General features: G+C 41.0%; 4 protein-coding genes across 18 annotated transcripts; 2 read left to right on the top strand and 2 right to left on the bottom strand.

Moving 5' to 3' along the window:
* Nucleotides 1-23,085: 23,085 nt before the first annotated feature.
* Nucleotides 23,086-64,567, top strand: SYBU (syntabulin). 2 transcript variants are annotated; one of them, XM_035546227.2, is made up of 7 exons: nucleotides 23,086-23,213; nucleotides 23,463-23,676; nucleotides 36,421-36,618; nucleotides 57,821-57,923; nucleotides 59,975-60,175; nucleotides 61,156-61,305; nucleotides 62,459-64,567. In XM_035546227.2, exons 1-7 carry the CDS (start codon nucleotides 23,187-23,189, stop codon nucleotides 63,570-63,572), a joined length of 2,007 nt encoding a protein of 668 aa, XP_035402120.1. In that variant the 5' UTR covers nucleotides 23,086-23,186; the 3' UTR covers nucleotides 63,573-64,567. The 2 variants fall into 2 exon arrangements, with proteins under 2 accessions (XP_035402120.1, XP_035402121.1); XM_035546228.2 differs by lacking the exon at nucleotides 36,421-36,618 and having other exon boundaries at nucleotides 62,459-64,565.
* Nucleotides 64,568-68,097: 3,530 nt separating this feature from the next.
* EBAG9 (estrogen receptor binding site associated antigen 9) lies at nucleotides 68,098-87,059 on the bottom strand. 12 transcript variants are annotated; one of them, XM_035546201.2, is made up of 10 exons: nucleotides 86,910-87,046; nucleotides 84,654-84,705; nucleotides 84,186-84,364; nucleotides 81,518-81,693; nucleotides 80,513-80,610; nucleotides 76,791-76,869; nucleotides 76,504-76,662; nucleotides 74,526-74,633; nucleotides 73,454-73,545; nucleotides 68,098-68,656 (listed from the first exon to the last, which is right to left on the bottom strand). In XM_035546201.2, exons 5-10 carry the CDS (start codon nucleotides 80,593-80,595, stop codon nucleotides 68,536-68,538), a joined length of 642 nt encoding a protein of 213 aa, XP_035402094.1. In that variant the 5' UTR covers nucleotides 80,596-80,610; nucleotides 81,518-81,693; nucleotides 84,186-84,364; nucleotides 84,654-84,705; nucleotides 86,910-87,046; the 3' UTR covers nucleotides 68,098-68,535. The 12 variants fall into 12 exon arrangements, with proteins under 12 accessions (XP_035402094.1, XP_035402097.1, XP_035402104.1 ...); XM_035546204.2 differs by lacking the exon at nucleotides 84,654-84,705 and having other exon boundaries at nucleotides 86,910-86,998; XM_035546211.2 differs by lacking the exon at nucleotides 84,654-84,705 and having other exon boundaries at nucleotides 84,307-84,364; nucleotides 86,910-86,963.
* A 13,142-nt stretch (nucleotides 87,060-100,201) lies between these two features.
* ENY2 (ENY2 transcription and export complex 2 subunit) lies at nucleotides 100,202-106,369 on the bottom strand. The gene is made up of 5 exons (XM_035546306.2): nucleotides 106,232-106,369; nucleotides 105,865-105,946; nucleotides 103,876-103,946; nucleotides 101,892-101,966; nucleotides 100,202-100,459 (listed from the first exon to the last, which is right to left on the bottom strand). The coding sequence occupies exons 2-5, from the start codon at nucleotides 105,930-105,932 to the stop codon at nucleotides 100,383-100,385; spliced, it is 291 nt and encodes a 96-aa protein (XP_035402199.1). The 5' UTR covers nucleotides 105,933-105,946; nucleotides 106,232-106,369; the 3' UTR covers nucleotides 100,202-100,382.
* Nucleotides 106,370-106,397: 28 nt separating this feature from the next.
* Nucleotides 106,398-143,343, top strand: NUDCD1 (NudC domain containing 1). 3 transcript variants are annotated; one of them, XM_035546316.2, is made up of 10 exons: nucleotides 106,398-106,581; nucleotides 114,697-114,851; nucleotides 121,662-121,847; nucleotides 124,809-124,992; nucleotides 126,604-126,789; nucleotides 130,888-131,095; nucleotides 134,395-134,539; nucleotides 135,812-135,937; nucleotides 137,903-138,062; nucleotides 140,444-143,343. In XM_035546316.2, exons 1-10 carry the CDS (start codon nucleotides 106,464-106,466, stop codon nucleotides 140,734-140,736), a joined length of 1,761 nt encoding a protein of 586 aa, XP_035402209.1. In that variant the 5' UTR covers nucleotides 106,398-106,463; the 3' UTR covers nucleotides 140,737-143,343. The 3 variants fall into 3 exon arrangements, with proteins under 3 accessions (XP_035402209.1, XP_050564846.1, XP_035402210.1); XM_050708889.1 differs by lacking the exon at nucleotides 106,398-106,581 and adding an exon at nucleotides 106,646-106,745; XM_035546317.2 differs by lacking the exon at nucleotides 106,398-106,581 and adding an exon at nucleotides 109,191-109,256.
* Nucleotides 143,344-143,610: the final 267 nt, after the last annotated feature.

Genomic DNA, 143,610 nt, shown 5'->3' with positions numbered 1-143,610 from the left:
TTGTTTGTTTCTTTCTTTTTCCAGTTCTAAATAATATTTAGATATTGATTGCATGGCTATGGCACATGTGCTTGGGTGGTCTCCAGCTGAGAATTATCAGAGCCCTGAATTGTTATCCTTTCCTTGGCCATAGGACAACACCTCAACTGAGATAAAGGAGGTCCTAGCTAAGGTGCTCAATCTTCTAAGCCATTGGCTACATATAAGGAGACAGAGGGAGGACAATCTACCCCCAGAGCCAATGATCTAGACCGTAGGTTACAAAGCAGTCCCAGACATTGATTAGCTGCACGCCATGGAACCTCAGATCTATGGATGCTTTCTTACTGAAAATTTCAGAAAATCTGGGAAAGCAGGTAGCTGAGGGTCTGAGGAACTCAATTTTTGACCATTTCTCACAAACAAGCAATCAATTACCTAAGGCCATCTCCATAAACATTAAAGGAATGCAGGTGTGCAAGAAGGTTTAAACCTGCAATTCCCAGATGGATTTGTGAAACAAAGGCAAAGAGCAACAGACATCATATTTTTATATCAATGTGTCATTTTTCAAATTGCTGCTGCCCTTTCATAAGCACAACACTCAAAGCCCAGCCAGTACCTCATGCTAGATACTGAAGATTTTCTACAGTTCTGTAGAATACTAAGATTTGGAAGGTCACTGATCATTAAATCTCAGTAAGAATAAAGACTGACAATATTGTTCATGAGATTGACTTTGAGCCTAAGTAGTAATAGTTAATTCAGGTCATGAGAGCTACAGTGGTACTATGGTGACTGGGTCACTGAAAGAGTGCTACTTCAGTGAATTTGTTTCAAAATTGATAGCCTGAAATCAGCTATAATACCATTAGATTCTGTAAAATTGAGAGTAGCACTGCATTTTTTTCTGACCTACATTTCTGCAGTATTTCTGAATGGCATTAATGCAACTGCTTTGAATGCATATGTGGGATTTGGAAGCAAAGTGTAATACATCTCATTATTAAAAATGAAAGAAAGAAAAAGAAAGGAAGGAAGGAAGGAAGAGAAAGAGAGAGAGAGAGAAAGAGAGAAAGAAAGAGAGAAAGAAAAAGAAAGAAAGAAAGAAAGAATGAAAGAAAGAAAGAATGAAAGAAAGAAAGAAAGAAAGAAAGAAAGAAAGAAAAAGAAAGAGAGAGAGAGAAAGAAAGAGAGAAAGAACACGATATTTAATTCTTTATATTAACCCAATAAGATTAATACAATTTCCATTTACGGACACAATGAAAATAATTACCTTGTACCTCAATACTGAAGCTTTTGCAAAGGAATAATAACTATTGAAGGAATTTTGCAGAGCTCTAGATTATCATGTTAATTGCCATTAGCCATAGTTTGTTCTCCATGTAGATTTAATTATTACATTAATTTTATCAGAAAAAAATCTCTAGCAGTATTCATAGGAAATTTCAAAATGCCTTTTACCCACTAAGAATCATTGTCTCAGGTAGGTCAGGATCCCTGATGAAGTGTGCAGAGGCAGGTATGTTGGGCAGCTCTGGGCAGAGCAAGATTCTTCTTGTTGTTGAGCTCTTCAGTTCAAGAGCCTCTGCCCCGCTTCTTATGTTGGGGTTGTTGTTGCCAGATTGGTCCTTCAAAACTGCCCTGTTTGTAATACATTGCACAATTTCATTTGTCTCCCTAATGTCTGAATAAGTGAATCTTTTAGGAGCTTTCTCTTTTCCTGCACAATTACAAAAATGTTATTTCTCTAAAAGAACTTAAAAATAGCTGGCAAACAGAAGGCAAATTGAAAAAGTGATTGACAATGAGACTTTTATTTCTTTTCATATAGGAACAGCTTCTCTAGCAGTAGAAATATAAGTACATTATGAAAAATCTCTTACTTCCCATTGCTCATACAGCACAAGGGATGTAATTTGATGTCAAACTAATGTGTCTGGAGACAGTGGTGTGTGACTATAATTACTCTGAGTGGAGGATGGATTTAATGATTCTGAAAAATGTTCATTTTCTTACATCAGCTTGAATTATCTTTGTATTTGTATATTCACATTTAGCTATAAATGTATGAGTAATAATTTGTGTGCCTTTATGTAATAATATGTGTGCTGCTATGACTTTCTATTTCTATTAAGATCTGATAAGTTACACAAATCATTGAAGAATACAGGGAACCGGATATTTTTACTTCAGTTTCAGCATTTACTTTCAGCAATTTTGACCAAATTTACTATATCTGTATCAAGACAAAATGACTCCAGTGCTACCAAACAGTAGCATTACAAAACTGTAATTACAATTTACACATGGCTCATTTCAAAAACTCTTTCTCAGAAACATCATCTATAGGTCATCTGATCTGCCCTTCTTCTCCCATAGCAGATAAAGGCCTTTTTCCAAAGTAAGTTCTGTACATTAGGAGCATTGTAAAGGACTGAAAGTCTTCTATTTACAAAAGTCAACAACTGATTTAATTTTCTGTGTTAGACAATTTGGAGACTTCAGTAGCTAGGAGCTACACAGAAAGTAGAGATACAACCACAGGATCCCCCTACCCACTGCAAAGATCACTGAGGGACCTCTCCACGTGGATGCTGACATGCAGCATCTCATCACTCGGATTGCCATTACCCTCTTTCTGAAGTTGAGCAGGGCCAGAGTGTCTCTGGACATGTTTCCTTTTCCAAGCTTCAAGGACACATTCCCACAAGTATCTCCAAGGCACTGGAGCATGGTTCTTCCCGGTGCAGCCATTCCCATGCTCATGGCCTAGTTAAAGTCACTGGGCCATGGGGCAAATATAAGCATCATCATATGGAGTCAGCAGGATAGAGGTGACTGTGATCCCTGCTTACATGACATTTAGGCAGTCCTGGAGGAAGGACTGAAATATTTCCTCCCACCTGAATGGGCAAATGGCCTAATGTCAGACCAAGACACTTGCACCCACTTTGTTTTACTCTCCAGAAAGTTCATATCCCTTCAAAGGAAAAGGACGATCCATCTCAAACCGAATTAGAGAGTATGGGAGAGGATAGTGTTGACATGCCCAGTGGGTAAAACTATGGGAGACGGTTCATTTTAAGAAAGCATCCAGGTTTGGGCACCAAGAGGCACATCCACATAGGCCACAGGAAGACACCTACACCCTGATCAGAAGAGGGCTTGGAGGTCACTCATAGGGCACTACATAAGACCTTCAGTGTTTGCTATTGGTAAGTCAAGCAGCTCTCCAGCACCTCTGTCAAATAGGTCCCTATGCATCATGTAGCGGGTCTGTGCATTTAGTCTGTGGAAAAGGAATAATACATTTAAAACTCAAGTGCTGTAATCAAGGGTGTTACTAAACTGAGTACCTACACGTGAAACAGCTGAAATCCATGGAACAGAAAGCGATAAGACTATTTGCTTCAAGTAGCGTTGCTGTAATAATTTAACAAGATTTAATTTACTGCTGTTACAGTACATTGTCAATACAAGCTCAAGAGAAATAAGCTATTGTGATACATCCACTCTTTTATGGTTCATTTAAGACTTTTGTAGCTATGCATCTGCATACATCTGGTTATACCACACCTTGCAATAACAGCTGATTTGCTCAGTTGATGGCTGAAATCACTAAGTGTCACTGAAGTCTCATTGCAGTAAACAAAATACTTCCTTTTTTCAAGTGTTATTCTTCAGACCAAGATTTGAGGAAGTAATATACCCTATAATCAAAGATAATTCTTTTGATATCAAAACTAATGCCTTACATCTGACTTATTCTTACAATTATGAGAAAATGATTGTTAAAGGGCTTGAAAATTTCTTTGTTACAATTTGGCATTATTCCTAACGTCTAAGAGTGAAATTACACACTTCTTCATATTCATTTAATCTTATATTTTGTATACATCCTTCAGTATAAACATCCTCACAAAATACCTTGAAGTCATGAAAAACATTTAAATTATATTTCTCTGATACATTATTACAATGTATAATTTGTCAGCATTTTCTTAAAACAGCCTGACCTTGAGCCTTGCCTTTCATTTCATGACATCCTAACACCCATAGACACCAAATGAAATGAAAGAGGAATAAAATTACTGTGTTTTAGGAGTATAGGTGCAACCGAAGTCGGTGTTTGCTTTATTAGGAGGTGTTTTTAGAAATCGTTATAGAAATGTTTCGTGTTAGGCATGAGACTGATTTTGGCACCACATGTGGTCTGCACCCAGCACCAGACCTGTGGCCCCACAGCATACCGCAGGTGGCTTGTTGTGTCTGCTTCTGAGCACATGAAAATGCAATTGTATGATTTCCTTTCCTGGGCACGGCCTTATCAACAGGCCCGTGAATAACAATTTATGGCAAATTTAACCCCTCTCCGATCCTATAAATAGTCTCAGGGTCGCTGGGAAAAAGAAGAATTATTTCAGTCCACTCCTCCTCATTCCCACTTCGACTTTCCATTCAAAGTGCAGGTGTAGTCGGTCTCGTCTCCACCTCCAACACACCTGGCACTTTCTAAGGCTGCGCTGCCGCCCTGGAGCCAGCCAGGAGAGGGTGCTGGAGAACGAAGTCCACAGAAAGACTCCCTGGGTAGGTCCCTTCCTGGAAATGCAAACCAAAGCCAAAGAGTAATTCTGCAGCAAGGGAGGGAAGGAAGGGGCTAAGGATGGTTTCTTGAGTTCTTCCATCCTTGATGGATCCGTGCAATTGAAGAACACAAAGTGAAAAAGCAGTGACAAGAGATGGGAATGCTGCTGCTGACAGAGTTCAGGGCAAGAAGCGGGTTCCTGAGTGCTGCTACTGAGGTGATTTGGCCATACCAGCATGGAAAAAAATCAAGGGAAAGTAGCAACGTGTCCCCACATCTAACTAGATTATGGGACTCCCTTCTGCAGGTGGTGTATGTTGAGAGACGGCTGCAGAACACAACTGGGCAAAGTCATGGAGCAAAAGTCCTGTTGGAATTTTTTATAATATAATAATAAATAAAATATAATAATAAAAATATAATAATAATAAAAAAATATAATATAAATATATGTTATAAAGTAAAATTTAAAATACATCAAACTTGCTACAGAAAGCTTTTGACCAACAAATTTCCAAAGGCTGAGAAAATATTTTGCAAACATCTCACTGCATAATTAACCCTGCCCTTATATTCTTTCTCGTGCACCCACTGTTGGCCAGTGGCAGATGGATGCTGCATCACACAGGCCTTCAGCCTCATCTTGTATGGCTGTTTGTAGGCTTTCATTAGCTCAAGTGTTTGCATGATAATAAATACAAATTTGAAAAATAAAAGGGAAAGAAATTTTAGTCACAAAATTTCCAAAGTAAGTTTGACAGCATGGCATCATTTTTACACATATAATTTTGGGGGCCTTCTGTCAATGTGGTGTTTTAGCTTGTACCTTTTTCCCTTATATTCAAATAAAATGTATTCAATTTTAGCACTATTTACTGCACTTCTCATGTAGAATGAGTACCTGCCAGAAGATACTCCTTCTAAAGACAGGATATTCTCTGATACAGAAAAAGGATTTCCATACAAAGAAATTAATTCCATAGAATGGTCCATTTAGATGGAGTAATATGAGTGGATATAATTTATAATACTGTACAGGGAGACCACAGTTATGATTTTTTTTTTTTGTCTGTTCACATATTGTTATATTTACTGCTGAATACCAGAACTAATTTTCTCTTTTAAGGGGTAAAATCAAGTATATAACTAAATAGCTTAATCAGAGTGATTTTGATGAGTTTATTATTGAAAAATAAATAAATAAATAAAATCATTTATTCCTAGAGAAATACAATGATTAGACATATATGTAAATGTATGCATACACATATAGATTAGTTTATGGTATTTGTTATCTTCAAGTTGCCCATTTTCTGAAATAAGTGTATAAGAGGTTGTTTTAAAATGGAGTGACATCAACATACATTTTAAGCTGTCACATGTTTTAGTGAAAATGAACACCTCTGCCAAATTCAATGGCAATGTTTTTTGAAAGGACTATCAGATAACAGGTTGTAATTGCAAGACAAACTTACTAGCTTCATAAAAGTGAAAAAATATATATGTGTAATGCAATTAACAATGGACATTAGGAGTATTTTAATAACAGGAGAAAAATACAAACTGTCATTGTACCACTCCATGCAACAAATGATGCTGCTATGTACCATTTCACTAAAAAGATCACTTGCCAATCAAGTGATTGCCACTGGTGACAACTGTGCAAGATCTCAGCTTTGAGAAGGGATGCAGGAGGTGAAGAACATTGAAGGTGCACCTGAAAGAGCACAGGAGGACCACATCCCTGTCGTTAAACTCCTGGGCAGTAACAATCCCTGCTGCAGTCTGAAGAGCAACTGGGCTGACGAGCCTGAAGAGGTAGATTTTGTCCCGATAGTATCTACTGATGTTCACCTGGGAGCCAGCCATTGTGCTGGCCTGATCTCAGTTCCCCCTCAAGTCCTCGCCTAGATCGTCTTCTTTTTTCATTTTTTTTTTTTTTTTACTATCTGTAAGCATCCAAAGAAACAACAGATGACTAACAGCCAAAATGAATTAGCTAAGAATAAATTATGTCAAGATGATATAAAGTCTTTTGTGACAGGCTGACAGGTCTGATGGGTAAGAGAGAAACAGCTGAAGTCATATATTTTGATTTTAGTCCTTCTTCTGACACTGTACTGACAGTTCATCCTCAAAGCAAACTAGGGACACAATAGAGGTGAAAATATCATTTTCAGCTGCAAAACTGGTTACAAAATCATATCAGGAGAAATACTACCAGTAGTTCACTATAAAAAAAAAATGACAGCATATATTTTGGTAGGGTCCTCAGGGATCTGCCCTGGGTCTGGCAAGAAGATTCATGAATAGCCTGGATAACGAAATAAGGAGTATATTATTAATGGGAAGACAATTCCAAGCTGAATGGGGCTGTCAATACATTGTAGAATGCTTAGAATTCAAAAGAATCCTAACAAATTACATCATCTTAGTATAATAGGATGCTTTTCTAAAAAGGATAGGTGAAAATTACTGAAGAAACAATGTGCTGCACAGGACGAAGAAGAAATTGTTAGGAAGCAGTTCTGCAATGAAGGATTGGTATCACTGTAAAATACAAGCTGACTCCACTGTCATATGAACAGAAAAAAATGCCAAATGGTTTCTGGAGACACTAAAATGCGGAGTAATTCTTCCACTTGTAGAGGCTCAAGTGGAGGAGTGTGTCCAGGTTTCAATGCCATGAAGGGCTGGTTCAGTCAAAGGCAACCTAGAAGGTTGTTATAGGTATGATGCAAAATGGCCTTCAAGTAAAAGTTTGCATAAAATACAAGTATTAAGCCTAAAAATGATGATAAACAAATGAGATAAGTAGAGGGCAATATTCAGGTGCATTAAAAGTTGCCACAAAGAGGAAACAGATATTTGTTCTTCATGTCTGTGCTGGACACAACAAGAAGAAATGAGTTTAACACTAGCACAGAAAGTTCACACCTGGACAATATAATTAAGAGTGGAGGAATTATTTAGCTGGGGAGGCTATGGAAACCATCGCTGGAGACTGCTAAGAGCATGCTAGACTTGTATCCACCAGAAACAACACAGGCATAGCTGAATCAGTGGAATGAGCTCCCTGATCTCCCTTCTGGCTCCAGTTCAGTACTGCTGAGAGACACCACTGGAAAAAAATCCGTCTAATTATTTTCGATTAGAAAAGCATTGCTATCATTTAGAAATCTAGAAGCAAAGGAGATAAATTGATGTCAATTCCCTCTAATCCAGTTCTTCAACAGAAAGGGCTTTGATAATCATAATGTATATATTCAGAGTAAAACTTTGCCAGTCCCTAAAGAAGTCCCCCTTTTAAGAAAAGAAGTGGAAATGTTGCCATTCCATCAAGCCAGTGGTACAGCTAGCTGTGTGTCATCAGAGTAGCTAGCCAAATGCTTCCAAAAGAAGGTGTGAAGGAGCCCATACAAGGAAGGCATGAATAATTTGCCCCCTAAGAGGTATCTCTTCTTACCTTAACAATCAGGGTATCTACACTCCAAAAATGGGAATTCCTCATCCTCTCCCCATAGCTTGAATTATTTACTCTTACTGCTAGAATAATTGCCATTTGCAGAGAACACTTTATGTGTAGAAGCCAAACGTGATCTGTGTTCATGATCCAGCATTATTATTTGATATATTCAACAAAGGAGAGAATCAAAACACACACACAACAATGTTAGGAAGGAACCTGACTTGTTAACTACAGCAACAGAAAGTCTGAGCACCTGCAGATGACCTTCTGCCTGCACCTTTGCAAAACCCTTTGGAAATCATGTGCACGCGGCTACCCACAGGTTCAGGGGTTATCGGTTATCTTGCTTTCCTCCAATGTCCTACTGTAAGCAACAGGATAAGATGCCATCTGTACCACAATTTCATGTCTTTGTAATTATTACAAAGACAATGATTTTCACCATGAACCAGAGCTTTCAGGAGGATAATAAAAAGTCCCTTTATTAGAAACATTTAATCAACTCCCGTGCAAACTTCCTTCACTTATTTTCTGTGTTGCATAGAACAAAATGAATTCAGGTTTCTTTAATAACACTATAATTTTAGATATCAAATGAGGTCAGACTCTTTAGTCTAAAAGCATTTTGTGAATGGGAAAAAATCCAACTATGACTTCATATTGTCCATATTTTTTCTAGCCCTGTTAGGAACTGAGCAGCTTCTGACAAGGAGCTGGGCAAAGCTTATGAGGGCTTTAATGAAAGCAGAAATAAGTGATCATAAAGAAAAGTTAGAAAAGGCATCACATCATCTGAGAACCGTGAAAAATTCAGGGAGTGTGAACAGCATCTGTGAAGCACTGCAGTAAGAATAGAGTGAGAGATGTAATAACTTTTTCTATGTCTACAGAACATGAGATTCTAATTGTAGAAATAAGAAATACCAACACCTCTGCTGATGCTATTCATTGCCTGTCACTGAAAGTGGACCTTACGAGTGGATGTTTCCTCCCTACAAGGTACCACTAGTTTCTCAAATTCCTAAATGTTCTTATCTTAGGTTAAAATGAATGCTGGATATCTGAATTAATGTTTCTTAGAGTTTGAAGTAGACAGAAGATGGAATTCTACTAACTGCAGGATACTGTTCACACGAGAAAAAATGCAAATACCTCCCAAAACCAAATGAGAAGCCTGTCATGGCATGAATTTGGACAATCACATATATAACCAGCATTAGAAATGAGAAGTTAACTAATACTATCAGTCAAGCTAAACAATTAAAAATGGCCTTTTTCATGCAACAGTTCCTGTAGTTTTGGTTCTTACTGATGGCTGATATTTTAACATTCCAAAATCTAAAAAATGTTGCAGTATGAAATACACTTCTCTATGACTTCTTATAATTTGTTGTGCCCCTAGAATAGAATGGAATGGAATGGAATGGAATGGAATGGAATGGAATGGAATGGAATGGAATAGAATAGAATAGAATAGAATAGAATAGAATAGAATAGAATAGAATAGAATAGTTCAGTTGAAAGGGACCTTTCTTCTGGACAAAATGTCCATCATACAGCTAGATAAAAACATAATACAAACGGTGGACAACTGGCTGATGCGTTGTACTCGAAGGGTTATAGTAAATGGGGTTACATAAGGCTGGTGGCCAGTCACTAGTTCCCCAGGGCTCCGTTTTAGGGTTAGTTTTCTTCAATGTTTCCACGAATGAGTTGGATGTAGGACTACATCCTGCGCAATGTGCTCTAGGTGATCCTGCTCAGCAGGGGCGGTGGACTAGATGATCTTCAGAGGTCCTTTCCAACCTCGGTCATTCTGTGATTCTGTGATTCTGTGACTAGAAGGTGTTTTGAGTAAATTTGCAAATGATACTAAATTGAGAGTAGCTGTTGACTCTGTTGAGGGCAGAGAGCTCTTGCAGAGAGATCTTGACAAATTAGATAGCTGAGCAATCACCAACCACTTGAAGTTTAACAGGAGCAAGTGCCACATTCTGTACCTGGGAAGGGGCAGCCCTGGCTGTACAGGCTGGGGAATGAGAGGCTGGAGAGCAGCGCCATGGAAAGGAATCTGGGGGTTTGGTCAACAGTGTGCCCTGGCAGCCAGGAGGGCCAGCCATACCCTGGGGTGCATCAAGCATGGCATTGCTAGCTGATTGAGGGAAGGGATTGTCCTGCTCTGCTCTGCACTGATGAGGCCTCACCTCGAGTGCTGTGTGCAGGTCAGGGCACCACAGTACGAAAAGGACATAAAACTATTGGAGAGTGTCCAAAGGAGGCCTACGAAGATGGTGAAGGGTCTAGAGGGCAATGTATGAGGAGGGTCTGAGGCCCCTTGTTTTGTTCAGCCCAGAGCAGAGCAGGCTGAGGGGAGGCCTCATGGCGGCCTGCAGCTCCCTCACGAGGGGAGCGAAGGGGCAGGCGCTGAGCTCTGCTCTCTGGGGACAGCGATAGGACCGGCATGGAGCTGGGACAGGGGAGGTCACACCTTCTGATCAGCTGGCTGTGCTGTGTTTAAGGCACCCAAAAATGCAGTTTGCCCTCTTGGCTGCAGGGCACGCTGCTGGTTCATGTTGAGCCAGCTGTCAGCCACCAGATCCCGTTCTGCAGTGCTGCTCTCCAGCTGCTCATCTCCGAGTCTGTACCTGTGTCCAGCATTACTCCATCCCAAGTGCAGGACCTGTCATTTTTCTTTGTTGAACTTCATGCTGTTGCCAATTGACCAACGCTCTAATGTATCTAGATCCCTCTGCAAGGTCTCTCATCCATGCAGAGAGTTAACAGCACCTCTCAGTTTACTATCTAGTATTCTGATTAGCTTGAAAAAATTATGGAAGATTGCAACAGCTATAACCTGGAAAAAAAAAAAAAAAAAAAGAAAAAAAAAAAGAAAAAGAAAGAAATCTCTGCCCTCTTCAAGAACTGTACGTCATTAACAGTTTCAGTACACTGCCTCCAAAGTCACAGGGAGCTGGAAGATAAAAACACTGTTAAAAACGTATAGTTCAGTGAAGTCATTAAAATGATTAGATCATTTTACGGTTTATGCCAAAGTACCCATAAAAACTAGTGTGGTTTACAAGGTTAACTGAGGTCATGGAACTGTGGTTAAGGCTACCTTTAGAAAGCAAATGAACCAATATATATAAATATATGTAACTGAAATCAGTTTTCTCTTACAGCTTGAAAATAGGATCAGTGATAAAATAACAACATATTGTTGATAAGGCATGACTACAAGCTTGAATTCTGCATAGCAGTTATTACTAATAATGATAATACTTGACCCACTTTTAAAGCTGGAACTTCACCTTGTATTCTTCATATACATGTTCCTGATTTACTATATGCCACAACACTAAAAAATTCTACAGAAACTGGGAAAAGATAAAGAAGGGAGCCCTGAAAATGAACTGAATGATTTGCTTGGTGATGCAAAAAGTTACCCAAATCCAGTTAACTTTTGGTGGGATTAGACTGGGTTGGCTTAGTGCCTTGTGTGTAATGTTGACTGATGATAGACTGTGAAGAACAAGTTTAGTGAGGTACAATGGAAAGATACATTCCAGTACACAATAGTGGGGGCTACATATAAACCAATACACACACTTCAGAAAAATATAGATATAAAACCCCTGAGATATTTGTACTGCTGTTGAAGCATTGCTAACATTGAATGTTTGTGAAGATTGCCAGTTGGCAGAAACAAAGGGTTCTTTAAAGAAAAAGTCTAACTCAGCTCAGAAAGCAAAACTGTTGGTAGAGTGCTCTGACAAACTGTAAATAAAATCCCCCCACATTATCAGACTCCATATCCTCCAGTCATGGCCAGTTTCATCTGCTGCAGTGGAGAAGGGAGTTTCTCGCAGGAGGTTGAGGTCAGGTTACAGAAAATGAATGTTTGAAAAAGCACTGGAATATCTGATGAGAAATTGCACCAAGGGCCCTGAGCCAGGAGTCTGTGATCCTAGATCAGTTGTCAGCCTCATTTTTCTTAGACAAGCATACAAAGCTTAGTACCTTTTGGCAAAAGAATATCAGAAGCTACTGTTTTTGACACGTACACCACAGCTGATGTTTCAAGTACATATAACCTCACCACTTCAGAAGCGTCCATAGAAATCCATTTACATTTATAAATGTTATAATGTACTTGGCATGAAGTAAACATTAATCCCATTTTTGCTGCTTTGCTGCAAATAGAAGATGCATTACACCACAGCTTTTCTCAATGAAAAGTAGAAAATGAGTCTGTATCTTACACTGGATCAGAGGAGCCAAAGAGAATTTAAACCATAATGAAAATGAAATTCTGAAATAAAAGCAGGGTCTCTAAATATTACTAAGTAGGATTAGGAAGCATATTTGATACTCATTTCCATTTTTTTCCTCATAAAAAACAAGTCCCTGAAACTGTATTGATTAGATATTTAGATAGATATACTATAGATATACTGTGTGTATTAGATATTTGCAGAGCATTGTTTAATGATTTATTTTTTTCAGCCAGATGATCACCAACCCTCTTCATGGATGTACCATTTAAAAACAATGGGGATACGAATATGCAAGTCCTTTCTTCTTATTTGGGCCTACTTTTACAGAGAAACTAATATAATGGGTTGGCATAGCTTGTGGTATTTGCTTACAGTAGGTTTCAACAGGCTGTATTTCATTTTGTCACAAGTTCTCTCTAGAGTCTAGTTTAGAAATATGTTTCTTTTAACTCTACTGATACCATAAAAAAAAAAAAAAAGGTATTATTTGGGTATTGTTTATGCAGATTTTTTTAAGTCATCTTCCAGTAGTGATGTAATTTTAATTCTGGACTGAGGCCAGATCCTGCAGAATTGCCAGTGCATGACTGCTGATGAACTTGACGGCAGTCCTTCGTGCATCAGCCTCACGGATTTATGGGATCATGTGTTGACATGGGTTAAATGTGCATTCCTTGAAGAGACAAGACTAATGCATCCAGTGGGTTGAGCGGGTGGTTTTTACTGCTATAAGCTCTTAATTCAAGGCCACAGTAAGCAACAATGATAGTCTTTCATGCTGATTTATAAAATAGTGATATTAAATATAGCCAAGAAAATGACAAAGATTGACAGGCATAAGGAATAAGAAAAAAGAAACTACCAGTTACTACACTTTAATACATTTAATATGCTTTTACAAAGGAAAAATTAACAGTTTTGAAACTAAAAGGTTGACTCTGCATTGATTCTCCCCCAAACCAGTTAGAAGGCTCAATGATTGTCTGAGGTCTAGATGAACATAGCGAACTACAAGAAAATCAGGAAAACAAATGTAGAAAATAGGTAACTTTTAATAACGGATGTTATTACTAATGAGGATTTGAAGCTTCTGATATTTATATCACCAATAGGTGCAAAAAGATTGCATTTATATGAGTTACTTTTAGGATCTAGAATTCCCCTGTAGAAGATTTTCAAGGTTTAGCCTGGCAAGCACTGAAAAGCAGAACCTAACCTTTCAGCTGTTCTGGTCATTATGGATATATGGCGACCACAGGACTGAATCATATTTCGGACTTACTTGGCCTTACCCATTAGTCTTCCCTGATGTGAGGCTAGCCTTGCACCTGCTCTGCGCTGCAGCTGGAGATGCTGGAAGCCAGCAGTGCCACCTGTGCCCAGGGGCACTGCACCCCGGGAGGGAGCTGATCCTGTCCCCCTGGGAGCTTCCACAGGGAACAGGACATTAAATCAGCTCAGACAGGCTTCCTGTTTGTCCCCATCCCCTACACAGACCCCTTGCCTGCCAGTTTGTTTAACAAACCTTACAAGGCAGCTTATTCTGTTTTTGCAAGTCAAAGCAAAACGGGACCAGGATCTGTTCCCCACTGCCTGTTTTAATACAGGGCATTTAGGGGGAAATCCAAGGGGACTCTGAGGCAATCCCCAGTCCACTGGAGCTTGCTGGCCGTGTGCCTCCAGCAAGCTTGGAACAACACAGCATGAGCCAAGGCAGATCTCAGCAGGAGTTTTGCCATCGCACTGGGCTGTAGCCTGGGGCCTCGTCCAGAGCAGGGCAACATCTGTGAAACAGCTGAGTGTGAGCAAAGAGGTGAGCGAGCCTGGTGCAGTCTTTCACTATCATGCACAATGTAAATTCATGGCTCAAACTGGATCAATTTCTTTCAACTAAATAACCAGATCATAAATCAACAATGTATTTGACATAGTTGACCATTCAGGAACGGTAGGAAATATTTTCTTGCTTATCTTGTCTGCTTTTAGAGAAAATGTAAGTATGATCGCAAAATAATAACATAAAATGATCGAATTAAATGCTGAATGAAGATTAAAAATCTCATTTTCTCTTCTTGGTATTTCCAAACCACAGTAAGAGTCTCTGGCAGCCCTACAAACACACAGCTTTTCCTGGAAGTGGAGAGCTGTACTTCTTTCCTTTGCATATTTATTCAGGGTTCTCAGAAAGTTTCTAAGCCCTTGTATCAAAGCAGTGTCACTGCTGTTTACTGACAGTTATGCAAAATGTAGTACCATTAGTACTATAGTACCATAGAAAGAGGATAAGTAAATAAAAACGTGGCATTTGCCTTAGAAGTGTCCCAGATAGCACAATTATTCTATTGACAGGAAGTGTGAGGATCGTAACAACCAAACTCATTCATATTGGGGATGTTATCAACCAGAAATGCATCTGGCAGGAACCACACACCCAAACAAACCACAAACACTCTTCTCCAAAATCTTTACTCCAATGACTTAAAAACTGCCAATGACTACAACAATCTGTTTAATAGCTTGAAGATTTTACAGTCTCACAGATGGCCTCACAGCAATCTTTATTACGTTGAAGGCATTGAGCTTTATCATTTACTCGTATTAATACTATCATCTGTTGTTAATACTGAAGTAGCATGTCAAGGCCCTGCTCAAGACCACATTGCAGTAGATACTGGAAAAAATTAGACCAAAAGGCCTTGTCTTTGCTCACAGGCTCTAATCCTGCTCTGAGAGCACCTCTGAGCAGGCCAGTGTTGGGTAAGTGTCTAGCCAAGAACACCAATAAAAAGGGAGGAAGAAGGGCAGAATAACTATGGTACTGTGAACTTGTTGGAAGAAAGGTCAGGCTTAGAAGGATAAGACCAAGATATATCATCAGCTGAATAAAGAGCTCATCATGTTTCTGGTTCCTCTTTGGTGCTATTGATGTTTTCATGAACATAAATACGTATACATAAATTTCTACTTGTTTAACACAGGACCTCGGTACTGAACAGACTCATTTATATCCTTAATTTTATTATTAAAGCAATACCAGAAGGACTAATCCAGCACTTAACATGATAGTTAGGATAAAAGACTTTGTAAGACTCTTACTTCTTAAAATTTGAAGGGGGGAAAGTATTGTTCATGTTTTTGCCATTTAAAAGGACATTATCAAGATAAAAGGCCTTAGTTTTAACAATCTTTCATTACTGTTACATGTGAAATGTTTTAAAAATCCAATTCCGTTATCCTGAGCTCAAATTATATGCTCTGCTAACACAGTTTCAGCTCTTAAGTTGAACAGATATTGACATTGATATCTGTATACCATTTATGTTGTTTTTCCTTATGTCAGTGGCAGTTCAGATGGATTTGTGCTCCATACAGTGAGCATGGGAAATCATATTATTTTGGCCAGCAGTGTCTTGGATCACATCTGCACCCTAGATAGGCTTTTCCCCATTTCCTTCCTGGCTGCCCTGCAGGGACTTCGCGCTGATCGTTACCTCCTGTATATGCTGATACCTTGGCTACAGCACGTGCAGCACTCAAAAGAGCCTGTGGGGAAATCGTAGACCTCATCTCTTTCTCTGCCATGATGGTCTCTCATTTTGCCTTTTGATCCTGTGCAAGCATTCTGATAAATTGATGAAATTTGTCCTAGCTCAAACATTACATTTTGCCAGAAGCATGTGGCAATTGGCAAGGCATTAGTTTGATTCAAAGCAGAGAGCTCATACAAACCATATTAGATTCCAGGTCACTGAGAGCTTATCCTCTTAACCGTATTGAATGTCATCAACCAATTTCATGCTCACCTAAAGACCTTTCTCTGCAAGAGTGTGCTTCAGTTCCTGGGAAACTTTTTGATATACAGGTATCACTGCATGCTTTGTCTTTCCCACAGCGAAGAGCATTTGAAACCAGACTCCTCTCTACCCACAGGATAAGAACAGAATAAAAGTAGCTCTGAAATAAATCTTCTACTCATCAAAATGGAGAGACACAAATAGATGTGCAAGGTGAATGAGCAGACACTTCTCAGACACCTATTTTGGGGTCAAAATCATCCTTTCACAAATGCTATACTCATCAAGAGACACTCGTCTCCAAATAGAACTAAAAACATCAACTGTTCCTCTCCAAGTTGTGCTTCAGTCCAAATTCCCAACCAAATGCTTTTTCCATCCGCTGTACACTGGAAATGCAATATACTGTGTAAACATACATAAGGTATTGAGGACAACGGAGCAAGATACTTCATTAATTTTCTTGATAAGCCCAGGAGATGCAGCATGCAGAAATAATTAACCACTGAATACCACTTCTACTTACTTTCTCACTGATTCCGATTTAGTATTAAAAATGTCTGTGTCTGATCTACCATGCTTGTATCCTCCAGTTTAAAAGCTGGTTGGCTGATATCCACTGAGCCAAGACAGCGCAGTGAAGAACACTTGCCCCAAAGCAAAAAAAAAGCTTTTGAAAGTAGGTAGGAGTCACTGTGTATGTGGCCATCTCAGAACAATCCATCTCCTGTGAGAGTTCGTATTGCAGCACTATCACACCAAACCCTAAAACAGTCAGGGCTATTGATTAAACCAGGGCTCATCTACCCAAAATAGCCTCATGCCATCAACGTTTTCAGGACCTCACCACAGCCTCATCACAAGTCCCACTGCAAATCAGTATAGAGTGTAAATTACATGAAAAATCCATAAAGTGTCGTAAGCTACAGATATTCAGCTCAACTGGTTGAATTTCAGGAATCACAACAAGGCTGCTCCTAAACTTTGACACCGGATCAAGCCATATCTTCAGAGGTTATCAAAATACATGTCCTGCTGTACACAACCATTCTATAAACTAGATAAATTCCTGAAACCTAGTGGTTTCTAGTAAGATTTTTTATGATGTTTGTACTGTATTTCAAGAGCAGATCCAAACTGAATTTTAGCCCATACTTCCTAAACTGTTTGGATGCAGAGCTAAGTCCCAAGTTTTGGCAGAGCTCTGGGAGCCCCTGGGGAAGGAAGCTAAAGCCCCAGGCAGCCACTGGGCACAGGTTCTTTCTCACACCTCCGTCTCCAAGCTCAGACACAAGTGTGCCTGCTTGCCATGACTTTGCCCCTGTCTATCTCAATTTCACACAGTAACTCCAGATGCCTGAACTCCAAGTAATTCCTAGGCACATGGGCTGCTACGCAAACATCCGAGGGTGTGCAGTGCTTCAGGTTGCTTTCTGGCTTGCGTTACACTGAGCAGTACTGACACTGATCTACTCGGTGCAAACAGATCATCCAGTTCTTATCAAAAGTTGGATTAAATAAATGTCTTGCAGAAAATAACATCTCCCTTGAACTCTTCCCCACTGGAACTGAACACACTGTTCCAGCAGACATCTCACTGACGCCGTGTACACAGACAAGATTGCTCCCCCATCTCAGTTAAACATTCCCCTCCTTGGGCATTCGTTCTTTTACCCACAGACGTGGTTGAAGAATTCACATGAGGCATTTAAGTATTATGACTCCAAACATTTTTCTTGTAATTGTTTTCCAAAACAGTTTCCTATCCTGTTGGAGGAGCTTTTTTCTTTGTCATAGGTGTTTTTCTTTGAATTTGTCTCTCTCTCTTTTTTTTTTTATTCATTACTATTCATTCTATATAACAATGTTTTCTGACAAGATATACTTCCTGCAAAGACATCCTTATAGTTATTAGTCATATTTTTAACCTCTGATCTGTGTTGCCAGAGTCCCAAATTAATTATTCTCTTACTTTGCCCAACACTGACATGGAACTGTGGTTCCCTTTTTGTCTTTTCTGTATAGCATAATGCTATTCATAGCCTTCTCATCTGTGTCTTATTTCCAGTATTTCTTAAAGATGATGAAAAATTTTTTCAGGTAATTCCCAGAAGACCTCTAAGTGTAGACTACTGATATGAAAATGGTTAGCTCCAGCTGATGTTCTTCTTAGCATTTGGGAAACGTTTGCGCGAGATCCGTGTGAATGGAAAATCAGGAACAACACATTTGATAAGCAAATTTGAGCGTGTTATTCAGCCTGGGGAATTTGAACTCGTTGGAACTAAGACCAGACAGAACAGAGATTTCACATTTGCTTCTAAAGCAGAAAAAGCATCTGTTTACCACCACCGAACAAAATTAAAAAATGTAAAAATAGTATTTGTAAATATTAAAAACAAACATACTCAATGAATATTTATTTGCTTAATCTTTTGTTTTCCTCTATTTTTATACTTATCTGATTGCACTTTATACTGATTTACCATCTATAATCCATGCAAAAGCATTGTGATTCTGATGTTTTAAATGTAGATTCATTTGTGATCTTCTAACACTTCAGTCCTAATTCCTTCATCATTTCTTTCTGTCCTATCCCTTACTAATATACTGAAACACATGATAGGAAATGAACAATCTTGTACAGTTAGCAATGTTTTTAATTGTGCTTTCTCGCCCACATATTAATCACTTGGTTAGAAAGTAAATGTTTAAATAAGATCACCAAGTCAATTAATTATTTTTACTATTTACAATCTGCTGTGTTTCCTTCATTTTCTCTAGCCTTCTGTGCTTTCGCAATCTTTCAAAATCAGGAAACCTAATTTCAGCATCATCCTCTTCTTTAGGGTGAGAAAAAAAAATCAAAATATCACAGGCCTCAGCTGGCAAAATTAAGATGCTCTATAGGTCACAGACTATCAGCTATCTGCCTGCATTAATGAAATTGTTCAGTATTGGGATTGTAGAGCCAAGCTCTGCCCTCTGCCCTGTTTCCTTTGACCTCAAAGGGAGATGTAATTCAAGAAGAAAATCTGCCTTATGGACCTGAAGCAGTATAAGTATTGTCTGCATTTTGCTGACGTCTGAAAGCCCTAAACCTAAAGGAGAAATTCAACCACCTGAAACTGAACTTAAACAAATTTAGGCATGAAAACTCTCCAATTCAGTGATACAAAATAATTTTGCAAGAAAGCCACCTAACCCCAGTGAACCCAAGATCGCAAAGTGTCTGGTGTTTTCATCCTGAATGTCTACAAGTGCTGTCAGTTGTATAAAAACTTGAAACTGTCCTGGTCAGAGCAATGAGCCAGTATGGTATGTCCGAGCTTCCTCCAGGTGATAAACCGAGCGCAGAAGCATGCCACTTCCCCACAAGGTCAAATTTTGCAAGTAGACGCAATGCAGCCAAATAATCAGAGCATAAAACACAGCAGTGATGCATGGGGATGAGCGCTTAGTGAGCAAACACGTAAGGCAGGAACCATTGTTTAGCCTGATAATTATTACACCAAAAAAAGAAAACGGAAAGTACAGGTTCCACTCCTTTTGCGACTTGGGGAGACTACAACCTCTGTTTCCCTAGGAGTCCTGCTTTCTTCTACTACACAAGGGACTGGCCAAAGGTAAAATAAATTAGGAGTGGAAACCTTCTTGCTGAAGCTGAACTCCTGTATGGAAAAGGAGGAAAATGCATGGCATCAGAGCAGCAGTGTACACAGCTCTGCCACAGGGATGGTCTCAGTTGAGACCTGATCTCTGCTGGCAGCATGAATAAACTTCTTGTGCTGAAGGGTGTAAAGGGACCTTGTATGCACTGCTGAGCTCTACGTGGTCCTCTCCCAGCTACAGTATTTTTTTGTCTTGATCTTCTGAAGTGCCCAATTCTGAGCAGAGGAGCCCTTTACTGGACTGACTTCTCTGCTGCTGCTATTCTGAAACCTCGAGAGCAAAAAAAATACATTACAAGAAGTCAAACTGGAAAACAGAATTTGCAGATGTCTAGAGTCAACGTACCAGCAGATAGAATAATCTCACAAAAACAAATTTCACACAAAGCTTTGTAAAAACACCAGGTGAAGCCTTTTTCTTCATAGCTGAGATGTGGAAGCAGCAACGCACCAAGTTCTTTGTCTGTGTGCTAAGGGACACACGGAATTGCTGGCTAATAAAATTCTGCTGAATTAGGAGCACATTCCCCCTTCCACTGAGATGGCTCAGGGAGCAAAGCAGCTTCAGAGGGACAGCAAACCGCCCTTGGTCTTCTTCCTGCAGAGCACCCCATCTGAGTGGAGATATTAGTAGCAAAGCCTGGAACAAAAACTGCTTCATGTACCTTGCTCCCCAGCAGGAAAGCATAAGGTCTAACCAAAAGGCCTGGCCCAGTGCCCAGCTTTCCCTGGCAACTCCTCGTGCCCAGGCACTTCCGCTGAATTTGCAGCCCACTGCAGCTTCCTGTGGGGCTGGTACTTGTTAGGACGGAGTAAAGCAAGAAAAAGCCTATGAAGATACTGTGTTCGGTAGGGTTTGTGAGGCCCTCATGTTTTTTGTAATGTTTTTCCATTCCACAGCAAATACAGTTTGTTTCAAAGTTACATATAAATTACAGAAATCGGTTTAACAGGTAATACAGCAGTACTGGAAGTTTGTAAAAGACGAGAAGAGACTAAGAGTGTTACTGTGCGATCTTTTCAGGTACGTGTTCCTCCCAGTACTGCTGGTTACCTAGTGCACAGCAATAATACTTTAATAAGCTGAAAATTGACTTAATTCCTCAATGTTTATTAGATATACACGGACCATTAGGGGGAAGGGAAAAAAGTTTACTTGAAAGTTAATGATTGTTTTATGATTTATGATAAAGGTAGAAATCTCTATGCAAAAAGGACAGGAGATCAAAGGGAATCACATCCCATGAATCCTGAGGCAGGTTGAAGACTTTACTTTTTGTGTCTTTCTCAGCAAGGCAAAAATTTGAGCTCCAAATGGAAGAAAGTAGAGCAGGCTCCGACAATCGAATCATCATCAACTCTCTAGCGGAGTTACTATGGCAATGGCAGTGCTGCTGCAAGGCATCTTCTGCACTTCCCACCAATACAACAGCTTTCCAAACGTACAGGAGAAATTTCCACCGCACACGCGCCACGTGTGGCTCACAGGAGGCTGTGTGCTCAGGTGCCCTGTTTTCTACTGAATGAAACAGCAAATTTTGGGGATTAAAATACGTGATTTCCAATTTTCCATGGAAACAGTCTTGGAGTATTAGGGGAAGGTCCAGAATACATACTCTCTTTTGACCCTCAGGAAGGTGTATTCCTGTGTTTAGAAGGTATTTTATATGCATGCAGCATTTTTAACACAGGAATTTTAAGCATTTTTTGCAAATATAACTAACTACAGGTGTCTTGACAGTGCCAGGGGAGGGTGGTTTCATTTTTTTGGCAGATCATAGCTTGGAGCTTTACATAAGTAATGGATCTAATCCTAGCACCTGGTTAATAAATTAGTAATTATAATTCGTTGTCTATGTAACAATCAGTGTGACAGTGCTCACCAGTGTCCTCTTTCCCTTTTGAGGACTAGATGAATATGCATCACCTTTCCTATTACTGATGGTATGTGCTCTGCACTGCACAAAAAGGACACATTTGCTCTTCATTATTTTTGAGACAGCATTTAATATTTACGCTCTAATAGCAACCAGAAGTTCCCTACAGGAATTGGGGCCCTTCGTAAAAGGCAGACATGCGAAGGAAGTCTTTGCCCCAAAACACTCCTGATGAAAGTATTTTTGGCAGGTTTGCTAAGTGCTTTAGGGAGATGTGTATGCGGAACCTCAAGCGAACTCCACATTGAGAACTTCACCCTCCTTTTTTGTGTCCATGAGGTCCTGGACATGAGCTGGCAGTGTCTGAACATGAGCCAGCAGTGTGCCCAGGTGGCCACGAAGGCCAACAGCATCCTGGCTTTTATCAGGGATAGCATAGCCAGCAGGACCAGGGAGGTGATCATTCCCCTGTACTCAGCTCTGGTGAGGCCGCATGTCGAGTACGGTGTTTGGTTTTGGGCCCCTCACTACAAGAAGGACATCGAGGCCCTGGAATGTGTCCAGAGAAGGGCTACAAAGCCAGTGAAGGGCCTGGAACACAAGTCCTGTGAGGAGCGGCTGAGGGAACTGGGGTTGTTTAGTCTGGAGGAGGCTCAGGGGAGACCTTATTGCTCTCGACAGCTACCTGAAAGGAAGGTGTGGGGGGCTGGGGGTCGGCCTTTTCTCACAGATAACTAGTGATAGGACTAGGGGGAACGGCCTCAAGTTGCGCAAGGGGAGGTTCAGACTGGAAATTAGGAGACATTTCTTCTCAGAAAGAGCAGTCAGGCACTGGGACAGGTTGTCCAGGGAGGTGGTGGAGTCACCGTTCCTGGGGGTGTTCAAGGAAAGTTTGGACGTGGTGCTTAGGGACATGGTTTGGTGGGTGACACTGGTGGTAGGGGGATGGTTGGACCAGATGATCTTGAAGGTCTTTTCCAACCGTAATGAGTATGTGATTCCTTTTGGGCTGTGTGGACCCAGCACAAATGGCAGTCCTGCTGACACACACCTCTTGCATCCACTCCCAGCAGTTTTTGGGGAGCAGATGTGTGGGGTTCACACATGCACATCGAGGGGCAGCAGGCTCAACCGCTGCCCCGCTGCCAGGAACGGAGGCAACACGCTCATTCATCATACAGCACCGACCTGCCTCGGCGCCTGACCAAGGCCCGCGGCCACCCAGCGCAGCCGCCGAGGGGGGCAGTCCCCGGCCCCTGCCCCACACCTGCCGCGGGGCTCGGGGGGCTCGGCGGCGGCCTCGGGGACTCCCCCGGGCCCGGACCCGCCGTCCTCAGCCCCCCTGTGCGGCGGTGGCGGCGGCGGCACCACGTGTCGGGGCGGGGAGCGGCGGGGCCGGGCCGGGCTCCGCCACCCGCAGCGCAGAGGCGGCCGCGGGAGGAGCGGCGGCGGCGGCGGCGGCGGCTGAGCGCGTCCCTCTCGCCCATGCCAGGTGCCCGTCCCCGGCTGCGCAGTGACTGAAGGCGCCATGGGGCCCCTGCGGGAGAGCGGCAAGGTGAGAGCCAGGCTGGACGGGGCTGGGGGACGGGGCGGGGAAGGGGGTAAAGGAGAAGGCGGGGGGGGGAGGAACGGGGCTGAGGGGCAGGGGGCGCCGCGGTCCTTGCGGGGGGGAGCCGGGCTGCCCCCGCCGGGCTGCTCCCGCCGGGCTCCCCCCACCCCCGGGGGCGGAGGCCGCTGGCTGCCCGCCTCCGCGGGCGGCGGAGGGCCCTGACAGGCCGGGGGGGGCTTTTCCTTGCCGAGAAAGGAGCAGAAGGCGCAGCCCGAGAAGGAGGCGTCCCGCAGCCGCATCCCCCGCCTCGTCCTCCGGCCGCAGTACCAGCAGCAGCACCACCACCACCAGCAGAAGGTGTCCCCCGCCTCCGAGTCGCCCTTCTCGGAGGAGGAGAGCCGGGAGTTCAACCCGCCCAGCTCCTCCGGAGGCTCCGCCAGGACCGTCAGCAGCAACAGCTTCTGCTCAGGTACCGGGGCTCCCGCTGCTCTGAGGGGGAGAGCCGCAGCCCCCCCATTCCCCGCAGAAAGCCGGTGGCTGTGCCTCGAGTACGCGGCCCGAAGTGGCACCAGATGTTGCCCGCCCGGGGTCTGAGGGCTCTGCTGCCCGCTGCTCAAAGCTGGCGGGTCTACTGCCGCAGAGCGGTTGCCTAAAGAGGAAGATTTACCTTAAAACCTGCAGCGGCTGCTTGAGGAAGCCTGAAAATCCCATAAACCAGAGAGCCTGTGAGACGGGCCCGCTGCTGGTAAAGGTATCAGGCGTGGGTCAGATGCCGTAACTCGGCGTGTTTCGGGACACTGAGCTCCCTGCGGGGCCACGGTGTGTCGGCGAGGTTTCCATCTGGAAGTTAACTTTGAGGGTTGGGATAATTCGGACTGCTCCTGGCCAGCGTGCAGCCAGCCGTGAGCTGGGCACGGTGCCACCTCTGAGCAGGGGGCTGTGGCCGGGTGATGTATCAGAAGGAAGCTGGGGCTCCCCAGCTGTACACCACAAAAGTGTCATTTGCTCTCCCAAATGAGTGTCATTTGCTCTTCAAAATCCCTGTATGTCAGGGACTGTTTGATGTTAAACATTTGTAATGTGTGGAGTTGAGCACAATTGAAGTCCCTCATCTAGCAGTGAGTGACTCAGATGCTTACTAGCTGTGAGTAATCTTTCAGCTCAGTGAAATGCTTCGCCCTGGGTGAGGTTACGCACGTGGATGATGGCTTTGAGGGTCAGACCATGAAGTCCTTGGGTAGTGGATGCATGTGGTAGGTCCAAAGATTTTTTGGTGACTGAAAATTAGGTTTTAATCGTTGGTAGTTTGGAAAGTGTAACATTCTCCATCTAGCTAAAACTCCCAAATTATAACAGACATTTTGTAATGCTTAATTTCAGAGCAAGTTTCTGAACTTTCCCTTTCTTTATGAATAAAGTGTTTTAAGTTACCAGAGGTTTTCCTGAGGATGATCAGAAATGCTCCCATTTATCATTGTCTTCACATTTGCTTTTTCTAACAAAAAGCAGTACCTCTAACACTGTGTACAGTGATTTTTCCTAGATGCGAAACACAGTATCTGTGTCTGATTCCAATATTTCCTTCTCAGCTTGGGTAGATTTTGCAATTCAGGCTCAGTGGAGTGGTCTGTTTGGTTATTGTTTACTGAACAATGCAGATTGTTAAACAAACAGCTACTGGGGTCAGGAGAATGCTGAAGAATTTTTCCCACGCCTTGTGAATCCCTCTACCTCACCTGTTTGAGTTTGTCTGTTCCCTCGTAGGAAAAGAATATGTAAAATTATTTGAAGCTTTCTAGAAATACATTATTTTTACGATCTCTTCCAAGTGGCTGATTTTTTTCCTATGCATTAACAAGTCTTTCATCTTGGTTGCTGACATTCTGACGTTCTTTTTTTTTCTGACACCCTTTAGTTTTGCATCATGTTCAAATTTACTCAAGGTGGTGCTGCCAAAGCAATATCCTTACTTTCCCACGAGGCTATGTAGGCTATTTCTTGAGTCCCCACAGCAGCTCTGCGTTTACTTTGGGTGTACCAGATCTCATGGATTGGCAGTTCTAAGGCACTGTTCATGGAGGTATTCAAGTGTGATGCTGTTCTCTTAGCCTTCTTCTTAAGCAAAACTGGTGATATTTTTCTCTTTGTAATTCATCTTTCCTTCTTCCTTGGATGCTTTATTGGTTTAGGTTGTTTTTTTTTTTTTCCTATGCTAAGAGCTTTATGCTCTCAAGCTACCTGCAGCACCCAAACAGTTACATACCACTCAGTTTGACTGCTGCGAGTCTTTAAAACTTACTGAGCTGAGGATCAGTCATGATCAGATCGCTGTCCTCCATCACAGGATATGTTTTTGTTGTTAATGGGTTTGGTGGCTTTTTTTTTTTTTTTTTTACCATGATGCAGGTATAATAAGTCACTTACTTGATTTCCTCATTCTCTGATGTCTCTGCTGCCTTTCACTTATGATCCTTCCTTATAATCATACGGCTAATTTAGATTGAAATTCCCCAGCAGCAGCAGCAGATGGCTGCTGGTCCCTGTTCCTGGGGAGGGGATGGAGAAGAGCTGCGTGGAGAGGTGAGTGGAGAGGCTGCAGCCTCCAGCTGGCGTCTTCATCTTATTGGAAAGTGACATGCAGCAAGTGCTGCAATGAAATTGTCAAGTAATGTTTCTGGAGCAGAAAAGGTGAGCAGATGAATAATATGTTGAATGTTAGCATGTGTATATGAAGCTCATGAGCATTTGGATAAATGCCTTTTTTATAATTCTGTAGCGGGCATTAAATGCCAGAAGGTTCATGATAAGCAGCAGGTAGTGTATAATTCCTTTCCTCTTTACCCTTCTCTTGAAAAGTTGCTATCTACCTTTCTTCCCTTATTATTGACACTAAGTGGTTATGATCAGTAGACTTCTTTTTTCCCCTGGTAGAACTGATTTTTCATCCTCAGTCTGTGTGAATATGTATTTCCTGCTTGATTCCCTGGAGCTTCTGGCACTGTCCGTTTCCCTGGTGTGCTTACATTGGTCCCAGTCCATAAAAGAAGGCTTGGAGTTCTTTCTCTCTAAATGAGAGCAGCAGTGTCTTGTAGTTATTGATAATGATGTTTTAGGTAGGCAAAGGACAGGAAAATAAAGGGGTTGAGAACTTTGGGGAATTGTCATGATTTTGTGAGTGTGGTGGAAACAGCAAGAAGTACCACTCAGCAGTAGGCAAAAGATAACTTCATTTTTTTCTGCTTAATGTCTTATGAAGAATTTATTAGTTCTGGCTGAGATAAGTTTTAAATTTGCATGATCAGCTCCCTCTTTGTCTTACAAGACCAGATCAGAGACTCGGTTGTTTGTGTTGGTCAAGTTTTTATAATTGGCTTTGTGTCAGTTTTGCTTTGTAAGACTGCATGAACCAGGGTGAGACTGTTAATCCACTTCACCTGTGATATTCGTGATGAAATATATTTTCAGTATTCCTTGTTTATACCAAACGGAGCTGGATGCTCTCTGAACGTTGTGTCTTTGCTGACTCTTTGAAAACTGAGAAAGCTTTGAATGCTGAAAGCTGAGTCTTTGCATCACTATTCACTGAGCGCAATCCATCTTTAAAATCTTAGCGCATCTGGGGTCCTGTTTGTCATCTGATACTGGAGCATTTCTCTTCCTTCAACCTCTGCCCTCCTCTGGCTTGGATGTCAGCCACAGAACGCACATGTTAAGTGAGGAGAAAACGTTCTCCCAGCAGCTTCATCTGGCTCGACTGCTACTGAGTATTTCCCCATGTCATGCATGTTTTCCTCATAACTTCTGGCTTTGAAGCTGCTGTGCACCCTTACCTTGTCAGTCGGAGGAGAGTGTTTTTAAACATCACAAACACGCAGTTCGCTCACAGGTCCCTGGCCCGGCAGCTGCTCTGAGAAGGAATGAGGCTCTCTTTGGTACTTGCAGTTGCGCTATTTGCCTTACAAGAAATAGGATACTGAGGGTGGGGTGTTATCCTTGATTTTTATGTACACATCCTTTTGATACCAAGCAAATCGCCTGTTGGTTGGATTGAAGGCAGCGTGGAAGTGCTAAGCTCGGTAATAGTCTGCATAGCTTTCAGTTCTAAAAGAAAGTTAGTTTGGGCTTTTCTTTTTTTCTAGTTTCTGCCTCCAAATAGCTTAGATTTTGAATTTCTTATTCAGAAGAGTTCTTAGAAGCGACCTTTTTAACGATGCTCAGCCTTAACCTTCAGCCTGTTCCCAGAAGCCAGCTGGCTGAGTTTCTGCAGATAATGCAGCAGTACTTCGTTAACTCAGATGCAGCTTTGCAAGAAGCACTTGCATCTTTAATAATCAGTTCAGAAAAGACTTTATGAGCCAGAGGAGCTGTTGTCTTCCAGTAGCAAACTCTTCCTCGTTTCTTAGGCTTACCTGCAGATCATCTCAGTAACTAGACTATGTAGTGCTGCAGGCCATTGAAAAAATAGGGTTACTGTGTATGAGTGATTATGATTCACTCCACCAGAGCTTTCCAAAATAGGAACTTGGAGTTTAAGATTCTTTTATTTTTTTTTTCCCTTCAAATTTCAGGATCTGGGTTCAATGTTTATTTCATATACATAGATATATATTAATCTGGTATAAAGATCTTTTTTTAAAAAAAACTTCTTGCTCAGTTTTGTAGCGTAATAGGCGTGTTCAGGTGACATGCTGGCATTGTAAGCTCTGCGGTATAAGCGCTGCAGCAGCAGGAGGTTCTGTCTTGGTGTACCCTGCTCCGAGGCTCCTGTGCATGGCCCACTTGAACTTGGAGATTATTTGCCAGTGGGCCCAACTGTTGAGGGATGCTAAGACTGAGTTCACAGTGCATATGTCAAAAAAAAGCGTGTGGGCTCCTGACAGGCTCATTAAAATCAGTGTGGATGCACTACCCATGTTGCTAGCCACATGGCAGGGGAGCAGGGCGTTTGTACAGGTGCATTGAACCTGTGTTGCTGGACAAAGACCTGTGTACCCCCTGTGACTCTACTAAATCATTCCTGTGCTAGAGCGTTGGAGTAGGGTGTACCATAAGCCATCTAGCCCTTGAGGCTGCAATACTAAAGTGTACCTAAATATAGATTTCTGAATAGAAAGATAGAGGAAAGTAAATTTGCAGTATTTTAACAAGTCAATAGATTAAGGCATATATAGCATTAGGATAAATTACTAAAATAATTACCCTACTATTGATATATATATATATACATGTATGTGTGTATATATAAATAATTACCCCTGTTATTTATGTATATCTGGATGAATATATATATATTTATGTATTACTATGGAAACAGAAAGCTGTCCCATTCTTTTTGTTTCTTGTTACATGAAGAAATATTCTGTTTAAATAATTCCTTATCGGCTTGTTTATTTTTATTCTTTTTTTTTTTTTCTTGGTGTTCCTGAATTGAAGAGAACACTTAGAAGTGCTCAAATGTCTGATACTGAAAGCTGGCTCCTCTTTTCTGCAGTCCTTTGTGCTACACTTTTGCACAGTGCTTTTGCCATTTTTTTAGACTTCTGAAGTAGAGCTGTTCTCCAGGGATTTTGATTGCAGCACTCTGTAAGGCGGTGTAGCAATCACTGTGATAATAATTTTCCAAAAACATCAAAACAAAATCCCCTTTTAAAAACGCACACATGGCCTCTGCATAAGGGCAGTGCTGGTGACATGCCTCCTTTTCTCACTGCTGTTTCCCTGGAGATTTTCCTGCTGGGCCAACGTACGTGCAATAATTTATTATTGCTTCGTATTGTGAGCCACCATTTCTGTTTCTGTGCAGCAGAAATGGGTTCCAAACATGGAAGTGAGAAAAATGTCTAGGTACTAAAAGCAAAGCCTGCCTGTTCCTCCATTTTTGGCCTTTCCTTTCATCCCTTTCAACTTCCCTGTTTATTCCCTCTTACTGAGGAACTATCCCTTTGTGTCTGTGCCACACAACAACATCTGGAAGCCAAAATATTTGACCTTTTGAATGTTTGTTGCCACCTTTCTATGTATCTGTCAGCACTGTGAACCATTAAATCCGGACCGAGAGCCTCCTGAAGTCAGCAGAAGCGTCCCCATTGTCCCCGGGACGTTTTGGATTGTGTCCTGAGAACACTTTGTGCTGCACCCTTTGTGGTACCATTTGTCACAGTGTGCTGTGTACTGTGATGACTATATTGACTTACTTCTAAGCTATGTAGTATGTTTTCTTCACCACCAGTACATAAACTAATATTTTTCCTTTAACATAGTTTTCACACAATTTTGTACTGAGTTGAGTGGTGCCGTGCATACTGAAGAACATCACAACTTGAAGCAGAAATGAAACTTTTATCAAATCACAAGTCTTTGATTTCTTCTGTATTAAAGGAAAGTTTTAGTACTTTAAAACAAATTCTACTTGTTGCATTCTAACTGTGCATTTATAGGGTTAATATACGTCCCCTAAATCTTGCAGCAGTGTTCTGAGGTGTGTGTATCACCAACTACAGTCAGAGGGTCCTGGAGTGATGCTAAATGCCAGTCTGAGTTTGGTATCAGTTAAAAAAAATAAAAAAAAATATGTAAAATATACATACAACAACAATAGATAGAATATATGTGGCTTCCAGGCGCCACCAGAAGGTAAACAGTGCAATTGTGTGAGGTGATGTTGTGCGAGGGTCACATTCATACGCTGCCAGCCATGGAGGAGACAGAGCGATATGAGAAAGAAGGAGTTTAACGTTTTATACCATTTGAGGAACAGTTACAAATTTTTTTGTGGTCTGTTTAATACCTTTCTTTCCAAAATCGATCCCTTCAAAACTGGATAGAACGTTTGTTGTTTCTTCCTTTGCTGCATAGTGGAAATAAACACACACACAAACCCGTCTGTACATGTTGCACATGATGTTCATGTGAAATGGGCAACGTTACTTACATTTGGTGCAGTCAAGGTTCCCAGCAGTGGTTCCCTTTCCAACTATTGGCCTCACAAAAGGTTATTTAGGTCTAGGAAAGTGCTTTAAAAAACTACCTAACTGCCAAGACTCTTCTTTCTCTCTTTTTCAGATTCTTTGCTTTCCTCCTCTTCAGTTAAAATTTTTCTTCAAAATTTCCAGTCCTTTATCGTGTTAAACACCTTGTCCAAATGTTTTCTGTGATGTGATACCAAAACTCCCGGCGCTGTGCTATTGCTGACCACAGTGTTCTCCTAGTAACAGTGCTCTTTTTATTGATATTTTTACTAGTAGGCATTGATGCTTGTGTTCTCTAATACCAATGCCATCATTTGTGCTATAAATGTAATGACAAAGTCCTCTTTTCAGGTGGTTTCCCAGAACTCACATCAGTCCTGCTTATTAGTGAAATGTTCAAATACAATGAAGATTAGCAAAGGCATCGTTTGCTGCCAAAGTCAATTAAAATTTGCTGCTTGAGTATAACAGTTATTGTCAGTCAGATGTCAAGAGCTGATGTCTGTAGGGACACATTTATGGAAAATGCTACATGGTAAAAGATGCCCAAGCTTTAGGAGTTCTAGATCTATCCCTTTTCACCTTGGTCTCCCATCTTCTGCAGAATGTGAGCCTGTCAGCATTTGTGCCACGCGGTGAGCGAGCAGAGGAACTTCTTGCTGAATGCAGCGGGCAGTTTGTGTGCCTCTGGGTGTGGTGGATGCAAGCACAAAATGACTGGTAAAGAGCAGACGTCATGGTTGTCTGCATGATGATGATAGGAACATAAACAACAACGAAGAGGAGTTGGAGGTGTTTGGTCTTGATTTTACCTACCTCACTGCTGGGTTAGGTTTCGGAACTAGAACATTGAAAACAGCTTGAAAGATGGACTGGGAAAAAAAATGGTTCCCAGCTGTGGAATATATACAAAATGTCAAGGAGAAGTATGATCCTGAGCATGTAGTTTGTCCAGGATCATTTAGTCCAACCTCTTCTCTGAGGCAGGGCTGTTGCCAGCATTACATCACACCAGCCATGGCTTTGTGTATCAGAGCCTTGAAAACTTTCAAGGACAGGAGTTGGCACAACCTCGCCAGCTTGCCTGAGGGGGTGGTGGACCTGCTAGCCTGCCTTCACACACAGGCAAAGTGCAGCACAGTTCATTCAAGTTCTGTCTGCAGAGACAGAGAGATTAAATGTGGAATTAATTTGCTTAGCAGGATTTCGTATAAGTAGGCCTTGTCAGATAAACCTCTTCTCTTTTTTGGACAGGGCTATAGCTTTGGTTGCTCTTCTACTCTGCTTTAGCATGCTTGATTTCTGGTAAGACGTGTGCCTTAGAAGCACATGATATTCAAATTAATTTTATTAAATACAATCCCAATAGATCTTAAAAATAAAAATGTAAAATGAATTTAGGATTAATCACAAAGACCATAACTAGTATTTTTAGGGTTCTACTTCTGGGGAAGTCATTCAACACTTTTGTCAACAGTCTGTGGTTTTGTAAAAATCTGTCCTAGTCTGCAGGTGACAAATTGTTGGTAGCAGATGACTAAACCTCAGTGATATATTCTTCGGTGTCTACCAGCAACTTTCATCAGTGCATAAAATACTCCTGTGTTACAAGACCAGCCATGAAAAGAAGACCAAAACAACCCTTAAGGGTTTAAAAAATGTGGGGCAAACCATCAGAATGGGAGATTATCCTGAATAATTCTGAAATAGCTTTGGTGGCTCATTGTCACTGACCGGCTCACGGTGCACCGTGTTTGCAGAGCCACGGCTCCACGGACCTGCAGAGCCCTGGGCGGGCAGAAGGGGAACTGTCAGGTGAAAGTCAGGGTACAGGTTGTGCCTCAGTGCACTGCTAAAAGTGCTTTAGAGTCCTGTGTTTAATTCTGAAACGCACACTCCTTGGTGGAAATGCAGGATGGGTAGAGTTTGGACATCGATCGAGGGAACCTTAAAAGAAGATGAACACACGACAGGAGCAAAGAGGTCAGGTAGGGGGCAGACAGCGTGGACTCGTAAAAGCACACAACTAGATCTGACAGCTAGGAATGAAGGTGGAAATAAGTGAGTGGTTCCACAGAAAGAGTGGAATAATTAGCGGGATGGATTAAATAAGGAGGTTGTGTATTGTCACCACATAAACGCGGTATTGCTTGAAGACTTTAGGAAAAGGTAGTATTTTTCTAAATGCTCTGAAGCACATTGCAGTGGAAATTGTATATCCTCTGTGCCCAGAAGATCAGAGAAAAATATCATGCGTGGTGTTAAAGTCTGTGAGAACAATTTTTTTGTCAGTTGTTAGAGTATTATTGCCTTTAACACTCTTGTTTATACTCTGCCTTTAATATTTGAAAGTTAGTCAGTGCATGCAAATGTCAGAGTATGCTGAGTAACTTCCCCCGTTGTTGTTTGAGGAGACGCTATCCCATGTTTGGCTTCGAAACTTGGCGAGTGCATCTGATCTGGGAGAGGGGTTAGACACAGCGCTTCAGTGATGAAATCCAGCTGATGTTCAAAGGGAAAAGCTACTTCCAGAACGCTCTTGGGAGGCCGCTGTGAAAAAAAGACACCATGAGTATAGCTAGGAAAGCAGTGCAAGTCATGCGTTATGTATGTGTTTTCCCTCTGTTTGTCAAGTAAATAACACAAGCAGGATTATTGGTATTGACTTTCATAACATATTTCACCAGATTTCTCTCTGCTGTCCCCCCGGTACTCGTGCCCAAGAAGGTAAATCAAGTGTACGTATGGTCCTGAGAGCTGGACCTGAAATCCTCTATGGGGCAATACAAATTATCAGACTGGATCCTTTGCTGATGTTGCTGAAAACTGCGTTCCCGCCATGCCTTCAGTAGAGGGTAAACTCCACCGTGGGCTCGTCCGCTCCTGTTTCCCCATACCCAGCTTTGGAAACAGGTTCCTTATCTCGGCCTGTTGCTGGCCAGGTTGGGGTTTTCACCTCCTCCCCTCTGAGCTGTCAGCAGGGTTTTGGAGGAGCCTAGAGGTATGGGGGAAGTCTTGGTCCCCTGGGACCACCACTGCAGCCTTTTGTGGAAGAAGAGGTGCGTGCTGTGGCAGTGGGCAGGGCGGGCTGTGTGGGACGGAGGGTGGCTGAATATAAAGAAATAGCTCCTTAAGGCTTTACGAGCAGGAAGAAACAAAGGTAAGTGCAGGCAGTTTGCCCTGCACTGAGCAGGTGGGTGGCACCCCAAGGACTTTTCCTTGTAGCAGAACGGCGAGGTGCAGGCTGGTAGGGAGGTGTATCCCTCCCTGTGCAGCACAGCCTCTGCAACCTGGCCTTTGGTGGTGAGCTCCCATGTTTCACAGGCAACTGTTCCTTCCTGTGACGGTAAATGTTTTGATTCTTTAAAAGGCACTGCAAAAAGCAGACACGGAAAAATGTTTGTCAGCAGCATGGAAGAAAAATTGGAAATATTATAATTTTGTTCATATTTCTGGCTAATTCTGTATTTGTATTTCTGTAGGAGTAGAGGGCACACATTACATTAAAAATGCCAAATTATCAGAGAAAACAGAGTACAATAAAATCATTCATTTCCTTCAGTTGGAGTGGGAACACTCACCTGGTTATCAGTGTGGCTAAAGGTCGCCAGCGGTACGAGTAGAGAAGACCTATTGTTCTTCATGCCATTTGTTCCTTTAATAAATGCCCTGATGCAACAAAAACTGTAGTCCTTAAGCATAAAACAAGGAGATGCATATATGGCATTATCTGATCAATGCAACCAGTGTGATATCAGCGGCGGTGGTAGGGAGGCTTGTAATTAAAATATTTATTTTTGTATGCTTTCTTTAGCTACCCTATTGTCTTAACTCAGAGATGGTTTTAAATATTTGTCTTCTAATGCAGCAATTCTTAATGCTGCAGCTTAGGTTTTTCATCGTTTTGAGGTTTTGTCAGTTCTGAGGTTCTTCAGGTGGGATCTTTATGTCTCTGGGTGTTAGATGTACACGAAGTCTCCCATATAAAACACATCCATCAGGTCTGCAGATTCTGTTGAGTAATTGCAGTGATTTTATTGGTGGCTGTAACTAGTTTCTTTCTCAGTCTTCTTCTTCAGTCTTTTGCTTTTTGAACACAGTGTTATGAAAATAATACTACAAAGAGAAGCATCTAAGTGCAAAGGCTCTAAGAAAAAATAAACTCCGCGAACATGCACTTCGTCGTAAATATGTTTGATTATAAATATTTGTGTGCTGCTAAAGAGAAGACACTTTGGGTGTAGCTAAAGGAACTGCTTAAATACAATTCAGAAGCTCACTGCCACGCTGATTCACTCCCCTGCAGATAACAGTCATACAGGCTGTAGAAGAGACTCTGAACCCTTGAGAAAAGGAAATGGGCACAGACCTGGGAGGAAACTGCTTTCTGTCTTCTCTGTGTTGAGTTACATCGTGATGTTGATATGAATGGAAAGGATGAAAAGTAAACAAAAGCCGTGCGTTGGACAGCGCTGCTTCAGTCAGTGTGAACGTGAGCTGAAATGGATGGGCAGGAAACCTTACGAGCAGTCTTCTCTTTGCCATTATTTCTCTAGGACCTAATTCTGAACCGCAGAAGTCAGTAGCAAGATGCCAAAAGGAGCTGCTTGCAGGCTTAACTGAGCTGAAGGAATGAAATACAATTAAGCAGGATGAGGTGTTCGCACCGTTACTCACCTTTGCGCCTGGGGAGCTCATTCTCAGAATAGGCTTGGCTCCTCCTGTGGCTGGCATCTTTTGTGGCAGCTTGTATGGGTGTGGGCAGCAATACCTCTGAGTGCCGGCTGCTCCTCTGTGCTGCTGCGTGTTACAGGTGCGGGACAGTCAGCACTTCTGGGTAACCCGCGTAGTGCTGGGGGCACAACGTGGAGAGAAGCGGGGCAGAACATTTCAGTGGGTGAAGGCAGAGAGGTCAGACACCATGGAAACTCCTTCACACGGAAGGATGCAGACGTTTTACTGTACTGAGGGAGCAATAGTTAATCGTAGGAAAAGCTTCTCTTTGCTGGGGAGGGGTCTGGGGGGGCATTAGAATTTTTTTTTTAACCTCATAAACGTACAGACACAGGCTGACTAAGATAGTCTGCCCATGCAAAGCTCGTTGCAAGATCAGGCTTGACCTAAATTAGGAACAGGATGGAAGTGGTAGGTGCAATATGGTCATGCAAATTACAGGTACTTCTTTGAGTTTCATGTTAGACAAAGGTAATGCACTGGGAACTGAGTGCAATTGCATTAGTAAGATGGCAGCTTTCATTTTGTCCTGGGAAAGAACAAACAATTACATTGCTCAAGGAGGGTGAATATTCATGGCTTCCCAGTGTCAGGGTAGTGTGTTTGTTTTTGTTGTCTTTCTCTAAAACCACCGTGACTTTTACAAGAGATGTGATTATTCAAGAGGGATTTAGGTGAAGGACGGGGGTGGGGGTTGATGTGTGGATTTCATCTCGACTCTGACATTTTACTTTGCATTTCATTGTTAAGAGCTGCAGTGTTTGTATTTCTGGAGATCAGAAAAGCTGCTCTGTTCCAAACAGCGATTGCTGGTGTTCCCAGCATGGGTGTTCCCTCAGAAGAATTCTGCTTTAAACAAAAGCAGTCTGTGTGTAATGCACCCTTTTCAGAAAGAGGTAGCAACACACATCCACTCGTTAAGAATGAAGGAGCGCTGTGATCACGCTCACTTTAAAAGAAATAATAATAAAAAAAACTTCATTAATTCCAGTTAAATGAAAATCTTGACTTTGTACATATAGACAGATAGTTCTAGATAGTTCATGTAGACCTATAGTTCTATCAGTAGATCTTCCTCTTGTTCAGATAGGAACATACCTTGAAGGAACATGTATGGCCCATGCTTGCTTGTCATGCAGTGTGCACACAGTGATACAAGCCATTCTCATGTCTTACGGACATTTCTTAATGTTCATGTCACAGTATTCCCTATCCTCGATGAGTCAAAAGAATTTATCTTAGGTATTGGTTTTTATTGTGTAGCCCCTGATTTTTATCAGGCTTGGTGAAACAAACACTCACCATTTCAGACCACCATAAGGTATCCAAAATTTTTAAACAAATGGGAGAAACCAATAGCTTCTCAGCAGGTTTCAGAGGCAAGGTTAGATGTAGCAAGTAAGACTGTAAATAGTTGTAGCCTATTTTTTTTATAGATATATTTTTTTTCATTTTGCCAGCTTCCTGTACTTACTAGTTAGAAATTTTGATGTTTCTCCTTTTCTCTTTAGATGACACTGGCTGTCCTAGTAGCCAGTCAGTATCTCCCGTTAAGACTCCTTCTGATGCTGGACACAGTCCAATCAGTTTTTGCACTGGTAGTGATGGAGACTTCTCCAGGAAGAAATTCAATTCAGGGACAATGAGTGAAGGAAACACACAGCTGACTCGATGTAAGAAGGAGACAAAGACAAGCCTTGTAAAGCCTGGTAAGTATAGCATAGTTCCTTTCACTTCTTTAATTACACTCTCTAATTGAATAGTACATCTACAGGTGTCCAGATGCTTTGTATTGTGCTGCCTGTGATACAACTATTGCTGATAGTAAATAAAAAAGATAATTGGGTTCTTTCTTATGGAACCACCTGCAAGATTTGAAAACACTATGGGTATTAGCTTCTTCATGGAAATAAAATTAATTGATGTCTTCACTTTCTTTTATGAGGGTGGATGATGATGTCAAATAACAACTGAAATGGATTTTATCCTATTCCATGGTAATTGCACTCATATTCCACTGGCCAAAGATAAATTACTCTCTCTGTTGAAACAAAGAATTTTAGTCTTCTAATGTTGGTAGATTGATGGCTAAACCCTGCCTGAAGTTCATGCCATCAGGCTGTGATAACTCTCGGGATACAACATGTCAAATCGAGGCAGGATAATGGGCAGTACATATGTGGGAGTTATGCAGATGTAGCTCCGTAGTGCATTGTCGGAGTCAAGAGTATGTCTCCCATTGCCTCAAGCTAATGGGCTACCTTAGACCACCAATTAAATCGGCACCTGCTTGTCACACATCCAAGACTAAATATCCTGGTGTGTCACAGACGGCTGTAACTTTAATGAGTAGATATAAAATATTTTTGTGATTCATGTACAAGCAGCTCTTGATTACAAATGGCCAGGATATTTGCACTGTTATTTAATTAATCATGGAGACAGAGAGGGTGTTTTGACCCTGTGAAGAACCAGCTGCAGAACTGACATGGTTTATGAGCTCAGGTACCTCATGGCTGTATTGTTTCCAGAGTCATTTTACCTCTGAAAGCAGTTTAGACACTTTCAAGAGGAGTCATTCAAATTTTCTAGCACCATATTTCTGCAATTAGAAACAGTAGAGAATCGGTTGCAAAAACTCTTCGCTGGCTTGATCATTGAAAGGGGTGATTAAATCTGATTTATCAATATTCTTGCGAAGTTCTTCAAATCATTTCATAGCACCCATATTACTTGTGTGTTCTTAGTCTTTCATGACGGTAGATTATATTTTTTCAATGTTTCTTTTCCACTAAAATAAAGGAATTTGCAGGTAGAATGTGGTGAATATTATATATGTCAGTCAAACCTGCAGCCATGGCTGTCACATCCATTTTATATGTGAATACAGATGTAGCTTGAGAAAATGTGGATAAAGAATTTTGTAAGTTTATTGTACTGAGGAGTTCTATACACATGGAAAAGAGTTATGCGCTTGTTTCAATAAATTACTTCATTGTTTTCAATTCTTACACTTAAACTGTAGTAGTGAGTTAATAGCCTTTGTATTAATAGTCAGAAGTTGTCTTTGTTTTCCTTGATGGTACTATTTCAAATCTCTGATCTGACTTAGTTTAGATATTTTTAAAAATACTTCTTTTAGACTATTTTTGTTTCAAGTATTAGGCTTATCATATATTTATCTAGGTTGGAAGAGACCTTCAAGATCATGAAGTCCAACCATCAAACTGACCTAGCGAGTCCCATCACTAAAGCATGTCTCTTAAACACCTCCAGCAATGGAGACTCCACCACTTCTCTGGGTAGCCCGTTCCAGTGCTTGACCACTTTCAACAGGAAGAAATTCTTCCTAATGTCCAATCTAAACCTTCTCTGGCACAATGTGGGACCATTTCCTTGCATCCTATCACTTGTTAGGTAAGAAAAGAGACTGACACCATCCTAGCTGCAGCCTCCTTTGAGGTAGTTACAGAGAGCAAGTAGGTCTGCCCTCAACCTCCTCTTCAGACTGAACATCCCCAGTTCCCTCATGCACTCCTAAGAAGTCTTGTTTTCTAGTCTCTTCACCACCTTTGGTTGTTCTTTTCTGCACATGTAGTCATGCTTGCCTATGTCTCCTCTCTTACCTCCATCATCACTAAGCTGTTGTTGTATTTTTTTTTTTAACTTCCTGAACACGCTTAGCTAATTTTTTGAAAAAGAGTAGAAGAATCAGTAAGGTTGTACAAATGCCTAAAAGGCTGAAAGGGTGAAACAAAAGCAATCCATGTAGAATTTTAGTATGCCTATTGTTAAAAAAAAAAATAGTAAAGAGGAGTCAAAAGCAACTTGCTTTGTTTACTGCTTGTGGATCTGCCTTTAATGCTCCTTTGGGCACAGACAGATATACTGACACCCTCATCCATTCATTTGAAGCTCTTAACTTGTCATCTTTGTAGCTTCCTCTTAATTTGGCTGTTCTTGTAGGTGGACTATTCAGTAGGCATCAGTACCTTTGCATTGATTGATCTCTAACTTTGGAAACTGATCTCTGGAGTTCAGGCCTGTCATTCCTGAGATCCATCAAACCCCTCTGAGCAGGAAGCTGGTCCCACCACTATCTCTTGGTTTCAAGTGGATCCAGTCCATTCCTGGTGACCTTTCCGTGCATGAATTTCTGGCAACTCAAGAAGACAGAGCCCATGTACAAAGAGAAGGCATTGTCTTGTAGCAAAACACACAGGGAGTAACAGAAGCAGTACAAGGAAAGTAAGCTGTGGAAGGAGAATAACAGCAATATACCCATGTCACACACAACCTGGTTCTATATACAGCTAGATCGCTCAAAGTACAGTGCAAAAAGTCATGCATAATATCTTTCTCTCTATCCTGAGTCCTTACTGATTTATGAAGATAATCTCTATGTAGTATTTATCTGAAATGCCTTGTGATAATGGGTACATAGCAGGAGCCAGATGTAAGATAGAAAAATCCGGTCTACTAATATCTTATGGACCATGTCCTCTGCTACATTTCCATAAGCAAGTACATCAATCAGTGTGCACCTTCAAAATGCCTTGCCATTTTGCCTAAAATTTATCTGTTTCTAGGACTGTCTTCTTGGAACATGCTGAATCTCAGAAGTAACACTCACACAAATATTTAGATAATTCAGGAAATGTCAGAGTGGGATAGCACTGAGAATGAACTCTTGGGACTTTTTTTTTTGCTGTTCCCAAGCTCCAGTGCTTTTCTTTTACACTAGCAGTATCACTTCATCTCTCTCTTCTACACTTCAGAATATGAAATACAACATAGCATTCTTTTCTCTAACAGCCTCAGACATTGTTATATGGATCTAAGTCATACTTAGCTCTTGAAGTATTAACAAACTAGGTTTGGATATCATTCATAATTTATGTTGTTCACATAGTGAACCGTATTTAATCCTGGAATGCATTATCGCTGCGTCTTGCTAAACTTCTGAGATTTATAATCATAAAAATGTTGTTCATTGGGGATAGTTGGTAATGTTTTTAATGTGCATTAAAACTGAATCATAGCAGTGTTATAGGTGAATTTGGCTTAAAATCTGTGACTGCTTTCCGAGGAAAGGATAGAGAGGACAGGTAAATTAAGGAACACATAAGTGGACACACAACATCCACTCCAGGAGGAAGTTACGAGCCTTTTAATTTCAAGATTTTAGAAGTTTTTCCCTGTTTCGGATGTGATTCATTTTTGCTATAGTAAATACTAAGAAAATGCATTGCAGAAAACGAGCCAGCAAAACAACACGATAAGATGAATTAACACTACTCCTAGTTTTGTATCATGATGCTGCGCTGAAACCTACAGCTTCTGTAATAGAATAAACAGCAGCATAAACATTTCTACATGTTCACATTCTTGTTCTACTTACCCTGTGAAGATCCATCCTCAATTCCTGTACCTCATGTCCAGATCTTGTTAAGAATAGTGGGAACTATTTTGTTTTCTTTGACAGTCTTTCTCATCTCATCTCTTGACTTCCATATGAATACTTAGTACAAGGATTCAAAATCTGGACCTGCAAGCTGGAAAGTCATGATAAACTTCCAAGGACATGTGGATAAAGAAAGGAATCATGAGCAAGAGTTGTGTCGATAGCTTTTTCAAGCCTTCTATGTTTAAAGTAACACAAAGCTGTACTAACCTGCATTTCAGTGTCCATGACCATCATAGTTCGAGAATGGCATCAGATCAGCTGACTGTGTTCAGTGTTTCTGGTGAAAGTTCTGATCTTCACTTGCTTCTGGTGCCATGGGCAGCCCTGATCCAGTCTACTGAATGAGCTAAGGTGGTTGTTGGAGCTGCCTCTGAGATCCCATAGAAGTGCTGAAGGTTCACATGAAATTATTAGGATTTAAGATAAAACATTAAGACTTCCCCACACCTGTGCCTTTTGTACCGTTAGGAGCCTGCACAGATTTATGCACAGCTGCACGAAAGGGGTCCTGGGTGAGCAGCAGTCAGGGTCAGCTTCCGAATCTCGTAAAGGCTGGCTGTTCATCATTCACAGCTCGGTTCAGTAATAACCACTCCAAGTAGCAGCAGACTATACAAAAAGCTTTTCTCTTTCACTGCTGATAAAATATTTGGCCGTTTATTACTGGCTTTGGCTAAAACAGCAGTATTTTGGATTGTGCTGCAGTTGAACTGCAATGGATTGTATTTGAAGAAAGGTCATCATTTAGAATTCAGGCATTAAAACTTCATTCTGCCCAAATTAATGGGAAAATCTCAGAGGCTTCTACCACTTGGAGCACCTACCTTTGTTGGACAATAGGCAAAGAGCACACATTAAAAAAAGTAGAACTTCATCTGAGCACCAGGAAACACTGTTTTTACTGTGACACCGGTCAGACAGTTTGCCCAGAGATGTTGTGGAGTGTCCATCCATGGAGATATTCAAAACTCAGCTGGACACAGGCCTGGGCAGCCTGTTCCAGCTAAACTCGTGTGAGCAGGGGGTTGGACCTCAAGAGTTGGATCTCAAGAGGTCTCTTCCAACCCCAGTGATTCTGTGTTGTGCAGACTTTTTTTTTTTCCTTTAAATAGTGCATCACCCAGATCTTTAGCTAAGTCATTGCAAGGCACAGTTTGTGCTTTTCCTACCCTTTCACATCTGTGTACTACCATTCTGCTTATAATGAGTTTGCAGAAATGAAAGAATACATAAAAGCAGTTTTAACAATCAAAATTCAATTACAATGTCATTTAACTTTGAGCAATAGTAAGTAATGTACTCAGCATATGTTGTCATTATGATCTTTCCTGCTTCTTCACAGTAAATTTGTCAAGTCACAAGTAAATGAGACTTGAGACAGGATGTCCTGGTCTCAACAGATTAATCTCAGCAGGTTTTAGGACTATTAGGATTTTCAGAAGGGACAGATGGAGCAGGCTATATTGGCCTTAAATTCGTTGTGAGTACTGAGTAGGTTTGCAGATGCTTTTTTAATCAGCATTAGAGCTGATCATAGTTGACAAAAAGGAGACAAGGGATATGACCAATGGCATTCGGGAACATTACAGTTAGAGTTAAATAACCCAAACAGATGAGACAGGAAATGCAAGTCTTGCTGTTAAAGCGTCATGCTCTTCCTGCTGATCTTTTTGTGTTGTATGGTGTGTGAACATTAGATTCCCAGGATACTAAATGTCCAGGAACTTATTCTTGGGGTCATTCTGTGCAAGAAGGGCAATAATGTAAAATTAACAGGTAAGTTTATCCATATTGCTGCTTTACTTCTGTGCGTATTTTTATGCTAAAAGCAGAGTCACTTTGGTAGTTTTAAAAGCAAAACATAAATGGTCTGGTTAAGCTTAATGTTACTGAAATCTGGCTGTGTGGTTTTACAAATCTTTTGTCAGCTCTCTCCCTCACTTCAGTAATAAGGTGGGAATAATAATGTCTGACTCCAACATGTTATATGTGCTTTACCTTGAAAACAGATTAGTTGGTGTATGAGTTCGGCCAGAATTTTTTCTTAGAGGCAGTTCTGGAAATCTGCTTCATTCTGAAGCACTTTGCATTTCTGATTGCGGAAAGATATAATGATAGGACTTCTCTGTGTTTTATCTTAGGAAGACTGATGAAATACTAGAAATAAATGTTTTAATGATGCATTTATCCAACAACATTTTATTTTGTATATGTGTGGGTTTTGCTCATTCTCTGTATCAAATTTGTGCAAGCAGTGGGAAAAAGAATGGTTGTGCCCATTGTTCAGGAGCAAAGGTACAGAATACAAAAACAAAGTTAGAGAATGGGCTAACTGGAATAGATCCTATGTCATGCAGAGAGATTCATTGTTCGTTGTAACTGAGTTGTACTTTCACCTCTCATATAGAAATACTTTTTAAAATGCTGCTGATCAACTGTGCATTCTAACGCAAAGCCACCCTGTTTGGTTGTTTCAAAAATAAAATAACAAAAAACCTGTATGTGGAGGTAGGAATTTGCCTTAACTGATTCCTCAAAATAAGTTGCTGTACCTCATTGTAAAAGCAGGATCACGCAAAGGTGGGAGCAATGAGGAGACTGGTGGCCTCACTATAATGTATATCTATTTATGTTGTGATTCATTTACCAGTATTTCATAACCACATTTCAGTACTTCACTTTTTCTAAAGGGGGGAATAAGTAAGAACAAGAGGATGAAAGAAGAACGTTTAATTCAAAGAACATTTAGTTCAGTCACAAATGCTGGATTTAATCAGAGTACACCGTGCTACCATCCTGCAGTCAGTCATAACTTTATTTGTGCAGTGAAGATGAGCAGAACCATTCTTCCATGCCTGGGAATATTCAAATAGTTCAATATATGGCTGGTGTCAAGCGCATAAAAATACTGAATCAGGAAATGATCTACACCTGATTCAGTGTAATTTAAATAACTGGTTGTAGAACAAAAAAAATGTTCTGAAGCCAGGCTGAGTGAAGTAAGTTGATACCAAATGATGGAGCATCTTTCATACACTTGTTTTTTTTCTTTCTCCATGAAGTATTTGATTTAATAATAAACAGTCTTTTGATGTGGCCATGCTTATTTACACGTGTAAAACATAAATTCTCTGAAGTGTGCAGAGGAGCTTCCAAGTGAGAAGAGGAAGAGCAAAAGCTCAGGTTCCTTGAGTCACGTAAACCTGATGAGGATGGCTTTCACATGAGCATTAGATTTTTAAGCAGCTCAATATTTGGCAAAGAACAGATACACAGTGGTCGATTACTTGCTTTTCTGGGAGGCTTTTCATCTGCTTTTAAAAACATGGCTTTGGCAATAAAATGGAGCAGGCACCTGAGCACATGTTGCCTTTCTCAGATGTAAGTACATGCTTTGATTACTTCACTTCTGTGCCGTACCTGAGAGCAGACAGCGTAACCTCACATTCAGACCTACCAGTGTGAAACATTTATTTGCTGTAGAATTTTAATCTCGGCCTTCTCCCTTTTTTTATATGTCAACTTCATAATTTGATTTGGGACAATAAAGTTTCTGAGACATTTGCTGACCCAGAATCTGACAGAAACAGTTGTGGCAGCTTCTGGCCCAATTCCTTTCCCTCATTTACTTTTGCTTTTCTTTGGTTTCTTAGCATCTTGCTTGGGCCTACACGAAGTAGCTACTGCTGATTTCTTTAAACAAAGTGTTTCCAGCTAATAATTCTGTATGCACAGAGCCCTTCTGCATATTTTACTGATGGGATCCACTTTAATTTCACGTCTGTTGCTATGGAGCTGTGTAGATTTGCTTACTTGACCTGCTAGCACAGGGAGTTATTAAAGACTCCGTCTCCATGGATACAGCAGTACCCGAGTATACTTCGCAGGGAGATTAAAATACACATCTCTGCCTTCAAAAGCCTGCGCTAGCCTCACGTCCAGCGTCCCGGAGCTCAGCCTGGGGAGGCTCTGTGCCTCACAGCCATGGGCTGTGGGCAGCAGCTGCTCCTGGGGTCGCACCGCCATGTCACCGTCACATCACACACCCCCTGGCCCATGTCACCATCGCATCACCCCCCCCGCCCGTGTGTTTCAGAATCGTCGCCATGGCGATTTCTGAACGGTCCCTCAGTTGGAGTGGTTGATCCAGTGGAGCCGGCAGATCCTGTTGGAGCTACTCTTTCTTGCTTAAATCCCTGAATATTTGTTTGTGAGTCAGGAGAGGTGAGGAGTCAATGTGCGTGCCTCCTTTGGTTACTCTTAGACACCCTGGGCTGTAGATGGGGACGGAGACTTCCACTGGTCCGGTTGTGTGTAGGAAGTGGAGCAGCTTTCACAGCTCAAACTGTCATTTGCTCTCCTTCCTGTGGTTATAAAAGTGGTTTTGGAGGTGAGGGAGATGTTAATTCATGGTCTTGAGCCAAACTGGATGGAGTGGTGATGGGCTGCCATTTATCTGTAGTTGTGGCTGTAATCATCCCTGCCTACCTGAGTTGACAAAAGTCCTATTTGGTGTTAAAGGAGATACCATTAATAAAATGAATGAATTTAGTGTGCGGGCTTTCTGACCAGAAAGAAGTACTTACTTTAGGATAAGATAAACAGTGCTTTAAACTCACCAATTATACTGACTAACTCTGCACTGACTGAAAATGGGACCTAAGCTGTCTCAGACGTAGGTGTCTAGAGACATTTAGGTTTCCCCTATTCCAGATGAGGTCTCTTACAACTCTGCTGTTAGCCTTTATTGAAGCCAAGTGAAGTCTCTTTCCTCTTTCTTTTTTTGTTTAACAGAAAGCAAAGTCAGTCTTAGTCATATAGTTGCAGAAGAAGGTTCATGACTGAAGATGGTGCTTGGAAGCTAATGGCTACTCAACATAGGTCAGTAGGTCTAATTAGATGCCTTTTGCTCTTCTGTTCATCCCTGATAAGCTTAGGCTGTTTGTCCTGTTTCTGAGGACCACTGCCTCAGGAGCCTAGCATTATACAGGGAGATCCTATATGTTATTTTGCACTGCAAATTTCACTAGCAAGCAGGAATGAAGCATTTTTAGAGCACAGGCTAAATAAATTGCACTGAAGTGAAAAAATGCTCTATAACTTCTGATAGCTAATATTAGAATATAATTAGAGTACACATTTTTGAGCAGAAGACTCTTAACAAGTTAGATAATTATTAGCATATCAGTTATTTTTAGTTTGCAACTATAATTTAAACAAACTTACTTGAATTAATGTGGAAAACATGTTCAAATAGCCAAGTAGTTCTTTCAAATGAGAATAAGGAAAGTAGTAGCTACAGAGAGTGTTTTGACTTTAAAGTGTTTCGTATTTTTGAACCCAAATCTACAAGTTCCAATTAAAGTGTCCTAGAAAAACAGTCTTTTAATTCTGTATTGTAAGTTTTATGATCCCCATCTTCTGAAAACATAATTTAGAAATTGCTTAGTAGAGATGAAGGCAATTAGTGGTTGTGTTGTGGACTCTCAAGATGTGTATCTCTCACTGTTCAGAAGACTCTCAGGTTGTGCCAAGGGCCCAGATGCTGCGGTGAAAGTGGAGGATCCAAAAGAGAAGTTGACAAGACGCAGAGGACGATATGGCAAGTAAAGGGCAAAGGCCCAAATCCAACATACCAAAGATAATTACCTGCCCAGCTCTGGGCTGGCAGCACAGACCAACAATTAAGGGTCCTGGGCACAATTTTTCTGCAGTTAGGTAGTTAAGTCCTTTCTCAGGAGAAAAGGGAGGAGATCCCTGTTAAGTAGTCAAGTGAAGGGAAAAGCTTAGATCTGTGCGTGCATCTTTGGAAGGATGGACTTCAGCACATACGAGAAGAGAGCCTTTGCAGCAGACTGCAAGGTAGGGTGAGGGGATTCAGAGTCTTCTCCCAGGGAAGCTGTTCTACTTCAGATAATTTAGTAACTGTTTTATTGGGTATTTGCAGCAGAGTTCCCCGCAGGCACACCGTAACTCCTTTCTCTCTGGCCCATTTATCCCAGTATCGCTCATGATTTAGGAAAAGTGGGACATCCACCTTCAAAGGGAGATTCTCTCTCTAGGATGCTCTGGAGGCTGGTGCCTAAAGTTGCTCTCTGCCCGTAAAAACTCTGGGCTGGTGGTCATGCAGAGACCTGTGCCAGCCAGGTCATCTTTTAGCTCCAAATGCCTTTTGATAGAGATACAGGTCTCAGGGGAAAGGAGGGACACATGCTTCTTATGTTCCTCACATAAGAAAGGCACTGGGGTTTAGAGGTCAGAGTTGAGGCAGGTGTGGAAGATGACAGTAGCTGTAACCTTTATTCAGGCAGGTTTTCCATCCCCTCTGGTAATCCAGAATGGAGTATGAGCCAAAAAAAGAGAAACTGATGCTATACACACTATACGTTCCTAAGTATTTATTTTAAACTATGCGTGAGGTCAAGCTAGAACATGATTTGCAATTTGTGAATGTACTGTAGCAAATTTTCTGCTCCTTCTGGCTGTTTTCTGTGGCTTCCAGCCTGCTTCACCTCCACAGAATAAAATACTGTGCATATGAAAGAGGCCATTATGAATCTTCCCTTTGGAGATTTTTTTTGTGCTCTGCTTTTAAATTACAATCTGTATTATTTATGTCAACGTTTTAAAATAGCTTTCTGATTCCCCAGTTATAGTAAAAGTATTCTGAGTCTACTCCAGCTAAATTTTACTATGCACAACTCCCACTAACCATCAGTTTTTGTTTCAAGTCATTATTCGTAAAATATCACGCATCACAGCCAGAATCCTGTGTTGCTGTGACATTGTCTTCTTTACGGTTTTCCAGCTGTATTCCTCCTCCCCATGATAAACAGTGTTGCCAGTATTTCTCTTTTATCTTTGAATACACAAATTGCATTTCCTTAATCTCCCTTCATAAACAGTGCCCTGTAATCCTATTATCATTATTGTTGACCTTTTTTGGAATTCCTCCAGGTTATTAATGCCTTTTTAATGAGGATCCTGGGATTTAAACAGTTTTATGAGCAATGTTTACTTAAAAATGATAGATTATTTCCTTTTTTATTCTCCTTTATTTCCACTATTTCTTTTTTGTATGTCATCTTACTGTGTTCAAAGTGGAACGATGCAAATAGCTGATCTGGAGTGTTGCTGCCAAATCAAAACATTAAACAAAATCTTTGTTTCATACTGAACAAAGATGATATTCAATCTAAAATATGTAGAATATTTGGGGAGATACTTTAATGTTTTTACCCCTTTTAAAAGAAGAAAGAAATCTGATCATTTTCAAAATTTAAACATCATTTCAAACAGAAAATTGAAATTTCTGATTTGCCTTTTTTTGGCCGTGTTTGACCTCGAATCATAAATAGTTTCAGTGTTCTCTGAATTTTGTGTTTTGGTAAGTAAATTAGTCCCATAAAAGTTTTGTTTATGTCTATATATTCCTTGTGTTTGTATATCTGTATTTATCCATAGGCATGGAAAGCTAAGGGAATGTCTTTAATTTAGTCCTGCAAATCTCACTTATTTGATTTCACTGTGGTGTAAAGACATCAGCTAAGTTGGTGATTACTGGGCTCAGAAGTGGAAGCTCAGCCATAAACAACTAAGCAAGTCTTTGCAGATAGCTGTGGCATTTTGAACACTTGGCCTGTTTAAGCACTGGTATTTTACTTCCTTTTATGTTCATAGATATCTAAATCCTGGTGAAGTTATGTTTTAGATGCCTACACTGTGTTGTGGTTCTCATTTGAAGTTACTATGGTGAGCTGAGGAAGAGCCTAGGAGAAATGCATTTCCAGTCCCCTATTCCAACAAATAAACCATAAGTACATAAATAAATAATAGAAAAGCAGCTGGAAGAGCAACTAGATAGCAGTTGCCCAACTTTGCCCAAAACTTCAGATTGTAGAACTTAATTTTCTCAGGTCTGTTCCTCCGTGCAATGTGTCTGTGATATCCCACAGAAAGTTCAACAACTGTGATGGAAATCATAGAATCATTAAGGTTGGAAAAGACCTTCAAGATCATCTGGTCCAACCATCACCCTACTGCCAATGTCACCCACTAAACCATGTCCCTAAGCACCCCAGTGTCCCTAAGCCAGGCACAGGGAACCATGTGAGACATGAGCCAGGTTTTGAGCTGTTGAGCACTTTTAAAGCTGACCCACTTCTCGGTGTCCCCAGAAAGGGCTTCACACATCTGAGAAGTTTTGGTGACTGCAACAGAGAGATTGACTGGCAGGAGGTATTCCCAGGGTGAGTGGCAGGGAGCACTGTTTCTGAAATTCCCCCTTTGGAGCTGGAGACCTGATGTTTCATCAGTCTCGTCTCCAGTTGCTGCAAGGTGGATATCACTTTCCCAAGAAGCTTGGGGTGTTACCACCTTCAATGTGACATAACTGGATGTGGTGCTTAGGGACATGGTTTAGTGGGAAATACTGGTGGTTGGTGGACGGTTGGACCAGATGATCCTGGAGGACTTTTCCAGCCTTAATGATTCCATGATTCTATCACCAAAAAGTGAACCTACTTTATAATAGGGTATCTATATCACTTCTGAAATTCTTCAGGTAATACCATGTTGTTATCTTTCTGAACCCAGGAGCTCATCAGGCTGTGTCTGTTTGCTAGAACTGGCAGAACACTGTGGCCATAAACCCTCGAGGATTAATAAGCTGAAAAGCACAGGCTTCATGTCTGTAATTAGTGCTTCTCAATAATAAGTGCTATTGGGGGGGGGGGGGGCTTGAACAGCAAGTGACAGCAGTCTAACTTGTAATGTATTGCCCTCAGAACTAGTGTAGCTTTATTACTATAAAAGCAATAGTTTAGGCAACTAGTTGATATACAGGGTAGGGTTTTAGTGTTCTTGTCAGTCAATGACACTTGAACTCAATTAGTTTTTGTAATGATTTCAATGTGTGTGTTATGGTAATGTTTTATTAGATTATGATGAATTTTGCTTTTCATCCTTGGGACCTCAGGGTTGTTTAGTTGGTTACCTCCCAGATACGTTTCTTGTTCCCGTGTTTTTCTCTTCCCAGTTGAAAACATGTCAAACTGATTTAAATTGTTTTGTTTACATTGTAATGAAAACCATATGTTTTATATTAAGGGAGGCTGTGCAAAAACTTTCAGCTGAATCAAGTTTAGCATGTCAGCCCATACATTTGCATATATACTGTGGACACGTGCCTGTACAATTAATTGCTGTACACGAGGCAGCCTCTCTCTCCCTGGTGTATTGGAACCAGATTTGGCAGACGTGAAGAAGGGGCCTCTGAAAGCCCTTTGTTAAACTTCTGCCACCAACGTGACAGGAGGGCTGGGATGTTTTCCCAGTCTGTGATGGAGTTCGCTCCCTTTCTGTGTACTGCTAAGTCATCCTGCCAAAGATGACATTTTCCAGCTCCTAAAAATACATCTGACCAGCCTATTTCCCTTGAAACAGAACAAATAGCACTGCTAGGTACAGAGCAAAAAAATCTCCTGAGGTGACAGCACACACTTACTTGTAAAAGATACTTGTATATTGGTGCATTTGCACATACATTGTATAAAACTATCAAATGCAAGTTGAATACCAGGTTATATCACTATCAGTATATTTTTCAGACATCCAGTCTCAATGTTTCTAGTGAAGTTGGTGTAGCAAAGTGGCATTCTTCCACCTCTGATCCCAAGAGCCTGTTTGTCTGTCTGAACAGGAAGGTAGGCTCCCCATACTCTTCCCTTCTGCCCCGTGAACATGTTCCCCTGCCAAGGGGCTTTTCAGGCTGAGAAGAGAAAGTTTGTGGGAGCCACTTCTAAGTTATTGTCAGACCAGCTCAAACTGCTTATAACAGTACAAAAAATAATTAGGTCAGGCAGATTTCTGTGTGAAGGATCTCCTTAAGTTATATATAGCAGAAAAAAATAATTTACATGAAATGCCTTTTATCTGTTCCAACATCCACTTGTAGCTGCTCTACAAGAGCATGAATTAAAAACAGTTAAGAAAAACAAGCTTAGATCATAGTGATATGCAGAATATACATGATGGCTCTCTGCCAGCATCAGTAATTAGTTTGTAGTGACTGTGATTTTAGAGAGGAGCTTGATTGATTGTGGTTTCACAGCATACACAAGTCACATTCTGTATTCATTTTGAGATGTGCAGTCTTTAGAATTTGCATTAATACAGTTCAGATTACTACCCAAACTATAGTACTTGGATGAGATCAGAAAACTGCTTAATGAGATAAATTTTGATTATATTGTTTGATAACAAATCTTTTTCCAAAGTAAGAGGAGTAAGCAAGCAAGATGAGCAAAAATCAAGAGGAATAAATAGTTCAGATCACACAGCCAGCAGTCTGAATGGAAGGGATCATTTATAAAAGCAAGTTTAGATTCAAACACTGGGAGGTAGGATCTGCATTGCAGATCTTCCCAGAAGTCTGCTAGTTAATACTGAGCTGGAAGTCTCCTCACCCAGCAGTTCTGAACAGTTTGTGGAGGCTCACACTGACAGTTTGGCTCCACATCCCTTCTGGCTGCCCCTTTGCCAGCTGCCCAGGTTATACTGGCTGTGGCTGGAGCATGCCATCAGCTGAGCTGGGGTTAACAGTGCTGTGTGGGCAGCACTGCAGGCTGGCGGGGGAGTGCTGAGAAAGGTTTGGGTGGCTGTCCGCCCAAGAGTGGCGAGTGATAACTTCATTGGGCAATGCAGAGGGATAGGGGAGGGTATGCCTGTTCTCCATTTAGGGTTGATGATGCCAGGCATTGCTGTGCCCAGCTTCTTCTTGTCTGGTTCTGGGAGCGCAACTCATAAGTCTGAGCTTGATGACTGAACTGCATATAAAATGAGGAGTTTGTTAGGTAGTAAAATCCAAGATTCACAGCAGAGAGCATGCCAGGCAGGAAAACACCTCCACCTGTCCATAGGCAATGCCAGAGAGAAGTGCCTAGCTCCCTGACTGAGCCATCTTCTTGTAGTCCTCAGTGTGCCTCAGATTCACTCCAAACCTCCTTGCTCCAGCTAGACTGTCCCGTGTCAGTTCAGACAACCAGCACGCTTCATTTCTTTGAAATACGGCCACCACTAGTGTTAGCACCACATTTAGTGCAGCAGTTACACAAAAACAGCTTCCTTGAGCTGGAGCTCAGGCAAAAGATTTGAGTGCAGCACTCTCCTTAGACTAATGGAGTTCAAATCCACACCTCTCATAAGAGATCCTGATCCACTGATCTCACCTTCCTCCATTTACTGTGGAGTTCATGCTGAAAAAGAGTATGAGCCATGGGCAGAGGGAGAGCATGCAGGAGCAGCTTGTGTCACCCAAACGTTAGAGCAGTCCACATGGAGGAGAGCTCCACGTTGTGCTCCTTGCGCACAGGAATATATCTGCTTTTACCTCGTTATGTGTGGTGTAAAATAGAATAGCAAGTCCCAGATAGAACTCTCACATGTAGTAAGTCAAATAAGAAATAAGTTAAAGATCAGGGACTGCAAACAAAAGCCACTGTCAGTTATGGACCTGGCACTGAAAATTGAGCACGTAGTCCACTGGGAGACGTTGCCCTTGAAACAGGTCATTTTAAGGGTGCCACCTGAAGGAAAGCCTGAAACACTGAAGCGAGACCTCATCACTTCTTTCCAGCTTCTTTTTCTTACTTCTGTCAGCGCATGGGGATAGTGGGCTCTTCTCCCCTAGGATGCTCGTGGTGCATGAGGACAACCTTGCGGGAACAACCCCATGTTAAGCAGAAAGGATGCAGCGTTGGTATTGCCTGGGCACACACTGCTTGTGCTGTTAGAGATCAGAGCTAGAGAGATGAATTGAAGGTTTCAAGATAAAGGAAAGCAAATCTCTTAAAACCACAGATCCTTTCAAAAGCATGCATTACAAGGCTGTCTGCTTTTCCAGCTGCTCCTAATGGCTCTGCTGGAGTTTCTGCACAGTCAGGCCCTATCTCTTCCCCTGGGGTCTCTAAATAAAGCTGTCTACAGAGACAGCATTCCATTTATTTCTCTGTTTGCTGCTAGTGAACACGTATGCGTACTTTGGTCCCATTGCCATATAACAGGATGCTTTTAAAGGCAAGGAGGCTCAGTGAATTTAAGTGCTTTACATCTTAAGGACAAGCTGTCTCTGTCAGCCCTGTTTTATTTACAGCTCTGTTTTACTGGGTGACTATATGCAAAATGTAGCATCAAGACTGATACATATAGAGAGACTGTGTTTATGGAGTCACAAGGTAGGTAAATTCTGTGGTTTATGTATGTTGGCAGCTATGAAATAATAATCAAATTGTAAATCTGACACACAAAAAGACTAAATTTTGATAAGCTCATATGCTTCCTGAGTTTTGGGAAGCCAGTTCTGCCAATCAGCTATCAGTGTTCCTGATGCAAATGTTACTTGAACTTTTTCCATTTTTCCATATTTTAATATTACTTTTCATATAAAAAATGAACAATAGAATGCACACGAGAAAGTTTCATCTTTAATCTTTTGAAAGGAAAAAGATTAAATGCTAAAGTGCAAGTAAAATTTTAATACTGAGGACAGAAGATCGGACAGCGTGGTATTTGACCACCTGTAATGGCTAGAAGTAGCAGACTGGAATGTGGAATACTGTCCTTCAGGCATGCATGTGGGGTTATTGTGTGTCTGTCTGTGTAAGAAATGTACATGCTGAGTTTATATACATGTATACATACAGGATGTGGTATTTCGGTGTTTGCATACCGTCCTGGTGGATCCGATGTACCTAATCTGTTCTGCCTGTAAAAGTTCTGAATGTAATGCACTGCACGGTCACTGTACTGTAGCATTATCGTAGTGCTGTGGCCGAGGCAATGAATAGAGCAGGGTTGAAGATGTGGCTTTTCTACACCCACAAATGTAGGTGGAATGGCTGTAGTGCGTGAACAGGACAAACATACAGCAGTGCCCACTGGAGGATTACCTGGCCATGCACAGGCATCATTTCCTCCTCCTTCATTTTAATTAAGTTTGCAATTGCATCACGCATAGGATGGAGAATTTGGCCGTGAGTAATGAGTTGAGGCTGCCCAGCCACTTGCAGTGCTGCATCAGGATGCCTGGTCAGGGTGCAGATAAGTGCCATCACCCACCCAGCAGGCTTCAGCCACCCTCTCTGCAGCTGTGTGGTCCTGCACCCATGCGCCACATGCCCCTACCACATCAGGCTGCACAGCCTGCAGTCACAGGGCTGGAGGTTCCTTTCTCTTCCCCTCTATGCTGGCCAGAGCTACGTGACGGTCACAGTGCTGTCAGGGCAGCAAGAAGGCTAAAAGGCAGCAGTGAGCACGATGCTGGTGGCATCATGCTGTTAGCTCGGTGCCATTGCCCACCGAGCAGTACAGGGGCAGTGGCAGATGCTGCACAATTTTGCTCCTGCATCTCAGATACCCATTCAAGGCAAGAAGCAATTCTGGAAAATGTTACAGCAGAAGCTGGTGCTCTTCCCAGCTCACGGCTGTGCTCCGCCCTGCCTGCAGCATGCGTGTGCTGCTGCTCGGGAGCCCGCTGCATGGCCGGCCGGAGCGACGGGCTGCGCCAGCATTTCTGTCAGAGCATATTCCTGTGTCAGCTCACCTGCCAGCAGCCTATTGATGCTGTGGTGCCAGGCGGCTGCAGCGTGGAAGATTATGTGAATGAATTTCAAAAGATACCTCAAAAGCTGGCAGCTCAACCTGTGGGGTCTGTTGTGGGAAAGAGTGGGTGATACAGCCCTCTTCAACAGGGGAGCCTCGGATTAGGGCAAAACAAGTGTTATGGCCATTTAGGATTAAAAAAAAGATGTTTTTTGAGAGATGACAGTTGCTGTCATGGTTAATGCTGCTTCTGAGGGCTGTTCTGCTGCTTGCATTTGTGAGCTTTTGCAGCCACATTGTCACAGCAACAAAAATAGTCAACAGGCTTCCTTGGGTTGCTGTCTGTGACAAAATGGCTGTAGGAAGGGTGAGGGCCTGCGTTCTGCTTCTGCCTGTGCTCTTTGTTAGAGCATTTGTAAGACAGAAGTAATACCCAGAATAGTATCTTGCAATTTATATCGTATGGGTTATTTTGCGTAGAGGTACCTACCAAGTAGGAGAAAATATTTTTAGTTCTCCTAGTAACATTACTGTTGAGCTCTGTTACGTGCAGAGCTAGCTTGAACATAACTAACACACTTGGAAACATTACAGACAGCGACCCCTTTAATTTATAAAACGTTCTGGAAGATTCTATAAATATACATATGCTTCATTTTGAGCATGAGTATTCTCCTGTGCTCAGTGTTAAGCTTGTATATAGTGGTTATCAGAATTGGGGCCAGAAAGGTTAATTCTTGCTCTGCAGAAGCAGTTCCTGGTTTCAAATGCACTTCAGTCTTTCAGAAATCTCAGCATTTGAGGTGGTTGCATTTCCAGGCTCTGTTAAATCACATCTGCAGTACCTAGCTTGGCAGCCCTTCCCAGCACTACGCTGCAAGCCAAACAGGTCAGGGAGAGGCTATTATTAAGCCTTGCTTCCTTGAAATGCTTTCAATAACAAGATCTGATTATGATGTGGTCTGCTTAATCATAGATGAGCCCCGGCCAGGGCTCGTTTCTCTGTGTAGCAGCCAGTGCTGGGCTTTGGAAAGCTGTTGGCGGCTTGCAAGGGCACGAATGCTTTGGGGGCCTGAACATCGGAGGTATGAAATCCGTGCGACGTGTTTACCTGTTCGGGTCTTGTTTGTAAAAGTAGATTTGCGTGGTTCCGAGGCAGTGTTGTTTGTACTGTAATCTCTTAGATGAGAGTGCTTTGTTTACCAGGAAAACTGCTGCAGCTTCAGATATTATGTCCCACGGTCATTTCACTTCCCCAAGGAGAGGGTCACTGACATCTGCATTTGTAGACACGATATAAATATTCTATGGAACAAAGCAGAGTTGTCGCTCTGCCTCCCCGCCCTTCCCTGCCTCTGCATGTGGTTTCGATTTGCTTAGAGCCGTAGCAACTTGGGTCACTCCGGGTCTGGTTATCAGGGATGTCGAACTGGATATGGGATTGGCTAGGCGCGGTAAAACTGGGTCCCTGGGACAGCTTTTTTGAGAACTAAGCTATGAATTTCCATGCTTTGAAATCAGACCCTGGAGTGGGCTGGGCTGGGCCAAACGGAGAAACAGGGAGTGATGCCTACAGCTGTCTGCGTGCCCGTGAAGGCCCTGGCTGCCCTCTCGCGCCTGCTCCTGCAGCCCCACGCCTCGCGTCACCCTCCTGTGAGGGACGCTTGGCCCTGAGGGCTGCCGGCAGCCCTGGCACACACCAGCCATCAGTGAGATGGTGGAGGCTGTTTCAGAACAAACTCCTCTTGTAAAACCCCTGTCCTCTATGATTTAGTGGTCTGCAGGTTTTGCTAGTTTGGAGGCATGGTTACATTTCTGTCACAGACTTCTCGCTCAGCCCCTAGCGGAGTCAGGGCCAGCTGCGTTGCTGCCCCCACTCCTGGCTGCCTGCTCCCTCTCCCCATAACTGTGGCTTGGAGCTGTCTTTTCTGTGGGGAGCAGAAGACATGTTCCTTGAATACTCCTTTTATTGGAGCTCTACAGTGTGAAAACAGCCAAGACACTGAAATGTTTTTCCCCTCTGTGGTGGACTTCTGCCCTGTCATCACAAGGGACCCCATTAAATGCTTGTGACTGGGCCGAGGTTGGTTTTGTGCCTGAGTTTGTGGCACTCCCTTGCTTCCACGTGTGTGACAGGTACCTAAGCTTGATCTATAGCTTGCGGCCTTGCAGCCTAAAAAAGAACAATGAAACCAGCTGGATCCTGCTGAGTCCTGCAGCGTCCAAGCAGGCGGCAAAAGGACGTCACAGGAAGGGCAGCGCTTTCCTTGCTGAAAAGCCAGAGCGCTTCTGGCCAGCTGCTATTCAAGATCGGGTGGACAGGTTGGAGTCACGAATCATGTGAATCCTGGCACTCAGACTGTGCAAAATTGGGAAAATACCGAGTTAAATCAGAAAACCTGTGAACCGAAGGCCACTCGGAGTGGTTGCTAAATGCTTCATCCCGTTTCAGCCTGTGTCTGTGAAGAGGTGCTCTGACGGTGTCTTCTTCCATGCACATTTCCAGGAGCATAAGATCTGCCTGTCAGCTTTGTTAAAGGTTGAAGGATCTGTGAACTTAAAGGTTTATTTGCCATGGTGGGGATCACAGCAGCTGTAGCTGCATCTCCCCCTCGTGGAAACGTGGCTTATAGCAAAAATGAGTTCTCTGCTAAGTCCTCAGCTGCTGAGTGGGGCAGGTGGCTGTGGTGGGGGCACCGAGGGCCAGTACCCGCAGGGCCCTGTCATCAGCCCTCAGGAGGGCTCCAGCAGGAGGCTTCTCCCGAGCCTTGCCACCACCCACAGCCATCCCCGTGCTCATTTGGGAGGGCACCAGGGCACCCACCGCCCTCTGCTCCATCCTGGGTGGTGTGAAGAAGCAGCGGCTGCGAGATGCCTACCAGTTCTCAGGGAGCAGGTGCTGGGTGATCACGGTGTGCCTTCCTGCTGAGCAGCTGTTCTTAAAGACCTCAAAAAGTTATTTCCATTCCCTCAAATAAAGCTATTATCTGTCATTGCAACCCTGCAGCGTTAGACTTGGAAGTGGCTTGGTACAATGGCAATTTGAGTGACAAACAAATCCTAACATCAGGGTTTTCTTCCACATGGTAAGACTGTGTTAATACATTTATCTACTACTGACCTTAGCAATATGGGATCAGTTGTTTCATATTTAACAGCACCTGGGATACACAAGCTGTAATCTATAGGAAGTCAGTAATCAGATAGGTGGCTTAACACCCAAGAAGCACTTGAGAGCCAGGCATTATTATTAAGGGATTATTTTAAAGCTGTTAGAACTGCCTTACTATGCTTCTGTGCCACATGGAAACCTGCATATATAGAGACAGATAAATATATATATTGCCTGTTAGCCTATATACATTTATACATACATATACACGTACATCAGCTCAGAAACCAACCTAGAAGCAGCTTTCCTCTCAGCAGATACTATTTTCATATGGTTTGAAACAAGAGAAATGTAGTTGCAGTTGGATGCTTTTAATCACCATGCTCTTGAAGGAGCCATGTCAGCAGCTTCATTCATATACTGATAGCTGTGAGAAAGCAAACAGGTTGTCATAACAAATGTTTCTAGCCTGGTTCTAAAATGGCTTCTGTAGAGTGCGGTGTATGGTGTCCAGATTTTTTTTGAGCTCTTGTTGAAGTGCCAGTTCTGAAGAAGTGCTGAAAATCTGGAACATATCCAGTGCTTGTCCTTGGGGATGTTTGAAAATTCATGTAACTTCTAAGATTCACACAACGCAGACAAAGGAAGGATGCTTGTGATTCATTGTTATTTTGCAAATAGTCTTTGAGTTATAATTTCCATCATATCTTTACTCTTCCCTTTTCCTTTCCAGGGAGTGAAGCTGATTTTAGCTCCTCAAGCAGCACAGGCAGTATTTCAGTTCCTGAAGTCCGTATGTCTGCTGCTGGAAACAAAAGATTTTCTTTTTCTCGCAAGTAAGCAAACTAAATTTTCCTGTGTATTTCAAGTGTCGCTAGTGCAAAGACTGCAGTGTAAGATCTTGCGATTAATGCGTACAATATCACTACTTCCAGGTTATGACCTTATTTTCTGTAGGACGAAGTTGACAATATTGCCTTTAATGTTCTTTTCTGAAACACCCTCATCCAGCCTTTATATAACTAAAATTATATGCAAATAAAAAAGATGATCATAGTCATCTACCTCAATGAACCTTTCATTGAAAGATTTCATTATGTTTTCTCCATATCATCTGTGAACTGCAGATCTAGACAGCTTGTGAATACTGGGGTGTTTGGATGAAGCAGTGCACGTTGTGCTCTGCCCACGCAATCCCTGCTGGTACATTTTTTTGAGTAGGTGGAAAGAGTTCAAGTTGACAAGACTTGTTTCCTGCCCTTTGTGGAGTCACGAGAGAGGAGCTGGCAGGCAGACTGGGACCAGCAGCAGGATACCCATATGCTGAAGTCACACAGACTTCTTCAATGTGGCCCAGTGTACAGAGATCAGCAGAATGATGCTTAATGAACAATTTCCTATCTGTATCATGAGACTGTTAAAAAAATAAGGGTCAGTTAAGCTCTCTCTGGATTAAATCTAACAATATAAAGTTACTACTTGTGGAAAAAAACTAGGTGTAATATGAAGCCCTAAAATGACAAGAACGTGTAATTTCATTTATTATTGTGTATTTAAATATAAACATAAATATTAGACTATACTGACCTACTTAATTGGATAGAAGTCCTCTGTAATAATGCTCCTTCAAATGCATTGCTGTGTTATTACACAAAAGTCAATGCTGTACTGTACAAAGTGGAAAGAGATGTCTCCTTTGTAACACGTTCTTTTTTAACTGTTTGTTTTAACTCACTATGAAACATTTCAGTGTTGTCACAAACCACAGTCCTTCACTTTATTGTAAAATAATTGTAAATTCACCCAAACCACAGCACCGTGATGAAGGCTTGCAGCATAGCCAGTCAGCCATCTGTTCCTGATAAACTGTTCCATTTTCAGAGAAGGGAGGAAACCAATTCAGACAATTTTAAGAAGAGATTTCTCTTCATAATTCTGTGGTATTTTAATTTTTATGTTTGAGCCTTCTCTTTTGCTGGCTAAATTTGCCTTTTTCCATATTTTTTGAAATCTGCCCTTTCATTAGAGTTTAGAAAACCAACTTCCAGTAGAGACTGAAGGTAGCAGCACAGTAGTGTAGGAAAGCGTATCAACTGAACAAATGAAGAGTGCACCTCTAAAAGCTGTCCCCAGTGCCCCAGTTCTTTGGTGCTCTTGGACAGTGCAGATATGAATTGCATTCAAGCACACACAATGAACAAGTTAGTTAATAAAGTTTGGGAAAAGAAAGGTAGGTATGTACAAGAGAAACTGTAAGGAAGAAAAAACTGTGCTTTTCTTTGTCTATTTTAATACCATTTCAGCCTGCTCTCAAGGTTCAAACTATATCTAAGCAAATAAATAGCTGACAGTGACAGCTGAAGCACCCAGTTTGCCAAAGGCACAAAAGAACAGTGGCTCAAACAAAATCTGTTTTCACTTCACACGGCGATCCCTCAGGCTGCTTGCTGAGGAATCTGACAGAGGTCTTACAACAAGCCTCTGTCAGCCTCCAAGGCTGGGCATCTCTCTGCAGGCCTGGCAGGGGAAAGCTGAAATGTGGTTCTTTTGGAACTAGTCAGGTTTGTAGCCCTCTAATTACTTAATGGAGTCAGAGGTTCAGGGAACGTGGATGATCTGATGGAGTCACTGGGAACTGTAATGTAAACAGAGAAATGTGAAAATGAATGCCAGAGGTTTCCTAGATCATATAGTTCAAACTAAGACCCTCACAGTCGATGAAAGAACATGCAGTGGCTGATGACATCTAGGCTCTTTTTCCAGCTGCTCACAGTTATTTATCTGTTCCAGTGGTATCTCATGGACAATTTTGGATGTAAAGTAAGACATAACGGGTTGTGTGACAAGGATAACCCAATATGCTTTAACCATTCTGGTTCCTCTCCAGTCGTGGCCCTTATGGTCGGAATAGTGGATCGTCATCCTACAAGTCTGCAGCCAGCCCACCTGCTCTCCGTGAAAAGGACCTTTTGTCTACGCTGTGCAGAAATCAGCAGAATCCTGTTAGCATCCAACATCTTTATGGGGCTTCTCCCCCTAGCAGTAACTCAGGAAGTAACAAAGGAAGTGACAGCAGCCCAATAATGAGGCAAGTGTTTATTTCATTATCCCAGAGTTCAGTGCTCTGCACTCGAATGTGGGAACAGCCAAGCAAGTCATCTTGCTCCTCAGCGTAGGTGTGACTCCTCGTACTGGTGGCTTGACAGTCAGCAGGGTGCTCCAACCCATATTTTCCTACCACTGCAAAAGCTTTTTTGTTTCAGCACTGTAAAATTAAAGGTTACTCTCAGTCAAAGGCCTCTTGTAGTTGGTTTTCACTTCAAGGCAGGCTCTTTCATGTGGTTTCATGCCATCAGTTCCCATGTGGATTTACTGGTTCTTTCACATAAGGGTCCTTTTGCTTTGGGGAGACTTGGGTGTGGTACTATAGAAAATACTATACACTCAGGCAAAAATTCACCCTGCCTAGCCTTAGGCATCTACCCAAGGAGTGCAGTTTCCTGTAGAGGGAAGAAAACAGATGCCTGCCAGAGGCAGAGATGCAACACAGTGCAGAGACTAAATTGCCACCATGCTGCTGCTGTTTCCGTATCTCCTTTTCTCTCTCAGACAGCTCAGCAGTCCAGCATGTCAGATACACACCTGAAGCTAGACAGGGTGAATCTAGGTTTCAGTGTGCACAACTTTATAATTCATACGTGGATCTAAACTCGGTTCTTACATTAACTTACTTAGCTGTGTCGATAGCCTGTCTGCTCTTGAACACTCCACCCATTTTAGGTAAGGGGATGTCTTGTTATTTTAAAGATAAATGTCTCTTTTGGTGTAATTGCACTGAGACCAAGTGCTATAAATAGGAAATGTTTCACTATAGCCACATATCAGCAGTTCCCTCAGGTATTTTGACTTACCAGAGTGAGTCACTTGTGCTGACACTGAGAAGCCCCAGATGAGTCAAGTGTAAACTCAGTTTTGTATCAGTCAATATGGTATTTTTATTTTTGCCAAAGCTGAAGAACTGTAGGAGTGATGTTATGTGACGGTTTGTTTGTCTTTTTTTCTTTTCAGGCGATCAGGGAGATACCTGTCTTGTGGTGAGAACCGTAGCATTAAGCCACTAAATCCGGAACAGTATTTGACTCCTCTACAGCAGAAGGAAGTCACAGTACGACATTTAAAAACAAAGCTGAAGGAATCTGAGAGCAAGCTTAAAGAAAGGTATATTTCATTTCAGAAATCAGAGTTGTAAAGGTTTTTTCAAGAACATATAGGGATGGGACTGCTGAATGTTTGACTAATTTCTTCACCTCATAAAGTTGTAACTAAGAAATTTAAAATACAATCAGACTGGTTAAGTTGTTTTCAAGGTATTTCAGGTTTCATCTGCTCAGTAAATACATACCATGCAGTTTATTTGTGCATAAAGCTGGCTCTTTTCCCTTTGAACTTGCCTAATATTAGGCAATTTTATTAAAAATAAAGGGTATTTTTGTCAGTCTGGTTTAGCACCAAGAATTTTTATACATAAAACAGTTTTATCCCTGCAAACTTGTATTACTTTAGTCTTCTTTCTACCTCTGTTGGTGAAATACGACTTCAAAATGTGCTCCTTATTCCCTAATGAAAGAAAAGCTGTTACACAAACCAGTGAGTCCGCTTGTGTTTTTGTTGCTTACATTGAATTTTTCACAATAGCCCTCTGTATTGGTGCTGAGCAAAGAAGTGACGATGTGCATTACACAGCGACAGATGTCATTTCTTTGACTGAAAATGGGCTTTGAGAGCTGGGTCTCCAGCACACACAACCCAATCAGGCATGAAGGGGCGTTTGAGTGTCCTCCCCAGGCAGAGTCCCAGGGACCCCAGGGTGCAGCTGAGGCCAGCCCAGCCTCTGCATCTCTCAGGTCTGGAGCTCGCCTGCCGCGTGAGATCAGCGTTACCCTGGCTGCAGGCACAGAGCTGCTTGCAGGCATGGACAACGTGTAGCGTGTGCTCTCCAGGCAGACATTTCTCCGTTCCTCCAGGGCAAGGCAGTAGGTGAGGTGCAAGTGCTGTACTGATTGGATCCAACCTACAGGCCACCACTTGCACCTCCAAATGTCAGGGATCATGGCACAACCCTCAAAAGTGCCACAAGACTGCTGACTGCGTGGTGAGGTTGGTGACTCCAGTTAGCGGTCAGCCAGCGTGTCTTGGCAGCTGCCTTACAGCTCTGCTGACTCTCTCAGCAGTGTCAGCAAGTGGCGCGTGGAGGAATTTGCCTCCTCCGTGGAGCATCTCCTCTGCCTAGCCATCCCGGTGCAGTGGAGCCTTTTGTTGACTCTAGCTGGCCAGTCAGCAGAAGTGTTACAACGTTTTTCTTGTGCTACAGGGAGACAGAAATAGAAGAGCTGAAAACTCAGCTGGAACGCATGAGAGAAGACTGGATTGAAGAGGAGTGTTGCCGTGTGGAGGCACAGCTGGCCTTAAAGGAAGCGAAAAAGGAAATTAAACAACTCAAGCAGGTTATTGAAACCATGAAGAACAACTTGGCAGATAAAGACAAAGGCATTCAGAAATATTTTGTAGACATAAACGTTCAAAACAAGAAACTGGAATCTTTGCTGCACAGCATGGAGATGGCTCACAGCGGCTCTCTGAGCGACGAGTATGTGTCTGACTCCCCAGGGAAGCCGTTAGCTCTGTACGTCAAGATGCCAGAAAGCCTCATCACAGAGGACCAAGCTTTGGAGGAGATGGGCAATAATGAAGCAGTGAGGAGCGAGGACACTGAGGACACAAGTAACACAAGTAACGAGAGCGATTCGTCTAAGGAAAGTTTAACCACTGCAAGTTCTGAAGTGAGTGATCCATCTTCCTCCAGTTCTGTTGTGGATCGAGAGACACATGAAAATGTTTCTGATGAAAAACTGTCTTCTTCTGAGAAAGAGGAGGAAAGCAGCAACATGACAGCGGAACAGTCCATTCAGACCGACGTGCCACGTGGCCTAAATGTGGAGTTGTTCATTCAAAATATCTTCATATCTCAAGATTCCCCTCCTAGCCCACCTTCCTCAGTGAAGGAACTGAGTGAGTTTTCTTGTGGAACCTACACTGTGGATTCTGGTATGGTGGTGGACTTAACTCCAAACAGTCCAAACTCTGCCATCTTGTTGCCTTCTGTGGAGTCTCCACACAGAAATGTGGATTGTGAAGTTAATGAGAACCGGGTCATGAAAGAACTGGATTTTACAGAGCCGTGTGATGAAGAGTTATGGTATGTGAATACTTGCTCTCAGACAGGAATAACGAAGAAGCACTGGAACAGCAGCCTCCTTGTAGATCTCCTGGCGGTAGCAGCCCCCGTCGTACCCACTGTCATGTGGGCCTTCAGCACTCAGAGAGGAGGAGTAGACCCCATGTACAATATCGGAACACTGCTTCGTGGGTGCTGCCTGGTGGCCCTGCACTCACTGCGTCGTACACCCTTCAACATCAAAACCTAATTTCTGCTCAGTCACGGGGCACCAGGGGGCTGAGGAGGCAGTGGGGGGGGGCCGGGGGGTCAGGGATAAGAGAAATACTGTATGTTCTGGCAGACTGCATTGTTTTGCTCTTGACTATTTGATTTGCACTATAACTTGGTTCGAAAACATGTTCCTTGTTTCAAAATGACAAAGCTGAACCCTGCAGTTTCTCAAAATGTTTGTAACTGGCATAGGACTGTATTGCTGCCTACAGAAATAGTCCTCCTGTGCCCAGTCACCGGGTCCCTCCCCTCTGCTGGCGTCTTTCTTGTGTCAGCGCGTCTGCCCAGTGAACAGGATGAGGGGCAGCAAGCAGAATTACAGCTAGCACTGCTTCGGGTTTGCTTGCTGAGTTAGTTTAAGCTCAGTTTCCCTGCCCGCTTCACTGAGCAAATGCACTGGCTGAAGGGCAGCATGTGATGCATACGTGAACAAACGGCGAGAGGAAGGTGGGGTATTTCCTTAGGCATCACTAACTTAAAACACTTGTGAAACTGCAGCGTTAAGTAAGATGGAGGCTCGTTTCCCCAAAGTGTATCACACGTGTACTCTAGAAAGCATGCTAGCACTTTCCATGTGTTGTCTGAAACGTCAATTCAATTTAAAAAAATAATAATAATCCATATTTCCCAGGCAGCTTCCAGCACATCGTTCATGCCTGTCTCGTGTAGTGCTCTTCCAAACCTGCAATTGCTCGAGCATTCCACTGGTCTTGTGCGTATGAGGGGACTGTAACCAAAAATGTTAAGTGGGTGGGAGTCTTGAAACGTGTTACAATGGTAAATATAGGGGTGGATACACTTTGAATATTAATGTTGTTTTAAAGTCTTAATGTATTGGAACGTGATAGTCATTCGAGCCATGTGAAATACCATCTATAAATGTATTGGGTTTTAACTTATTGTTTATTTAATAGCTTTATTGTAAATTACCTTTATAATCACAAGTTCATTAAAGCATGTTAGAAAACTTACAACCGTACGAGTGTCTTATTTTAGCAAAGCTATTAAAAAATGCTCTGTTTCAAATGAGGTATCACATACATAGCCAGAGGAGGCTCCATGTGAGGGCATAAGGAATCGTCAGGACCCTCAGAAGAGAGTTAGGTTGAGGAACAACTGATTACAGCGCCCAGTGGAAGCGCTCCGCAGGAGGAGGCTCCGCTTGGTCTGCAGATGCACCCGCCACGCGCTCAGCCGCACCCACACTGTACTAACAGAAGCAGGTAGCCTCCTTCTTACCCCATCATTCCTAAATATCTCCTGTTGTGAATGAAAAAAAGCATCATGGAGAATGCCTTATTCCTATTTTAAAATGTCTGTTCAAGGCAAATGGACCGATTCCTTAGCCCCAGTGTTAGCATCTTTATTACAATCGTGGGTCGCTCTGTTACATCTGCTGTTGTTTAAGTGCTCTTCACTTTGAGTGGTGGGGAAATGGAGCATAACTTAGAGCAGAAAGTGATCTCCAGTTCCAGGAGAGACACTCACCTGTGACTACCCTGGTTTCTTTTGTAGCAAGCAGGAAAAAAAGCAGCACAAACCTCGCCACATGTAAAATTTCAACAGGCTCAACTCACTTCACACCCTGTTTTGGGCAGGCTCCATATAGCAGCAGTGTTTTAAAACAGGTTGTTTAAAAGGTAGGAGGCACGAACATTAGAATAATGTCAACGTTGCTTCCTGCCCTTAAAAAATCTTTGCTCAGCTCTCAGAAAGCATTCAGCTATGCTCAGCGAGAGGCTGCAGAGTTCCCATCACCTACCTGAAGAAAATCCTTGCTGCGATCTCCACCCAAAATTCAGCTCGCTTCCAAGTCTCCATCTTTCCTCTGCCGTACCACCAGGAGATGGACAGCTCATGGTGCCTTTTGTAAGAGGCCGGCAGTACCAAGATAAATGCTGTAACCCCAGACTGGGGAAATGGCCATTGTTACCCTATCCACAGAGGACAGAGCAGCTGAGCTGCAGACACGCCATCTTCATTTGCTTTCCCCTCTAATACTCAGCTTTGATCTTTGACATGTCTGAGCTGCGTTCCCCTGGTGCTGCACAGAGCAGCTAGAAGGACCATCAGCCTGCAGACAGGTCACCGCAAACTCCTTTTGTCCTAAGTTAGAAAGAATTTACGCCTATACCAGTACAGCAAAGGGTTGTTAGGCATTGGAATGGGCTGCCCAGGGAAGTGGTTGAGTCACCATCCCTGGAGGTCTTTAAAAGACGTTTAGATGTAGCCCTTAGTGATATGGTTTAGTGGAGGTCTTGTTAGTGTTAGGACAGAGGTTGGACTCTGTGATCTTGGAGGTCTCTTCCGACCTAGATGATTCTGTGATCTTTGCCTCAAATCACACACCTGCGGAGGACGAGCAGCTCACCAGCAAGAGGTAAAGCAGCAGGGGGCTGCCCAACTTCAGGCTCTCAGGATAGCACAGGAACAGCAGCTCCTTCTCAGGCTGAAGGGACACCTGCTGATAACCCCATCACACACTTTCCTTCCTAACCCAAGAAGAGGTAAGCCTTTCTTCAATGTCCAGCTGAGAGGCACCTGCCCTGCCCCTAAACTGCACTCTTACCGTGCCCGCACTCATGAGGCTGTTCTTAGCTCCTGACCATCCACTTGTTTCTCTCTCTCCCCCCCGAGCAGCTACCTCCTCCAAATTCCAGACTGCAGCAATACACTCAAATCAAAGTCCTGCTTTAGTTGTGTCGTGTCCTACATGAGCAAACAAGTATTTTGTTTCAAAACCTTTCAAACGAACACGTGGCATTTCAGATATGAACACTACAGCAGAGCCAAGGAAAGGAGGATTTTCCAGCCCTCCCAGCAGGTCAGTCCTCCAGAGTCAACAGTAACAGGGAAAGCTGGGCTCCCAGCAAAGGGAAAATAAAGGGCACAGCCAAGAGGATGCATGGAGGGGAAGGAGGAGCCTGCGGCAGCAGGAGAGAAAGAAACCGAGCACATCCAGAGGGCGTCTCAGCTCCGTTCTGGGAGGCGTGCAAAAGTTACGACACTTAACGGCCTCGCTTCACCAGTGTGGTTAAAAGTACAGGCAGGGGTTTTTATTAAATCTTATTCCCAGCCATTCCCCTTATCCCCCATTCGCCAGCCAGGTGCTTTACCAGTGCTTGCTCTAAGATCTACTTGCCACGCAGCTGTTTAGTCTGCAGAGCACGTAGCCATCTGTTCTGCTCCAGTCAGAGCACTTGTACAGAAAAAGCGAGCATGAAAGTGAATATAGTTGCCTTCTAAAATGCATTTTGAAATTGGACAGTTCCCAAGGACTTACTTCACATTTGAAATTTCTGTCAAATCAGTCAACTTGTGCAAGACTTTAAGGAACACAACAAGCAGAATAAACTTTTTTGTAAAGAACTTTCCAGTCACTAAGGCCTTACCACCTTGCTATCTTAATTATCTTTCAAGCAAAACCCGTGTCAGAACCTGCAACTTAGTTAGAAATTGTTTTTCTGGGCACACCATAGGCAAGCCCCCAACCAGTCCCATTCTTTCACAACTTCCTTGTTCCCTGTATGTGTGGGGAACAAGCCTCAGGCACGGAAGTGAGAATTCACTTACCTGTCACAAGATAAAAACCCATACACCTGAACCATGAGTTCAGAGATAACAGCACAGGATCACAGAACTGTTTCGGTTGGAAGGGACCATAAAGATCAATCCAGCTCCAACCCCCTGCCATGGGCAGGGACACCTCCCACCAGACCAGGTTGCCCAAAGCCCCATCCAGCCTGGCCTTGAGCACCTCCAGGGATGGGGCATCCACAGCTTCTCTGGGCAGCCTGTGCCAGTGCCACCTACCACTGAAGTCTATCTGTACATAAATGGAATCCAAGGAGTGCTGGTAACTGAACTGAGGATTTCCAAACTAAATTTATTAATATGAAGATTTTTTTTCAACTATACTATACTACCTATGCAATGGATAGGAAATGTCAGGATTTTTTTCCTAACTGCAGGAAGTAACAGTTTATGCAAGAAATACAAATTTACCAATACAAAGAAACAATTAAATCACTCCCCTGCACTCAGGGAGCAGAACACACCCCAGTTGTGCAGCGATACCATTGCCTGTAGCCACCGCAGTGTTGTAAATGGGTGCGGTAACACAGGAAGCTGCAAGTGACGAAGTCATGAGAAACCCAGCGAAGCATTCAGCTGTAAGCTGTCCTCTACCGCAGCACACCAGGAGTACACGTAGAGCCACAGGTCACCCATAACAAGTCATCTTCTTCTGCATGATGTTGTCCTGGGTCTGGCTGGGATGGAGTCACCTTTCCCTGCAGCAGCCCATACGGTGCTGTGCTCTGCACATGTAGCTAGAACAGCAGTGGTATCACACCGGGGTTGTGTCTGCTGCTGCACAATACTGGCACCGCATCATCAGGACTCCCTCCAAAACCTCTCCAACGGAAAACTCTGAGGTATTTATAGATAGTTTTATAAAAAGGCAAAAGCAGACATTTTGATATCAGGTAGGAAGCAAAGGGTTATTTAAAACTGTTTAATTACATGTTTCAGGTAAGCACAGACAATACAGTAGGTTCCCCACCACTGAATATTTACATTCTTTTCGCTAGGCTTGAGCTGTTCATTAGGAGTCTCTCTCAATCAACATCCTTGCTCAATCACTTTTGCTGCAAAGAAGGGTACTGGAATAGAACTATTGTAGGAAACTTCATTTCACCAAGGCATGATTTTGTGTGTGTGTTTTGTTTTTTTGTGATTTTTTTTCCTCCTTAAAGAATCATCTACTAGCAGTTCAAGATACTTTGGGAGAATTCTGGCTTCCAAGAATGACCTGAAGAATGCATTGAAATTGAGCAGTGTGTTGAAGTCCTGGAAATACTTAAATCAATACCAATACGCATGTTGTAGAGCTGGAATTCTCTTTTCCCACTGGCACTGCCATCGATGCGTCGTTTCTGTTAGGACAGTTTTACACCAATTTTGTTTTGTTCTTTTTTCATTAGCCTTTGGGCCTCTTTCTCCATCTTCTTTCGCTGTTGTTCTGCTGCTCTTTTTTCCCTTTCTGCTATCTTCTGTTGCCTGTAATTAGAGAAAAAATGAACTGCTAAAAAAAAACAGGAGTCCAATTTTCAGCATAGTCAATAACTAGCTTATTATAACTAATAGAAAACAGACCCTCAGTCGACTATAGTTAGGTTCAGAACAGTTACTCTTTGGTCATGCTAAAGGTCTTTTCTCAGGTTAATCTAGTCTTAGGCAGTAATATTCCTTCAAATATCACAGATTCATAAAGGTTGGAAAAGACCTCCAAGATCATCTGGTCCAACCACCCCCCTAAGATTTACAATCTGAAAGTCACTCAGTTCTCAAAGATTCAGGATAATTAGTGCAAGTATTGGGCAATTATAAGGCCCAACACTAATTAGAAAAAAAATAATCTAGTGCTACAATAACAAGATAACCTGTCTTTTCAAATTCAGAGCAACACAATTTGACTCGTCTAGAACACGGAGTTCTGCCCCTCCTTTTCCTCAGCAGAGGCATCAGTAGCTGTCCTCTTTATAATGCAAGTGCTATGAACATTTTCCATGTAACCAAGTGAGATGGTAACTTTTAACATTCCTTTTCACTTGCTCAGGCTCCGTGCTGTACTCTATTGCTCAGGGACACATTATAGTGCTCATATTCCAAGTGACACATGGCAGCTCGCTCCTGTACTTCATAATCAGCAATAGAACAGTGTTCAGAGGTCACTCCTGCTTTGCATTCAGCTTACTAGATATTTAAAAAAAATGCCATGCTGTTTGCAAGCTGACTTAAAAATAAAAAACGGAGCCTCATTAATTTGAAAAGGAGAAATTTAACGGGTTCAGTAAGAATAAAGAATAGCTCATTATAAGAGAATAAAGAAGTATAATTGGCAAGAGAATAAGGAGTTAACTTTCAACACATGTTATCTGTGCATGTCCACTCAAGTCTGTAAAACATTCAGAATTAAAAACTATCATAGAATCACAGAATCATTAGGGTTGGAAAAGAATTCCAAGATCATGTGGTCCAACCATCCCCCTACCACCAATGTCACCCACTAACCCGCGTCCCTAAGCACCACGTCCAACCTTTCCTTGAACACCCCCAGGGACGGTGACTCCACCACCTCCCTGGACAACCCGTCCCAATGCCTGACTGCTCTTTCTGAGAAGAAATGTCTCCTCGTTTCCAACCTGAACCTCCCCTGAAAAAGAATCCTCAACTGAGGCAACTTTCTTTGGTAAATTGTCAGCTATGGACAAACTGTGCACATAAAGCAAAATATTCGAGGTACAAGACTACATATTACCTTTGTGTTGGACGGTGGTAGGAGAGGAACTGTACTTAATACCTCCACAGTTTCATTTGACTGATTATTAATGGCTAGAAGTTTTGCTATCCTCTAATACACCTCCCTGCTGTCATGGAAGAATGGAATCAATCATTTACATCAGAATCTACCTCCCATTTCTACTGAAGTTAATGGAAGCCCAAATTTATTTTATTTTTTTCTTTTAATATTTCTGATACCTCTGAACTGATGCAGAAGAGGGCAAAAAGCACAGAGACAGTGCAGTTCCAAAAAGATACAGTGGAGTTAAAAAAAAAAAAAAAAAAAGGCCACAAGAGGTGTTAAGCAATTTTGCTATTCACTTGCTATTGTGAAATAAGGAAATTTATAGCAGATCATGTTTCTTCCTCCTGTATAAGCTGTACAACACAGAACACTGCACAGTGAAGATTCCTGTAAGTGGTTTCTGTGCCCTCTACTGGCTGAGTGATTTTATTGGACTTAAGTCAAAATGAGAAGAGATCTTTGTATCATCTCAGACAGAGGTACTGAAGTCACCAGAAAATACATACAAGTAGCCTACCACAGAAGTGATTACCTTTTACTGCTCTTTTACTCGGTCATTCTTCAAAACACTGGTATCTACTCCAAACTTTTTACTTATTTTCAATATAAAGTTACTACAACCTTTCGAGCTCAGAAAGGTTCAATTTCTCAATAAAGAGCCTATGACAAACTACAGCCACATCTGACTCACTTATTCTGGGCTCCAACGCAAGGAGTTCAGCAGAGTTTGGATGGAACGATACCAGTCATTTAAACCAGAAAAGTATTCATTATTGATGCCAGTCTTGCTTTGCACTGCTAACACTAGTTATGTCCAAAAAAACCTAAACCTCTCTCATTGGTTAGCAGAACTTATAACCAGAACAGTTAGCAGACATTCCACTGGTTGTGTTTGTTTTTTTCTTACTGTATGCATTCTGAAAAACTAAGAAGAATGATTTCATTTCACTTTTTTTTTTTTTTTTTTAATTTCCTTCAACGCAATTAAAGAGTACAAAAAATACTCTCACACACTGGATATTTTACACTTAGCTACTTATTAAAGCAAGGACCATTTATGTTAACTGTTCCCATTGGGGAAAAAAAAAAAAAACGAACACTTCATTGGTATTAGAAAGTCTAAAGGTACATACAGGTATCTACAATTTGCAGCAGCAAAGTTCTATCTAACTTCAATTAATTGTAAAGAAAAATGAAAATCCAGCTTTCATCCACCACACTGATTTGTCACTGACTGGAAGATTTCAGCGCTACCAGCCCAGAACTTGCTGGGGAGCGGGCAAGAAACAGACTCCAGGAACTGCTCAGACAACAACGGTGGCTTACTCCTCAGCGCTGTCTTCCAGCACGCTTGGATTTCCAGGAAGCATTTGGCTTACTACACATGCTTACTTCAACTGTTGTGGTGCACATTAAGTCACCAGGGAGAACACAGGATACAGTCTGCCCTGCTATTAAGAGGCCACAGCCCATTTTTGCATGATTGGGCAGCACTCCATTGCTACAGAAAAATTATTCTAGTCTGAGACACTGCTGAATACTGACTGAGCACCAACACGTACCCAGACATAGCTGGCTGAGGGAGATTCTTACTTTTTCTACGCACACCATCCTCAGTAAGCGCTGCTGGAGCAGAATCAGCATCAGCATTCTGGAGAATCAGGGAGGCTGCTCACCAACTAGCATCTGAAATCTTCAGATTATTTTGTAGATCATGCTGCAGTCTCTACAGCACTAAGAACAGACACCAGATCACTCCCTTACTACACAATCTGCTGAAAAAACAGAGCCAGGCCTATCAAGTACTATACTTAAGCTTTATGTCAAAAGTTAGATGTTAATCCCACCACAGATACCTACTGCAAGAGAGACTGTAAGCCCGGAAGGCATTTCCTACCGATCTTGCTAAATATCAGCCAGCATTTTCCACAATTAAAGAAAACCACTGTAATTTGATGCGTCCTGAATAAAACAAAGGTTTTACTTCACACAGCTGGGGTACAACTCAGACAATGATCAGTTGTACTGAGGTGGCCATTCATAGTAGGCCAAGAGATATGTAATACAGACAGTTACAGTTCTAATCGTGCTCTGTTCACTTGAAATATTTGGACACATACATCCCTACTAAAGCAAGTAAAGTTCAACACTTTTTAGTGGGGCAGAGGAGGAAGCCTCTGAAAACTAACCACTTGAGCTGAAGTCTTTCCATAGTAAAAATATGTCAGGCCAAAAGCTTCAGAACAGCTTCTACCAAATAAGATAATTTGAAAAACAGAGCTGAAGGAAAACCCCACTGCTATTTCCATGTGAGTGACTCCTCTCACTAAGTACTCTAAAGCACAAAACTGACAATTGGCAGAAAATACACCTTGGACCATCCCAAGAAAATCCACTGCACAGACAATTTCACACTCCAGAAATAAACACACATGCACTCACTAGATTATTACTACCTAATTTCTGTAAGACAAGCCCACGCTCGGGAAAGCTTCGGTACTTGTTTTTATAGTCTTAAAACCAAGATCTTTAATGGAATGTGGTAAGGGTTCAGTAAAACACAATGCAGCCTCTGCAGTTAGCAAAAGCAGTGGCATTTCCCAATTCAAAATAAGCAGGATTTTTCATTGCCTTTCGTTTTCTTTGTCTGGTGCATCACAGGTTGAATTTCAATAGACTGCACTTTTGAGACTAAAGATCTTACCGAGCCTATTGATGTTCTTTAAAGGCACTATCCTTGGAACAAAAACAACCCAAAGAAACAACATTCAGATATATCACGTAGCTTCTGTGATACAGACTTGAAACAGTTTCAGTAATAACGCTAAAAACAAAAACCAACTAATTAGATATTAACCAGAATGTCAATGTAAGTTTGACAGCATTAGAATAGGTTGAATTTATCATCCACCACTAACGCATTAAAAGTATGCTTCTGATGTATGACCTCCCTCTTGTCTTACTCTACTGTTGGAAAGTACATTTTCCCAAATAATGGTACAATAAATAGCTCTACAGAATCTTCTATCTGGAAAAAAATACATTTTTTCTTTAAAGAATTCACAGGTTTAGAATGATTTTTAAAAACATCATGCCTTTATTTCCCACTGTCACTATTGTCTCACTGAAGCCATAGATTTGTGATTTTCTGAGTAGAATGAGAGCAGGTTAGGAAGCTGGAGCGATCTGAGGCAGGTTATCTGATCATGCAACAAGCACCTAAAGTTTGATAAAACCTTGAAATGAAACAGGTTAACAGAAGTCACCGCCAATTCAAATCATCGCGTGCAATTAGCTTCAACTCAACCTGCACCTTGCTACCATTTGTACTTCTTCAACTTCTTAAAATGGAAAAGAAGAACAAAACTGATGAGGTATTCACACGAATTTTGTGAGGCACTGAGAATGACAGAAGTACTACAGAAAACAAACCTGCACTTGATTCTTTTGCATAAAAGTTTTTGTAGTGCTATGTTATTTTCATTTACCTAAGAACTTCTTCTGCCTGCCAGGCAGCATCTTCTTCTTCTTCCCAGGCATTAGTATTTTCTTGCCAAGTATCCAAGTCTCCCAGTTCAGGCTGGAACAAAACAAGAAAAACTCTACTCATGTGGGAAAAAAAAAAAAAAAAAGATAAAAACACTTATTTTTAACCCTGATACTTCAGACTTCCAGACACATCTGAGATATGACAGTACTTCTCAGTTTATTGTTCATGTTCTAATACTGACTTTTTGCCTTTATATTGTTAGTATAGATTTTTAGATCCTGGTGCTGTGGAACAAAGGAAAGAAGGAAGTACTAGAGTGCATTTTTAGGAAGAAGACGACAAGCCGAGGAGGTGAACTGAGTAGACTGTATTAAAAATTTCTGGAAGTTGCATGGACAGACCAATGTTATTCCCTGAATGCTGTTTTTACTCACTAGAGCCCTTTTCCAAATTATTTTCATTATGACAGTCTAAGGAAGTGTTATGACCATTCTGTACTGCTCTCTGCCTAGACCACTTTGTGCAGTACATTAAACGAAGCACTGTTAAAGAAGGCAAAAAGGAAGAAAAAATGAGCATCTCCAACAGCCAGGCTGTTGCATAGCCAGGCTATTTAGCAAGGACTAAAGCGCAAAAATTAGGAGACTCTTAGAAGACAAGCTCTATACAAAGAGGAGGGAGAAGCAGAAAGTTAAATATGGGTTCAAGATTACAAAGCAAAGAAAACCCACTGACTTCCTAGAAAAAAAAAAAAAAACTTTTGTTAGGAACTTACTGTGTAGAGTCCAAAACACATGTAAGCCAGTGGCTTACAAGATTTGCTAGTATACAGGTGCTTGGAAGCTTCTACCTTTTAACACTGATCTGTTAAGCTTCACAGTCAAATAAATAAACTAGAATTAGATCAATTGCTTCATTACTTTGAACCACATATTCAATTTTAAAATAATTTATATTATTCCACAACTATTCCTCTTGCTCTCCACAACATGTATCTTAGGCAAATTATTCCTTCTCCTAAGAACTCATTTACCTGTCAAATAAAAGATCAATACTTAGAGCATACTTACAGACTGATGAATAAAAGGAATATCTTGTGTAGCTGCTAATCTGCTAGAGAATCCCGCATTTCCCTCTGGAATCCCAAAATTTAAAGGTTCTCGTTTTTTAATAACTATCTGAAAATATTCAAAAAAGGAACAAAAAGAGAGGTCAAAGCACTCTGACAACCTATGACTGTATCAAAACACACAAAGGGCACAAAACAGGAGAGATCCAATAGCCACATCTCCCAGTATTCACCTGAGCTACCAATTACATGAGATATTCCTTGGAGAAACCCTGCTTCCATGAGAGGAAAGTAAGATACTACTCTTGAGGGCAGTGCTGTCTGGACAGCTGTACTGCTTTGGAACACGAGCTCTTCCAGGTACTTCAACAGCACAGCTGTGCAGACAACCTAAGCTTCAGTAGTTGAAGTGCAACTCACTGTCACAGCAACTGATAAAGCTCTGTGCTAATTTGGCTGAAAAACGTGCACTAATGCTTCTCCTGAAAGGCAAGTTAACAGGCTTAACACAGTAGCTAAGATCGTGTATCCCTTATCTGTCTTGACCTCAAGACATGAGCCTACTCAGTTGTTTTGTTTAGCCTACTTTAAGCCCCTGCTGCTTCCAAAAGACATAGATCCCCCATTTCACTGCCTGTAGGAACACTAGCAGCAATGCAAGAAAGCAAACAGGACTAGACCATCTCGTTTGGCAATGGCAGATGTGGTTATTTGACTGAAATTCCATTTCCACACATTGTAGATATGAGCAGGAACACAAAAGGATTCCACCTCAGACCTTGGGGTTCATACTGAGCCCTGACACCATGAAACTGCACATACAAATTCATATTTACAGGTTGGTAACAGGGCCAAGTTAGCAGCAATGGTCTTTACGGTGCCTGCAGTCAATCCTAGAGATGTGTTTAAACTAAACCAGTATAGCAATATTCAAGCAGCATGGACTCTTCCTGAGTTTTATGCTATACCAGAAGCTCAATCGATAAAGAGAAAACATCACTGGAAACAAAGGAGAAATCGCCCTCTCCCCCAGTCCTCCTCTGCCCCCCACATTTTGTGAGACCAGAATCTTCAGAAGACTCTACTCCACACAATCTTGCAGACCCCAAATATAGACAAAATTGACCCCAATAACATCTCCAGTTCATCGGAGCACCAGAGAATTAAGGTTGGAAGGGGGCTAGGGGGTCTCCACATGAACCTCCCGCTCAAGGCAGGGTCAGCTCTGAGGCTGACAAAGGTACGCAGGGTTTATGCAGTTGGGTCTTGATGGAGACTGGACCACCCTAGGCAACCTCTTCCAGTCCTTGACTGCCTTCATGGTGCAAAAGGCTTTCCAATCGACTCAAAGCCCTGTAGATACCCAACTGGAATATTTCCACATGGAAACAAAACTTGCAATTACCAGAAGTTTAATTAGAAAAAGTTCATGGATTTAAAACTATTGTGGAGATACCCATCTGTTTTTTCTCCAAATATCTGATCTTTGAAGAGCAAGCTATTTTGAAATATCAGCTCCCTAATACCACTCACCCCAACACAACCTGGTAAAACAGGTACCCACTGCTTTCTGAAGCAGCAGTGTTGCTACATCAAACATCAGTACGGGCAGGACATCGAATGTCTCTGTTCAAATAACAAAGAGGTACGAGCACAAGTACCTTAGTGCAATGGTTCTATTTTCAGAATTAAAAGTGTGGTGAGGGTTCTCACTTTTATACTTCCTAGAACATTTAGACTATGAAGTTCACCATAAATTTCCAAGAACTGTAAGACTAATGATGTAAACACGAACCAGTATCAGTCTGAAAGTCACCATTTTAATCAGCCAGGTTAGACTAGACATCAGCATCTATTCTCATTTCAACAGGACAGCATAATTTTGCCTGAAGCACTATCTGTAGGTTGCCAATTTACTTATAACCTATATTAAAGCATAGAAAGCCCTCAGTAAGTATAGTTGAAAGCTCAATACCTACTTTTTGAGTTTTTCTTATAGTTGGTGTCATATCTTTGAAATAATCAGGTTCCATTTGTTCCAAAGGGTTTTGCTGAGCTGCCACATTACCATTGCCACCTTCAATCTTTACACTGGTGGGTGCATCCTCATCCCATGAAGACCAGTCTTCTACTTCTGGCTGTAGAAGTGAATGGTACAAATTAATTTCAAGTAAAAATGTGTCTTACTGTATCTTGCTAAGACAAGAGAACTGGTATGATCACTCTGTTAAGTAATTATTAAGTTACCTACCACTGAAGCAATTACCTGTTTGGGAACAGATGAATAATCCACTGTGGTTGGCAAAGTTATTTGGTCTCCACTTAACTTTCGCCCTCTTCCAGACCTGAAAGAAAAACGTAGGATTCCTCCAAGCTCTGAAAACATGACCACTAAGTTTAAAAAAAAAAAAAAAAAAAGAAAAAAAAAGGAAGTCTGAGAACAGCACTGCTGCAAGTAGTCTGGCTAAAACATTAAGTGCTTAAACTAACTCAGTACTGTCTACTGCTGGTAAGAGAGCCTGCTAAACAAAGGACTTTCATCATGAATTTAAAGCGGGGTTCACACGAATTTCAAAGCACCATTTACTGTTCACATTTTTCTTAAAGAGTTGCTCCTCCTCTGTTTCTATGCCAGTTTGAAAAGGGATGAATTAAATCAGCTATTTGCATATAGTCAGTTACAGTTTTTAGATTCTCAATGCTAAAGAAGCAAACGCTACAGATCTGTATTAGCTCAAAGATAACCATTTCCACTGGAAACCGAGAAATTCTGCTATTGGCCCGAGGCGTTAAGCTGCGTTTAACAAATCGTTTGTCGAGCTGTTCGATTTGAAAGCCCCTCTAAAGCATTTTTCCTTTGAAGTCTAAAGAGAGGTAGCACAAGATTATGCAAGTCAACAGCTTCTGCTCAATACATGCTTCTACTTAAAGAACAGTGTTGCAGTGAAAGTGTTCCAGCAACTGTATCAATTTTAATTGAAGACAAACACTATTGCATTGCTAATAATGCAAATATTTACTTAATGACATTAAAAAAAATCACAACAAAATATTTTTAGCTGACATTTGCTATATCTTAAAAGCTTTTAACACACGAGAATGAATTTGAGACTGACACTCGTGTTCTCCCCACGTCAGCTCCTATATCAAGACAGTCACCTAACTGACCTTGGACCTTGATAGCTTGGAAGAACAAGGACCTGTTTATTGATACTGATGAGAATGCCACAGGGAACTGCCACTTGGAGTTCACGTCCATTATTTTTATTATTATAGAACATTCCACCATCGCATCAGAACAGCTGAATTGCTTGTAATACAAGGTCCACTGCACACTGGTGAGTGACTAGATTATCTTTTTCCTACTTTTGGATCAAATTATACCTCCTTAGGAAAGATCAGGTGCTATCATCAAATTTTCACTTCATATAATCAACTCTAGCCCATTTAGAAACCGTTCTTTTAAAAACTACATAGTTTAGTTCACTTGCAAGAAGTCTTCAAGAGAAAGCAAATCTTAGTTGCTTCAGATTTTTAAGACTGAAACTTACAGCTGTCCAAGTCTTGAAGTCTCTACAATGTTAAGAAATTAAAATAAATGTAGCTCAGAAAAAGCTATTACTAAGTATAAGGCAACCAAGATAGGGGACAAAATCCTAAATTCTATCCTATGTAGTATATATGCATAGGTTCAATCTTTGAGCAGGTTCCGTTATAAAAAAGACTACTTAGGCAACCAAATTTAAGCACAATTTTCAGATTATATCCTTGAAAAAAAATGAAGTTTTCATACAAAAGGTAACCTACTACTGCGGTGTCAACAACAACAAAAATGTCATTGTTGTAGGCCTGTTTGACTTACATATGCAGTCATATGAGACCTGTTTTAATCTTCCCTTCATATAAAAATATTTAATGTACTTGACGCTAGATTCTGTAACAGACAAAAAGAAAAACAAAGCCCCCTCAAACACATTAGAAACTTCTGATACTTGGGCTGACTAGATTTTGTCGATGTCTCTAACAGAAACCCAAGCCTGGAAACAGCTGCTTCCCAACCACCATTAGACAGACACTGATCACTGCTCTGAAGGCCAAATGTCTCAATGCTTCTTGGTTTTGTTTATCTATAATAATTAGCAGCATCCAGATTTGTCAGCAGGATGAAGACTGTAAACGGAATGAAATTTCACCTTATTTTGTATTTATACCTGTTGTTTGCTGGAAACAGTGGATTCAAGCAGGCTGCTGTTCATCAAAAAGAAAGTTAACTGAAAAATGCCAAGTGCATTGCATAGGCTTTATGCTGACTAGAGAGATGCACAGTCTCTGCAGGCACTTGTTTAAATTAAAAACTAAAATGTGTAATCCAAATAAGTACCAGCTCATATCCATCAAATTAAAATGCACATTTAATTAAATCACATTTGTTGGTTACCAAGCTTACTCATACGCAGGGGTGCATTATAAGAAAACAAAATTTATTAAACTATGCTTTGCAGCTGACATTAAAATGAAGAACTCTCTGTGGTTAACGGACCGAACCAACTTGATCAACTAACTCGCTTACGTGAAAGTTTTAAATTTTCATTCCTTTGACTAACTGTTATTAAGAGAAGAAAGATTCTCCTACTTTTTGCTCCCAACCAGTTCCTCGCCTGTTCACTGCGATGATTTAGTTCACTCAGAAATTGAAAAAGAAGAAAATTGTTTATTAGGTGCAGTGACAGTACTGTTTATAAAAGATACCTTAACACTTTGATTAAAGGTCCACATATTACAGAAACTTATATAAAAATATATGTTACAGAAATCATACCAACTCAGTGTTTGACTTCTTTAAGAACTTGAATGGCAAGTATTCTTAATTTAATTTAGAATTCAAATCACAAAACTAAAGCTGACAGCTATTAAGTTGTACGCAGCATTAAAATGCATCTTTTTAAAACTTCAACAAATGTGGAGTGAATTTACCAACAACGAGCTGAAAGCTTCCTCTTATTCATACAATGAGCAAAGGTGAACAGGACAAAAAACAATTCAGATGCTATTTTGTGTCTACCACATACTCTGCATATGCTTTAATCTCAGTGGCAAGGTAGTAGTTATCATACACAGAAGAAGAATACATTTCTTCAGACTGCTAATTGTTTAAATAAAACAACATCCTGTAAGGGTGATGAGAAGGAAAAGTAGTCCAGAAGATGGCACCGTATCTGAGAAGATCAGCATCAGGTACTGTTGAATCCTACTAATATATAACCATAAATCTGGATAGATACAGATGTGTGTTTTTTTTTGTCCTTTTTTTTGTAATGCTTCTAGATACTACCCTGCTGTGTTCATGAATTTACAACTCAAAAGAACACTGAGTGTTTTTGCTTTCTCTTGTAAGTTGTAAGATGTTCATTAAAAAAAAGGAAAAAAGAAAAAAGCAGTTCTCTGAAACTAATCACTGTCCGCTAAACATTTGTATGAACCTTTAGCAGGCAGAAGAACCTAAAGTCTCAAGCATCTCAAGCAACTGTTTCTTGACCAAGCAGGATGAGAATGAGTTATATTTACAATGAAAGCCTACTGACTGATGACTGGGTGGATGCTGCCATTAGGTGAACCTCTTAAAAATAAAATATCGCTTGCCAAATCCTTTTTAAAAAATTCGTGAACAGTTTTTAGTCATTTGACAGAGGATAACGTTAAAAGGCAATTTTTAAACCCTGTCATAGCTGTTCAGAAAACAATCCCCATTAGAGCTATCATAACACAAAAATACACGGACTCACAATTGTACTACACAGACTTTTGAACTCCGCAGGTATATGCAGATTAAAGAGTGAATTTGACTTATTTTGTATCCTTCTTGATTGTTTTGCAATCAGCAGCAAAACCAGAATTAGGAAAAGAGGTGGGTATGTGTTGGGGAGAAAGAAAAAAGAGAAAGAACTTGTAATTAAACCAGAAAAGGTAACCAAATTAAGACATGTTTACCTGCATATTAACTTTTTAATAAAAGAAAGCACAGCTGCCAGGCAAGTACAGATTTTAAAGAGCCGAAACTGTGTTATGGCCATGATGAGAAACCCTTCCTGCAAAAGAAAAAAATAAAAGTTAGATGTAGAGCATTATATATCTTTATAGCCCTTAAAGCCAATTTCCTTCGTTGCTCATAAACAGGGAGCATTCTGTGAAGCTACATTCATGCAAGAAAAGAGAGGAGGTACCTGGAGCAGAGACTCTGCCTGCCTACTATCTGGACATTTCACTGATGTAAAAAATGCAAGCACCTCATGTGTACAGCCTTTAAAAAAACAGCACATAATCATAGATAAAGACACAATTAAAAGCACTTTTAAAGTGCCAATCAGTTGTGGTGACTGATCTATTTTAGACACTAACAATGCAAGGAGAAAGGAATTATGACCAGTAAGAAGCTCACACCTCCCTGAGCAAGTCCTTGCATATGCAAATTATCAATGTACATGAAATCAGCATTAAGTCAAAACCTAAAAGCGGCTGTTTAAAGTTTCCAGTGATTTTAATTGGAAATGTGTGATGAGAACAAACATTTTATTTTAGTGACCAATGTCACTGAAAGATCATCAGGAAAGAAGGATCCTGTTCACACGATGTGCACTACAGCACAAGTTAATCCCCTGGATACATCAATGCTCCTGTGACAGCCCAGATTATGCTAACAAACCCAGACAAACAAAAATTGATCTTCAGCTGAAACCACCAATGCTGGTTGCTATTTTTCAGAGTCAATTAGAGAATTTAGGTAATTCGTATTCAATATATCATATTTATTCCAACAGGTCCCCTCAAATAGGTATAGACCCAGTTTGAATAATAAACTGTAATTCAAGGATCCCTTTTCTTTCTTCTATAGGTGAAGATCTCAGAGTAAGGAAGAAGAGGTTAGGCTTCACAACTAGCTTTTAATTATATACAGCTACACTTGTAACAACATTTTCTGATGCCAGTTTAACATACCTCCTGGTGAGAAGAGAAGGCAGCCCTGTGACATTTTCCTCAGGCCATGAGTATTCCATGGAAGGACAGCTTGATTTCAAATATGCTATGGCATTTAAATCACTTTTTATATTCCAGGCTTTAAGTTAGGAAGAGTCAGGAAGGTGGGTCATTAGGTAGGCTGCTCCAATACTGCCCTGAGGATTTTATTAAAAAGTACATCATGGGATTTGTGAGCTTCACAGAGCTCAGATTTACTTTATTGGTGCTCATTTACTAGATAACTAGTATTAAACATAGTAATATGGTGCTGGAAATACTACTTCACGTACAGTCCAGAAAAGGAATTTTTGCTACTGAAGAGTTGTGCAGGGTTAAAGGCTTAAGCCTTTGCATAACCACCAAAATTACACCAAATATATAATATAACCACCAAATTACAGACCATGCTACCAAGCTGTAGCTCAGCAGAAAGGCCTTGTGGGACACACTTCACCTCTACCTCGATACTGGCCTTGTCTTAATCTCATTTCACGGGAGACTCTTTGTAGAAGAGTGGGTATCAAACGGGCTTTTTACCTAACAGGAACAGGAAAGAGTCAAACTTCCCACAAAAAGTAGTGACATCAGACACCAGCCAACACACTTAGCTTTCCGATTTAAAAACAGAACTATCATTTGGTATTGTACTCATGCCCTTCCTCACCTTCTGGCATAAGCGATTTGGACAATATCTACGTGACAGGATAATACAGCAGTCAAAAATGTGAAGGATTTAGGAACAGTGGAAGCTAGTGAAAAAAACAGCAGGCGGCAACTGGATGGATAGCTCTCTATTCTAAAGGTAAAGATTACTGCAAAGGAGCACTTAATTGGCAAAAGAAATTGTTACTTTAAAGAGATGCAGCTAAAAGCCATCTACCTGGGATTTCAGGAATGAAGAGCAGGAGACCTGCTGAAATAAGAATAAAGGTACGTCTTTTCTGAAAGGAAGGTTATTTAGAAGCTCATTCCATTCTTCTCCATCCAAATTCACTCTTCTATTGGCTCAGGGGTCAGAGGGAGTTAGTAGAAAGATACTCAACACTACAAAGAGTAAAGCAACTTTCCAACTTTCCTACTGTTTAGCCTACTGAACTGCCAAGCTAGACAGTCCAGGCAGATCCTAAATTTAAAAACAAAACAAAACACCCTACTGATTGAAAAGATTGTTTTAGGAAGCACTATTACTCAAAAATTTCTAGACTCAATATTATTTTTGCCTAAGTTTTAAGAAAAAAAAAAAAAAAACGGAATCCACAAGGACAGTCTAGCTCACAATTTCTTGAAGTTCACTGCTGACAAGTGTTTGTTAGTCACCAGAAATTATTGCATTTTCCCCAGGGCATTCCTATACGTGGCAGCACACACTTCCACTATCACCCACACGCCTGTTCAGCAGGGTTCAACAGCTACCTTCATTCCCCTCACCGCTCAGGTGACTCCTTGCTCCGCTTCCTATGTGCCACGCAGGAACTGCAGCGTTATATTGAAGGAGGGCGAGACACAGCCACATGCTGCACGCGTGTGTTTGAGCTGCGTTCCACTTTAACTATGGCAGCATCAAGCCCTTCAAGACAGCAAGTATCATTTTGCTTTCTTCTGCTCTAAGCTTTGATTGTAACCTCCTCAATTAAGTTAAGCCCTGTGCTCAAGTCGTCAGATCCGCAGCCAGAGTTCTGGCAACAGCAAGGAATCACTAGACATAGTACTGCCAGCAATCACCCAGCTTTAAAAGGTACTTTTATCAGTGTATCTAGTTTTTCTACAGCTAATTAAGATGTGAAGCAATGCATATGCATTAATTTTGCCAATATGCTAAAAGTTAGGTAAAAAGAATCTTAAACCAAGTAGTTGGTTCAAGATTAGGGCACGTCAAGCATTCCCTGCCAGACATCTAAAACAGCACTTGAAGCATTTGTGTTACTGCATTTTCTGAGTTTAGTGCAAACTGAATTCACCTGATAACATGAGACGAGACTTGTTAGGTAAAACAGGGTGTTCCTTCTATTTCTGTTGTCAGTCCTTCCCCAGCCCAGGGAAGAAGAGATGCACAGCCACGTAGAGCACTGAGACAGAACACGGAGTGACAGTGCTCCAGCAAGAATCCTCAAACATTTCTTAACAGGTGGAGGCAGAGGTGAAACACTGGACTAGAATTCAAAAAATCTGATAATCTGTCAGCCTGACACAGCTTTGCATGTATCATGCCCCATGCCTCAGCTTCCCATTTGTAACATGGGATAGTTTTCCTTCTCCCGTTAACGTTGCCTCAAATGTATAACATTTATCAGACTTACTGTCAACTGAACTTTTAAGCTCCATTGCAATAGATAGAAGTAAGTGAATCAGGACGTGAATCCTAATTAATTTAATTTCAGCAGTCAGTGCAACAATTTTGTAAAAGTTACCACATCTAGCAGGAGTTTGACTCACGTAGCTCATACTGCTTTCTACTGGTAAGAAGTTACAGCAATTGCTCACATGGAAGTTGTGTACCAAAAAGATTAGAGCATGGTAGCAGCAAGACATTAAACACAGAGACAAGTGAGAAGCCCAAGGCAACTTAGCCCTGGAAACATTTTATGGATCAATAAAGGAAATATAGGGAAGGGAGGGAAAGTTCAGAAACTTATTGAAACACTTTTACACTGCACTCAACTTGCAGCGGCGTTAGAGCTCCTGGCAACTCGGACCTCGCTGGCACCAGCCTGAGGCACACACCGTCCAGCTGAGTATGTGAGCTAAGGTGCAAGAGACAAAATGCTCACTGGCCGTCACCGTGCAACGAGCACCTCGTCGTCTGCAGGAGCACTTCCTCTTTTATACCTAATTGCACACACAAACACTACTTAAGCAATATCTCAAGAGACAGAGCCAATTCTAAAACAAAGTCACTTTCTGGCACTCAAATGGTTTTAAAGATTTAGTTTTTTTTCCCCTCTTACTGAACTCATGTCCTTCCAACAGTTAAAACGATGTCAGAAGATTAATATTAGAGGGCACCTATCCTCTCCTCTGTTGCTCCCATGTTCTACTTGTAATGCTGACTGATTTGTGCTGTGTCGTTTTCTTGAGATATCATCATCTTCTGAATGGAATTTCTGTCTCGAATTACCACTGCTTTGTGAGTTGATTGCACGTTCTTTCACATCAGCTCATCTGTGACTCTGCAATGAATACATGAAGACACCTTGGAAACAGTGGCTTTTCCATGCATTAAATACAGCTAATTAAATAGCCAAGGGAAGAAGTCTAAATCAAAATTAAAAATAACTTGACTGAAACTGAACGTTTCCCCACCAACAACATATTTACATGAGTAACCACAAAAAACCTCCTAAGGCAAAATGAGACATCCATTTCCTGGTACAGAAGACTAACGTGCCCTTGGGTACTCACACGTGTCAGCCCCAAAACTCCACAAGAGCACCAGTGAACCAGCATGTCTGCGCTAGAACAAACAGCTGATAAAATCAAAAAGCACCATATGATTAGTCCAAAGTTTAAGTGGCAACAATAAGGTTTCTTAGAAGTCCAATTTACATAAAATTTTAAACAAGCAGTGCTACCACATTAGTCCGAAGATGACCAAGTAGATTTACAGGGAGATGGAACCTTATGAAGATTAGTAAAAATGCATTAAAAAAAAAGTGTTTCTTTACAAGCACAAAACCCCTCCTCCAAATCGTGTACATTAAAAGATGTACAAAGACATTGACTTTTTAAAACAGCAACGTAATGATTCAGGAGCAGCATTCAGCCAGGTACTGAAAGCCAAAACCAGCATCTCCTGCACTTCAGAGAGTAACCGTGATTCTGTAACCTAATGAAGATGTTCCACTCCCCTCTTCCTGTATGATTTGATCCTTCTTTATTTTTTTGAATCGCTTTATGTAGAAACATAATATTGGGAGCACTGAGGCAGGAGGAAAAAAACAACTAGGTCAACATCTCTACCATTGATTTTGATAAATGGATAGATGAAATGGCAGCATTACTACATTTTGTAGTAGCCATGCTACTACGGCATTAGAAGAGTAGAATCTGTCTACATCCGGGTGGTTACGGGGATGTCCTTAAGGAACTGTAGTTTCAACATTGATGTTCTAAGTTTCAGTGTAAGAACCCTAAATAGGAAGTTACGAGGTAGCTGGGAGAAAAGACTACTTTGCCTATGACTTGGGGGAGTGAGACAAGTCATCCAAGGTGTTCAAATCCAAGAAGAGATTTTAAGACAATCTTTTGCAGAAGATGCCAAAATTTAAGAAAGAATGTATTTGTCTCTATAAGTAAACATAGAAACTAGCCCTACCTACATCATTCCTAGACACCTAACTGTTTACAGACTGGAGCTTAAACTTTTTCTTTTTAAACCTACTATCCTGGAGTTGTAAAACTTCTAGACTAATATCACCTCATCTCACCCCTTCCTCTCGAAGAAGCTGAGTATAGTTCCAATCTTGTTAACACAATATCTTGAAGCTTTCTGTTCTGAACTAGAATGCGTCCTGGTTTTTGAGGTAATATTAGTGAAACCAGAAAATATAAGTCCACTGACTAGGTACAGTCATTCTTTGATAATTTGTTATCTATATGTGCTACTGTCTTCTGAAAAACAGACACAGAATATAGAGATGGAAGCTGTGCAATCCCATGATACTACACTGGTCATACAGGAAGTAACTTTGGTCATATAGGAAATCTGTGACACAAGGCACTACTTCACGTATCTCCCTGTGCAGCACTGGGGTTCTCAGACACAGACTTCATGATACCCCAGTTGTGCCACAGTCTTTACTGGTCATCCTGGACTTAAGTTATCTGTATTCACACTGAAAGCCAGAAACATAAATTAACGTACTCTTACTACTACCACAAAATCATCTTGCAACATCTGGTGTCTCAACAAGCCTCAATACTTCACAGTCGTGATACACTATTGGTCGTGTTGCGTGAGACAGCTTGAAGAAGTCCCTACACAGCTCGCCAGTATTCCCAGAGTAGCCAGGAGGACCATAAAGCAGAACGCTGTGCTATTTTTCATTAGACGTGCCACGGAGGCACCACGAATCGCTGACCACGAAGCAGCACCCCAGCACCGGCCCAGGGCTGAGTTTTCCAAGGACCGCACAGACACCAGAGGAAGCCGTCCACCTTTGGACTACAGGAACCGGACCCTTTAGAGGTGCACTGCCCAACTTCCACACGGCTCGTTATGCACGCCTGCTGTCAGCACGACCCAAGACTGTGCCCCCGACTCCTCCCGTTTGTCCCAGCCTCTGGGACACCCCCCGGCCCCTTTCCCCGGCCCGGCGGTGCCCGAGGTGGAAGCGGGCACCCCTCCGCCAAATGGCGGCCCCCTCCCGCTCACCTGTCCCGGCCAGGGGGCCGCCGGGCGCCGAGGCGGCCAAAGCGCAGCCTCCGGCCGCCCCTCATTCAAAGCCTGGCGCTCGCCGCCGCCTCCCGCGCCGCCATCTCGGCCTCCTGTCACCGGGGCGACTGGGCCGCCCCTTCCGGCCGCGCCGCTTCCCCCGGCCCCGCCAACCAGCGCCGCCCGGGCCGCCCGGCTCACGCCGCCCGCGGCTGCTGGAGCGGGGCGGGGCGGGGCGGGTTGACGTGGCCGCCCTGCGGCGCGGAGGCGTGGGGTTGTCCCGGCAGCTGCCCGACCGCCCGGGGTCTGCAGCCCTCTCAGGAGTTTTAGCGGGGTTTTTGTCGCGTCAGGAAGTGTGATAAATAACCCTTATCTGTGTGCCGCCTGTGTGGTCCTAGAGATAGTCCTAGGCGGTTGGCTAGGCTACTGTAAATGTGGAAGGTGCTAAAAATTTGGCTGAAGTAGCTTCCCGCTGGGTGTTTCTTCAGCTGGTGTTAGCTCAGCTGGGTTGCTCACCTAGAGCTTCAAAAACGGTGTGTGTCTGCTAGCCTGACCCAGATGCAGTTAGTGGTTCGCTGTTGATGTGCAGGATTTGGGTGGAGGAAGATGTTGAGTAACGTAATGGGAGGTTTTTCAGAGCTCTGTGTGCACCTCTGGTTGTGTTATATTTGGTAGGACCAGCAGACCAGGTGAAGGGAGGCCTTGGCCCTTCTCACCAGTACAGTGTCCTTCTGGGAACACACTGCTACAAAGCACCTCCAGCCCCGAACCACACCACCCGCTGCCTTCTGCTCCCATTAAATGTCTTTCCTCACAGCCTTCCTGTTCTGCAAATAGACATAACCTGCATTTTTGCCTTTCCTTACAGCACAGGAAACACTTCAGTGATCTCTAACTAAATGCCTTCTTTGCTTCAGTCTTTACTACTAAGGCCAGCTCTCAGGAATCCTAGATGCTGGAGACGAGAGAAAGTCTGGAGAAAGAAAGACTTTGCCTTAGTTGAGGAGGATCATGTTAGAGATCATTTACACAAACTCACAGATCCGTGGGTCTGCATGAGATGCACCCACGAGTGCTGAGGGAGCTGGTGGATGATATTGCTAAGACACTCTCCATCATCTTTGAAAGGTCATAGAGAGTAGGAAAGGTGCTTGAGGACTGGAAGAAAGCCAATGTCACTCCAGTCTTCAAAAAGGGTGAAAAGGAGGACCCAGGAAACTACAGGCCAGTCAGCCTCACCTCCATCCCTGGAAAGGTGATGGAACAGTGCATCCTCGATGTCATTGCTAAGCATGTGGAGGAAAAGAAGGTGACCAGTAGTAGTCAGCATGGTTTCACCAAGGGGAAATCATGCTTCACCAATCTGATATCCTTCTATGATGGATGACTGGCTGGATAGATGAGGGGAGAGCAGTGGATGTTGTCTACCTGGACAAAGCTTTTGACACTGTCTGCCCCAAAATCCTCATAGCTAATCTCAGGAATTGTGGGTTACTTTTGAGAACTGGCTGGATGGCAGAGCTCAGAGAGTTGTGATCAGCAGCACAGTCTGTTTGGAAGCCTTTAGCTAACGGTGTCCCTCAGGGGTAAGTACTGGACCCAATCTTGTTCAACTTACTCATTGATGACCTGGATGAAGGGACAAAGCGCACTCCCAGCAAGTTTGCTGGTGGCACAAAACAAGGAGGGGTGGCTGATCCACCAGAAAGCTGTGCTGTCATTCAGAGAGACGTGGACAGGCTGGAGAGTTGGGCCGAGAGGAACCTCGTGAAGTTCAACAAGGGCAAGTGCAGGGTCCTGCACCTAGGGAGGAATAACCTCATGCACCAGTACAGGCTGGGGGCTGACCTGCTGGAGAGCAGATCTGCAGAGAGGGACCTGGGAATCCTGGAGGACAGCAGGCTGACCATGAGCCAGCAATGTGCCATTGTAGCCAAGAAGGCCAATGGGATCCTGGGGAGCATTAGGGAGAGCGTTTCCAGCAGGGTGAGGGAGGTGATCCCGCCCCTCTACTCAGCCCTGGAGAGATCTTACCTGCAGTGCTGCGTCCAGGTCTGGGCTCCCCAGTACTGGAGCTCCTGGAGTGAGTCCAGTGTAGGACTGTGAAGATGATCAGGGAATTGGAGCATCTCTTTTGTGAGCAGAGGCTGAGAGGGCTGGGCCTGCTTAGCGTGGAGAAGAGAAGGCTGAGAGGGGATGTTACCATTGTGTATATAAATATCTTGAGAGGGTGTCGAGATGATGGGACTGGATTTTTTTTTGGTGGTGCCCAGTGACAGGACAAGAAGCAATGGACGCAAACTGAAACAGAGGTATTTCCATTTGAATATGAGGAAAAACTTCTTTACTCTGTGGGTGACAGAGCACTGGAACATGTTGCCCAGAGAGGTTGTGGAGACTCCTTCTCTGGAGATACTCAAAACCCACCTGGATGTGATTCTGTGCAACATGCTCTAGGTGACCCTGCTTGAGCAGGGCTGTTGAACTAGATGATGTCTAGAGGTCTCTTCCAATCACTGTGATTCTGTGATCTTATGCCTAACTTAGCTGACCCTGGTCAACATGCTCGTCGTTATACAGAGATTCAGGGATTTATCTGTCACAACCACCAGGATACCCCGCTCACCATGTGACAGTGGTTTTCAGTCTTTGGCAAAGTGATTAGATTTTCAAATACTCTTTTTCAGGCATGTGGGACTAACATTTACATCACTTATCATTCTAAGCATTTTTACCAACTCACTGTTCTCATTTGTTTACCTGAGCTCACATTTAACTTTGAAATTCTGTAGTCCAGGAGAATGTACCAAAATTGTTCTGAGTCCATTCTTGCAATTTTTTCATTCCAAGAACTGAATAAGTGTTCTTTTGAATGGAAAAGATCAGCTTTAAAGTTAAGAAACACTTTTATGAATCCCTGAAGCGCAGCTTGCATGAGATTGCAGAAAGGCCATTCCATCAAAAAGGCTAGCTGCTGTAACGTTGAATGTTGTAACATTTAGTTGCTATCTAATCAAATCGTAGTTATTATACAGTTCTGGTGAAAATTTGGGTACTAAAGAACAGGATCTTTAAAATCCTGCTAAACGTGTAATATATCAGGAAACACTGAAGCATAGTGCACTTAGAGGAAGCATTGCATCTCTTCACATTTCTTGGTCATTTGGGTGATCTTGCTTTTAAAGGTAAATGAGTTCAGTTCGTCATTCTGCTTGAATTTGTGTTTCCTACTTTCTGGCTAATAGCTGCAAGGCTTCAAAACATGTTCAGACCCATCTCCATGTTCTCCATATTTTCCTTTGCATGGTGTAGGTCAAGACTTAGGCCAAAGAAAAAGAATGGCAGAGTATCCTAGTGTATCACTGGGGATCAGGGAGATGTGGTATTTAGTTCTTGCTGCAATCTATTTTAAACCACTCAGTAGAACTATAAAGTTATTTTCACTCACATCCTTCACCAGTAAATGTTAAAGTTTTATATTCAGAGAGGAACAGCTTCAACAGAAGTACTCGACAAGTGCTTAGTGATCAGAGGGGGAGCTACCATTTTGGTACTGCTAGGCAAAGGACAAAATTAAGTGCTCCTCTGCTGTGTACTGAGTAAGTTCTCTGGTAACAGAGGTCCTCAGCAAACATGCAGCATCTCCTCTTAGTTGTTTTGTGCACTGAGGGAGGATTTATTTGCTAGATCCATGATGAGGGAGGTGTTGACCCGCGCATTGCTTGGGGAGGGGTGGATGCATGCCCTGCTGGTTGCTTTTTATATGCCATTGCTTCAGACAGCGAGGAGCTGGATGCGAGGGGGATGGCCTTTGTTAGGCTCCTTCATCTCCCTCCTCCCACATCATGGCAGTCATTGGAACTACATTTCCCCAACCTTTCATCAGGGAGCAGCTCCCTGGGGGCTGAGGATCCAAGCACAACATGGCTGGGCAAGGCCAGCCGGGGCCCGAGCAGGGCAGGCCGGGGCCAGCACCCAGTCCTGGCTGTCGGGCAGGGTCCTGATGATGAGACCGATTCGAGGACAATCTGGGGAGTCAGTCCACTGGTCCAGGATCAGTAAAGCCTGTAGCAAGGCCTGGCACAGTGGTGGCCAAGCTGAAGAGCAGCGCTCCTGTGATAGGGACTGGGGTCATGGGCAGGGGGCTGGTGGAGGCCCCAGGTGAGGCTGGTCAGGGCCACTAAGGCCAGTTGGTGTCCTCAGGGGCCCATAACCCTTACGCCTGTAGCACCTGCATTCAGTAAAAGGTACTTAATATATGCAACACTTTTTAATTTAAGCACCATTTCAAAACCATTTATGTGGCAAAGATTACATCTTTCAGTATAAATTTCTGTCTAAAGAAGTAGAAGTTGGAAAGCAATCATCACCTGTGTTTATACATAAAAGCAAAACCACCAGCATGGCACACTGGGAGAGGCCGGGTTATGAAAATAGCCAGTGACATTTCCTTAGAGAATATGTTCAATTTTTGAGCATTACAATCTATATACTCAATAGTGAATAAGCCACACTGAGAATGAAACATTTTGAAATATGCATATAAACGCCCACACTTAATATTAAACTGCCAGAATGGCTCACCCACACTACCCTCCTAAATGCACAACAGACCTATGTGTGACTGTTGCATTAATGGGAAAAAAAATCCCAGAAATTGGCAGACTGCTAACGAAGAATAACTGTCTTCATAAAAACATAATTATGCAACTTCAAATTCAAGAAAAATATAAACAAAACTTCATTTCTAGAATAACTGTTTGCTGGGATTAATACTTCTCAGTTCAAAAATGTCATTGACCCTTAGCTCTTTAAGTTTTTAACTAAGAAAATTCCTCTCGGTCCATTAGTTTTCCCAAAGAGATCTTGAATTTTACATATTTCATTGCCACAGCAATGTAGTATGGCTGCAGTAAACATAAAGTTTTTAAGGGAATTCAAATTAATGCTTTTCTTTTATTTTTTTAGATACTAGAGATTAAACGTACCAATCGCATCACCTGACAGTTTGCAAGATTGCTAGTGTCTCTTCTTTACATCTAAAAAGATTTCCATCCTTTCATGGATGGTTGTTCCACAGCCTCTTGATAGATGGCATCCTGATATTCACATTCATATTTACATTTAGTAGGCTCATTCTGTCTATAAAAGAGATATAGCCTCTCTTTCAGTATGAATTCTCCTTTGTATGGTATATATGCTTTATGTACTTGTGTGCCCTCTCTCGCTCTTCAGTCATTTATTAAAGCTATGAATAGCTAGCTTTTTTTTTATCTCAGTGTACCTTTCCACAGTTACAGTACTGTTGAGCTATGCAGTAACTCAAATTTTAAATTTGTGGAAGAGATTTTACCCTCAACAAATGCTTGATTCTAATTAGAGTTTTTATAGTTTCAAATGCAGAAAATTGCAGATTTTTACTATCAAATTCAAAAGTAAATTTCTGTACTGCTGCTATAAAATTCTGTTCTACTCTTTGAAAGTTCATCATTAACTGTCTTGAAACTCTAGATGAGAAGGAGCAGTTCCATCATTACATACATTTTCCATTCCTTTGTACTACTCCTGAACGTATATTTTTGGTAAAATCTAAGTACTGTCCAAGGATTTTGCCTACGTTTAGGCAAGGGCATATTCTACTGTATTTGAAAATCTGTCCCTTTTCCAAGGCAAGTAGGCAAGTAATCATGAAAGCCTCTTTTCTTTTCTAGAGCTGAACTCTTCACTCCCTCTGCCAGCATATCTTAAATTCCTTCCCTTGTGCCCGTTAAAGCTTGATATGCGTCGTAAAGGAAATTTCTTTTCCTTGGCCTTGTTGGGAAAGGCCTTGTTGGGAAAATTCAACAAACTTTTAACAAGCATGTAGTGTATATAAAATCATAGTTAAAACTGTAAAAAGGCACACGCACCCAAAGTTTTATTTGGAAGCAGTGGCCAACAGAGGCCAAAGAGATGCAGTGTCTGCCCAGGTCTTCCTGAGGTTAGAGCAGGCCGGAGAAGATTAGTCTTCTGCTGAACTGGGCAGTTTTATTTGCTCCCCTGAGGAAGATCCAGGGGGTTGACTCCTTTTGGCATCTCTCTTCTTGGCCTTCAAACTGGAGCTTGGCCAGCCAGCAGGACCTTCCTGGTTTCAAAGGAATATGCCCCTCAGGTTGAAAACTGTTGGTTGGTTTCAGTGCTATGAAGATCTTAAAGATTTTTTAAAGATAAAGAATGTGTGACTTTAGCCTGATGCTTAGAAATTTCCTGGAAAAAAAGATCCTGAGTTTTCCCTGTGGGTGGTACAAGCTCCTCCTTTCTTAGGATAATTCACACTTGCTGGTTTAATATACAGAATAAACGCTGGGAGTAGGCACCAGAATCCAGTTTTCCCTCTCCCTGCCAGGCAAGTGAGATAATCACTAGGCTACAGAGCCAGGCTTCCTCTTGCTCTTTCAATTAGTATTTTTTTTATGGTAGTGCAGGCGAACACAAGTAATAGAGTTCCACTTCTCCTTCTCTCGAGTTTTGACAGAAAAGACTGTAGCCTGTTAATAAGACCATTCTCCCAGAAGTTAGATTTAAAATGAGGCATTACTCACATTTTGGAGTGTCAGGAAGGGGGTGATCAACCAAACCATCTCTTCTCTTTCTCACATAACGAATCTACCTGTTATGTAGATCTCAACCGTCATCTAACTAGTAGACTCCCTGTACAAGTTATCTCAGAGGGGAGTTACTTCCTCTTCATTCTGCCACATCACAAAAGAAGCAGTGGCTGCTGCTGCTCTTTTGGCAGGAAGCAAATCTCATCAATAAATGCTCGATGTGCTGTGCTTGGGATTCAGATCTCGTGGGGATTTAAGCATCCTGTTCTGTCATCTAGGTGCCAGCTACCTCTAGGTGCCGGCTGGATGCTTCTGCATACATTTAGCTGCAGACAATGGGGTAACTCCAGCATGTACAGAGACAAAATTAGGAATAGATTTAACTCTAGAATCCATAACTGTATCTACAGTTACAATACCTAAGAAGTTCTGTTAACTGCCATTTGGCTGCAGTTGAGCAGCTTTTAAATACCAAATGTGGATATTGGCGCTTAAATTCCACTTAAAATGTATTGTAGATGATTATGCTGTATATTGGCTCTAGTTTTCACTGCTGATTTTAATAGAGAAAACAGGTGCATAGGCCAAATTAGGAAAGAACATTAGGATTGTCAAGAAAAAAAATAATTCACTAGCTTTTTTATATTGAAAGAAATCTTATGCTTTGTGTTCTTTATGGTTCTCATATTCAACAACTGCAAATTAGGGAGAGGTTAATAGGACCTTTATACAACCAATATATCACCTCATTACTATATAGAAACACTTTCTTTCTGTCCTGTAGTATTTAGCCATTAAGTAACCTTGCTTGACTTACATGCACAGCCTGCCTTGTGTTTCTCGTTAAGGAAAGAAATAATTCTGTGCACACTATTCAAGTTATTTGAAGATGGATCCTAGGCATAGTGTTTGCATTTGAATTCATATCCTCTGAACACGTAATACCTAGCATGTTGCTTTATAAAGTTAGTTATGTACATGGGTTCATGGGTATGCAGGCCTGCATGAGTATGTATGTTTCTCTGATTTGCGTGTAGGGAAATAGAAGAGATATTGCATAGCATGGAAAGACAAGGTTGCAAAGCTTTCTTGGGGAAAGCAAAATATTTTAATTCTAGGGTTTGGGTTTGGGTTTGGGGGGGCAGATCATGAAGCTGTTCTTTTTTTCTTCATACTTCAACATTTGGTATAAGAATTTGTACCTATCGATCAGATGGAAGTTTCTTTTTATAAAAAATGAAACAATATTTTACTGTAATAGTAAGGAAGAGAGAATTTTACACTTTGCATACACTGGAACAGATTCATTATGACGCTGGATAGTGGCAGCCTATGGAAATGGGGATTTTTCCTCATGAAAATGCTGGGAAAAGTTTATGCCCTCTGCCAGATGTAATTACGTCTTTTCAACAAGAATTATTCTAGAGCTGGGGAAAGAAGTTAGCAGAAAAAAAAATAATCATGAATCCTCCCTTTTCCCATTTTAAAACAAAACAATGCCATAAAAAGACCTGTGTTCATAGATCAGAAACTTCAAAACTCAGGTTCTTACCTGAGCACCGGTGTGCCAAGCCTAAGCAGCTGTCGGAAGTGTTGAGCTCCCAAAATCTGGCTAAAATCAAGGTGAGCTTCAGAAAAACTTCACTGTGTCAGTTAAATTTGAGTTGAGATAACTAGTCCGCAGTTCTGGTGGTGGTGAGGAAACAACAACTGGCTTTGAATATAACTGTGTAATCTCGTAGATGTAGGCTAGGGGAGACAGCAATCAAAGAAAGGAAAATAGGAAATGAAATAAATACATTTTTCAGTCTTTATCAAGTTTTTCTGTTTACCTCATGACAGTGAGGAAGTATTTTAAGCCATCTGTATCATTGCAGCAGTCAACGGCCAAAAACCAGGCATAGATAATACTCCTTCTCTTTCTGATCTTTACTCAATGGAGGGAGAAGAGACCTCTTCCATCCATTGACTATTTGCTTAACACCCTCTTGCAAAAAATATGTCAACTGGTATTTTGAAACCTAATCTGAACTACTCAAATATTAGTGATCTGATCTAGGATTGGGGCAGAAACTTATCTCAGAATGAAATGCACTTGAAAAAGTTAACAAACAGGTTAGCTAGATGAGAGACTATTTCAATCTAAGTTAACAGGAAGATTTTGCAATGCCCAACTGCTACTGACAGTTCCGTTGTAGATTCCTAGGTCATTACATTCTACCCAATTACACCTGTGTTGTGACTAACTAATTCTGCTTGTGTTCAGCTAGAGCAGTATTTCTCATTATGGAAACTGCAGTCCTTAAGATTCATTTAAAGTCTGATCCTGGAAAGTGCTAGAAAATAGCATTCAAGGTGCTGCTCAGCTTTTCCAGAACAGAAGAGTTAAAAAGTGAGGAAGACAAGTGAGTCTTGTCTACAAGTGAGTGAACTGCTCTGGACTTTAACTTTTTGGGGATACCTCTGTTTCTTTTGCAGGGAAGAATGAGTGTAAACATGGAATATTTCAGCTGGTTTTCCCTTCTCAGCTGAAAGAAACTGAGCTGCTACTGGCTGCTCCAGGGAACACTCCTAGGTGAGTCCTGAACTTGCAGAAAGTTTGAGTAACTGTGGGCTAAAGCAGCTCTTCCAGAAAGGCATCTAGTATCCAGGAAAGCACTGAAAAATGAAAGCCCCACCATCTTTTTTCATAGTTTGTTCCAGTGATTAAGCAGTTGTAATTCTGCATATGCCATCTTCTTATTTTAAATTGGAATTTCTCTGACTTCTATTTCCATTTACTACCTTCTCTGTGAGATTAAAGTACCCTTTGTTTTGTATTTTCTCCCCAAGGACGTTCTGATACACCACAATGGTATTTTCTATTGGTTTTCTTTTAACAAATTAGTACTGGAAGATGTAAAAAGCTTAACTAGCAGTGCATGCCCTCAGTAATTCCCTTTTCCCTTCTCAGCACTCCATTTTTCCTACTTCCTTTCAAAAATGAGAATCGTACATCATGAGTGTCAGTCTCATCCACACAGCACACAAAGATAACGTGATGTGATGCTCATCTTTGCTCAAATGTATTGAAAGATCACACAGAAGCAGATGATGAGTTTTTCACTATGATTTCCAGTATCATTGCTTTCCAGGGAATTAAGTGCTGCTTTCGCCCTCTGCAGCTAGACGTAAAAACTCAGCACTGAGTCGAATTTGTATGCAGATACTCGAGCAGAGCCAGCCAGCGGAACAGGACAGGGTGCTCTGCCCTTGTCAGCACTCCCCGACAGGTGTGCCAACTGCAGATTTTATCAGCAGCAGCTTGATACTTTACCTCCAAATCAATAATTGAATGAATGAATAACCTCTCTCCTAGTAACTCCAACAAACAGAAATCAGCAGGGATTCCCTACGGGGACTTGGTTTTTTTATGATCTACTAGTAAATCACTTAATTACTTATAAGGTAAGCATGAAGAACATTTTGAGAGTACAGTTCAGATGCAAAGTGCCACAGTAAATGTGAAATACATTAAAGTGAGCCTAGACCTTTTCTTATCCCTAGCAGAATGCTGATTAACCTATTCATTACACTAAAGCAGTGAACTATAAATTATTTATGAGGAAAGGATTTTTTTTTTCTTCCTCATTTTGGGCTCCAGTCATTGCAGATTTGTCTCTATAGCCACAGCTGTTTCTTTCAGAAACTAAATAGCTGAGAAAAACAGGCCAAGTAGAAAACAACTCTGATTTCAATTGCAAATGTTTAGAAATTTAAAGAGAGACAACAGGTAAAAGCATTGCATTCCTCATTGCTGCAGTGAAAACTCAATCACTAAATAAGTTAGAGCCAAGCTGTAAGGTGCCACAATCACTGCAATTAAACACATTCAGCTATGTGAAAGAAAGGATGAAGGCACAGGCTAAGTAGTGTGGAGCTGTCACCCCAAAGGATCTGCCGGAAAGATCATTCTTAGCTATCTAGGCCTGGGTGCTGCCAAAAGCCTTGGTAAGGAACAGATACATTTCATGACACTGGAAATGCAGAAATTTGGGGGTAAAGAAGTTAACATATCTGTCTGTGTGTGTTATAGGCACAGAATCTTCAGCAGCGCAGGGCATCTTATTTTTCAGTGAGTGAAAAACAAAAAAATACAAAAAAAAAAACACACATCAGGACAATAATTTTCTGTCTGAATCCTGAATGTTACCAATTGTTTTCAATATTCAACCAAATGAGTAGAAACAAATTGTGCAGACAACAGTTTGCAAAACAAAGCCATCCTGTGCATCTGAGAATGAAACCTGCAATTAAAACAAAAATACGAGGTCACTAAGGGGGGCTATTTATTTCTCAAGAAACCATCTCCCATTATCAATAGCAACCTAAACCTAACCTCGTTCTTTGAAGGTCTGTCAAGAAGGTATCTGGCCAGTCCACTCTGGTGTGTTTTGGATTTGTATATGCAGTTGAACATGCTTTTTACCTAGGTAAGCTATAGAGGCTGCACTGTCCTGATGAACAGACCTCACTGCCGCTCTCAGTTTTGGCACCCGACAGCAGCCTGAGCCACCCCGAGAGGAGCTGCTGACGTGTGTCTGGTCGGCAGCACTTCTCTCCTCTTCCTTCTGAATGCTCTTGCATTTAAAGCCAGTCTGGGCAAAACATTACAACTTATTTTTGGAAGCATGTGAGAGAGTTATTTGTCCAGCTTTTAAGTTCAGATTGGTCAGCACAATTTTCTGAAAAATTCATCGGGCGCTCAGTCTTTGTTCTCTGCCAAGCGTGAGCTGCTTACAGAAGAGAACTACAGAGCACTCACAGCAGCTTACTGATGTATTTACAGAACTGCCATGTTCTAGATGAAATCTCAAATGGTTATTAATCAGACAACAAGCCTTACACAGTTGGGTAGATGAATACTTTAAGTCTGGCTCTCTCCCACTGCTGGAGATGTAAAATGAAGGAAATCAGTGGAAGCTCTGGAGCAAGTTCTAGACACACTGCAGCCATTCATCAAGCAAAGACCTGTAAAGTCATGCGAAAAATATTGCAGAGCATCAGGAAAGACCTCCAAGAACAAAAGAGTAAGAATATGGAAGATATTTTACAGCCTTGCCATATATTAAACAGACACTTAGGTAGCCTGCATTCTGCTGGATTATGTAGAGAAACATTCTGTATTCTACCAGTTACCCTTGGGTAAATCAAGCCTAGAATGAAAAGCTCAGAATGAATGTCCATATATGCAATTCAAACAGAACACACTCATTGCAAATAAGCTTTTTACCAAATAAGTCCATGGACCTTTAAATAGAAGAAAGAATTTTCTTCTTTCCAGCAGCTACCATTATTTAATAGTGTAGAGACAATAACCTACAGCAAGTATAATCAAGCTGGCATGATTTAAAGCAGTACAGCCCAGGGGCTTGAAAGGAGCATCTGTATCACGCAGCAGATCCCTGATCTTGGCTCACGCCACACTCCAGTCTTGGCAGGAACGTGGTTTCGTATGGAGAAAAGGTGTTTGTGGTCAGATAGATCCTTGTCTCACTGAGCATCAGTATCGCCTAGCCCATACTGATTTGCGTCTAGCGCCATACTTAACCTGCAGTTACTGGTCGATGCTGCTCTCCTGTTCACCGGTTGGTAGCTGGAGCAGGTAATTTCACTGAACGCTCACACTCCGGCATTGACAGAGCCCAAACTGGGGACGCGGGTGCCACCTCCTGGGCTTCTCCTGCAACCTCTCCTCGCCAATCACTCGGAAAGCGAGGCCAAAACCCCGCTGCAAGAAGCACACTCGTCTAAGCAACTGCATATCTAAGTAACAGCGCTGTGTGACAGCTTTCTGAGTATTCTAATCCGGAGTATCAAGATTTAGGATCAGTCAATTCATTTTCCATCGTAGCCAAGCCAGTAGCATGCAATCGCTGTTTCTGCTTATGCTTTTCTACAATTCATAACCTATTAAGACACTTACCTCACGTTGAGGTTCCCTAGAACTAAACATTCTCACTTCAAAGCCACTTTCCAGATCCTCTATTCATTATTCTTTCCATTATTTATAGACTTGGCTGATGCTGCAGTTGCAGATACAATAGTTTAAAATCTATCATCTTGAGACTTATGTTGCCATATTATTGTATCGCACTTAAATTTCAAAAGGCCCAAACATCCACAAAATTCAGTTACCAGTGATGTGGGCAAAGCTAGAAAAGACATTTTTGTTGATCAGAATAGTGACTCTTTCTAATTCAAGTAAATGGGAGAAGAATTACTGATGAAAGATACAGTTGCCTTTGTTTGAATAATTCAACCTTTGACCAGTTACTGAGGATTTGCAACCCAAGTTGGAGACTTCTAACCACTCGCTCCCCAGCAACAAAGCACTACGGAGGAAGGGCACCAGTAGCTTCATACAGGCTTTTAATTTCTTCAGGCTATCAGGGTACTTAGGGAAAATGAGGAAGACTATGCTCAGTAGTATGTCATATCCCATCTTCCACCAAATTCTTTCCCCTTCTGCATTTCTAGTTAACACACTTGTTGGTGTTTTTTTTTTTTTTGTTTTGTTGTGGTTTTGTTGTGTGTGTGTGTGTGTGTGAGGAGAATCTGAACAGCTCTACACAACCGTATAGAATTGGATTATTGAAAACCAAAAAAAATTGAAATAGATGATGCCATGTTACAGTATATTGATAAAGAGCCATAGAACCACAAGTCCACATTTTTTTTTTTTTATTAAAATAACACCAAGAAATTGATGCAGTGCAAGGAAATTTCAACTCATCACACACACAAAAAAATGAATTTCAATCATTAAGCATGGAAACTGCGTTCCAATCCTGACACAACCAACATAATGCAGAAACAAATACTGTATCCAAGACGACTGCTGAAGTTAAAGGTTGGCATGCTGGGCGAGGAAGGTTCTTATTCTTTGTAAGAGTTCTTTCTTCACACTGTCTGGTACCAAGGCTGAAACACATAAAGCAAGAAGTGAAAAAGACAAAAGGGAAAATATGCTAATACCAAGCAGGTTTCTGCATGACCTTAGTCCAGAAAATCGGAGAATTTGAGGAAAATGATTATTCAACAGTAAAAAGGATATAATTACCAGAAACTGCTTTGATCATCCTGGGTACTCCTTTCATTCACAAATTTAAGAGCAAAGATCTCAGCCATGACGACTGAGTGAAGGTATTAAGCACATTATTTTGAATATCTACTTTTTAAGACCGAATGAAGTTTCACCCATTAACACCAAAGCTTATTAGAGAGTCCAAGAAAAACTATATAAACAAACATGTTTCCTGGATCTACGTCCCAGTGGAGGCTGACGATGACTATTTGCTGTTAGCTGGTGTCCCTCAGGGGTCTGTCCTGGGACCAGTATTGATATCTTTATCAATGACATAGACAGTGGGATTGAGTGCACCCTCAGCAAATTTGCAGATGACACCAAGCTGAGTGGTGCAACTGATCCACCAGAAGGAAGGGATGCCATCCAAAGGGACCTGGGCAAACTTGAGAATTGGGCCCGTGAGAGACCAATGAGGTTCAACAAGGCCAAGTGCAAGGTGCTGCACCTGGCTCAGGGCAATCCCAGACGTGAGCACAGATTGGGAGAAGAACTCATTGAGAGTTCTCATTGCAGCCTTTCAGAACTTAAAGTGGACTTATAGAGAAGACAAAGAGTGACTTACATTTACATAGGCAGACAGGGATAGCACAAGGGGGAGTGGCTTTTAACTAAAAGAGGGGAGATTTAAATTAGACATTAGGAGGAAATTCTTTACTTAGAGGGTGGTGAGGCACTGGAACAGGTTGCCTTATGAAGTTGTGGATCCCCCATCTCTGGGGGTGTTCAAGGTCAAGATGGATGGGGTTTTGGGAAACCTGATCTAGTTGAAGGTGGCAGGGGGTTGGAACTAGATGATCTTTCAAGTCACTTCCACCCTAGGCCGTTCGATGATTCCATGAAAGAAGACTGCCTTGTTTCTTTACAAGGTTCCATTTGTGCTATATTTATATGCTCTGTCCTCTGCTCTCCCTACTTTCCTTTATGCTAGAACTGTTAATCCACATTTTACATCTAAGAGAGAAATTAATTTTAAAACATTTCTGCCTCGTGCCCAAAGTTTTGTTGGGAGCATCAAATCAATCATAAAGATGAATACAGACTCATGACTAAATAATCTACAGAAGTAGCGTAAACACACAGCTCTTTACAGATTTTGAGTGGCTATTACCTCATACCCATTTATATGTCTTATTCGTAGTTAATATCAATATATTAACATTTTTCCGTGCATCCAACGTAGACAAGTTCATAGTTTCAAAATATTCTTGCAATACAGGTAGGTATGTTCATTAATGTATTATCACATCCATTTTTGTATTTTCTTACCTCTACCTTTGGGAGTGATTTCTGCCACCAGGTCGTCAACGGTGACATGCTCTAATCCTTTTTCTTTGATGACATCTGGGGAAGACCAAGACAGACATTTGAAGTCTTAATTCTTTCGGTAGAAGACAAAACCTCTGTCAATGATTAAGATACAAAACCTGCAGGCATAGGAGAAGCCTACAGATTCTGACCTAGATGCACTACCTACTGCATTGCTCAGTGAATTTAGTCTCCAATTCGTGCCATAGGCTTCAGGATGGAAACTTACTACTACTGATGTATCTCAGTCAGCTCATAGTTTAAAATCAAATATTAGAAAGTTTAAGTTTATCTGAGCATTACCAGATGATGTGCATATTAATGGAGCATTTTGTGGTTTGCAAGCTAGCCTAAACATCTCTTCAAAATCATTATTTACATAATAGCGAGAAAGAGATGCAACTGGAAAAAGATTTTTACTGCACAGAGGCACTAAACACAACTCTTCCTAAGTAGATTAAGCAACATAGCTCTATAAACTCCAGCACAGTAAAAAAGCAAGTTTGAAAGGTATAAATCTACCGCAAAATAAAAGTGGTGCTTAAGATATCCCATATACTTACCTGCATTTTAACAAATTGCCTTATACTGCCTACAAGGCTACTGAAAAAATGCAAAAGTCAATGCTGAAAAGCCTCAGTTCAGAAGCATAAACCCAACTTATTTTGTTTAAACATATGTTTCAACTGTATGTCAGTACATATAAGAATTGGGGAGTCCTAGTCTCCAAGGTACCAAATATGTTTTCTGAATTGACAACGCATGAACTATTTGTCAACTAATTTTTGGGGTTAAATTCCTGTAGAAATTTATCTTGGATTGCTTAATTATTGGCCCTTATCCACAAGGGTGAGAGGCTATGGATGCCCCCTCCCTGAAAGTATTCCAGGCCAGGTTGGACGGGACTTTGAGCAACCTGGTCTGGTGGGAGGTTCCCCTGCCTGTGGCAGGAGGGTTGGAACTGGATTGTCTTTAAGGTCCCTTCCAACCCAAACCATTCCATGATCTAGATCAAGTTACCAAAACAAACAAACAAACAAACAGCCCTCTGTCTTTTCTATTGGAGGTTATTATGCCCTTAGTGAGGACAACTGAACTTATGTTTGCCTTCTCAGCAGCTGCAGTTACAGTTCAAAATACAAATGTAAATTCAACAATTCCAAATAACTTTACTACAGCAAATTATAAAGTGTATAGTCGAAAAGGCAGCTAGACATTCCCTTTATTAACTGTACTATTGAAATGGGTAATCTCTGGCAGTGGCATCAGGCAGACAGTCATTTCAGCCTTCTCTGCAAATTCATCTATGAAAACAATGTCATCCACAGCCCCATAAAAACTTTGATTGATAGACCAAATCAGAATTAAAATAAAAGCTCAAAGGATATGTTATTTACACTGAGCAAATTTGATCATGTAGTAATACTTCTGGAGGCTGAAATACTATTTATAAAATAACAGTTTCATACAAGTCAGTAAATTGTAGTAATGATAGTTAATTCAACACTAAAAACGTGGGTATGTAGAAGTTCATCAGCTTGTTTTCTCTCAATTAGGCAGGTGATCTTATTTTCATGAACTGTATTCAAAAGTAGTAAAAATGCATGCTTCTCTCCTGTATGCAAGTGACACAATTCTTCTATATTAAGTTGTGTAAGAATTCATCTTTCTCAAAACAAAAAACCGTATGGTCATGAATATTTAAAGAACCAATCCCAATACTTTTCTCAGGAGCTTACTGAGTTTCAGATCAGAGAAGTTTCAAGATTTTTTTTTTTTTTGGCAAAGATGCTTTCTTGCACATGAAAACAACTGCCAGGGACATTTTTGCTTCCCTAAATACAATTTAAATTGACTGTTAGACAGTACAAGTTTTCATATGGGACCTTTATTTGGCCACAACCTCAGTTGACTACAAAGGATTATTTATTTGACCACCAATTACCTTTGCAATGTGCCTTCAACTGATCCTTCCAGCCACATTCAATTAACTTGGCTCTCAGCAAATCTTTAAGGCTATTAAGACAATAAACAAACTTATTAGGAACAGCAAACATCCCCAGCAAGCTCAAATATGCTTCAGCATGAAAGGCAAGCCCACAGTTACTCCTCATAGCAGAATTTCCAGACCAGCAGCAGAAATGGCTGAATGGCATGTGAATCCCATCCTGATTGAGTACCAATTTCAGTGTACAATGTTTGGACTATGTGAAGGAGTTGGCTCAGAAGCTAATTCAGTCTTTCTTAAGGTAGCACTGATGCTGCAGCCACAGAAAAGAGGTAGAAGCCCATGAATCACGTGAACTACCTGAGACTACTCTGTTGCAAATGTATGCCGACATTCAAAGCTGGAATATTTAGTTTAAACAAGGCTTTCAACATAAATAAAGCCTTCTCCCCTCCTTTCTGAAACAAGATTTTGGTGCTACTTTTGGCTTCAGCTGTCTCCCCAGTTATGCTTTACTTTGTTTTGGGTGAAGGAATCTTACATCTTGTAGTAGCATAGTAAGAATAAAAGAAATTTCAATGTATATAATGCAATTGCAGAAGTAGCCTCTGCTTCTTTTATTTGAGAAAAATGTTTTGGCATTTCAAATTCAAATTGGAACTGAGAAACCTGACCAATTAAACAACAGAAATCTACTTGTTATATATAAGGAATCTTTTCTACTTAATTTTATCAATTAAACTAAAACAAGCACTGTACTGCTTCCTAAGTGTGGCTAGGAACTATATGAGTAAGAAACAATGATACACTTACTACGTATATTGAAAGAGAATACTGAAGGGAAACTAAACAAGTGAAGGTTATTAATGAAAAACAGAAGTGAAAATAAAAGTAATATCTTCACCTTTTATTTCATCAACTAGCAAGCTGGCTTTTCTTGTACCATTCTAAACTACCCTAGCAAAACTCTTTTTTTCCTGAATAAATGGACTGCAGCAAGAAGCTGAACTTGGTACTTCAAATCCTTTTTACTCCATGAATTGTGTAGAGGGAATACAAACTGCTAAGAAAAAGCAAAATAACAATACAGGTGAAATTCACTGCTTTTGGGTATTTCTTAAGAAATCTGACTGCATTGTCTCTGGTCAAGTTTGTTGACAATACAGCTTCTGACATTCCATCAAAACTCCGCTTACTCTTTCCCTAGAACAAAATTGGTCCTAGCACCATCTCAAGAAAGGGGCTGGTCACAGCCAGGTGGGAAGGAGAGCACAGGCACCGTGTCAGTCTACACGAGATTACGGTAGGTACACGGCTGTGTAATGAATGACCTAGGAAAAAGGCTCCTTCTTATACAGACCTAGACAATGAAGGAAATTGAGCTTTCGGGGTATGGTGTTATACCTACACTGAAGTGAGGTGTGGAACATTAAAAGCATGCTGATGTTGCATGAATACCATGGAAACAGAACAGCGTGAGGAGACAACAAGAGACTGAAAACCAGCTGCCACAATACATTGCGTAGTTTACTTGTTGGCCTTTATTGGGCTCTCTACAATGACTTCTACGGGTGCTGTTTTATTCTACTATATATTTCTTTCCCTGGCAAAGGAAGACCTAGGAACACGGAAGAAAACTCCACAAGCAGAAAAGAAAGGGTTGTCCCATTGTCTTTATCAGGAAATAAAGAGATTTTACTGCAAAAAATTGTATGTTAACAAGTTGTGCACGAGCCAAGAGTTCTCCAACACAACCTACCAGACAAAGAAGCTTTGGAGTTCTCAGGCCAACCACCCCATCCTTTATTTGAAGGGTAAAATTAGAAAAGCATTCAGATGATAATGTTTTTATATAGCTTTACATACTAGATAAGACCTTCACATTGAGCCATTTAAAAATTTGGCATTTTCTTGGTGTCCTGACCGAGGCACCACTCACGCTTGGCAGCGCTTGAAGCCTGGCAGCAGCGCCCAACGCCCACTTACCGCTCCCGCTCCCCTGTTTCTATCAGCTTCTGGTTAATGGTGGCTCTCATCTGGGCGTCCTTATTCATCTTGCAAAGCTGACCTACGAGGGGAAGATGAAAGTTACGAGGCTGCCGACAGGAACAGGGCTGAGAGAAGACACCAGAGAAGCTGTGGGCGCCCCATCCCTGAGGTGCCCAAGGCCAGGCTGGATGGGGCTGGGGGCACCCTGGGCTGGCAGGAGGCGTCCCTGCCCATGGCAGGGCTGGAATTAGGGTTCAGGTCCCTTCCCACCAGGCCGTTGCGTGGCTCCACACCCTCCCCCTGCCACCGCTCGCCCCGCGCCCCCCAGCTCCCCCTCGGCCCTACCACATCCCCCCCACCCCACCTCCCCGGGCCGTGCCGAGCCGGGCGCTCACAACCCGCTCCCTCCTCGCAATGCCCGCCGGGAAATGTAGTTGGTGCGACCGCGCCGGGCTGGGCGCCCACAGCTCCCAGCGTGCTCTAGGACTGAGGGCTCTTCCCGGCGGCGGCTTTTGGGGCGGAACTACAGCTCCCAGCGTGCCCCGCGGCGGCGGCGGCGTTGGCGGGCGGTGCTGAGGGATCCGCGCAGCCCCGACATGGCGGCCGCCGCCAGCTGCTCGCTGCGCGCCAAGCGGCTGCTGCTGGAGCCCCGCTTCGAGGGCTACAAGCTGTCCCTGGAGCCGCTGGCCTGCTACCGCCTCGGGCTGGCCGACGGTGAGCGGCAGCGCTGCAGGCGGGCATCTCCTCCCCTCCCCTTCCCTCCACTCCCCTCCCCTCCGCACTGTGACAGGGTCCCGGCATGGCGGCGGCCCTGGTCCCGCTCGCTTGGCGGACACGGAGCCTCCCAAGCCCACTGGGGGCTGTGGGGAGGGCCGGTGGTGGGTGAGACGGCTCGGGGCGGTGTGAGTCGGGGAGATCTGGGGTATTGCGTCCGGTTCTGGTTCAAGAAGGACAGGGAGCTGCTGGAGAGAGCCCAGCGCAGGGGCACGAGGGAAGTTAAGGGAGTGGAGCATCTCCCTCACGGGGAGAGGTTGAGGGAGCTGGGTCTTTTAGTTTGGGGAGGAGGAGACTGAGGGGTGACCTTATTAACATTTATAAATACGTAAAGGGTGACTGCTAGGAGAACAGAGCCAGGCTCTTTTCAGTGACATCCAATGACAGGACAAGGGGCAATGGGTGCAACATAGCTGAACCTATATATAAGATGAAACATCAGAAGGTTCTGCTTAAATGTGAGAAGAAACCTTTTCACAGTGAGGGTGACAGAGTACTGGAACAGGCTGCCCAGGGGCGCTGTGGATTCTCCTTCTCTGGAGACATTCAAAACCCACCTGGATGTGTTCCTGTGTGACCTGATCCAGGTGTTCCTGCTCTGGCAGGGGATTTGGACTGGATGGTCCTTCAAGGTCCCTTCCAATCCCTAACATTCTGTGATTCAATTAGCATAGTCTTACACAATCTCCAGCAAACTGCTATTTTTCTTTGCTTGTTCACAGGTGGATGTTCAGGCTGTTCACTCCATGCTCTGTTTTTTCTATTAAGTGATATCAGCGTTTGAGGTGCTGCTCTGTTAGTGGGTTAATTACCTGAGTTCTGAAGTCACTGAGCAGAACATTAACACAGAGCCATGTGGGTTCTGGGTCCACATCCATACCCGTGCCCCCTGAAATCTCAGCATTCTAGCTTTATTGATGTGTGAAATTTGGGTCTGTTGTAAGCTAGGTAAAGTAGCTGCTTTTTTTCTCTCTCTCTCTTTTTTTTTTTTTTTTTTAATAAGACCAGACAGCAATTATAGTATTTGGGCAAGCTGATCTGTGTCTATATATGTACCAGACAATATACCTGTCTTCTGAGTTATCCGTTATTAGGCAATTCTACTTTTACTTTTGTGTTGAGTACATTATATTAATAGCAGGGCAAAAGATGTGTTGTATATGAATTGTGTATCAAAGGATGAGTGAATGAAAGTTAGGCAATACTATATGTAGACCTATGACAGGACTGGAAAACTTAATGAGAGTGCCATTTTTATTATGTAGCTTAACATTTCCACTCTAAGACTTTACTGTAAGTTGTAGGTGCTATCTTTTAAAACACCATCCAAATGTAAGACAGTGTGTGTGTGTTAGGAGCGTGCTACAGCTCTGTCAAAAGTAGCAACAACTCATGTAACGTAAGTACAGCTTCTTAGTTTTCTGTCTTGGTTTTGAGATTAAAGTTTTGCAAAGCTGGTTTTTAAGATATTTTTGGACTGTCTCGCTAAGATATGAATGTTCTTTTTGAACAAGTGAGGTGTTTCATGTAGGAATTAACTTGTCCATTTTAATTATATGCAGCTTTATCCTTACTATGATGTTCTGTCAGTAAAAAGGTCAAGCAAGCTTTGTGGTTCTCAGATAAGTCTACTGCATACCTCTTCTAAACAGATGAGGATTACAGAATTTGATTAGAATATTTGACCGATGGGAGTTCCTAATGGATCTCTTCACTGAGATATTTTCCATAATAGTTGCAGTAACCTGTGTGACAGAAGTCGGTGTGTCCGTGTTCTTTTCTTTTTCTGCTTCCCACAGCACAAATACCCTGACTCATTTTCAGTCCAACTTATTTGGCTATCCTACTAAATCATTAATACTAAATTGCTGTCATTAATCATTAATAATACATTCTGTTGTGTGCACATATATATAGCTATCAGTGTACTGGAGAGTAGAAACCCTTTTTCCTTTTTTTTTTCCTCCCCCTTTTAATTAGTAATCTGAAATCTAAACCAATCCAGGCCCTATGTCTGCGTTCTAGATGCTTTGTTAATCTCTTTCAGCCTGTCCTTGGGCCATGCAGCTGGCTCTTTCTCCCTGTTGTTTTTTTCTGCTTATTTCAAGGCAGTTTCCTTATACTACAGAGGTGGCCTGTACCTGAACTTTGTATTTCCTGCTCTCTGTGGCCTCCATTTGTGTTACACTGAGGGCATCGTCCTGTAACTGGGCTTGCATGTTGGGCAGAAGTAATGGGTTGAGTTGTAGAGACCACGGGTGGCCTGTAGGCCCTGGCTTTTTCGAATCACTGCACAGGAAACTAACACACAAATTAACGTTGTGTGAGAGGGCCAGGGAGTTTGCTTTTATTTCCTCGAATTGGGAGTGAATAATAAAAGATAATAGCTGAAGAAAATGTCAAATAATTAAGAACGCTGTCAGCATGACTAATTTATGATTTTATTTACAACTGTGCGCAAAAATGTGGCGGTAGAATCTGGAAGATTAATGGAAAAATGGATGCTGAATTTTGTCTTTGTTTTCCAGGAAACTGCTTCAGCTTGCCTCAAATGACCAGGGATTTGGAGTTCTGCCTGTGTGGCATCCCAAATTTCGTGGCAGTGAGATGAGCACGTAGGTTTTGGAGTACTTGGAATATGTGGCAATAAATAGGTCTTGTTCTTAAGCAGAACTGAATTACCCCTGCTGTAGCTGACATATGTGCAATGTTATGACAAACTTGAGCATTAAACGTTACCTTCTTTGCTCATTAAAGGAAGTATTTTTTTTTATTTCTTTGCTCATAAAAAGCATGGCACATTTGTTGTTTTTAAGTTGATCCATTTTTATGAATTTCACTGCCACCTTTACAATCAAATGAGAAGAAAACTTGCTGCATGGAATCGATGCAGACTTGTACTCTTGGAACAGGTGGCCAGCAGCATGTGGTATGGCTGGGCACCTTATAGTGTTGTCGTGCTCATGGCTACAGCAAACCTCAGTGTCTGACCATCGTGTCAAAGTGAGTTGCAGGCAGACTAGCAGTGAATACTGTCGGGCTCTGGTTGCCATGAATGTGCTGGTCAGGTGTGCAGCTGAAGCTGAAAGAAATGTGAAAGCCCTGTTTATTTATTGGATCTAATGGGAGAGGGCAATTTCAAAGTGAATTTCTTAAATATATGCTAACAGTGGGAAAGAATGGTGACATTCTGTTACACGATTCTCCCTTTTAAATACTGTGATTAGTTTGTTCTTTGTCTTCCTTACCGGCCACCCCTTCTGGCCTAGTTCATCTCAACTTTCACTGGCTGTTCTCTTCTCACCTCACCCTGGTAATATGTTTCAAGTAGGAATGAGTCACACAGCGGTATGCCTTTAATGCCCAACTCTTCATCCTAAATTTTGTATATTTTTCTCCTTATTCTCCTTAGTTTGTGTCCATAACTTTTATTCAGGTGCTACCCTTGCACTGAGTTCTGTAATGGCCTTCTTTTTCACTCTTCAGAAAAGGTGTTAATAAGGTACTGCCCTGCTTGCAGTCTGCTTAGACTAGAAGTTCTGTGCTTCAGTGAAAAGTAGTTCCCCATTCACTGTATTTCACTGGAAAGTACCTGCCCCTTCGTAATGCCACAAGGACAAATGCATTTTTGTCTTCTTATGGAGCCAAGGACACTGAGAGGTTTAAAACTTTTATAGAGATTTCCTTTTGCAGTATACTAGAAAACTGAAAAATTACATGTAGAAAGAAAAGCATCTTTTAAGTTATGTTTCGGAAATATTAAGAAAGTGTGAGGCATGGCTTTTCCAGGCTTTTGACAACTATAGATCAGAAATCTAGGTTTAGATCTCAGGGACGTGTAACTGTTCTTACATTGTACTTCAACTTGTTGAGAAAGAACTCACCTGTACGTTATTTTTTTTTTTCTGCTGTACAACTGCTGTTAATGAAAATGGTCCTCACAACGGGCACAAGTCAGCTTATAAATCAAGGTGTTGCCAAAGCGACACTTTGACATTTGCCTTGCTAGTTTTTGCAGCTTCTTCGGTTTTTATGTTCACTTGAGTGTGCAATAGAGCACGTACATTTCATACCTGTGTAAGTAATTTGATCTGACAAAAATACCTCCTGACGTGATGCCTATAATGAAAGCATGCGTGTTTTCAGCAAGCTGTGTGCGTGTTAAACAGTAAACGTGTGTGTTCTGACTATTAGTATTTACTGCAGTAGACAAAGCAAGCCTTTTACTCAGCAACCACACAATGATGCTGCCATTAACAATAAAAACAGATTTGTTAATCTTAAAAGAAAAATAACTGATGCTTGGTTAGAAAGGTCTCTGCGTGCTGACCGCTGATACTAGAAAATAAATTAATGGAATATTTTCCACTAGTGCAAAGCATATATGAAATACTAAATTGCTTCCACTGGGTGGCACTGCAAAACAAAGAATGACATGGAAGCATGTAGCATTTGATGCCCCCAAAGAATATGTTAGTATAATTATTTTACATATTTTCCAGTATTTTAAAGTCATTGTGATATATTGGACAATGAACAGTGTGGATTTTTTATTTCACACATTTTCTTCACTATTTTTCCAATTTTGCTTTATGGTGTTTGATGACAGATGCAAGACTCAAGTATTCAGGTAAAGAATAAATCCTTGCTAGTGTTTTTTATTCAGAGGAGATGTTTTGCAGTGCAGAGGAATAATTATAAGGTGATTCCATTAGGTTAGGAACATCTTGCTTCTTCTGATTCTTATGAGTTGCTTTGTGTTAGTGCTTCTGCTTTTAGGTAAATTAGATATTAATGATAATCTTGGCTTAATTAGTTTGGACGTATTTTGAGTCAAATTACTTTTTTTAAGCATTGCGCTGGAAACATACAATGCTAGACAAGTGGCGTAATTTTCTTCATGCCAGCCCAAAGTGTCACACCTCCCTGCAGTTGTATAGTAATATTGAAAGCTGAGATTTAACGTATACATTCTGTACATTCTTTCTCATTACTGGTGTGACAGTTTGAATCAATGTTCTTGGGTTTCAGCAGTGCAGATTTGTCTATCAGAAACTTGAGTAAGACTGTGTGTCATTCTGTGGGAATAGCTGTCATAAACTGCTGCTTGGTGATTGAACCCCAAAGGTTGGAGCTACTGAATTAGTCCGTGTTCTAGATCCAGTTCCTTAGGGCTGTCTTTTTCCTATGTGACTGAATCAGATGATGATCTGATTGAAATATTTATTTTCCCTTTATATTAGCTTCTATTTTGCCAGATTTTATTTTTTTTTTAATTCTTAGTTTCTTCATTTTGTTCTTTCCTTTTGCACTCAGCTCTGTTGGCTTTCTCCTCACTTTTTCCAAGGACCATCAAGAAAAGTTGAACTTGGAAGGCCATAGAAAGGAAAGAATGTAACTTCATCCTAGTATAGCATCTCCTATAAACTGCCTGAGCACATGGTATGTGATAGCAGATGGCATTTGTGTGCAGATTTCGCTCGATCACAGAATGAGTTTCAATTAATTAAGGGCAGAATAGTTGCTCTAATTATTTCTTCTTGGCATAGGGATGTATACAGAGGGTACATGCTGTGAGCGTTTGATAACTGTATTTGAAGCGTTACGTGACAGTACAGTACACACTTGCTTGATTTCCTGGTTTAAAATCACACGTTGTATAGTTTCTGACTTGTATTTGTGAAGAGTTAATTACATAATGCATCTTAAGGGATTTGGATCTCATTTAACTGACGCCTTTATTCAGGGCTTGTCAGAACTGCAGCTGGAAAACTTCATCTTCTTTCAACTTTTACAAAGCTTGTAACTTACCATCAGCTAATCAATGGTACATTGTTCCAAATTTTTTTTTGAAAGTTATACATTTGTTTAGGAAGCTTCCAGTTTGGACTGTTTGCAACATTTGTGTATATTTTAGTTAAAATTCTGCCCGTAGCAATGTGCTAAGGGGGGTGGAGGGGAGAAGCGGGGAAACATTTTCTGTGAAGTTCTTTACAAAGTGAGCCAATTTTAGCTTTTCTGATAAACGCACTGAACGCTTTACATGCTTCAGCGTGTGAATTGTAATTTCAGAAGATCAGGAAACGGACCTACATAGAAAGTAGATGATACCTACTTGGCTTCACCGAAAATAATTGTCTTGGGTTAGGTCAGTTTTTGTCTTTAATTGTTTACAGAATATTCACGTCACCACTCATCGTGCTGGGAAAAATATCTCTGTGATAAAGCTTGATTGTCCAAACAGCTTTAAAAGGCGTTTTCACAATGCAGCCTTTTAATTTCTTTTACAGTGTAATTTACGGTGAAATATTCTAATTAGTTAAAGTAGAAATCGGAATGGGTAACATCTTCCCCATTATGACGGGTATGTTTTCTTCCCGCTCCTTTTTTGCTATTCCGGCTCTTTGCGGAGGGCCGTGCTTCGTGGAACAGCAATCTATTAATTGCAGAGGTGCCGAAATCTCTCCGGCGTGCTGGATGTGAATAATGATGTGAGCTGAGTGGAATTAATGCTGTCGGTTTGCAAATATCAGCAGTGATTAGGAAACTAATTTTAGGAAACGTCATTTTACAAACGTTTTATATGCTATGACTGGATTTTTTTTTTAATCAGGCAGGATATCTTGCATGGTTTCCTATGAAAAAAATACTGCTTCTTCAGGAGGTTTTAAATAGATGCTAAAGAAAAGTGTAAGAAATCGTAGTGTAAAAAGTGTAAGATGAGGACTGCTGGATGGAGTTGTGAATGGTCCTTGCTGTGGTAAAGAAACACTTTACCATAGCAATGGTAAATTTACAATTGCCAGAAACACTTGCAACTTCTTTGGTCTGTTTCTGAGCAGAAAAGAAGGAAGTGTGGAAGCTGGAAAAGTAGAAACTAGAATAACTATTGGGATGAGAAGGTCGCTTTGTTAGCCTTGAGGTGCTCTTCCCATGCTGGGGGTTTGAAGCCATCTCATCGGGCTGACAGAGTTTCCTTCTCCTAACTTTCTGAAGGACTTTTCTTTGCTTATGCAGTGTGAGAGAAACTTCCCGCAGGGAAACGGAGGATCCCGGGCTGACTGTGGGGGCGGCTGAGTAGCTGCAATCTGTCTGAGACTATTTGAGAAGGATGGGCTAGACGCTTGCTGACGTCTTTGCTAGAACTTGAAGATTTTCTGCGCTTGGATACATTGGGACCAGAGCTGTTCAGTATCTTTATAGTATCTGGGATAGCAGGAAGGAGCTGCAGCTAGTTTAAACAACTTGGTTAGTCTTGCAAAGATAATTCCAGCTGAGATTACTCTCAGCTGCGGGGAGGTTTCTAGTTGGAAACATTTTGCTCAAGGATGATTTAAAGTAGCACAATTCCTGTCCGGAAGGAGGCATCGTTATTAGTGAGCAGCCGTTCTTTGCAGCCTCCTTCAGACAAAACTTACGCCGTAATTTTGGTGGTGGTATCCTGGAGATTTCTGAAGATTTCTTCAACCTCAGTGGAAGTGCTAGAAACATATCTTTTCAGTAATGACCATGTACTAATTCTGCTTTGTACTGTTCTAATCTTTTGCTTTGCAAGTGTTGATAGCGTGGTTCAGAATTTGAGATTATAAAATTCACATAGGTGGATGGGTTTTATGTTCAGTGTTTTCTTTGAGTTACAGTAGAGCAGATTTGTTTTCCTTTACTGTAACACCACGTGTTTATCAAGAATGATTTTTCCTCTTTACAAGTAGACTTAAAAGTGAGTTTTACATGGTGGTTTCTTGCGTGTTTCCATGTTGTGAAGGTTATTGACAAATTGGAGAGGTCTCAACGCATGTTGGAATAGGCAGTATGGGGCACCTTGAGTGGTGGTAGTTGATCCATTATCACGGTGAGTGATTGTGATGACCTTCGGTGTGGATGGCTTGCTTTCCAAATTTATGGTGAAATTTTACACTACGTCTACATAATGTATTTTTCTTCCAATAAACCAGGCCTGCGGGCTAAGGATGGACAAATTATTTTAAAATTCTTAATTTGAACTTTAAATTATTAAATGATAAATTTAAAAATATTGTTGTTCTTTTTTCTCAGCTGTAGCAGAAGTGAAACTCCGTGATGATCAATATACCCTTGACCACATGCGTGCTTTTGGCATGTATAATTACCTTCACCTTGACTCCTGGTCCCAGGATAACGTCTACTACGTTGATCAGTCTGGAAGGGTTATGAATTTGTCAGTGACTCTGGTAAGAACAAACTTCTTTTTAAAATAACTGAGTTTGAAAAGGTAGGGGTAGAAAAATAAAGTAGAAAATAGGTCGAGGAGGATCTGGATGCAAAATCAGAGGGGAAGCTATTGCCAGAAAGAGGTAGATTTAACAAGAATGGTGTTTACCAGGGAGGATGAAGGGGTTTAAGTGAAGTTTCTGACATCTTTCATTAACGGTGCTTTACTAGCACTGCGCTGCGTTGGTATTGCAGTCGTACGGCATCTTACTCCGTGATGGGGAAGGCAGACATATGGTGACAAGCTGAAGAAGAGAGCAGACGCTGCTTTTCCAGTTGCCAGCTGTTCCTCCTCTATTTTGTTTGATGTTTGTCTGTCTGCTAATTTGAAAATCCAGTTGTCGTAGATATAATTCTAAACTGCACAGCTTCTTTCTCCCTTTCTAAATGAAAGCATGCATAGGCTAATAACTTGATCTGGGCATCACTCGTTGCAGGCAGAAAGATGCCAGTGGCCCTGGGCAAACTTGAAATAGAGTGTAAGCTAGACCAAGCCTGGAAAACATGACAGTTCTCTGTTCTTATACTGGTGTTCTTACACAGTTGTAAGTTGTTTTCTATTTCTTTTGAGGCATTTTGATGCATAGATGTGCTAATTTCTACTGCAAAGCCATTCTTTATTCTGAAGGGGAAGGAACATGGATGTATGGACACTAGGTTTCTGGTATGTGCAGTTGTAGCACTTGTTTATTAAGGAATAAGGGACTTACTGGTGGTGATTTTGCAGCTATCACAATGTCTCCTTAGCTTTGAGTGTATAATTTAGAGTAAGATTGTATCTCTGACAATTATGACTCGTACCCTGTTGAGAAATAAAGGTGTGCTTACAGTTTTTCACTACAAAGTAGGGTTTTGTTTGGTTTTGTGATGACTTTGACTCAATCCTTCTGACTCATCAATATAGCTTCTTAAATGTTCATCTATGCAGAAAGGAAAGTAAAAAGTCCATAATTGTAGACACTTGTTAGCCAATTTGAATAACAATATTTCATTCATCACCAGTTATTTGGTTAACAATTTATGCTGAGAAAGGTCATAACATGTAGGTACTTCATTCTCATCCTAAGATGTGTTCTGGCACTAATTGATTCAGAGCTGCTGTTTGATTTTTTTTTGTTGTTTAAAAAAAAGCTAATTTTATATAACAAGTCAGTTGAGATCTGCTGTGGGTTTAATATAATTCTAGAAAACACAGCGTGCATCACATTAGTACTTCCCTCCTTTGTACAGCTGTTCCTGTTCCATTCATGTACGTTGGTGTGGCAGCCTCTTCCAGTTTCTGTATTCTGACTTTTGGAATCACGTTGGTTGACATAAAGTTAAGTAGATTGTGAGAGTGTGAAATAGAAGGTATCTTTACATTAGTTAGGAGGAGGAGAACATATTTAACCTCTTGTTAATCAAATTGCTCATGGTAGCTGTATGCTGCTGTGTTATTTAAAGTTTGTGGAGTCTGTTCATGTGGTTCTCTCTAGACTCCACAGAACAGTTTGCTCTGAGTCCTGGCCTAAGCTTACTTCCTTGCTGTAGTTGGCTGTATTTAATTTTCACATTTGGAAAGGAAAATATCCATTGTCATGCTACCAAGGAGTTTGAGCGTAACTCTGTGGGACAAAAGAAAACACATGGTGCTGCCTGGTTTTTAAGAGAACGTGGCTTGTTCTGTGCAGGGTTCTAGGGGAAGAAAGACAAGGTCAAGGCTAAACTGAGAGAAATCCTGAAATGGTGGTTGTAGAGTTGCTGGGAAATACAGGTTTCCAGAATATGATAGGCTGAGAACTGGAGCTGCAAAATAGCTCCTTCACTTTTCAGAGAATGTACAAGCAGTTTGTGTGTTTGGCAGACTCTCATTGAGATAAAATAATCTGTGACTTCTTCCAAATCTTTGGAAATCATCTGGATTCCCAGCAGGAACATCCAAAAGAAAGAAGCTTATCAGGGAAAGCCTCCTGTGATCGGTGCCTTGTCACAATGTCATTTTTCCTGCTTTTTTCCATGTGGTTGGCTAACCTTGTCTGCCTGCCATGTGCCCACTGCACTACCCTCTCACTTCTCAGCAGGCCAGGGGGAGAAAGTAAGGTGGAAAAGCTCATCGGTTGATGGGCTTCATGGGCCGCAGGGGGAGAGCCTGCTTCACCATGGTCTCCTCCACGGGCTGCGTGGGCATCTGTGCTCTGGTGCCTGGAGCACTTCCTCTCCCTTCCTCACTGACCTGCAGGGCTGTTTCACGATGTTCTCACTCCTCTCTCACTGCTGCTGTGCAACACTTTTTACCACTTCCTAAGTATGTTTTCCCAGAGGTGCCACCAGCCTGGGTGATGGGCTCAGCTGTGTCCTGTGGGGGTCTGTTACAGAGGCAGCTGGAACCCGCTGTCCCTGACATGGGGCAGCCCCTGGCCTCTTCTCACAGAGACCACCCCTCCTGCTGCCAACACCTGCACGTATAAACCCAACACATCCCGTTATTAGGAGGGAACTGCATCTGTGCATTTCATTCTTAGCACATAAAACCAGGTAAAGGATTTTACAACAGGCAACGACTTGCATTTCGATGTGTAATACCTTTAAATAGACATTCTTGCAGCTAGAAATCCCTTGGACTGGAGGGTCCCTTGAAGTCTTCAAGAAAATGGCATTTTGTTAATGTACTATTGCAGGTTTTAGTTATAGCAGACTGTCAAATAAATTGCCACCGTCTTTTGTCCTAATATGCAGCGAAGTGCTGTTTTGCAGAGGATATGTATCTGCATATGTACAAAGAGGAACTCATGTTCAGAAACATCAACAAGGTCTCTCATTACAAATGTGCCTGCCCATATATTAGTCAAATGTATATCATAAATATCGTTACAGCCAAGTGTAGCTTACAAGTTAGCAAAGGCCACAATTCAACTGAATTTCAGTATTCTCTTTAACAGAAGATTCACCGTGTTAGCACGCTTATCCTAAATCCTAACCCAAAGAACGCGTGGGCTCTTTTAACAAGTAATTATTTATAGTTCTGATTGCTATTTCTGTTGCAACTTCGGTTTTTGTTTGGAGGCGTGTTGCAGTTACCCTCAGATGACAAATTATCCCTGCAACTGAAGTGTTTAGAAAGATGTCATCCCTGAATGCAGGAGGTACAGATAAGACTGTCACTTGCTCAAAATCAAACATAAATTGAAAAAGAAAAGTGAGGAACATGAGCAGATTTCGTAAGTTGATGAATGAGTATTCAGATGTTATTTATATCAAGTTGAGAAAGTTGTTACCCTAACTCAGCTAGAAATGTATTTCTAGCGTTAACACTCATCTGTTCCAGCTAGCAGACTTTCACTCAGTAAGCCAGTATTGATGCTTTGATTTAAAGACCTAATGGCTAGTGCAGTGACAGAATTATTGGGCTTGGGGAGGTTTGTTTGTTTGTTTTTGTTGGCTTTTTGTTTTTGCATCTGACTTTACAAACATCACACAACTTAAAAAGTAATACTGGAATTGAGCTGGAAAATAATTCAGAGTTTTCTCCCATAGCAGGCAAATATTTGGAGTTGTTTTCTTGACTGTCAGCTCTTCCTGCAAAGAAGACTTTCTTTTTATATCAATATAATGGAATTGAGATATTGTAGCAACAGTAACTCTTAATGGCACCATTAATCATAGGATCACAGAATGGTTTGGTTTGGAAGGCACCTTAAAGCCCACCCAGCTCCAACCCCCGTGCCATGGGCAGGGACACCTCCCACCAGACCAGGCTGCCCAAAGCCCCATCCAGCCTGGCCTTGAGCACCTCCAGGGATGGGGCATCCACAGCTGCTCTGGGCAGCCTGTGCCAGTGCCTCACCACCCTCTGAGTAAAGAATTTCCTCCTAATATCTAATCCCCCTTCTCTTGTCACTCCACTCCCTGACAAAGAGTCCCTCCCCAGCTTTCCTCTAGCCCCCTTTAGGTACTGGAAGGCCGCTGCAAGGTCTACCTGGAGCCTTCTCCAGGCTGAACAGCCCCAACTCCCTCAGCCTGTCTTCATAAGAGAGGTGCTCCAGCCCCTTGATCATCTTCATGGCCTCCTCTGGACTGACTCCAACAGGCCCATGTCCTTTTTGTGCTGGGGGCCCCAGAGCTGAGCACAGCACGCCAGGTGGGGTCTCACAAGAGCAGAGCAGGGGGAGAATCGCAATATAACTCATGGCTGATTTTTTTTTCACTTTTTTTTGTTGTCTTATCTCTTCTCATTCCTGCTCTACTCCTTGGAAAAAATTATTCTTATTTTAAATTTCTTATTTAATATTGTTTATTTTTACATTACGGAGACTGTTGGTAACAATGCAACTTCTTCATAAAACTTACGGAATTTAAATCTTACAGGCATGCTGAAGAACGTATGTAAAGTTTCACTGCGTGACTGTATGAGCTGGCATATGCTCACTTAAGCGGAGCCTGCGTGGGGAGGTGTCAGGAAGAGTAGAGGGAATTTTAAAGCTTTTATTTTATAGTTCTTTCTTAAAGGAACTGTTTTGTTTGTTTGTTTGTTTGTTTGTTTCCATTTAAACCTAATTCCAGTGAGTACATCTGACTGTAGTATCTCAGCATCCCCTCATACTTCTGAAGCAGGGAATCGCTGTTAGTCCCTGTTGATCACTTGGTGCACAGAGAAACAGCGAGGCAGAAGGCAAAGCTGATACCGAAAGGCTTTGGGGACGGGTTTTGATTCAACTTCAAACAAGGCAATTCAATTCATTGTCAGACTAAGGTTAGAGGCTCTTCTAATAAATTCCTAAATTTAAATTGCTGAACAGCAAATGAAGAATATTCTAAGAGCATTTCCTTTCTTGACTTCTGAGGGGAGGCTTTGTGATTTAGATTTTTTAATTTTTTTTTTCTAGATATATTGAGTCCTGACATTCTTCCTCAGTGCTGATAACCTAACGTGGGCTTTAGAGGATTAAATGGCTGATAGCCAATAGTTTTTAAAAACAGAATTGCATCCAGAACTATTTGAAGCTTATTGTCATGATTCACTTGAAGGCTGACAAAAGCATGGTCCTCTGTAATGTTATGTAGTACAGCCCTGTAAATCACTATTCCAGGGCCGATGCTTTTTCTTTCTCTGATGTAAGTTTCTTTTTCCTAGACACAGTAGTCATACAACTTGTTAGTTACAGTGGAACACTTCTATTGCAGAAAATACTGCCTTTCAGTAAAACCTTTAAGAAATTGAGTAAAAGATGAGGATGCCAAGAGGCTTTGTTCCTAGTGTTTGGGTTTGGGGTAGCTTTTGTTTGTTTGTTTGTTTTTAATTTTCATCCTCTCCTCCTGAATGTGTTCTAAATTAGTCAAATAATTGAAGGAGTATTGTGATGCAACTGAATCTAGAGGGTGAACCTGAATGCTTCTGGTCATTAAAAATCTAATTTGCATCTTTTCCATTGCAGGTTTCATGATTGCCCTTGTGCCTTCTTGTAGGGCAACTGTAATCTCTAATGTGAATTCAAGTAGGCACAAAAGGCAAGCAGGCTATCGGTTTGTCATCTGGTCTTTTTTGCTCTTGCTTATTAAGTGGTACTTACCCAAATCCAATTTATCTTGCCTACTTTTGGACATGTTCTAAACGCCCATCTGATTTTAAATACACCTGGAAAAATATGAAGGATTTGAAATTGTCTTAAATACAGTATTATCAAAAAATGAGGCTGTGTCATGCTTGTACGTGCAAATGTGCTCTTTCTGTGTTGCATATACGTGCAAAAGTGCAAAGAACTAATTTAAAGATGTTGCTTTGTATTTTTCAGTGCCTTATTTCATGTACCAGAAGGAGTGGGTTTCTTTTGCTAGAAGTAGACATGTATATGCATGATCTCCGCCCAACCCCCCCCCCCTTGTGTGCTGCCCATTGCTTGAGTGGAGGCAGAGGGACAGCAGATGCTTAGAACATTTTTGTGGCTAAAATTCCAGGGTCTGTAACGAGATGCTGTTTTAATCTGATGCTTTTACACTGCTATTTCTTAGTCCCTTTCTCACCTTCTAATAGAAGGTGCATTTTGTATGGCACATAATAGGTAGGTAGTTGGTTCCCTTCCCAGGTTTTCAATATTGGCATAAAAGACAAAAATAAGGTTGCAGTGTGCCACTGACATGGTATGCTAAATAAATGTATCTATCCTGATGCATAGTGTAATCATAATGTGATAGAAAAGTTATTTGCAAATATGATGTGAATACAGCTTTTTAGGTTTTTTTGCTAGCTAATCGCAGTCATTACTTCTCTAATTTTCTGAGTGAACTAGCCACTCTAGGAAAGCTTAGAAATGTTTTATCAACTCGAATGTGCCAGTTGAGTAAGAGAGGGGGGTAAAATTTGTTTTAATTAGAAGTGAGTGTAAATGAACAATTCTCTGGTTCTCATTTCACTTACAGTCTTCAGGGTTTTAATGGGGCTGGAATTGAGATAAATGATTGATTATACAGGAATGCTTGGGGAAAAGAAGTGAAAACCTTTTTTTTTTTTAATGCAAAATGTAACTAATGCTATAAAATTGAAGGAAAAAAATAGAATGCTGAAATATCAATTACAAAACACTTCTGTTTTCAGTAAACAAACTAAATCAGTACTGAAATTCCCTCACATTTTCCATGTATGTGGATATGATTCTTGCTGCCCACTTATTTCGAAATATGCTCAACTGCACAAAGAAACAGGTGAATTGCCATTGAGATTTGTTAGGCTTAATTTGTAATACTTACTAGAATTAATAAGTACTTCCTGAAGTCTTGATACATGACTTTGCTTATAGGACACTGCTCTACAAAAGCCAAGAGAAGTTTTCAGGCTCCCTGCAGACTTGACAGCTTGTGATAATCGCCTTTGTGCCTCCATATACTTCCCATCTTCCACGTGGGTTACCCTTTCTGATGGAACAGGAAGACTCTATTTAATCAAAACAGGCAAGCGTGGAGACAGTGCATCAGAAAAGTGGGAGGTAAGTCTTACAGTAACATTTTTTGAATTGTACATATACAAAATAATTCTTATTCCTGCCTTTCTTATGATAATTGCACGTATATGCAATTATGAAAAAATAAGCTTTAAATCTGAACTCTATTATGTTGATATATGGTTGTGCCAAGCATAAAATAATTTTAATGATTTCTTTATGTGCAAAATATCTATAAAATTCAAATGATTGAATGGGAACAGCTTCTTGATTGAAAGAGAATCTGTCTAAATAAAAGTGTTTCTAAATTGGTGGCTAAGCTCTTGTCAAGCTGAACTTCCAAGAAGTGTTCCCCCTTTGCAGTTTGTATGGATCTGCCTACGTTTTTTTCCCATCATTTATTGTTTGTTCTTTCAACTGACTTGTGGAATAATATATTTTTTTTAAAGTCCAAAATTATCATCAGTCAAGCTAATAGCTGCTTTTGTTTTTAAGTTAAGAGACTTCTGAATTGCTTGTGCTGATGTAATTCTGCTTGAAATATTCACCATTTAATTTGCCCCATCTTAAAAGTGTGTCCATGGAGACTAGAATAAAACTTAAACAAAATTGCTCATTAAAAGGCTTTGATAAGTAGCCCTGAGGGTTACCTGCAGAGTAGACAGAGTGTAAACAGTAGTATTTCCCCATCTCTGGTAGAGAAATCGTCACATTGTGCACTTAGTTCTGGCAAATATCAGTGCTTAATAGTTTTTACTTAAAATTGTTGGTTGTACCTGAAGTTTGTTTCTGTGTTTCTCATGATGAAATAGTTTACAAAATAGATTATTTTAAACAGCCTTGATAAGAAGCATTTTTTGTATCCACATCACTGTGGTGTTACAATACTAATATTGGTATCGGTTATCTTGCTTGGACACCACAAACGTAGTTGTTACATTTCTACCTCAGCTGCTGTGAGTTTATTAGTCTGTCTTCTCTTAGTGTGAGAATATTGATCCATAAATAGGTTACATCAGAGTTGTCAGTGTACCAAAACATCCAATTTCTATGCTGAGAGTTTGCCACCATTTAAATTCACCTTTTGAGTGTTTAGAACACCCAGTGGTTTACAGTGACTTTAACATCCCAACCTTACAAATCCTCAAACATTATCAGGTTTCAGTAACAGCGAGATTGAGCCTATGCTCATTTATCCACTGCAGCTTAAATTAGTTTTCCTTTATTCTCTGTGGCTGGCTGAATGGCAGAGCTCAGAAGGTTGTGATCAGCAGCGCAGTCTGTTTGGAAGTCTTTAGCTAGTGGTGTCCCTCAGGGGTCAGTAGCGGGCCCAGTCTTGTTCAACTTACTCTTCAGTGACCTGGTTGAAAGGGCAGAGCGCACCCTCAGCAAGTTTGCTGGTGGCACAAAACAAGGAGGGGTGGCTGATCCACCAGAAAGCTGTGCTGCCATTCAGAGAGACCTGGACAGGCTGGAGAGTTGGGCCGAGAGGAACCTCGTGAAGTTCAACAAGGGCAAGTGCAGGGTCCTGCACCTAGGGAGGAATAACCTCATGCACCAGTACAGGCTGGGGGCTGACCTGCCGGAGAGCAGATCTGCAGAGAGGGACCTGGGAATCCTGGAGGACAGCAGGCTGACCATGAGCCAGCAATGTGCCCTTGTAGCCAAGAAGGCCAATGGGATCCTGGGGAGCATTAGGGAGAGCGTTTCCAGCAGGGTGAGGGAGGTGATCCCGCCCCTCTACTCAGCCCTGGAGAGATCTTACCTGCAGTGCTGCGTCCAGGTCTGGGCTCCCCAGTGCAAGACAGACCTGGAGCTCCTGGAGCGAGTCCAGTGGAGGGCTGCGAAGATGATCAGGGGACTGGAGCATCTCTTTTTGTGAGCAGAGGCTGAGAGGGCTGGGCATGTTTAGGTGATCCTGCTTGAGCAGGGCGGTTGGACTAGATGATCTCTAGAGGTCTCTTCTAATGTCAACCACTCTGTGACTGTGACTTTGATTTTAATGTATTAATGGTCTAGAAAATAATGTTTTATTTCTTATTTGTTGTTTGGATTTATTTTGTTTTTCACCTTCTTATGATTTATGCTGAATAAGCACCTTTTTAAGAAAAGCTGTAACACACAGTCTCTAGAATTAAAACTTCCTGCTGTAGGTAGCTACTTCTAAATGTCTCAACTTTCAAGATACACGCGCTTTCGGTATGGCATTATTTCATGTTTACAGTGATCCTGCCTAGTCACATAAAAATATGGATGGACTTTGCCAAACCCTATAAACAAAAAGTCGGAAGGTTCTGACCCAACCTCCTCGTAAATGTGAATTTAATACTCCTTAATTTAAGTGTAGATTCTCTGTTTCTTAATTCCTGTTAGAGAATATTCCTATTAGAGAATATGAAGTGAGTCTCTTGTAAAGATAGTAGTCAAATAAAGCGAACCCCCTCTCTCTCAGCTTGGGTTGATGATGCAACACTGATAGCAATGTACTGGATCTTTTATCTTCTTGTTTGCGTGTGCCAAGGTCCACAGTGATTTTTAGGATCTTGGGTTGCCTCGGAGAGTAGTGAGGGTATTGGTGAAATGCCTTCATTTTCATCTTGTGTGAGACTCTCTTCCCCAGTTGGTATGCGGTGCTTATGGATCCTGTTCTGTACGCGTATTTACTTTAGTACTAAACAGCTACAATGTAGACATTTTTGTAGATCTTTGTGCTTTGTCTAATGGGCCATTTCTGTGATTCTGTAATAGACACAATAATAATTAAAAACATTTCAGAACGGTTTCTTGATAGCCAAAGAAGGAAAGCCGGAAATAGAATAGTTCAGTTGGAAGGGACCTTCAAGGATCATCTAGTCCAACTGCCTGACCGCTTCAGGGCTAACCAAAAGTTAAAGCAGTTTATGGCAAGCAAAAATTAACTGATTTGACATTCGCTGTAGCCTTTCACTGCTTTCTGAGACTTTGAGTTTTAACTGACTGACTTTTTGCCAACATTGTGTCTTCTAGATTGTGTTTAATGAAGAACTAGGCAGTCCATTTATTGTAGCACACAGTGTTTCATTTGTAAAATCTGGTACTCATTCAGTAGCTGTGCTGCTGCTTAGGGTAGAAAAAGATGAATTGGACACAAAAGGAAGTGGATTTCATGTTACCTTGGAATGGGTTACAATTGCAGAGATGAGCAAAGAGGGTAAGTGTTTTACATTTATGTTACTAGTGGGTAAGGAAAACTAAAACAAACAAAACCTATATATATATAAAAAAAAGCAAAACCAGCTATCATGCTTTTATTCTTTGTCTTAGAGGTTTATTTTTCCTCAGTTTCTGATATTTCCTTCCCACAAAAACTCTACTCAGATTTTACATAGGTCATTTTCTTCCATTTTCAGATCAAGTTCTCAGTTGTAGACCTTAATTATGACAAATATTTGGAAGATAGGAAGAAGTAAACTTCTACATGTGTGGTTAAAGTGATTAGAAAACAAGCTAAGAACTTTACTTTGTGACATTATGAAATGAAGTTCCTTTAGCTTGGTCCAGTAAAATCAAGGTTCAAGATATCTATTTCTAATAAATATCTGTTGTACTTTTCATAATGTCGTATGAGTGATTAACTTCCCAGTACAGCACTCTCTTTGGTCATCTGTGTAGTCTGAGGTGATCTGTTAAAGCATGCTCCCTAGTTGCCTGGGGTTTTCTGACTGTGTAGGTCTCTGACTCTGCTTCTGATTAAAATGGCTATGTCTCTTCTATTGATACCCCTCTGCCTACACTCGAAAAAGGAGGGAGGGGGGCTTTAATTAACAGCCCCAAGTACCAGAATTACGTTGTAGTCTGGTTATTTTTCTTTATTCCACTTCTGAGCTAACTTTTAGCAAGTACGATAACTAGTTAAGGGGATCCAAATTCGATCTGGTTTATCTGTTACTCTCTGTATTCTGTGACTGCGTTTCCCTAAACTTAGCACTGATGTCAACCAGGAACACATTACACTGGAGTGGTATAGATGATTTTTACCTTCATGATCTGGTCTTGTCCAACGTCTCTGCTAATAAGTTCCCTTTTTTTTTTGGTTTGTTTCAAGTAAAGTTGTAGTTGCAAATGCACCAATTTCTTTTAACGAAGAGTTGAAGCACAGATGTGAAAAACTAAACGATTCTTGAGGATAATTTTATCAACTGTGAGAATTTTATTAAGTTACTGGTAAATTCCTAAAAATCCACTTGCACTATCTGTTATTATTCAGAAGTCAATCAAATACTTAGGCATCTGAGTCCAGGTAAATTTAAATGGAGGAAGAACACTCTAGAACATATTGCCTTACCTGTATTTTAATTCATCATTACCTATGTGTTTGGGAATGGTGTGTTCCTTGATGCCAGTAGTTAACAACTAGGACCTTCTCAACTCGTGTAAATCTCTGGCCTTCAAAAGGGAAGGTAGGCATTTTCCATTATGAATTGTTATCGCAAGCTATTTCATTGTTACTCAAGCTTTTTTAGCACCTCAGAAATGTTTGGAAGATTTATTTGTACGGAGACTGAGAATGGTTTTCTGAATTGGCAGGCTAGCTGTGATCAAAGAAATCATCATAAGGAAAAAAGAGCAATGTTAGATTAATTTTAGGATCTACGTGTGTAATAAAATCATTGAAAAACAAAAGAGAAATTTCCTTTTAATCCACAGTACTGTTATTTAACCAGTAGGATTGTGTAGTATTTTTAAATGTAGTGAGGTTCTTGAATGAGATTTTGTGCTCTAGAAAAATAGTACTGCTCAGATTTTTTTTTTCATTTTACAGGTGATCATCAATATGAAATCTGCAGAAAGAGAGTTTTACAAGGAAAATCAGTCCCCCATTATGCAGCAATAGAGCCGAATGGGGATGGTCTAATGATTCTTTCCTACAAACCATTCAAATCTGTACAAGAAGAAGAAAAAAAGTTAGCAGAAAATGATGATGCAAAAACAGCAAATGAAAAGAAAGGTAAAACTTAACTGTCAGGTTATGACAGACTGCTCTTTGTTTTGTCAAAGAAAAGAGCTTGTCAGTTTAGAATCTGTTTGGAAACTCCAGCAGTAAATGTTTGTCTTAATATCTGCCTTCCAGATTTTTTTTTATAAGGCCAGATATGCTTTTTTTTTTTTTTTAACATATTTGTTTTCTTCCTAGGAAGTTGTGTTGGGCGTAAACCTATATGAGAAGTCTTTTTAGATAGGAGGCACTTAAAGAATTTCCTTGTCTCAAGGAAAAGAATATTCTGCAAACAGAACTGTACTCGTTATTTGCTAACGGTTGAGTTAAGACAACAGTTGCCTAAATGCAGGCATCTAGCTGAAGTGTTCAAACTGAGAAGCTAGTCTTAGGTGAGAGAAGGGAGCATGGCACCCAAACAGTTGTTCAGCAGAAAGATCTCTCTGATATGGAAATCACTCCTGCCTTTCAAACAACAAAAAAGTGGTGTTTTTTTTTGTTTGTTTGTTTTTTTAAGAATGAGAATCTAGTAAAAGACTCCAGTAAGAAAGTAGTTTAGAGAAAAAAGAATCAACTTCATCAAAAGACACTCATATTTTTCTTCTAGGAGGTCAAAGCAAAATGAAGTATATGAACCCCTACTAGGTATTAATCCTAAATGTCACTGAGTTCATAATATGTATATTTATGTAGCTATATTGTGTTTTTTGCTTCTGAATATGAGAGAGGTTAATGAGCCTATATTAACTGAATGATACTAGCACAATTTTTTCAGTGGTGCAGAAATCTATTGGCCTAACCTAGGCTATAATTTTGGTTGCATGGCTATATAAAATTGCAGGCATAGCAGATACCAAATAGTGAAACAAGATGTGCTGGCAGTAATACTCTAATTTTTATAGAGATTACAACAATACATGAGGAAATATTAAGGTGGTTATGTTGCTTATTGGTATTTTGGCTTTTTCTTTGTCCTTTCAGATTCTGCTCCATACATACTTGACAGCTAATAAGGTAGTCTAGAAGACAGTGTAGAAAAGAAGGGCCTAAGGTATTTTTTGGTCTCATTCTGTTATCGTACAAATTAAGACTTTAAGATCAGATGCAGTCTGTGTCAAAATTTAGAATTTTGATGGCTGTTGCGTCTCATATAATAACAGTTTCTGGGAAGTGTATTTGTAGTATCTGTGACTGATCCTGTAGCAAACAGGAAACTCATGGTACTAGGCAACAGTGTAAGAGTCCTTGCAGAGTTACAGTTGCTGAGATGATCAGCTAAGTCTTGTACTATGACACCTTGAGAGCTTTTAAAACATTCCAGAGAATGAGTCAGTCCATGCTTTGCTTTCCCTCTAACTAGGAAGGTAACATGCGAAAGAAAATGAATACATCTGTAGTTATGTTTTCTGTGACCAACGTTGAACTACCCAGTCTTCCTGTCATAGCCTTTAGAATTTTTTAGATTTATATTCTCTTCTTTTAGAGTAGAATAACTTCAGTTGGAAGGGACCTACAAAGATCAAGTCCAGCTGTCAAGACTACCTTGGGGCCGACACAAAGTTAGAACATATAGTAAAGAGCATTATCCAAATGCCTCTTAAACACTGACAGATGTGGGCCATCAACTACCTCTACGAAGCTCTGGTGGTTTTATCCTGCTGGGCAACCAAACTCTACCACAACCATTCTCTCACTCCCCCTCCTCAAAGGAAAAAGGGGAGAAAATATGATGAAAAGGGCTCAAGGGTTGAGATAAGGACAGGGAGATCACAATGGTTATTGGCACAGGCAAAACAGACTCAGCATGGGGAGATTAAAATAATTCATTGCCTATCACTAGCAGACTAGAGCAGTGAGAAACTAAAAGCAAACCAAAACCACCTTCCCCCCCATCGACCCTCTTCTGCTGCCTCCTCTTGAGTGGTGCTGGGCAATGGGGGGCTGTGGTCAGTCCGTGGTGCTTCGTCTCCACCACTCCTTCACGATCAGTCCCTGTCCCTGCTCCACGTGGGGTCCCTCCCACGGGATGCTGTCCTTCCCAAACTGAGCCTGTGGGGGCTGCCCACAGGCAGCAGCTCTTCAAGCACTGCTCCCACACGGCTCCGTACCACGGGGTCCATCCCCCAGGAGCAAACTGCTCCAGCACGGGTCCCCCACGGGCGGCAGCTCCCCCCAGACCCCCTGCTCCTGCGTGGGCTCCTCTCCACGGGCTGCAGCTCCAGCCCGGGGCCTGCTCCTGCGGGGGCTCTCCATGGGCCGCAGCCTCCTCCAGGCCACATCCACCTGCTCCACCGGGGGCTCCTCCACGGGCTGCAGCGTGGAGATCTGCTCCGTGTGGGACCCATGGGCTGCAGGGGGACAGCCTGCTCCACCAGGGGCCTCTCCACAGGCCACAGGGGAACTGCTGCTGCGTGCCTGGAGCACCTCCTGCCCTCCTGCTGCACTGACGTGGGGGTCTGCAGGGCTGCTTCTCAGTCCTCTCTCTCTCCTAGCTGCTGTTCCCCAGCAGTGTTTCCCTTTCTTAAATCTGCTTTCACAGAGGCACAAACAACATCGCTTATTGGCTCGGCTCTGGCCAGCAGCAGGTCCCTTTTGGAGCCGGCTGGAGCTGGCTCTGCTCTGACATGGGGCAGCCGCTGGGCTCTGCTCACAGAGTCCACAACTGCAGCCCCTGCTACCAAAACCTTTCCATGTAAAGCCAGTACAGAAGCTTGTCCAAGGGTTTAACTGCCATCTCAGTAACAAGCGTTTTCTGATGTCCAGTCTGAACTTACCCTGTCACAGATTTGAGCCACTCCCACATGTCCTGTCACAAGATGAACACCTCACTACCAGCTTGTCATCCTCAGAAAGCTTGTAGAGAGCAGTAAGGTCACCCTTCAACCTCCTTTTCTCCAAGTTTAACAAACTTATTGTCCTCATCTGCTCCTCACAGGACGTGCCTTCTAGCCCTTTAATCAGCTTTGTTGCCATTCTCTGTATAAGAATTTCTTATAGAAGGACAGTTCTAGCAGTTTAATACAGATAGGTATGAGGAAGATTCTAGGCCCAGGAGCAAAAGTCAAGTGGTATCCCTTGGCAGGCAGTTTTATTTCATCTCTGTCATCTAAGGCAGATGAAGACTACTTGGTCTTTTAAAAACACTTCTGTTGAATAGTCAGTGTAACGGCTAACAAAGTAGATTAGGGGAAAATGTTCACATTTCTGAACGGCATATACTTCAGAGTATGGAGTTGCTTATCATAACCACTGCACCTGGTGTCTGTTTAACCAGGTTACTGATCATTAATGGTTCAGTGCATTCAAATGTCCTGGAGCATGTCCAGAGAAGGACTACAAAGCTGGTGAAGGGCCTGGAACATAAGTCCTGTGAGGAGCGGCTGAGGGAACTGGGGTTGTTTAGTCTGGAGAAGAGGAGGCTCAGGGGAGACCTTATTGCTCTCTACAGGTACCTGAAAGGAAGGTGTGGGGAGCTGGGGATGGGCCTCTTCTCACAGGTAACTAGTGATAGGACTAGAGGGAATGGCCTCAAGTTGTGCCAGGGGAGGTTCAGGTAGGAAATTAGGAGACATTTCTTCTCAGAAAGAGCAGTCAGGCACTGGGACGGGTTGTCCAGGGAGGTGGTGGCATCACTGTCCCTGGGGGTGTTCAAGGAAAGGTTGGACGTGGTGCTTAGGGACGTGGTTTAGTGGGTGACATTGGTGGTAGGGGGATGGTTGGACCAGATGATCTTGGAGGTCTTTTCCAACCTTTATGATTCTATGATAAATACATTTTGGCTATCCATTCCATAATATCTTTCACAATAAGTTTCCCAATTAACTTTAGAGTACTATTTAATGCCCGTTGGATAGCTCCATCAGCATATTTGAGTATAGATATGAATATAAGATGTTTTCCAACCGAGGGACACAAAATGAACTTGATTGCTTAAAAAAAAAAAAAGTTTCTCTATTTTTGTGATCAGAATACATTTTAAGTAAGTTGTTTAGAGTAGAAGCTTACTTTCACCTTCCCCCAACCTCCACTCCCAGCAGCATTGCATACTGTGGAATCCAGGACAGCTTTTTTTAATCTAGTTGATATTTTTCTGTACGTTTTCAATTGTAGACCCTCTCTATTACTGGCAGCAGACTGAAGATGATGTGACAATAACAATTCATGTTCCTCAAGACATCACTAAGGATGACATAAAAGTACACTTTTCCCCTGAGAACATATGTGTTACACTGAAAGACCAGCCTCCTTTGATGGAAGGAAGACTACATTCTTCTGTGGACCATGAAAGCTGCACATGGATAATTAAAGAGAACAAAAGGTGTTGTATATGGTTTTTAGATTTACTACTGCTGGGAATTGATTTCAAATGTGTATCATATCTGACTTTTGGGCCCTCTGGGAATGGACTCCTCCTTACAAGGTTGTATCTCCTCTGCTGAAAAGAGCTCACTGGCTTCTGCAATTCTGTCTTACAGTATTGTTTCTTTAACTAATTGTGAAAGTAGTTCCCTCTTCTTACAGTTACTTGCTTATGAGGTTACATGGCAAGCTATTTTCTACAATGACATAGAACAGCCTTTTCAAGCTAAAAATTACTTATTCACACACAAAAAAAAAAAAAGAAAAAAAAAGATACTGACAGATATACCTGTGTCAGACCAGGAAATTCGAGGTTTTCCACTACTGTGCTGTGAAGCAGAATTCTTCACAGTGTTAGGATACATCGATGCTCATAATGTTAGCCTTCTCACTATTTTCATGTGCTTTGCCTGTGCTTATTGGCAACCATAGATAAAGTGATGTTTTAAAATCTTTGGTTGCCTTTCTATACTGAAATGTAACCCATGCATGTCTGTGTTTTTTTATTTTCTTTGAGAATAATCTTGTCCGTTCACTTCTAGTTGGTCACAATGCAAAAGTGAAAAGGTAAACTGTTAAATGATTCTCACAAAGACTGTTTATAATAAAATCGTGAAACTTTTGGTGATAAATTCAGTAAGGAAATTTAGAAGTACTAAAATGTCCAGGAAAAAAAAAAGTATTCAAATATAAAAAATTACCTTGTAAGCAAAGTAAGCTTAAGTGATTCAACATTTTTTTTTTTTTTTTCTTGTCATGACAATTCAGGATTGATTAACTTGACTTTCACCCTGTTTTTCACAAACAGAAACTTACTTTTTTTTGTATTAACAAGGAATTCTTCAGTCTAGTTTGATTTATAAATTCTTTATTGCATTTTCCTAATCCATTATACATTATGTATACTATGCTAGTAGAGCCTCTGGGAGGGTCCTTCAGAGCAGAGCCCTAAACCGATCTCCAAGTCTCCGTGACGGAATGTGTTTGTTCTATCATTGGTTTAGGATCTTTGGTGGGTGCATATTGGCTATGATATTTGCATTTGCACCAGCAAAATGTACTTCATAACTGGAAGCTGACACGAGTATTCAGATTTATTTCCACATGTGTTTCTGTACATGTAAAAGTAAGCCTGAAATCCCTGTGTATTTGGAAGTGTACCCTTTTGCATTTTCTCTTTGAGACTCCAAGCTGACTGCTCATGTTATAGGTCGCTTTCCTTGTTGCAGTTAACACGTGCAGCGGACCCTTATATACACCATTTTGTCCTGCCACGTATGATAGGACATGAACTGAAAGATTTGGATGCTTAAATACTGTTAGACGTACTACAGGTTCTTCCAGTATTCTTTTTGCATTATTTGTGAATCTAGGGGGGGCGAGGGAATGCCAGAAAGTGAGGAAATAAATAAAACTGTTTCAAGTTTCATTGCTCAGATGTGGTTCATAATAGAATTTGTCTTGGATCTTCAACAAGTATAAGAAAAGTAACGAACTCTGACAGTATACCGTATATATTTGGACATTTACTACTTTTGCTCTTAGGATAAAGTAATGAGCCACTATGTATTGAAACAAGCAGGTTTGGTTTAATGGTTTCTTAAAGAGTAATTTCCATGTATGGTATCAGCAGGTGAAAAAGAAAAAAAAAAGAAAGTTGTTTCGAGGAAAACAGTTCTTTCCTTTAAATAAGGCAAAATGAAGTTTTTTCACTGGAACAGTTTTGCAAGTAAGGTTCCCAGACTTGATGATACAGAAAATAAGGACTGATGTTTGAGAAGACTGAATTCTTGCCATTATAATGCTTTAAAATACTAAATGAAAGATGATATGCTAGGAACAATAATGCCTTCTAGGTGCTTGGACAAGCTTGACGTTAATCTTGATACATTGTGTGAATTTGTGTGTGTAGTATATAGGTCTCTACTTTGTGAGAATTGGTTGTAATAGGAAAACTAGAATGATGTTTTCTGCAAGACATTCCCAGTTAGTTTTTTGGTTGTTTTTTTTTTTTTCAGTTTCATTTGATAAGTGTGTTTTCCTTGAGTTTTCTTTCATAAAAATCTTTGCTTTTTTCCCAAAAGGTAGCTATTAAAGTTTATTTAATTCTTCTGGAGAATAACTAAAGGACTAATATTTGTATGCAGATTACGCTAATGCTGTATACTAAAATGTGAGTTTGTAGTTGTTGATTATTAGGCAAATAGCTAAATGATTCAAGTTTGAGTTAATTATCAAGTGGTTAATATTGCATGACTCTGAGGTTTCTGTTTTAATAAGAAATAGTATTTACAAATTTGAATGTCGTAAGTTGCACTTGATTTTTAATAGTGACGCTACAATACCACTTTAAATTTTTTGATTTAAAAACCTGACTCCCAATTATCTTGTGTAAAATAATTGTGTTTCTGATAACCAATGTAGTGGTTTCAGTTGTAAAATGAAGATAATTCAGGGGTCACCAAATACTGCTTGCTCTGATGCAGTACTTAGTAACTTAGAAAGTTTTCTTGTTGCGTCAGGTAAACAACTGACATTCTAGACCTTGTAGGTGTGTCTAAAAAACATGTTTATTGAAACTGTTTTTGTTGTTCTACCCATGTGTAATTAAATAGAATTGCGCTGCTGATGCATCAGGCTCTTGTAATTATTTACTTAACGTATTTATTCATTCCTTATGCCAAGTTCTTTTTTTTTTTTTTCTTCACAAGTTACAGTAATTGTATCTTTTGACATAGAATTTTATATAGACAGCGTAGGTAACTGTGTTGTACTGTTTCTGAGGCTTATAAAATACCAATATTTTTGTTCTACATGTTATACAAAGGTAGTGTGTGCTTAAGTGGTGGTATTTAGTACGTGTTAGGTTTCAAATAAACTTCTGTAGTGAAATTTTCTCTCTCTGAATTGATTTATTTATAGGTGATCTCTTGCAGTATTTAAAAACTTTAATAAAACTACTTCGGAGGAAACCACATTTGAATTGAAAACTCTGAGGACACTTCCATGAATACATTTTATTCATTCTTAGGCTTTTAGAAATCACTTGTCTTTCATCTGATTTTCTTTGGGATATTTTCCATGAGAATAGTTTATTTTATAAGTTGATTCCTAGTGGTTTCTGTTATGAGGTTTTCATTATCACTTTAGTTTGGAGAGGAGAAGCTCTCAAATATATATTTAGAGCTTTCTGACTATCATCTGAAAAAGGATGCAGTGTATTCATCTATTACTCATTGTCTTCTATTTGCATTTTAGCTTGGAAATTTCTCTAATTAAGAAAAATGAGGGACTCCGGTGGCCAGAGCTAATAATTGGTGACACAAACGGGGAACTCATTATGGACCCTTCCCAAGCCACTGAAATAAGTGAATGTCTGATGCATCTGACCTCTGAAGAAATGGTAAGAAGTTGAAAAATAAAATATTTAAAATTCTTGCACATTTGTATGTTTTCTTTTCTTGATACCCTAATTCACACATCATTGACAGAGGTCTTCAGTTCGTTTACTGTTCAGAATCCTAACACCAGATTCAGTGTTGTCTGAAATTGATAACAAACTAATGGCATTAGAGTTCTGAACATGTTTTGAACTGTACTATCTTCATGTGGGACTGAATTTAGCTTACATGATAGTGTCTGTGCAACAAAACAGAAGTCTGATTAATTTGAAAAATAGATTTTGTTCCCATGATGGGCCGATTTTAAAGCAGTTGATTGAAGTGAATTTTAAGTATGTCCATTCCTTGTTTATCAGTAGGTTAGCAACAATTTTATGCTGTCTTTTTAGGGTTGCTGTACTTGGCTTATATTGACTGTGAGTGTTAATGAAACGGTTTCCTAGGCTTGCCTTTTAAAATAAGCATGACTCATGAACTTTCTGGCATTATTGTTATACAGGGAGTCTTTACTTGAAATGTAAAGTACTGTTTGCTTGATACTTCACCTTCTGGTTTGATTACAAAGTGGTATCTCATCTAAAACTTGTGAAATATGGCTCCCTATGGATCTTTATATATTAGTTGTGGCTTACTACTTTTTTGAAGAGGGCTGAAAAAAGTTATACTAAAATAAATTCTGGTTAGTGCTTAAAATTGATTTCACTCCTCTCTCCCGTGCTGTTCATGGGCAAGATATTGTAGTACATCTTCTAAACATACTTTCATTGGGAACTTCAAATGTCTTTGCTTTTGCAACTCATACTGAGGATAAGGTGATTTTTTGTCACAAGTTTTCAGTTCTTGTGCAGTAATTATCATGATGATGATAATTAGGGCTACCTAGACAATAAATTAATCCATTTTTTTTCTAGCATTTTCAGTAACAATCTGAAAGAATTTTACAGTGATGTAAATTTACTTTAACCTACTTAGGTTTGCAGGATCATATACTCTTGCTACTTATGGAGGGGAAATATTGTACATGTTTTACTGGCTTATGTACCCTTCATTAAACTGAAATACATTTTGTTGTACCTGCCACCCATGCTATCTTTCACAACAGAAGTGGTGGCTTTCATTTTGGTTAAGTACATAATAATTTGATCTTTACGTATAAAAGGATATGCAAATGATTCTTACAGTTCTATGAACTGTTTTTGTTTTAGAAAGGGATTGATATATATACAGCTGTATATAAAGCTCAGTTTTTCAGTGTTTTCATTGTCTTATTTCAGAATCCAAACCCTGAAAAGGAAAACCCACCTTGTAATGCACAAGAATTAGAAGAATGTGATGCTTTTCTTGAAGATAGTGCAACTTTATGCAGATTTGATGGCGATACCCTACAGGTCACTCACGTAGTAAGTGCTGTAACTTATTACAGAAATATTTTTAAATATTCTTTTTCTGATATGAAAGTTGAATTCTGTTACCAAAACAAAAATCTGTACAAGTCCTTGAAACCACATACACTTCTTCCATAACATAAAATCACGGTAACAATAAACATCTACATGTGTCCTTCAGTAGCATTTTGATGTAAAAGTAATGCTGCTCTTATCTTGATTTTACATACATATGTGTATGTGTGTGTGTACATATGTATTTAAATCTGTATATATCTCTATAGGTCTATGTAGATACATAGATACATACACTCACTCAAAGTGAGACGTTTGAAAAAGTGAAGGTATGTCAGAATAATGACATGAAGGGAGTCTTCTCCAGGGACATAACATTTTTGTAGGTTCCATTTTTTTTTATTTTTTTCAGTAACTTTTCAGATAGCCTGGTAGGAAGTTGCACCTTTTTTACTACAAAAATAGAGCATAGATCCATTTTTTATGATCACTGTTGGTCAGTCACGCTGGAAATAACAGTGAGCAAAATGCTTAATCTAGATTTTGAGCAATTTCCTCCACTAGCAGTAAGTTAGAACTTGGTCTGGTCTATTCCCTAAAGGAACAAACAAACAAAATAACCATCTGAGAGCATCACAGATTGTTGTTGTCTTTTTTTTTATTATTATTTATTCATTTTTTTTCAAGATGTCTCTACTAAGCTTGTAATAAATGTTGGTGTTCTACCTGATCACTACTTTGTGTCACTCAGAGCACATTTAGAACAACCTTTGTTGTGCAGAAAATGTCATGGTTACAGAGTAAGATTCTGGATCCTAATTTCCCATTTCCTTAGAAAAGCTCTAGAAAAAGTCTTGAGGATATATCTTTCAGATTGTGGTTTATTGTCTGTTTAGGTAGCGTTCATCCACTTCTAGACCTCAAAGATATGTGCTCACTACTTTATTATATATGAGAATATATAAAGTTCAACACGCGAGTACATTGTAGAGCTTTTATTTTCACTTGCAAAACCAGTTATTGCAGCAAGCTCAGTATCTTTCAAAACTAGTTTTACTCTTTCATGATAGCAAATTCCAAAATTTCTACATGCTTGGAAAGCAATTTATTTTTATTAATTAATAACATTAAATGCAAAAGCTGTTTTTTTTTTTTTTTTTTAAATAATTTGCTTCTGTACATGTAAGAGATTTTGAATTGTGGGCTGGGAAGGCAGAATATCGTGGTATTCAGGCTGAACATGGGTTCTCCCAAATCTGCTTTTTGGTAAGCAGTTGACTATAAAGGTTGTCTGTGTCACATAGATGGAACTTTTGTTTCCTTGATCATTCACTGATAGAAGTTTTTATTTATTCTGAAGGTAATTGGGATAGGCAGGATATGCCTGTCTCACTTTTCTTAAGATCATTCCTGGTGAATAGAAGTGGTCGTTGAATGTTTTTGGTGATCTAGACATATTTGATGAATAGAGTGCTGGTCTGGAACTTAGTAATTACTTCATTGTGAGAAAATACAAAACTGCTGACATTTCATCATTTTAGTATTCTAAATAATCCTTTTCCCAGTGCTTACCAACTTCTTTTGCATATGGACAGTATTTCCTTCCCTATTGGCACAGCAGAAAACCAGCTGTAATTTTTTAAGTAGAGAGGTTCTTTTCCTAACATCAGACGTTGTAGATTAGGATCCTCCGTCCTAGAAAATCATTTCTATACAAAAGCATTTATTCCTGTGTGCTCGTGTAATGGGCATAATCTTTCCCTAAATATTATCCCAAGAAACTAAATTGCACGTGTTTGAAATGTGTTAGCCACCTGTTGCGTAGTGAGCTGTTCATCATCATAATGTCTTCAAATATTTTATCAACTAACAAACATTAATCTGTTAAACATCTAACTATGGCAGCATGTGACAGTCTGCTATTTGTGCTTTGTATCAATATTTTGTATTTCTTTTTGTTTTCAGATTAATCTTGGAAGCAACCAGTATCTTTTCTCGGTTGTAGTGGATCCCAGAGAAATGCCTTGCTTCTGCCTGAGGCATGATGTTGATGCTCTTCTTTGGCAGCCCCACCCTGACCAGCCAGAAAACATGTGGGAACACATTGCAACTTTTAATGCTTTAGGTAGGAAATTGACTTCTGTGTCACACTTCCGAGACATTCCTGCCTGAATACGTTCAGTGTGGCTTCTGTTGATATTTCATTTAATTAAATTTGAATTGAAAGGCACTATAATTCTGTTGGTAACAGAATGCCAGCTTAATTCTAGAAATACTAGAACATGAGAGATAAGATGTTTATGCCTTGAGAAAAATGAACCTATTCAGACTATATACATGACGCAAGCACAGTATTGCACAGTAAAAAGGAGAGTTCATTGGATAAGTGAACTAGATTTAAAGACTTCTAAACACCAGTAAACAGTAAACACCTTAAGAGACAAAAAAACCAGGGCAACTGATGACGTTCCTGTCTAATTTTGTATGTGCTTATGGTAAGATATTTTAGTAAGAGACAATATTAAAGATATTTTAGTAAGAGACCATTAAACTTTTCCTATCTTGTTGTCCCAGGTGGCAGGTCTGAGGAACTGGAAATGATTGTTCAATACTTATTCTGTTATAAGAGCTAGCAACATCAAATTACGTTGGTACATAGTAGGTTCAAAAGAAACTAAAAGAAATACTTAGCATAGGCATATTTGTGCTGTGGAACCTTCTTCCATAAAACCTTGTGGATGGGAAAAGTTTTAATGAATTTAAAATAAAGAAACAAACATGACAGGAAAAATAAAGAGCATAACTGTGCCAGCTCTGGCTACAGAAGCCCCTTTATCTCTGAGATTAGACTGCCAGAAATGTAGGAAGATGTGACTGAAAACCCTTAGTTACTGCTGTATTCTTGCACTCAAGTGTAGGATTTTTTTTAGTGAAAGTTGGAAGCAGAATTCATAAGCTCAGAAGCAGAAAATACTTCAAATAAACAGATACAAGAGTAAGTAAGAATCGCTGTATCAGATAAAGCAGAACAGCTTACATAGCACAGTGTTGTACCTGTTACTTAATAAAGATAAATCAGGTTTCGTTTATTCTAGTGCAATATTTACTTCTGCTCTGGCAACTGTAGTGTTCATGTTCTCTAAGTGTGGTCCGGACCCACTCCTGTAATAGTGCCATGTGACAATTTATTCCCTCTGTTCCCTAAATACATTTGTTTGACCATACCACTCTGTCTGCATACGAAATGAAAGGGAAGGTATAAGCTGTATTATAGGGCTCACGTAGGTTTCCATAATGCATAATTGATTTTGGCCTGGATTTTTGCAGTTTATTTGGTTTTGTATATGAATGCTCTTTTTTTATAGCCTGTTATTTTCACTTATGGTCATATTAAGCTGTAAGTATCTTAAAGTTCTCTAACCAAAGAGATTAATTCCACAATTTGTTCTTTGCTCGTTTCAAATTTCATTATACCAGGAAAAAAAATGGATGATGAGGATTAAGGCGTTTTTTTTCCCAAATTATTGCTAATTTCAGTTTCTGTGCTGACTTTGTAGTACTGTTTTTATAATGTGTTTCAATTGTTTTGAAAATAACAGGAAGGAAATTGGGATATCTTTGAGCTTTTTGTACCTATGGTGATAAAACAAAATGTTTCTCCAATTCTTTCTCCCTATAGTCCTATAATTTTACAATATTATATTGAAGTCTGTACATCTGTACTAACCTAGTTCACCTTTTTTGTGCCAGCTATAAGACCTCAGCTTGTTCATCTGTAACCAAATCTTGAAGTATTGTACAAGAGCTAGTACTAAAAATGAATATTTTCTTGGTTAACAAGCTAAATTTCCCAAACCTGCAGTATTTATTACATTGGCCAATACAGTGATATTAGTGCTAATTCCCTCTTTCTTTGCTTGAACTTCTGGGATTACTTTTTAACAAGCAATACAAAGGTGATGACTTCAAAATTGTTACTTTTCAGTCCAAGTTTTAGACTGAAACCTAAGGAAGGAATCAAAGGGAAACTGAAGTGACCAAGAGTTTTCTTGCTCCATGTATCTTTCCTAACAGCTTTCTTTTTAAAAGGGGGATAATTTTGAATAAACACTGGTCAGATTACAAGTAAATTCTAATGTTTTGCTGCTGGTTAAAGGTGCAATACTTGATCTTGCCCCTTCTTACTGCAGTTTTCTGAAGGAGCCTCTCCATCCCTCTGATCAGTTTGGTCAGCTGTCTCCTTCCAAGTTCTTGAGCATTCTCAACCTATTGGCTGTGTGGGGCAAAGAGTAGGAAAAAGAGAAAGCCTTGACACTGTGCAAGTACTGCCTGGCAATAGACAAACCATTTGTGTCTTATCAAGCCTGTTTTAGTGACAAATTCAAAATTTTGTTAGTAATTGCTTATTATTTTTGAAGCTAAGCTTGATTTTGACTTAGCCATTTAAAGTGCTATTGAAGCTGATATATCGTATCTCCTTTCCGTATATCTTTCTGGGCTGTGCAGGTTACGTACAAGCATCAAAACAAGACAAGAAGTTCATGGCTTGCGCCCCAGACTACTCCTATTCTGCTCTTTGTGAGTGCTTGCGGCGAGTTTTCATCTACCGCCAGCCAGCTCCTCTGTCCACGGTTCTCTACAACAGGAAGGAAGGAAGACAAGTAGGACAGGTTGCCAAGCAGCTGGTAGCAACCCTGGAAGCCAACGATCCTATCCTAGGCTTTCAAGCTACAAATGAGAGATTATTTGTTCTCACAACAAAAACCTTGTTTTTAATAAAGGTGAACACTGGAAATTAATTACTGAGTATATTCTGCTGCAGTTATGTTTAAGGAATTGGTAGGTAAATGATCTCAAGAGTTCAGTGTGTTTTGCTGAGGCTTAAAGGGATTTTACAGGGGAATCAATTTTTTTTTGTTAGAACTTGTCTGTAAGTCAGTGAGAAAGTTTTTCAACTTTGCTGTCACTGAACTAAGCTTTTTCAGAGAGACAGAAAAATGCCTTTTGTGCTAGCAGCTTACTCAAAGCAATTTTCAGAGGCTGCTGTTTGCATAGGTGAAATAGATTTATGCATTGTTTTTTCCAAATGACTCTTTGCTGCACTTCTAAAATTTGAGAATTCACTTCTGTTTTTAATGGACACTGTTTACCTCTGAAAGAAATAATCAGGTATTGAAAATAAAGCCTTGAGTTACAAATGTATGGTGTGAGAAATAAAGAAGTGTGTATCATAAAGAAAAAACTACAAATTCAAATACTATTGGCCAAAAAATGATTGAATATTTCGGTATTCAATAACATTGAATGGAATGTGAGTGGAATGAATGGAGTATTGTTTCTTATACAGTTATTTAATTCAAGTGGAATGATTTCATTGTATATCCAATACGTAAAGTCTGTGACTTAGTCATGCTTGCAGTGGAATCTAGTCACATTTTAAGAGATGTTGGATAGCTTTTGGTAGATTTTTCTTGAAAGAGAATCAGGGTGACTGCATAACTGGTGACAACATAGTGAAAGGTACAAGTCAAACTCTCATACTCTCAATTGTTATTTTCATTTGAAGAACTTAAGTGACTAATTTGCAATTAGAAAACTGCTAACAGGAAATGTACCTGTATTGTAAAACAAGATGGGAAACTCAAAGGTTCTGCTTCTGCCTTAAATAATGTGATACCACCCTAAATAATGTGTTACTTGATAACTACTTTGTCCCTGATGTACAAGTCCAAATGTGGTATGTTTCCAATGTAAGAGTACGAATATGGATGCTTTAAAGCTGCTGTTTACTAAACAGGCATGGTTGATTTTGTTGAAAAGCTGTATTTAAAGATTTTTGTTTTTTAATTTAAGGTGACCATGTCAATACAGTTAAACCAAAAAGGGTCAATTGTGACAGTTCTACTCCCCAACTTTTTTTTTTCTCCATAATTTGTTTGTAACTCCATAGCAAAGAATGCCTAATGAATATATTGTGTACTAAAGCTGCCATGACCTGTGGTACCGGAGTACTGAGACAAACACAGTGTGTCCCCTAGTAGTTTGCATCTCTGTCAATATTATTTCAGACCTCTGTAAGAATCTACTGAGAAGAAAATGTGTTCCATTTTATGGACTATCAGGTTTGTGGCTGTGGTTGTTTTGGCTATCCCATAAATTCTGCAGACTTGTATCAGTGAAATGATTAAATGATATGGTGGGAACTTAAGAGGGAGACAAGCAGTTGTCTTCCAAAAAAAAGAAAAAGTCCAAACTCACCAGCTTTTCCTCAAAAGCAAGTTCAGCCTGATTTTCTTCCTTTTCATCATTTTTATGTTGTGTATCCATTAATGGAAAGTTTTTCTTTGCCTAGGTATGTTAAAACAGACTCCAGCCGCAAGCCTTCACTTCTTTAATTTTTAAACTGTCTTGAAAATACTTTTTAAAAAATCTCAATGAATGTATTACTATTTCATGACTTTGCTTCTAAATTTCCGTATTGGGCAATAATGCCGAACAGCATGGTGGAAATCATGTAGTGGCCCATGCAGTCGATTACTTTGCAGCATAAAGTAAGTGCATTGAGATTTATATGAATATTACTTAGTAACCTGAATATAGATGAGACTTCCAGCTCTTTTTCAAATTCCCCCTTGATGCGGCATGCACATCTGGGAACATACTTCCGTTGTTTTCTGGAACAGATAAAAAACAAAGTCAAGTAAAATGGCCACCTTTTCAGAGACTGTATTATCATATGTAATGGCTAAAAATATTCTGCCCAAATGTGTGTCTGTTTCAAGGGAGTCATTGTTTTCTCATGGGAACAACTGAACATGGTGAAGAGGTTAATCCATGTTCTGTGTTACTCGCCTATCTCCAATCATGGTGTTCTCAGAAAGGATATGTCAGTTTCTCTTTTATTTTGCTTTCTCTGTGAGTTAAGGACACTGTATTATTTAAAATATTTGCTGCCTTGAGGAACCTTGCATGCTGTCGCACAGCAAGCTACTATAATTAAATGGCTGCAAGCCGCAGGGAGGCACTTATTAGCAGCATTTCCACTTCTGTGTTCAGTTAATTGTAAGGCTTATTTGTTTAGTGTATTATTGCGGGCTTATACAAAGTATAAGAATGGGTATATTTAAGAGGTGGTTTTCTGAGAACCACACTTCAGTTTTTCTAAAATTTTACTGCCTGAAATCTAACATTGTAAGACAGTACTTCCTGAAAAGTCCCAATCACAATCTGTTTACAGAATTTCTGAGAAACTACTTGGCTATTACAGACTTGCATTATTTATTTCAAATGTCCTTTTTAGTGTTTCCCTTGGTTGGCTGCCTATTTGGAACGTATCATGTATTCTTCTACAAGTTTAAATAAATGGAAACAAAATGTTACGTTTATTAATAAAGTTTTTAAAATTATTTTAATGGATTTTTATTCCTTTCAAATGTACATCCTTCCTACGTTACTGAAACAAAATAAAGAAATAGAAATAAGCCATTCCTTAAAATAAGAGTGGTTATGTTAAGGACTTTTCAGTTGAGGCAAAGCTCTGGTGGTTGTCAGCACAGCAGGGTCATGTGTTGGTCAAGGACATACGCCATATGTCAAAAACTGGCTCTTCATTAATGAAACAGCAGATGCTGAGAGAGTAACAGATAATATTGAAGGTTATAATTCATTTCAGT

The sequence above is a fragment of the Cygnus atratus genome, chromosome 2, assembly GCF_013377495.2.
Source record: "Cygnus atratus isolate AKBS03 ecotype Queensland, Australia chromosome 2, CAtr_DNAZoo_HiC_assembly, whole genome shotgun sequence".
Lineage (NCBI taxonomy): Eukaryota > Metazoa > Chordata > Aves > Anseriformes > Anatidae > Cygnus > Cygnus atratus.
The sequence above is the reverse complement of the archived record's forward strand: the minus strand, read 5'-3'. Positions and strand labels throughout refer to the sequence as shown.

What these genes read in the sequence shown, in the direction of transcription:
- SYBU (XM_035546227.2), top strand. Translation starts at nt 23,187, where the DNA reads ATGGGGCCCCTGCGGGAGAGCGGCAAG. An exon ending in CCCTGCGGGAGAGCGGCAAG is followed by an intron (nt 23,214 to 23,462) that starts GTGAGAGCCAGG and finishes TTGCCGAGAAAG; the next exon opens with GAGCAGAAGGCGCAGCCCGA. An exon ending in GAGAGCAAGCTTAAAGAAAG is followed by an intron (nt 61,306 to 62,458) that starts GTATATTTCATT and finishes CTTGTGCTACAG; the next exon opens with GGAGACAGAAATAGAAGAGC.
- EBAG9 (XM_035546214.2), bottom strand. Translation starts at nt 80,595, where the DNA reads ATGGCCATAACACAGTTTCGGCTCTTTAAAATCTGTACTTGCCTGGCA. An exon ending in ATTCATCTGTTCCCAAACAG is followed by an intron (nt 76,663 to 76,790) that starts GTAATTGCTTCA and finishes TCACTTCTACAG; the next exon opens with CCAGAAGTAGAAGACTGGTC. An exon ending in CAGGCAGAAGAAGTTCTTAG is followed by an intron (nt 68,657 to 73,453) that starts GTAAATGAAAAT and finishes CTCTAATTACAG; the next exon opens with GCAACAGAAGATAGCAGAAA.
- ENY2 (XM_035546306.2), bottom strand. Translation starts at nt 105,932, where the DNA reads ATGAATAAGGACGCCCAGATGAGAGCCACCATTAACCAGAAGCTGATA. An exon ending in GTTGAAGGCACATTGCAAAG is followed by an intron (nt 101,967 to 103,875) that starts GTAATTGGTGGT and finishes GGTCTTCCCCAG; the next exon opens with ATGTCATCAAAGAAAAAGGA. An exon ending in AATCACTCCCAAAGGTAGAG is followed by an intron (nt 100,460 to 101,891) that starts GTAAGAAAATAC and finishes TATGTGTTTCAG; the next exon opens with CCTTGGTACCAGACAGTGTG.
- NUDCD1 (XM_035546316.2), top strand. Translation starts at nt 106,464, where the DNA reads ATGGCGGCCGCCGCCAGCTGCTCGCTGCGCGCCAAGCGGCTGCTGCTG. An exon ending in GTGCATCAGAAAAGTGGGAG is followed by an intron (nt 121,848 to 124,808) that starts GTAAGTCTTACA and finishes TGTGTCTTCTAG; the next exon opens with ATTGTGTTTAATGAAGAACT. An exon ending in AACAGCAAATGAAAAGAAAG is followed by an intron (nt 126,790 to 130,887) that starts GTAAAACTTAAC and finishes TTTCAATTGTAG; the next exon opens with ACCCTCTCTATTACTGGCAG.